This window comes from Lutra lutra, chromosome 1 (assembly GCF_902655055.1).
Source record: "Lutra lutra chromosome 1, mLutLut1.2, whole genome shotgun sequence".
In the NCBI taxonomy this organism is placed as follows: domain Eukaryota; kingdom Metazoa; phylum Chordata; class Mammalia; order Carnivora; family Mustelidae; genus Lutra; species Lutra lutra.
This window is the reverse complement of record NC_062278.1, coordinates 29395889-29540067: the sequence shown is the minus strand read 5'-3', so window position 1 is coordinate 29540067 and position 144179 is coordinate 29395889. Positions and strand designations below refer to the sequence as shown.

At 37.5% G+C, this 144179-nt stretch overlaps 2 protein-coding genes across 5 annotated transcripts in view; one reads left to right on the top strand and one right to left on the bottom strand.

Annotated features, from left to right (window-relative positions):
• The first annotated feature begins 26395 nt into the window (after nucleotides 1–26395).
• LOC125095563 (ATP-binding cassette sub-family C member 2-like) lies at nucleotides 26396–126816 on the top strand. 4 transcript variants are annotated; one of them, XM_047722033.1, is made up of 28 exons: nucleotides 26399–26608; nucleotides 31839–31900; nucleotides 40342–40489; nucleotides 41281–41423; nucleotides 49379–49556; nucleotides 59393–59647; nucleotides 62101–62166; nucleotides 64190–64327; nucleotides 66144–66290; nucleotides 68303–68387; nucleotides 68481–68547; nucleotides 68948–69074; nucleotides 73566–73742; nucleotides 76784–76951; nucleotides 78666–78828; nucleotides 84182–84257; nucleotides 91863–91923; nucleotides 92376–92595; nucleotides 102650–102804; nucleotides 104957–105112; nucleotides 108223–108422; nucleotides 109788–109914; nucleotides 111419–111520; nucleotides 119533–119676; nucleotides 122358–122516; nucleotides 124055–124221; nucleotides 125167–125361; nucleotides 125706–126816. In XM_047722033.1, the coding sequence occupies exons 1-28, from the start codon at nucleotides 26537–26539 to the stop codon at nucleotides 125830–125832; spliced, it is 3885 nt and encodes a 1294-aa protein (XP_047577989.1). In that variant the 5' UTR covers nucleotides 26399–26536; the 3' UTR covers nucleotides 125833–126816. The 4 variants fall into 4 exon arrangements, with proteins under 4 accessions (XP_047577992.1, XP_047577990.1, XP_047577989.1 ...); XM_047722036.1 differs by lacking the exon at nucleotides 76784–76951 and having other exon boundaries at nucleotides 26396–26608; XM_047722034.1 differs by lacking the exon at nucleotides 66144–66290 and having other exon boundaries at nucleotides 26398–26608.
• Nucleotides 126817–134697: 7881 nt separating this feature from the next.
• Nucleotides 134698–144179, bottom strand: part of HSPA13 (heat shock protein family A (Hsp70) member 13) — an 11759-nt gene continuing 2277 nt past the window's right edge. Inside the window, exons 2-5 of the mRNA XM_047722003.1 lie at nucleotides 144163–144179; nucleotides 142264–142477; nucleotides 139964–140131; nucleotides 134698–137869 (exon numbers count right to left, since the gene is read on the bottom strand). The exon at nucleotides 144163–144179 is cut by the window's right edge and continues 324 nt beyond it. Of these exons, the coding sequence (XP_047577959.1) occupies nucleotides 137202–137869; nucleotides 139964–140131; nucleotides 142264–142477; nucleotides 144163–144179 (1067 nt within the window). The 3' untranslated portion in view covers nucleotides 134698–137201. The remainder of the gene's footprint in view (nucleotides 137870–139963; nucleotides 140132–142263; nucleotides 142478–144162) is intronic.

Here is a 144179-nt window from a genome sequence, read left to right as displayed (position 1 = left end):
TCCTTCTCTCTCTGCCCCTCCACCTCCCACTGCTTGTGCTCTCTCTCACTCATGCTCCCCCCCTCTCTCAAATAAATAAATAAAATCTTAAAAAAAAAAAGACTTTGAAACCAGAAAGTTCTCTTTAGTTTACAGTTTATTGGAGAGAGAGAAGAACCACGCCCCAGAAGCCAAAGAACCTCACCCATGCCTGGACCTGGTTTAGAAGACGACCCCTGAGCCTGATGCTGTACCATGAGAACCCCAGGGGTCACAGGAGGGGCTGAATGTGTTTTCTGTATAGTCAGAGAGCAGGCAGATTCTCACCCAATAAAGGTGACCATAAGTTCTTTGGCATTCTCCTCATTGAGTTAGGGGGTGTTTGTGTCTTCCCTTTGAATCTGAATGGGCTCTCTGAATGCTTTGGCACAGAGAATATGGACAAAGTGATTAAGTGCCCATTTCTGGGTCTAAGCCTTAAGTGACTAATGGTTGCACTTTCTGTATCTTTAAATATTCACGTTTGGAGTGTTGAATCTTCCTGTAAGCACTTACACTTCCTGTAAGTGGAGAGGTCCTGAGATACCTGGAGAGGGAAAAGAGCATAGTTGAATCCAGCCTTCCTACAATTCCTGCAAAGTCCAGGCACGTGAGTGAATCCATTTTGGACCCATTGGCTGAATACCACCAACATAACTCTGGCGAACACCGTAGTGAGAAGAACTTCCCAGCTGAGCCCTGCCTACATCTCTGACCCATGGAATCATGAAATATCATAAAATGTTTTGATTTTTAGCCCCTTAGGTTTTAGCCACTTTGAGGTCATTCATTGCACTGTCGTAGGCGACAGGAACAATGTTTCATTGTGAGACATCTCAGTCTGCGCTGGTAGGACACGGATAGAAAGCACTCATATCATTTTAATATGGAAAAGAGGAACTCCTGTTTCCCTTGGTCTTCTTGGGGTGAAGTTGGGGCCTCGAATGCAGGTATCATGTGTTCCCCAGACAATACATTTTTTCTGGCACCACCTCTACGGGGCTAGTAAGCTTTTCAAATTTTGGAGTTCAATAATTGGGGACTATTTAGATATAATACTCTACATTTTCCTCTCAAGCTTTATTAATAAAAATTGTTATGTTTTGGTCACTCCTTGTCTTCTCATATCTTTGGAATTCAGATGGAGCTTTGGGGGGGATATTTTTTCATCCCTCTCTACATTAGTTCTGCCAAGTCCAATTTTCAGAATTTTAATGCAATCACATTGGTTTTATTTGCTTTTAGATACTAGTGAGATGGAGAGGAAAGAGCTGATTTTTTTTTTGTCATGTTCCATTAACCAATGCAAATAACTTTCCATATGCTCACCGAACAATTTAAATGCATTTCTGCAGTCAACCTGCCTTGAATCTTTTGGCAACATATCTGTTAACTGGGGAATTGAGATCTCTGTGGCACCTCTCCCTCCTTACAGTTCGAGAATGAGTAAAATTACAGAACTTCAACCCTTACAGTTAATCTGTAAAATTTTTAATGCTCATTTAATTTAAACCATAAAAAATCCTATTTAATCATATGCTATATCCATAAACAGATATGTTTAAAATCTAGTCTCAAGGAGTCTTGGGAAATCACTTGCTTTAAAGCTGTTCTAAGAATTTTCGTATTCTGCCTGGTGTTGACTTTTGGCGTCTACTCTGAGCTGGCCACCCGTGAAGCTGTCTCTTGGCCTTCTTCCCTCACAACTAACTCTGGTCGGGGCAAGCCACACAACCTAGAAAAGCTTCAAATCCATTTTAATCTTCTCAGGTGAAGTAAGATTACAAAAGCTCTGTTCATCTCACGGAACGTCTTTTATTTCTTCACATTTCATTTAGGGAGACAAAGTAGTCTCCTCCCATCTTTTTTCTAAATCTATCCCATTTATTCTCAGTGACTGTCATGCAGATGCAGCCTTGTTATTCTCAAGCTTTCTTTTTTTTTTTTTTTAAGATTTTATTTATTTATTTGACAGAGAGAGAGATCACAGGTAGGCAGAGAGGCAGGCAGAGAGAGAGGGGGAAGCAGCCTCCCTGAGCAGAGAGCCCAATGTGGGTCTCGATCCCAGGACCCTGAGACCATGTCCTGAGATGAAGATAGAGGCTTAACCCACTGAGCCACCCAAGGCGCCCCTATTCTCAAGCTTTCTAACTCCAAACATCTAAGTGGTTTTAGGCACCCCAATATTTCCAATAGCTATTAAATTAGAATCTAGATCTAAGATAGTGTAGAATATGAGGTATTATATAAATAAGAATCTGGATTCTATAGCTGTTCTGTGATTCAATCAGAGTTCCAAATCCCTCAGGAGACTGGATTATTTTGAGATTCCATCCAAAAGAACAGCTGTGTACTGACAAGATGTCTCTTCCTCGGGTCTCCTCAGTGCTGATAAAGGAAGGCTCCATAGTTCTGTGACGTTCTGGTGGGAGCCTCACCGTTCTCTCTCCCCACAACTTCCCCATCATTATTTTCCCTGAGACCATTAAGATCAGTCTTATTATGGTGTTCATCTTGATTTTCTTCAGTGGCTGCAAAAAGCACATTAAGTTATTCCTCATCTCCCAGACTACTGGGACCAGAAATTTTGGGAGCATCCCTCCTCTTGACCCACATTCCACCCCTTCCCAATTCCAAACCTTCCTGCTGTGCATTTAGAATTCAGTCTTTCAACAGAAAAATCCTATCTCCCTAACCTGTTCCCATACTTTCTTGCTCTAACTAAAACTAGATTCTCCTCTGAGGACACGGGTTCCCTTGAAGCCTTCTCAAGGGGCGACCGGCTCTTCTCTTCATGCATTGCCCCCTTACTGCTCAGCCTGGGAGAGGGGTCGTTGTCTCTTTCCCTGACATTGTCACTTCAAGATCATTCTCCCTTCTTCTCTCATTCCGAATATATCTCCTGCCATACCTCTTCATTGCATCATTTACTACCTTCTCTCATTTCCTGAATCTAGCTTCCAGCTCACTGTCATTGTCTTTAACACAATTCGCATCAAAATTTCAGTGATGTCAATGTATACCCAGCAGATCCTTCTAAAGCTTTGGTCTCTTAGTTCCTCAAACTCTTCTTGGAGCTTCTCAACTCTTACACTCATACGCTCACTCTCACACTCATACGTTAGACTTTTGCCCCATAACCAAGAAATGCAACTTTTCCATATTTCAGTTTCAAGAATTCTACACTTCACTGAACAACTTCTGTCTTTCCATTAACAGGTGAGGAAGATAGAGATTATAAGAGCTCATATAATCACATTTTAAACCTTGAGCTAATGTAGGCTATAGAACTAATTAATGTAGGCTATAGAACAATAGAACTAATTATAGAACTAATGTAGGCTATAGAACTCATTTCATATTGCTTGATGACTCTATTAGGACTTTGAACTTTTTTTTTCTATTGTAGATAATACTATGCCAGATACCTTTGCACAAAGTGCTGATTATTAATGAGTTTATTTACTATATGAATTTCCAGAGGTTCATAGATTCAGAAAGATAATCTTTTAATACTCCTGCTGCATTAGTTCAAAGTGGCTAGCTTTGCTTGGAGGAGTTTTAATGAGGATGGAGAGATATGAAATATTTTCTTCTTTTATATTTCTGTATTGCTTGAGTTTTTTTTTTAAGATTTTATTTATTTACTTGACAGAGAGAGAGATCACAAGTAGGCAGAGAGGCAGGCAGAGAGAGAAGGGGAAGCAGGCTCCCTGCTGAGCAGAGAGCCCGATGTGGGGCTCGATCCCAGGACCCTGGGATCATGACCTGAGCTGAAGGCAGAGGCTTAACCCACTGAGCCACCCAGGCACCCATATTGCTTGAGTTTTAAAAGAAGAACCAGGATTTATGAATCAGTGGTAGAGCTAAAATCTTTTAGTTTTAAAAATAGAAGATAATATTAACCAGTGATTCACAGAAGACAAAAGGCAAAAAGAAAAGTTCCAAAGATGAACTTTGAGGCCAGTATGAGTATTCTCTTATCCTTTGTAAGAAATTTAGTTTTTCTACAATAGCCAAACTATGGAAAGAACCTAGATGTCCATCAACAGACGAATGGATAAAGAAGATGTGGTATATATACACAATGGAATACTATGCAGCCATCAAAAGAAATGAAATCTTGCCATTTGCGATGACGTGGATGGAACTAGAGGGTATCATGCTTAGCGAAATAAGTCAATCGGAGAAAGACAACTATCATATGATCTCCCTGATATGAGGGAGAGGAGATGCAACATGGGGGGTTAAGGGGGTAGGAGAAGAGTAAATGAAACAAGATGGGATTGGGAGGGAGACAAACCATAAGTGACTCTTAATCTCACAAAACAAACTGAGGGTTGATGGGGGGAGGGGGGTTGGGAGGGGGGGTGGGGTTATGGATATTGGGGAGGGTATGTGCTATGGTGAGTGCTGTGAAGTGCGTAAACCTGGCGATTTGCAGACCTGTACCCCTGGGGATAAAAATATATGTTTATAAAAAATAAAATTTAAAAACTAGAAAAAAAAAAAGAAAGAAATTTAGTTTTTGCCTCTTTATACCTTCACGATTTTTCTCTCTACCATTCTTTATTTTTTTTAATCTGTAGGTATATTCAAGGTGTTATTTTCATCTCATTTACAGGATATTTAAAGGTGTGAAGGTATTCTTGTTGATTTTACCTGAGAAATGCTTTGCTCTTCTTCCAATTTGGCTCTTAACCCCCCATTTATGGGATATATAAAATCCCTCTTTTTCTCATGCACCTCCCTTTTTATCATGTCTTATTCACCTTCATGCCAACCTGCAATTTCTTTGTGGTTCTCCCCGCATGTTTAGTTAATGTGGACATCTCTCATGTCACGAGGCAAATAAACATGCTCACTATTACACTGCTTTAAGTAAATAACGTTTGGAGTTACCTCTTCTCCTAGGAAACTTTTTGGAAACTTATTCTCTGTGCCTTTATCATACATTTTAATTTTCCTCTCTTAAAATGTACTCATTTTTAAATGAGAGCTCTCCTCAAGCAGTGTTTACCAAATTACATGGAATGAGGAATGAGTTTGTGTCCATCGTGTGCCAACTTGGGTGCAATTCCCATTCTTGTGTTGGGACTTTATCCAGAATACTGTTTCAGGAGCATGTGCTGAGTTCATAAGCTTTTTCATTACTTAGAAGGCTTCTATCTATTTCTGTCCTGCAGGAATGAGATGAGCCTCTTCTATATTCACCACCTGGGTTTTTAACATTCTGAACAGATTAATGTACGTGGATCTCTAGAACCCTCAGTGTGCACCATGGCCAGCAGCTTTCCGATCCCATCCCTATTTCTAGTGCTTAATTTGTGAGCATGGCCTTTTGCAGAGGGTAGTAAGCTGCCACCACCAGTCTTGATTTTGGGTGGCCCCTTGTTCTATCCCACTGGTATTATGGGAATTTTGGTATCTAATTAGGTGTAGAAGAAGTTGGTAGGATGTAGATATTAATATTGACATTACAAAGTTTCATCTACTACTAGCATCTACTATTAGCTACAGAGAAATAGCTGTTAATTTTCTATTTGTTAATGATTTCCAAGCTTTGAAACAGGAAGGGAATGGCCCTGATGGAGGGAGAACGGCTAACTGGCTTCTCACTTCTACCAGCCTGGCAGAAAATTTCCTATGATTCAGACAAGTTTACTACTGTGCCTTTTTGAGTTTTTCTTCTCTTCTGCTTCGAGAATCAAGTATTTCAGTCGGGAGCTGAGTGAGGCAAAGTATTTATAACTATTTTCTTAAAAAGGCAAGAGGTCATTAACCAACTACTTCTTATTTGTGAAATGTAAAAAGGAAACCCAACAAGCATGTGGGGAAAAATACTATATGAAAGATGCATTTTATTTTCAAATAATTCTGAAAGAAAATGCAAACCAGTGATACTTTCTATCACTGACTCTATCTTTTACTAAGAAAAGCATTTAAATACGTGCTGTGGGCACAATTAATTTAAACAGAAAGAATAAATATGTTGTAAAAATCTCATTAGTTCTAGGGGCGCCTGGGTGGCTCAGTGGGTTAAGCCGCTGCCTTCGGCTCAGGTCATGATCTCGGAGTCCTGGGATCGAGTCCCGCATCGGGCTCTCTGCTCAGCAGGGAGCCTGCTTCCTCCTGTCTCTCTGCCTGCCTCTCTGCCTGCTTGTGATCTCTCTCTGTCAAATAAATAAATAAAATCTTTAAAAAAAAAAATCTCATTAGTTCTATTAATGGCAGTCTCATATCATGAAACCAAGTTCATCTGTTCTGTCCCCATAGCTTCTGAGGAAGATAAAGTACCATCAACCTAAATAAAGAGGCAAGTTTGAAATTATTTTTTTAAAATATTTTATTTATTTATTTGACAGAGAGAGATCACAAGTAGGCAGAGAGTGGGGGCGGGGGGGGGGGGGAAGCAGGCTCCCCGCTGAGCAGAGAGCTCAACATGGGGCTCCATTCCAGGACACTGAGACCATGACCTAAGCCAAAGGCAGAGCGTTAAACCATTGAGGCACCCAGGTGCCCCTTGAAATCATTTTTAAAAGATGAGTTTACTCGATTTCGGCTCGGGTCATGATCTCAGGGTTGTGGGATTGAGCCCCATGTTGGGTTCCGTGATGGGCGTGGAACCTGCTTAAGGTTCCCTCCCCGCCCCCAAATCCAACCCCTCTCTTTCTTAAAAAAAAAAAAAAAACCCTTCCCTCTCTTAAAAAGAAGTGAGTTTATTTGGGAATAACAAAGGAATTATAATTTGGGACAGGCAAGCAAATGTACTGAGGGTTTGGGATGGGCTATATTTATAGGCAGAGGATATAAAGAGGGGAGAGTTCAGTTAGAGTCTGATAAAATCTAAACAAACGGAGACCAGCCTCACAAATTTGCCGAGCAGACAAAACTAGTCCAGTCATGCAGACAAAGTTCAGTTCCGCTCCTTTGCCAGTCCAACCTGTCCTGGGTCATTTTTTGTTCAAAGACTCTGGAAAATAAGCCAAATTTTCCAAAGTCGGTATGAAGCAATCCCTGACTACTTCCCTATCATTAAAAAAAAAATCCAAATATTATTATCAATTTTCTATAAATTTGGTATTCGGGGGAAATCAATCTCTCAGTCCTTAAGTTTTGCTTCTCTGAAAGCAGATGTATGAGATTTCTCCACTCTATATTCTCTGGTTCTGTTTTAGATGGACATTCTTTCATAGTGCCTTTGAATCAAGCAGATGGGGTTGCAGATTGATCTTTCTTAGCACTCATCTGACAATATCAGTGTCTATTAATACTTAAGTCTGTGTGCCCTGGTAAATAATTTGATTGCAAGAACATATGCGTTTTAACTGACATACCGTTTCTTAGGACATTTTCAGAAATTGCCATATGCCAGTTGTCCTAAATTCTCTAGATAACAGATCCTTTAACGTTTCTTCAAGAAACTGCATGTCTGAAATCTATATCCAATCCAAATCAAATATGGAAACATGGGCCATGAAACTTGTACCATTTCTGTTCTCAGTTGATTCACATGCTAAGTGGAAAACAATGATCTATTTCACATGTGAAGGATAAATGCAACTAAGACTGTCTTAGACACCTTATAAATATTTAGTAAATATTATTTTTCCTTATGGACTACCAAAAAATCTAATGCATCATATTTATTGCAAGAGTTCTGTCTGTAATCATAAGAGGTGCGTGGAAATGGACTGATATTTTTTTCCATACGAACACTTAAAAGCAAGGCTCTGTTCCACGTCAATGAGAAAACACTCAACACAGAGGCACCATTTAATAGCTTTCAATATTAAGACAAGGATATACTACAGCTATGTACAGTTTTCCATATCTCTGGTTATGTTTATCCACTGAGTCAGATAATTGATACAATTCTCCAATTCAAGTTATCTGTGTAAGGATGAATTTTAATATTTCTTATCCTATAGAAAACATGATTAGAGAGAAAGATCTCTCATTTCCTAAAATGGTTTACCCATTATCTAACTAGTGTAGTTAGATTGTAAGGGATAAATTGCTACCATGTGACACAGCAGGAAAGCGAGTTAAAATTCTTAGCAAGTCCAAGGCAACTCTTTGGGGATTCCAGAGTGCAGTGATATCATAGGGATATGGCCAGATGGTGCAAGTGTTCACCAGAAAACTTTACTTATTCTATGGTTTTACTGATGCAAAAACATTAGTGTTTTGACTCATCATACCCTTTGCTCCTATTGGATAAATGATCATGAAGTCCTTTACAAAATTCGTTTTTGCAATGAGAAATAGGAAAGAGAAAAGTGACACCTTACATGTGTCTGAGGGTTGTAATATGGGTACTAAAAGCCAGTTGCCAGTGCCATTAAACAAAACAAACAAAAAACAAAACCCTCCCTAGGGCTCCTTTAAAGCTTCTCATTTTAATGATTTCCTCTGTTCCGCAAAACATGATGAATCATGCTGATATGTGGCCTAGTGAATTACTTCCCAGAAGATATTTTTATTGTAGATTGTTCATTTTTATTGTAGATTGTTCATTGAGAGATCATTTCTTTTCAGAGAAACCATGTTCTTGCAAATAAGTGGAAAAATACTTAACATCTTTCTAATCAATTCCTCAACAACTTAAATAAGTTACAAAATACAATAATATAAAAATTGTGCTGGTAACTGGCTTCATCTATTGTAAGTGAACTGTTGGAAATGAATTAAGCTGAACAGCTGACAGGAGTGATTAGGCAGTCAGTCTTGGTTTAGAATACCTTGAAACACCCTTAGAGGGCGATGCTTCATGGGAAATTAGGAAACATACCAGCACTGCATAGAAACGAATAGGACAGTGTGGGAGAGAGTGAAGAAGGGAAATTGAGAAAAATAGGAGAGCAAGAGAGAAGACAGACGATCAAAAAAGTGTGAGATGGGACCCTTTCTTGGTGGAAAGCACCACGAGAGAATGTTTTATTCTCAAATTTCAAATTATTTACAATTTCAGATTACTTTACTGCAATGTCAACTTGGGTCATCCATCTAGATTATCAATAGTCAACTAGGCCTGTAAAGACCTTCTGTGCGGGTGTGCCCCTGCACGTGTGTTGAAAATGAGGAAAACTGAGTTCAGTGTTTGAGTTAATAAGGTGTGCAGCAGCGCCAGTGTATTATCTGTATTAGTTTAGTGGAAGCAAGAATTTGAAGATAAAGAAGACTATAGCACTCCCAGAAATCTGGAGGAGCTCCCTGCATTCCTGATAAGACATGGATTTGGGATTTGAATCAATCTTACAATCTTAAATAGTAGGAAGGGTTCAGCTATTACAGAAGATTCTAGATGACATATACGTACACACACCTTTTTATTGAGAAAAAGATTAGCATGGAGTTTTTAAGGGGTTGACTGGTTCACAGTGTCAGATAAAACAGTCTCAGGAGGCCAGTAGACTCTCCTAATTACTAGAAATGTATCTGTAGGGGTGCCTGGGTGCCTCAGTGGGTTAAAGCCTCTGCCTTCAGCTCAGGTCATGATCCCAGGGTCCTGCAGGGTCCATCAGGCTCTCTGCTCGGCGGGGAGCCTGCTTTCCCCTCTCCCTCTCTGCCTGCCTCTCTGCCTACTTGTGATCGCTCTCTGTCAAATAATTTAAAAAAAAAAAATCTTAAAAAAATAAAAAGAAATGTATCTGTATTTACATCTATTTGCCAAAAATAAGGGATAAAAACCCATAAAGAAACCTCAAAGAAAGAAAAGCATAGCCCAAACACTTACCCCTCATAGTTGGGCAGCAATAAAAGTACTCTAGACCCAGAGTCTGTAGAGAGCTTGAGACAAAGAAGGTCCAAGTGTGACTAAGAGTGTGATCTGTTGGGTTATTTGCAGGAAGATCATCGAGATGGGGTGACCCCGTCCACTGTGAGCACCTCCTTTGAGCAGCAGCCCTGGGGCCTGTGTCTCCTGGTAGCTCTGGAAAGATGGTCATACCTACCGATGACTTTATCAACTCTTTTTTTTTTTTTTTTTGCATGAATCCAAAGTTTACTTTAGAAAAAAAATTTTAAAAAATTTTAAATTAAATTAAATTAAATTTTATTTCATTTTTCTTATTTTTATGATAGAAAGAAAGCTATAGTGTTAATACATCAATACAAGTACTAATTCCAATGCTGTGAGCCTGAGAAATGAATTTAATCAAAACAGTTTTATGTTACAAAATTCCTAACATATATAAAGAATGGTTAATATAGTTAGAATAGAAGGAGGTCAGTATATTGTAAAGCGCTAGGTGACATTTGGTACCTTCCCTTAGAAAACTATCCCTTTAGAATTCTGGGCCATATGTCTCAAATTTGGGGCACCCTAAAACTCAGTTTTGTGCTCACTTGATTTTACTGTTCTGCTGGTTGGGAGGAACTATAAACTGCTTCTTAACGGCCTAGGAGGAAATCTAGAAATAGAGCAGTACTGGGCATTGAAGGATTTGGCTGTTGAAGTTGGAAGCTGTTTGCCCTGATAGGAGCTGGTCTCCCCCTCTTAAGGGAAATATCCTGTCCCCGATCAGTATGGACCTAAGGGTTAAACCCAATGGGTTAGAGAATGAAAATCCTAGCGATGTTAGAGGGAAATACATTATTCATTCACCTCATGTTTCCATTCCATGGATATCCCCAAAATCATTCTTCATGGCTTCTATTCTAAATCTTATTCACTTGACCCTATGGAGGTATGGGGTTCTTCATTGAAAAAACAAACAAACAAAAACCTGTTAACGCACATTTTCTGATTATATGGACATATTGATAAAAAGTTAACATCCTAGAGATTTAGCACATTATCTTCTTCCCCATCTGCTCTGGACTCACCTGAGACCACAGTCCTGGAAGCATATGTTAGATCCGCAGAATGAAACTTTTCATTGCTTGGTTGTGTTAGTGTCTACACTCGACGGGAGGCAGTGTTCACAGGTCTTCCCAGTTTGCATTTGTTCTTTCAAAGGCCCCCCTTAGAAAACCTCTTTGCGGTTTTCTGTTGTGTTTCGTAGTGTTTTCACCTTGGAATTTGAAGCTCTGTTTTTCACTTAGGGTAAAGGAGTTGAAACTGAAACAGCAAATTCTGTTAAGCAGAGGCTTAACCCACTGAGCCACTCAGGCGCCCCCAAAAATAAGGACTTTAAAGCAAACACTATTACACATGATCAAGTGGGCACCTGAACATAGGAAAAGGTTCAATTCATTAGTTTGATATAAATCTCAAATTGTATGTACCTAATATCATCCTCAAAACACATAAAGCAAAACATTGCCAGAGATATGAAGAGAAATAAAGTCACAATTATACTGGGAGATTTTTTTACATCTTCATACGTAATATAAAGAAGTACATACACAAATCAATAAAGGATTTAGAAAAGCTGAACAAGGCAATTATCAACTGTAATTAATTGATACTGATATCAAAATGTAGATAATTCATGTTAGCTATTGATATCAATTTAACTGATAATTCCATTATTTGACTATTTATTTCTATCTGCCTCTGTATTCGTCTATCGTCACATCAAAAAGAACACTAAACAATTGAGAAAGCTGAACTTAAACTGCGTCATAAAACAAATCATTAAAAATTATAAAGATTTTGGGGTGCTTGGGTGCCTCAGTTGTTAAATGTCTGCCTTCAGCTCAGGTCATGATCCCAGGGTCCTAGGATTGAGCCCCACATTGGGCTCCCTGCTCAGCGGGAAGCCTGCTTCTCTCTCTCTCACTCCCCCTGCTTGTGTTCCCTCTCCCTGTGTGTGTCTCTCTCTGTGTGTCAAATAAATAAATAAAATCTTTAAAAAATAAAAATTAAAAAAATGTAAAAGATTTCTGTCATATATATCAGGGTTTCGAAATTATGAACCACAGGCCACATTCAGCTTGCTGCTTTTTTCTAAAGTATATGTTTGTTGTAATAATCGAGCCACACCCTGTCTGTGGCTGCTTCCATATGGCAATGGCAGCATTGAGTGGTTTTGTCCTCAGGGCTCTCAGGATTTGTGCTTCTAATTTAGCGATCTTGGTTCCCAGTAGAGTAATTCTTTCACTAGGGGACCCAGTAATTTTGTGCTATTACATTGGAAGTTGAGAAGTTGAGCCTACCACCTGGCCAGTTTGAGCTCCTCATGCCTGTAAATCAATAGGCAAAAAGGGAGGTAAATGTTCCGAACGGGCAATTAATTCTGATTAGGTAGAGAACATGGATTGCTACTACACAAGGCATGAGCAGATGTGGAATTCAGGAGTTCTCCCTGCATTATATCTCAGCATTCTCAAATTCGCAGCAAATGGGGCATTATTGAAAGTGTCCAGCAGATGGCGCCCAAGTAACATGCGTAGTTGATTCGGGGGCTCCTGCAGGCTAGTCCAAGATTTGATTTGTTCCCACTACAAACTCGCTGTCCTTTGCCTTGGAAAGGTAAACTCTGCATTTACAATTGTAAATGTAAATGCTAGCTACCCAGCCTCCTGCCTCTATATAGAAGCTGCCTGTAATTGCTTGTTTTACTTGGGGTGTAGAAAGAATAAAGGTTAAACCAATATCTTCTAGCCTTTATAGACTTGCTGATACAGTTTTTATAGAATCATAAAACATTCTTGAAATGAAATCCAAAGTGTGTGGGCATAAAGACAGTACTTTATAGCCATATATCATATATTTTAATTGAAAAGTCACATTTGAGAGATGCACTCAATTTTTAATCCATACCATGAGTACTATTTTGTTCTACGGTTAGTATTTAATCCTGAACAAGAACACTTGTTAAGCTTTATTTGATCTTTTACAGGAATTCCCCCGTCACCTGAAATGAATAGCTGAGATTTTATAAGGGATTTAATTTAAATTTGCAAAGCTATAGATAATCAAAAGCACTTGTTCTACAAAGTTGAAGTTATAGTGTACAAAGGATTTAATTGTTTGGGGCAAAATGGTTGAAAGCAAAGGCTCAGGAGATGATCTGGGTGCATACACTTCTTCTGTACAATTTGGAGCAAGGTTCTTAGACTCACTCTGCACCTCAGTTTCCCCCACTGTAAAATGAAAGTAGTTATAGCTTCTTCTTCATAGAATGGCTCTGAGATAACATGAGTACAAATAAAGCACTTAGAATATGTCTGGCATATAAAAAGTGCTAAATGAATGCTGATAATATTATCACTATTACTTAACAAATTGAAATTTCATGAACATGTGTCTAAAATATTAAAATTTTACTATATAATTTAGGGTAAATGTGTCCTTATTTCTTATTGGAATATTTTATGCAAATCAAATTTCTTTATAGAATGCATTGTTATTCTCTTTTATTTAAGTAGCCTGACAGAGTATATATAATTAAATTTAAATGAATTTCAATTAAATCCAGATTTAATTCAAGAATCAGAATTAATTCTCTCTTTCTATTTTATAAATGGCACATGCTGGCTCACTATACCAATATTTACATTCTTGATAATTTAAATATATTTTCAAATTTTATACTTAAGTCTAATAAACAGTTTGGAATGCACACCTTATATATTTCAAATGAGGTATCCAATTTAATATATTTCAGTTAATTCTGTAGGTACAATCATATAGTTCTAAAACTATAATCACATAATCATATCATATAGCTGCTATAGTGACTTTGATGAAAGCACCGGAATGTTCTTCTCTCCCCAACAGTCTCATTTAGGGAAATTGCTGCACCTGTGTTACACTGAGACCCTACCAACAAAACTTCAACAATTTCTACTTTGATTGTATTGAAAACATATCGATATTCCTGACATTTAACATATGCATTTAATACAATCTCACCCTGTAAACTTATTTTACAACTAAAGAAATTTTCTGGTAAAAATAAATTTGCAAAACCAAAGAACATATAGCCTACCAAAGAATGAAACATTTTTTTTTAAAGATTTTATTTATTTATTTGACAGAGATCACAAGTAGGCAGAGAGGCAGGCAGAGAGAGAGGAGGGGAAGCAGGCTCCCTGCTGAGCAGAGAGCCCGATGCAGGGCTTGAACCCAAAACCCTGGGATCATGACCTGAGCCGAAAGCAGAGGCTTTAACACACTGAGCCACCCTGGTGCCCCCAACAGTAACTAAAGTATTATTGTGCTGCCATAAAAATAGATCAATTAAAAAAAAATAGATCAGTAAAAAAGAATAGATATTTTAGAAGTCGGTACAATTATACATGATAATTAAGAATACAAGGAAGTATATAACACTAACAGCAAAAGGGATAGTATTTAATTAGCAATGCTGTGATAAATGAAAAATTTATCTAAAAGAATTATATTCATGTATCTTAACATATTAAAAATAAATGCCAGTTAGGTTAAAGGGGTAGATTTAAAAAAATTCAAGTCTTAAGAAAACCAATTCTCTCAAAAATCCTGCAAGATTTTTAAGTACTAATTGCATAGCATGACTGGGAAAACTTACCTCAAAGAGATTATGTAACCTATCCAAGGTCACTGAGCTCATTAGAAGAAGAGTAAAGAATCAAACATAAGTTCATTTGAATATAAAATCTGTGATTTTCCATTACAATTCTATATAAAGTGCTTAGAATAGTGCCTGGCATATTTTGAACTAGATTAAGTATCATTAGTGGTGGTGTTGCTGTCACAATCCTTGTGATCTACAGAGATGGAGAAGTGTTGCAGAACCAGGTGGAAAAATATAAGTCATAGTACATACTTTTGCATAATGTTGCCAAAGTTAACCAGAGCCATGGAAATGTTTAAACCTCCTGAACTAACAATTCTTGGTAACTCACTTCAAGGAAGTAATGAAAAGAAGTGGATGGGGACCTCTTCTGCACAAAGAGTCCTTTGTGACAGTAAAAATTTCACAATTAATCTAAAATTTGAAGAATCACTGTTACTGCGTTAATGAAATTATACCTCATTAGCAAAAGAATATTAGGGAGTTAAAAAAATAATTATGTAGAAAATACAGCAAAAGAAAACCATGGTAGCAAAAAGGAAGAACATAAATGTGATCCTGGTAAAATTGCAACTAAACACAGTAATGATGTTTATAGAAAGAACTAGGACATAAAAAGAAATCATATATAGAGTGGTCATCAGAGGACGATGGAATATGGGTTATTCTTTTCTTTGCTCTTTTTAAAGATCTTTTTGTGTGTTCAATTCATAAAACTGTGAGATAATACATTCAGGTGATTTGCTTCATGTATTTAAAAGTGTAATTATTTCAAATATGAACTTAGGTGTATTTGACATTTGAATTAAAAATAATGTGACCTTAACTGAGGGTTGATGGGGGGAGGGGGGTTGGGAGGGGGGGGTGGGGTTATGGACATTGGGGAGGGTATGTGCTATGGTGAGTGCTGTGAAATGTGTAAACCTGGCGATTCACAGACCTGTACCCCTGGGGATAAAAATATATGTTTAAAAAAAAATAAAAATAAAATTTAAATTAAAAAAAAAGTGACCTTTAAATTAGATAGTTTTGCTATTAAGAAGAAAGAAATTTAACATATTAAATAATACATATTTTCATTTTCTCTTCCATTTTGTCCAAATTGGATAAAAATTATTTTTCTCTTTAATCCTTAAATTAACTCCCAATTAACAACTAATCATTGGAGGGAGAACCCCTGTCTAAATTTTTGTAAGTTGTACTCAATTAAGGCTAGATAATCACTTTGGTAGTCTTGGAAGAATCTAAAGCTTTTTTGACTTCTCCTATTCATTACTGTGCCTTTTAAAAGCCAAATTAATAAAACTCTTGCTTCTATGGCTCATCCTTATCCCACAGATTCATCTTGTTAATGTTAATGGGAAGATAATGACTGCTTTCCTGTATCATAATCACCACCTTTTCTTTAATAGATAAAGATTGATGGTGATTCTAACTAAGTTAAGAGAATATTGGCCAAGCGGGGCACAAGGAAAGAGGCAGAAATGGTGCACAATCTGACCTCTTTTTAAGCTTTTAAATACATGTGGTGTTATCATTTCTACTCCTAGGTACTTGAGAGACATTAGCTTTATTTTGAAAAGTTTTTTTTTTTAAATAAGGAGCCTTGTTTGCCAATCTTTATCCTTTATTGAATTCCACTATCTGCTGTTCCAAATACTGTAAATACTGTAATTCATTGGCTCTAAGATGTCAATAATTAGGATTTACCATTATTTCATGGACCACTAAGGAAAAACAATATCATCAGCTAAACTATGAAACAATGTTTTCTTACCTCGTATATGTCTTCTTTTATATGGACAGAGAGAATTTTTTTAGGCTTTAGGTAGAGGTTTTTGTTTATCACTCCCATGCCTACGTGAAAATGATATACAGAAGTAAACCAAATCAACTGACACATGTCTAAAACTTCTTTCTACTCAGATCCAACTTTTATGAATCTCTCTTCCAAGCAGAGCTGCTGTGGTCCTCTTTGTCCCCACCCTATGGTCCCCCTGTGCCATCAAGAACTGGGACCGGTGGACGTTCTTTTTTTTAAAGATTTTATTTATTTATTTGTTAGAGAGAGAGAGAGAGAGAGAGAGAGCACGAGCACAGGCAGACAAAGTGGTAGGCAGAGGCAGAGGGAGAAGCAGGCTCCCCGCCGAGCAAGGAGCCCAATGTGACCTGATGAGCCGAAGGAAGCCGCTTAACCAACTGAGCCACCCAAGCGTCCTATTGATGGACGTTCTAAAAAGTGTCCCACTCTTGCCCAGTTTCTTCCAAACTGCTGACATCCATTCTGCAAATTTTCATCGTAGTTTCCTTGAATTTTGCCAGATAGCAAATTCCTTGTTTCCCTTTTCCCTTAGGTTTTTGCTTAAAATCCTTTTTCAGAGAGACTTTTGCTTGTCACTATAAATTACAACATCACTCATAGTCTTTTGCTTCTTTCTCTCAGTATTTTTCCCCCAGCACACTATCCAACATCAAAAGATTTCTTTATGTGTGTGTTCACTGTCCTCCCAAACACAAGAGAGTGTAAGTTTTATGTGGGCAGGATTTTACTTCCTCTTCTAATTTTTTAGGAGATTTTATCAAACACCTAACACAGTGACTACTCCAAAATAGATATTTAATGAATAACAGATGAATGACTAAATGACTATTCAACTGAATGGGAAAACTCAGAAAAAGTACTCATAGTTTGCAGGAATTGCCCTCCCTTTGAAATGCTGGCTTTATATGCTGAGAAAATGTCTTCTTCTCTGAATCCCATTCTATGAGAACAACCCCACCCCTTTGTGCTGACACCATCCTCCCCGCCACTGTGTTAATATCTCCGTGTGCACAAGGTGCCCCAGCCCTTGGGTTTGCTTGCATGGTTACTTTCTATTCTGAAGAGCTTGGTGGTAAAACTGCTACTGGTCAATTCTTAGTTTATCAGCCAGATGACTCTTTTCAAGTGACTTATTTTCTCAAAAAGTCATGGATTTGGTCATGTGGAGTTCTTTGGATTCTAAGTGGAAATAGCATACCAACTGGCATAATAAAGGTGCTATAAATATTAGCTATTATTAAGCTTGGAGCTTAACGTCTTCAAGGCTCTGTTCTAGCATCTATGTGAGTTTCAAAACTATTCAAATCTAGATTCGCATTATGCACAGAATGTACATAAAGAAACATGTACAGACATTGTAATGTGGCTCAATAAATGTTCATTTTTAAAAAAATAAATGTGGATTTTGCCCCACATATGTCTCTTTGGAAATCAAATAATGATTCAGGTAACGATGGGGAAAGATAGAGAAATAAAGAATACAGTTCTGGGGGTGCCTGAGGGTTCAGTTGGTTAAGTATTTGCCTTCGGCTCCGGTTATGATCCCTGGATCCTAGGATCGAGCCTCTGCTTGGCAGGGTGTGCTTCACCCTCTCCCTCTACTCCCCCACCCCACTTGTGCTCTCTCTCTCCTTCAAATAAATAAAATTTAAAAAAAAATACAGTTCGGCTGCATATTTAGCAATACTGAGTCATGGGCAAATTATGTGTTTTATATGCTTTCAAGTAACTTGCATCATAAAAAGCATGGGAAAAAAAAACCACAAAGAAAAAGTGTTTAGGTTTCTGCTCACAGTATTTCCTTATCTGAAAATGATTGCCTCCTGCTATTCTTGTGACTGGCTATAGTTTGTTCATTACGTTCTATCCTGTGAGCCTTCCCCAACTAACTGGAAGGTGATCCATATCTTGATTCATTGTTCTCTAATATTGCATCTTATTCGTTTTCTTCATAGCACCATACATTTTTTTAAAGATTTTATTTATTTATTTGATAGAGAGATCACAAGTAGGCAGAGAGGCAGGCAGAGAGAGAGGAGGAAGCAGGCTCCCTGCTGAGCAGAGAGCCCGGTACGGGGCTTGATCCCAGGACCCTGAGATCATGACCTGAGCCAAAGGCAGAGGCTTAACCCACTGAGCCACCCAGTTCCCCAGCACCATACATTTTGTAGTTAATTTATCTACTTGGTGTTCTTGTTTCTTCTTGGTCTCTTCCACTAGTATATAATCCAATGAGGATAAGGACAAGTCACTACATTTCCAGGACCTACCAGAATGCCTAGTACATAGAAATAGTCATTTAATGTTTGTTAAATACATTGATTAAATAAAGCAGTGAAGATTTGAAGAGATTCTCTGGAAAAATTTGGAAATTTCTTTTTGCTAATGATGTGCATTAATGATGTGCAACTTTAGAGGGGGTCAAACAAAAATGTTAACAAGTAAATTGTTACCAGAAGATGACCAGACTTAGTAGCTACTCTCACACATTTGCAAATCACTGTTTGGTTTTTGTTTGTTTGTTTGTTATGTTTTTTTGAAGAAAAATGAAAGGGTAGCATATTGGTGTAGTGGAAAAGCAAACGCAAAGAATCCTGGGTTTAAGAAAATCAAATACTTTGCCCTGGTTTTCTCTCTAACTGTAATGGTGGGAAAATCATTAAACTCTCTTTTGTCCTCTCCTCCTCTGTGACATGGCAGATTTAGAATAAATCCTTCAAAACTTGAGATCTTTTCTACGATTGCTTTGTTTTTAGCTTCTCTGGTGTTGACTTTTAACTTTTGTAATGCAGTCGAAATCAGAGCAACTGGCACTTGCTTTTACTACATGGAATTAATAAGCGACTTTACTTTTTCGACTGTTATTTGAAAACAGGGGCACTTGGGTGGCTCAGTGGGTTAAGCCTCTGCCTTCGGCTCAGGTCATAATCTCAGGGTCCTAGGATCGAGCTCTACATCGGGCTCTCTGCTCAGCAGGGAGCCTGCTCTCTGCCTGCCTCTCTGTCTATTTGCAATCTCTCTGTCAAATAAATAAAATCTTTAAAAAAAAAAATATATATATATATAGAAAACAAACCACGTTTAAAATGGAGTCAGGAAGCCCTGAAGGGGGCGCTCTCAAGCACTACAAATCAGTAGAAAAGCACACCTCGCATTCCCCAACTGGAAGAAACCCAGCGAGAAGGAAGAATTTCTCTATGCCCATCAATAGCCCAGCCAATGAGAAACTGCCACACTGAGCCAATGAGAAGACATCACCTCTCCGAACTCCGCAGAACAGCCCCGCCCAGCTTCTTCCCTCCTCCTATGAAAGCAAGCCCCTCTCCTGCACTCTCCAGACTTCCCTCTGGTTTGCCAACCTCTGCTTCTTCGTCACTGCAATTCTTTTGCTGTTCTCGAATTAACTCATGTTGCTGGTCAAATGACTGGCTCTTTTGTTTTGAAGTCCAACTTGTTCTTCTCACACCATTTTGCTATTAGCTCTCATTTTAGGAAGAAGGCAGGGATTAAAAAGTTGGCAATTTTCTCAATGCTGTCAGATTCTTCGGTTTGAGCTTCATAGAGAAAAACCTGTGCATATTTAACAGAAATAAACCAAGGCATTCTAACTTTAAAAATGTGAGGTAAAAATTAGGCTGTAAAACTGAGGCTAAGAAACAAGAAGTGAAGTGATTTGCGTTGTTTCACACAGCTAGCAAATGCAGACTGAGATTCTACCTCTGGTCTCACGCTCAAGCCCTGCTTTCAAACCGGCCCTCGGCCCTCAATCATCTCCTTTCCTATGCTGATAAATCATCTGGGGAAACGTGAGCCATGGAGGTGCAAAGCTTGTGTTGAAGAATTATGTGCCTGTTTAAAAACACATCGCCTATTGGTGAAAGCACCCTCATTTTACATTTATTTTTGTTTACTTTAAAAATTAATGCATGTTTGCTATAGGGAATTTTGAAAAAATGATAAAGAGAATAAAAATCTTTCATAATCTCACTATCCAATGGGGACCACTAAATTGCAAACAGTAAATAAGGTAACATTTTAAAGATTTTCTTGATCTATTTGAAAGAGGGAAAGTGAGAGAGAGCATGAGAGGGGAGAAGGTCAGAGGGAGAAGTGGACTCCTCATGGAGCTGGGAGCCCAAAGCAAGACTCGATCCCAGAACTCTGGGATCATGACCTGAGCCAAAGGCAGTCACTTAACCAACTGAGTCACCCAGGCACCCTAATTTAACATTTTAAATAATTTAATATTTTTGTACTGTAGTAATTTAATTACATATATTTTATAGTTGATGTCATCTATGAAGGTTATAGCCTTTAAAAATTATATAATTATATTGTTAGCATGTTCAGATATTAACTTTTATCATAAATGTCATTTTTATCATGGCATAATATTGCCTTATGTGGTTGTATATATAATTAACTCAAAGGTTGTCCTACTTTTATAATTTACTTTTTCTTTGTTCCAAATACATAAATAATGACTCAGTGAAAATATTTATCAATAAGAAGTATTTGACTTCATTGCTGCTTATTTTCCTTGGGATAGAATATGAATCAATGGTGAATTCTATTATTTAACATTAAATTTTAAATTTACATTTAAAAAATTTATTTAAATTTGTATTTGAGAGAGAGAGAGAGAGAGAGAGCAGGAACAGGGAAGAGGAGCAGAGGGAGAAACAGACTCCCCACCAAGCAGGAGCCTGATGTGGGGCTCGATCCCAGGACCCTGGAATCATGACCTGAGCCGAAAGCAGATGCTTAACCCACTGAGCCACCTAGGCGTGCCTAAATTTACATTTAACTTAATGTAAACCCTCTTCAGAACTTTCCTGGACGCTAGTCTTGCTGTGTACCACAGACATGTAACTAGTGTTGGTACCTAGTCTTTTTTCACTTGTCTTTCTCACTTTGTTAATATTTGGACCCGTGATGTAAAAGTAATCATGGGTGAAACTGCTGGCTCCCTGGAACAAGTCCATGCAGCAAAGCCGAGTACAAATAGTCATCACATTCTTTACCGCTGTGCACTCACACTAAGTTAAAATGTGTATGTGGATGAATATTCAGTCTTAACCCTTGAGTATGTATTTCTCGTATTTTGTGAGATGAACTTCAAAGTTCCCACAAAGTAATTCTGCTGCATTCTTAAGTACGAGGGTAGTTTCAAGGAAAAACACTTATACAGTAGTTTGAAATGAAGCTGGATTGGCCACTATTTCATGGAACACCATTTTCACATGAAAGAATGACAGAAGACAAACTATGGTTATTCAGACTTGGATGTCGGGCAGAGTTTGCTCAAGAGAAAATAAAGTGATTCTGCCATTTCAAGGAATATAACTGATAGTGTTTGTTGTCAATGAAAAATTCAAGCTTTTTAGAGAAAGTTACATTTTTAGACTACAAGTATCCAGCATTTCGAGCTTGACAGCTTTCCAATACTTAAAGAATTTTTTGATGACATTGGTGGTGATATCAATAAACTTTTTCTTGATTTTACATAATGATAAGTGTCAACATTTTTTTTTAAAGATTTTATTTATTTATTTGACAGACAGAGATCACAAGTAGGCAGAGAGAGAGAGAGAAGAGTAAGCAGGCTCCCTGCGGAGCAGACAGCCTGATGTGGGGCTTGATCCCAGGACCCTGGGATCATGACCTGAGCTGAAGGCAGAGGCTTTAACCCACTGAGCCACCCAGGCGCCCCAAGTGTCAACATTTGAAAGATACTCATTACTCAGGGAACCAATATAACCAAATAACCAATAAATTATGCTACAAAATCATACAGTTATAAAAGGCTCATTCAAAATGCAAGACAAAAAAAAAAATGCAAGGCAGACCAATGAATTTAAATGTAGCACAGAAGGTTTACTGATAGGGTTTCAGCTTCTACACTGTAACTAACTGTTAAGAAACTAACAGAGTTTTGTTGTTATAGCTAAGAAAAATACCCAGAACTACCTGAAAAGCCACAAATTAACCCACCTCTTCTAACTACATATGTATGGGAAGCCAGATTTTCTTCATCTTCTTCGATCAAAGGCATATATTGCAATAGATTGGATGCAGAAGCAGGTATGGGAGTTCCACCATCTTTTCTCAAACCAGGCATTAAAATGTAAAACAATGTCAGTATTCTCAGAAAAAATTTTTGTTCTTTAAATATAGCTATTTTTCGTAAGTAATCTATCATTAATGAAAACATGTAATGGGTTTATTATTATCTTTAAATAAATTAATAAATATATAAGTTAAAAATCTCAGTTTAATTTCTAATATAGCGATCCATCAAGATACTCCATATACACAAAAGTTAGTTACATACTCAGTAATTTGGAAGAATGTAAAGGGTTCCTGAGTCCAGAAAGTTTGAGTTAGATCTCTTGATCTAGGAGAAAGTCATACAGCAGCCCTCAGAGAGACAGTCATCATAATAATTCATTCAATATTCACCATGTGCTCATGCTGTTCTTAGTGCTTTACTTATACATGCTTAAATTGTGTCATCTTCACAACAAATCTATGAAGAAGGTATCTCTATCACTTCCATTTTATGGATGGGAAAGTGAGCCCTGAGAAGTTAAATGACTTGCTGTTAAATTGTGGAGCTGAACTTCAACCTGAAGTCTTACCTCAGAGTCTATGTGCTTAATCACGTTCAAGTTCCTATAAATTGTTGTATTTGCATAGAAAAAAGTACCACAGAGAATTCAGGAACAATAGCAAGTACTGCATGACCTCACATGAGTAGATCTCTACAAATAACAAATTAATAAATAAGGGGAGGGAGGAAAGGAATTGTACTGTAATGACTTCTAGGAAAATGCCATTTGTATACTTTTGTGCCACTCCAGATAAGTGACCTATGGTGGGTAATAAAGGGATTGGAAATCAAGTCAGTGGGGAAATAAAAAGAAAACAAAATAAAATAAAAATGGTGCTTCATGGGATGCCTGGGTGGCTCAGTCACTGGGTGTCTCCCTTTGGCTCGGGTCATGGTCCCAGGGTCCTGGGATAGAGCCTTCATTGGGCTCCCTGCTTGGCAGGAAGCCTGCTTCTCCCTCTCCCACTCCCCCTGCTTGTGTTCTGTCTCTTGCTGTGTTTCTCTCTGTCAAATCAATCAATCAATCAATCTTAAAAAGAAAAGAAAAATGGTGCTTCACAAAATGATGGTAGTATGCCATGAACTGAAAAGTACTGTTAATTGAATTTTTAATACCAAGGTTAACAAGAGCAATGAAAATAAAGTCTACTGCAGACTCTACACCCCATAACAACACAACCTACAGTTATCTTGAGGAAAAGAATTCTCCGCTTCCTGCCATGGTGACAAGCGTTTGCTCAGCTAACAATGGGAAACAGGTGGCTCTTTCTTTCAGCCTTATTCTAATCAGCCTCAGAAGTTCTGACCCTGATCTGTGAAGCCCTCAATAAGAAAAGGATGAGCTGAGCGCCTGCAGAGCTTGTAAAGTTGAACAGAATCCCCGGGAGGACAAGAATCCTCAAGATTGTCTTATCTGGGTGGCTCAGTCGCTTAAGCGTCTGCTTTTGGCTGAGGTTATGATCGCAGGGTTCTGGGATGGAGCCTTGCATTGGGCTCTGCTTCTCTCTCTCCCTCTGCTACTCTCCCTGCTTTTGTGCTTCCCCTATCAGGTAAATAAAGTCTTTTAAAAAATCCTCAAAATGAACCTAGAAAATGGAACTGTGACATAAAACATGCTCCACCATTACTAAATCCAATGCCCTTTTATTCCATCTCTCCATGATTTTTTTCCTCCCCTGAGGAGGAAATATTTATATCACAATCCAGCCTGTGAGAGAATTCAGTGATAGAATGCTAATTTTGCAGCAGTTTTGCCTATGTCAAGGTCATTTATTTTATACTTTCTGTTGCCTAGGCAAATCTGAATATTTTGCTGTTTTTTCACTGAGGCAATGAAAATGGTCATTCCTTTCTTGAAAACCCTCGTGTCTTCCATCTCATTAGCACAGCCTTACCTTGAGCCTTCTTCAAAATGGACAAATTTAAAATGGAATTCTGTGGGGGCTCCCAGAGATTTTTTCCCCCCAATTCCTTTGAGTGGAGACTTCATCATTCCAGTTCCCCAATACATCTATAGCTGTCTCTCACCTTTACTAAATTACCTTGGTGATCTCTATCTCCTCCCACTGATTAGTGAATTGTGTGTCTATACAGAGTCTGTGTGGAAATCTGTCTGCTTTTGGTTGCCAGAACACCAGCCTTTTCTGAGGGGACTGATTCCAAGAAGAGGAAGGGAAACACATGTTGAATTTAAAGCCTGAGCTATTTTTAGGCCTCTTCTTCCTGGCTTCCTCTTTCAAGGCACAGGTTCCAAGTTCCTTCTTTCCTTGTATCTGAAAAGCAAGGACTAACTCCACAAGATCTTGTATTTTCCACATGGAATCCACACAGTGAGCATTTGAAAAGTACAGATGGAGAAGGGACCTCTCAGGCTGCGGCTGCTGAATATGAAATGTCCCCAGATTGCACTGGAGTTTGTGTAAAGTTCTGGAAGAAGTGAGAAAAAGTTTCTAAACCCCAAGCTGCAACCTCAATTCTTTACAGACAGGTTTGTTTTAAACTAAAATCTACAACTTCCTTTTTGCATAGGGCTAGACCAATACGGTCTAGAGAGGACGAAAGCCCAATAAACTGTATTGTAAACATCCCCCAGAACTTTAATTCTCTGATGAATCATTTAGTCTAATCCTTACAGGGAAGTTGTCTGGTTCCTCACAGTTAGACTCATTCTATGGGCAAACCCAAACTTCATCCGGGTACCATCTTTGGGCCTTTTTCTCCAGGAAACAGGCTTTCTTCAATCCTAAATCTCAATTCTTTTTTTTTTTTTTTAAAGATTTTATTTATTTGACAGAGATTGAGAGATCACAAGTAGGCAGAGAGGCAGGCAGAGAGAGAGAGGGGAGGAAGCAGGCTCCCTGCTGAGCAGAGAGCCCGATGCGGGGCTCAATCCCAGGACCTGGGATCATGACCTGAGCTGAAGGCAGAGGCTTAACCCACTGAGCCACCCAGGCGCCCCCTAAATCTCAATTCTTTCAATGTACCTCTAACATGAATTTCAAGAAGCAGACAGAATCTTGCTTAGTCCTGAAACGTAATTACCCATCCTTGTGAAATTATCACATTGTCTTAACTTTATCTCCTTATTCAGAATTTCTAAAATTACTCCCTCTTGGGATGCCTGGCTGGCTCAGTCTTGGAGCATGCCACTCTTGATTTCAGGATCAGGAGTTCAAGCCCCATGTGGGGGTGGGGAGAGCCTACTTAAAAAAATAAAAAATAAAAATAAAAATAAATTACTCCTGTTGCTTCAGGTTCTAAGTTAACTGAAACAAAATATTTTCTCAGACCAATGACACAACTCAGGGATCAGCGTATCTTCTTCCAAGTATTGTATACATCAGTACTTCTTTGTACAAGGCTCACGGTTCGCCAAGAGTTACTAAAACTCAAAATGTCATCCTTAATATTCATATTCCCTTTTATGTGTCATGTTTCTCGTTTAGCCCTTTGCTGATTCTAGTTACTACTTAGCTTTTCATTTATTATGTTGCTTTATAATTAATTTGAAGAGTAAAATTTAGATTTCATATACTGTCATGGTTTTCTAATAAGGGGAGTATTTCATTTGTTTCTAATTTTAAAGTCATCGCAATGAAATTCGCTCCATAAAGTTCTACTGCCAACCTGTTGTCCTTAACAGTTTTTGGTCCCGGACAGCTGTAATACGCTATTTACAAACATCGGGAGACATGCGCTTTGTGCTTCGGTCGTAAAGAAACATTTTCCTAACAGCGCAGTCCTGCAAATTGAGGCGTGGGGAACTACGGAGTCAAGTGCAAACTGCCCCAGCTGCAGCGATCTTCGTACTCTCCAGAAGGTGCCGTCTTTGCACATTCCTCCCCTTCCCCGCTCCACCTCTCTGCCCGACCCCTCCGTCCAACCCTCCCCCAGCTCCCCCCCACCTCCACGCAGGTCCCGGTCCCGGCCCCGGCCCCGGCCCCGCGCGGATCCGCCCGCCCCCGCCCCCCGCCTCACCCTGGGCGCGCCCGCCGGAAGGGCCGGCTCGGGGCGGGGCGATTGCCAACTAGGTCTGGCTGAGTGCGCGCGTCCTCCCCACTTCGGGGCGCCGCAGCGACGGACCCCCCGCCTCGGTACTTCCCTCCGCCTCCCCTCGCCGGGCGCCCGCGCACCATGTTTTCCAGCCCGCGGAGGTGGGGCGCCGGCAGCGGCTACGAGCGGGTCCCCGCGGGGCCCGAGGCGCAGGTAATGCTCATTGGTCCCGGAGGGAGAGGCGGGCGCGCTTCGCCGCTGCGGGTGGGGAGAGGGAGGCCGCCTGTTCGGACGCGGCCCGGGGCACGGATGCGTTCGAGCCGCGTTTTCGCAGCAGTCGTCACCCACAGAGACACACGGACGCGCGCGCGCAGTCGTGAGAGCTGACGCCGGTCCCCAGGACCATGTGAAATCGGAGCCGTCCAGATCTCCGTCAAGGTGGCGGCGGGAGGAGAAAGGGGCATCTTTGAAGGGGGAAATAACTGCCCCGTCACCAGAAACGAGCGCGTGAGAAGAGCACGCATGGACCTGGCGTCACCGAAGGCGGAGAGGTTGGGATGGCGCTCCGCGAGCAGTGGCAGAACCCGCCGGCACCGCCGGGGAGATGCGGGATCAGTAACACCGATAACCGACAGGGGTTAACCGAGGGGTGTCGGGAGACTAGACGGGGCAGTCCAGAAACGGCGGGCACTTGACTGTGCCTTGCTCTGCCCTCGTGACGACACGTGCTTCTTCCGCAGTGGAAGTCACGTGCCGGGACAGTCGTACAGGGCGACGAACCCTGCAGCGGTGTGTTAGAGCACTTTCCCTAACCAAAATCCCACTTGCTTTGCTTTTCACCACAAGACAAAGCCTTAGAAATAGCCCCTCCCACAAGTAGCTCTGTAATTCTAGAAAGGAAAAAAAAAATCAGGTTCAGGGGAGTTTGTTTTAATCCTGGTTCTTGTTAGTGACTCCAAGTGTCAAATAAATATGACAGCATTCTTCTAAGTACATATAAAATGAAACTATAAATGTCTTTAAAAGTAAAGCAAATTATATGTAAAGTCTATAAAATATAGATGCTGAATAAATCCTTTGAAAATGTGAAAGACCTCTACCAGGACAGTATTCCTTTTTTTTTTTCTTTCTTTCTTTCCCGCTTTCTTTCCCTCTTTCTTCCTCTCTTTCTCTTCTTTTCTTTCTTTCTTTCTTTCTTTTTTTTTTTTTTTTTTAACTTTATAGGAGAGATGGCAGGCTTAAGCAGAGAAACGGGTTTAACATCATTGGTACAACTACAGAGGTGGCCAAAGGCAGTGAATCACAAACTTGTAGGGTGGAAATTTATAAAACACAAACAAATTTCTCACCCAAAATTGCAGTTCTTCCTGTAGGATTTCAACATCATTTATATCCTTGATTATTAATTCAACCTGGCTAGCTTTGTGGACCAGGAATCCATTTAGACAGGATTGAAAATACTAGTTTTATTTTTTAAAAGATTTTATTTATTTATTTGACAGAGATCACAAGTAGGCAGAGAGGCAGGCAGAGAGAGAGAGAGGGAGAAGCAGGCTCCCTGCTGAGCAGAGAGCCCTATGTGGGGCTCGATCCCAAGCCAAAGGCAGAGGCTTTAACCCACTGAGCCACCCAGGCTCCCCGAAAATACTAGTTTTAATTGCATTTTCTTTTTGGTATCTCTGTGATGCCAAATTGAAAAAAAAAAAAAAAGTTGATGGCTTCAAAGCCTATGGAAGACCTTATATGATTACCTTTCATTGCTGAGACCTTATGTTTTGACATAATAGATCTCAGACAGAAATCCCATCTACTTATAAGCTAAGAACATGACTTTCTGATAGTTTCTATCAGAAACTGTGCCCTGGCACAGTGACTTATGATCAGAATACTAATAAATACTTGTGATTGGTGGGCAGCCACTCCTTCATTCCCCCGCAAAACATGTTTATTATGAGCTACGCTCTAGGCTAAAACTGAAAATATAAAGATAAATCAAATATATAGTTTTCTGTCTTCCAGAAGAACTAAGTCTAGCAAGGGAGAAGCACCTGTCAGCAAAAGATTCCATAGTCAGGAAAGAGTGAGGGTAAATTCAGTAAAGACAACTGTGAAAAGCCCCTTTAAGTCCTCCCTGAGGAATATGTTGAGATTGCTATGGTAACCCAGAATAAGAATATAAACCTTGAAGGCTGGGATTAGGAGGAAAGGAATTACCAAAAGCAATAAATCTTTTTTTTTTCCCTTTCCAAAGGCAATGGATCTTAAATAGGTTTAAAGTACAAGTGAGAATTAGCCAGAAGTGAAGTAGAAGTATGTGGACAGGAGGAAAGGTATCTCTAATTAGCAGCAACCTGTAACAGAGTTGAGAGTGTGGAATTAGGACTGGAAGATGGAGTGGACTAACTGCATTAGATCCAGTCTCTTAAACTTCCTTAAGTTTCTTAAACTCTGGGCCTTAGTTTCCTCTCCTGTAAAATGGGGTTGACAAAAATAGTTTCACCACAAAGACATGTTATATATACATTTTAAAAGATTTTATTTATTTGAGAGAGAGAGAGGCAGCAAGCATGAGCAGGGGGGAGAGGCAGAGGGAGAAGCAGGCTCCCCACTGAGCTGGGAGCCTGATGAGGCTTGATCCCAGGACCTGAGCCAAAGGCAGTGCTTCACCGACTAAGCCACCCGGTCACCCCACAAAGACATGTTGTATTTAATGAGGTGATATACTTCGTACAGAATCTGGCACATAATAAGTGATTAAGAAACATAAATTTTTGATTTCTGGATGTTTTCCCTTCTCCATGAGGCTGTCCTTCACTTCCCCTAACTTTCTCCACCAATCCCAGAACACTGTTCCAATGCCCACAAAGGAAGCTCCTGAAGTTAGGGGTTATGAGCTATTCTTAAATGCAGTAGTCACACAAATCATTTCGTCATGGGACCACATCTCAAGGTTGAACCCAAGGAAGACTGAAAGCAAAACACTTCACTAATCCTGGATCCTGGCTATGCTATGGTCTCATGGTCTAAAAATTTCCTGCTCCTCCTTCTCTGTCAAAACCCAGAAATAACAGGACTTCCATTCAAATGAAAATCACCCTTAAGTTAGCAATGTTAAGGTGTGTTTATGGGATTCCTGCTATACACTCAATGGTAAATAAGTACAACAGAAAAGAAAATGGCTTAGAAAACAAAGGCCTAAAAAAAAAATAATAATAATAAAAAAATAAATAAAAAAAAAGAAAACAAAGGCCTGTAGTAGGCTCAGGGCAACAAGGGAAATGGGAAACATTTGGGGTCAGTTAGATCTGCAGACCAGAAGCGCTGTCACAGTGAAAATAGTGAGTTAGAAGGATTGAGAAATGTTTAATAGAGAAGATCGGAGTACATTAGAACACTGAAAGATACTCTTAGAATTGTCCTGTTTGCTTTTCTACATAGAAGTTACTCTGTAGCAATATATCAATAATGAACTCAGTGAGACCCATGCTAAGAATTCAGTATTTATTGAAAAGTCATTTGTATATTCTTGGGGCTTGAGAAGGCATATTCCCTTCACCAGATATTTTACCTGTCCACTGTAATTTTCTTCTGGGAGGTAAATTTGAAATTTATTGTGATAAGTTTAGTGTAAGCTGCCTGGCCCACATCTAAGGGGGCTATTTACCAAAGGACTCAAAGAGCCTCCTATGAGATGCTTTCACATGGGAAAAGGGGCCTAGAGGGAATGTTAAGTCAAATACTGAGGCTTGGGTCTGTTAAAATAACCCTCTCTAGTAGCTTTGCTAGATGTGGTGCTGAAAACAACCACTTTTTTAACTTAGCTCCTGAGTCTTTGGATCAGTTGGGTCATGACCTGGTTTGGGTCAGCTTGGCTGATCTCTGCTGAACTCTTTTAGGCACCATAGTCCGCTGGAAAGCTGGCTGGTGACAGGATCATCTAACACTAATTTACTCATGTGTCTGGCTCTTTCCAAGCCAGGATGACAGATTGTCATATGAGCACATCAGGTCTTTTCTGTGGGGTCTCTCATCCTCCAGCAGGTCAGCTTGGGATCAGACACATGGTGACACTCAGGGTTCTGAGCATAGCAAGCCTCTCAAGGCTTAGAATTGGAGCTCTCTTGGTGTCACTCTCGTGGCATTTTCATGATCAAAATTGTTCAGGGAGTGGAGAATAGAGTTTACCTCTTGATGGTAAAAGCTGCTAAGGATTTGTAGCCATTTGCAGTCTGCCACAGAAATACACATGTTTTGGGGGTGAATCAGATCTTCACATTGGTGGTAAATTATCAGATTGGCAACTCCCTGTGAAATAAAATGTGACTTGTGGGTTAATTCAAGAACTTTCAAAACATTTTCCACAATATGTGCATTTATTTTCCAAATAATATGTTTGGTAATAGTAGTGATGATGACATTATAGTTCACATGTATGAGTGGTTGTTTGGGGCCCTGGTTTTACATCTATCATTTCATTTACTCTTTGCAACAATAATACAAGGACAGATAGCAATTGAGTAAATGATTTATAGTATATCATTTGCTGTAACTCAGGGAACAGATATGGAGTGAATAATATTTTCTCCTCCCTACTCAGGACATTTTACTGTATAGGATGGAATTTTGTTGTACACATTCCTTCTAGGACAAGAATTTTTCAAAACATAGTTAATACTTTATGTATGAAATCAGAACTGGATTAGAGGGGATCGGTGCTAAAATTGTCAAATATGGGACAGTTTCTAATAATGAACTTTACTGTAGTGATCAGTCTCACTTTTTAAAATACAGGCATTGGTTCCGACTCTAAAAACATAAAATGATTACTTTTGAGGCCTTCTTTTTAAGCCCTTCTTTTTGTTGAACTCACCAGGTGAACAGAAAGAATTTTAAGGTAATGTTACAAACTCCCAAAATAATATGTAATTGTGATAAATAAACATTTATGTATTTATACCTTTATTCTAAAATATGTAATTAAGCCCACAGAAGTGAGCCAAATGCCTATTATACTCTCTTGTTTTTATATTTTTAGAAAATGAGACAAAACTATCTTTAATTCAGTGATTAAAATGTTTTAAATTTAGCTTATATGTAGATGCTAAATTATGTATGTATACATATGCATAAACATACATATATACACAGTCATAGAAATTCAAGGAGATATATATACAGAGAGAGAGAATGAGAAGTAGAAATTTCAGAAATGTTTTTTTTTTTTCCTACATGGTTTCTTGTTATGTAAACAGTCATTATGATAATGTTGGGAGAAATCTTAAAATGCCTCTAGTCCAACCACCATTAAGGATTATAATATCAACATACCTGCAGCTGTTAGTAGTTGAAATTATTTCATGTTTACTTTTCTACCTATTGACAAAGATATTTCAAATTTAAAGGCATGTTCTTCATGCACTACTTGTTATATTTTTTTTTTTAGAAATGCAACCCAGAGAAAAGTGCTTCATTCTTCAGCAGGATGACGTATTCCTGGTTTAGCAGGTAGGAATTTTACTAATTTGTTTGTAGCATACCATCCTGAGGAAGAGTCCAAGGGAAATGACACCTAAATGTTATTTCTCTAATCTAAGCATGAATATATTTTTTTTTTAAAGATTTTATTTATTTGTCAGAGAGAGAGGAGAGCGAGCGAGCACAGGCAGACAGAATGGCAGGCAGAGGCAGAGGGAGAAGCAGGCTCCCTGCCAAGCAAGGAGCCCTATGTGGGACTCGATCCCAGGACGCTGGGATCATGACCTGAGCTGAAGGCAGCTGCTCAACCAACTGAGCCACCCAGGCGTCCCTAAGCATGAATATTTTTATAAAATTACTTTGTGAAGACTTTTTTTCTCATTTTATTACAGAGAAATGATAGATAATAACATACTAAGTAGTTCCACAGATAAGATTGCTAATGCTTCTGCAATATGTCTGTCTCTGTATAATATCTATACACCTGTTAGCACTGTGGAAGGAGAGAAATCTAATTTTGTTTTTTTAAGATTCTATTTATTTATTTGAGAGAGACAAAGAAAGAGAGCACATGAGCAAGCAGGGGCAGGGGCAGAAGGAGAGGGATAGGCAGAGAATCTCAAGCAGATTCCACGCGGAGCTTATGGGTAGGGTATGTCTCACGACCCTGAGGTCATGACCTGAGCCAACACTGAGTCAGTGTTTCTGGCGTCCCAGAAATTTGAATTTATTTATTTATTTATTTATTTTTAAAAGATTTTATTTATTTATTTGAGAGAGAGAGAGAGATAGTGAGAGAGAGCACGAGCAAGGAGAAGGTCAGAGAGAGAAGCAGACTTTTTTTTTTACATTAATGAACATTTATTGAGAACTTGTTATATGCGGGGTACCGTGCTAGGCTCTACAGGGACAGTAGTTAACGGACCTCACTCTGTAGTCTGAGCTTGTTGATGCAAAGGGAGATAGCCACTTAGGTGAGTGCCAGACAATGCAGCAGAGGGTAGGATCTCCTGCTGGTAAGGCTGGAGGATGAAGAAACATTGCAAAGTGAGCGCTATGTTCCAAAAACGCACGACCAGGGCGGCCCTCTTCTCCGGGAGCAGCCCAAAAGAGCCAAGGCCCAAACTGCCCTGAGACTCACTGTTCCTCATCCAGTTTCGGGGTCTCTGCCCAGGCAGGGAGAAGGGCGCTCGTTCTCACGTGGGCGGCCAGTTCTGGCTGCAGGACATGCTGAGGCCAAGGTAGGAGAGACGAGGCGTGGACGGTCAAGAAGTCCTACCATCACACGCCCAAGGGGGATATTCTACGGGCAGTTTCCTTCCCCGGGCTATTTGTAGCTGTTTTCCAGACCGCGGGAGGGAGTTAAGACAAAAGGAACCCTGCTCGTTTCCAGGGAGTCAAGTCCTGGGTCTGTTGAGAGCGCCGGACTGCTGCATTTTCTGGGCTGAGGACCTGCGAATAGGCTTTCGCCATGGAAATAACAGCCGCTAAAGCTAGAGATCCCAGCAGTTAAAGCTGGGCTCCCGACAGCGATCAGCATTCCTCCCGGGTCTCTCCGGCGCCTCGCATCCCACAATCCCCGTGCAAACTGCAGGGCTGCTTCGCTGCATGCCGGCTGCCTGCGGCACGCGGGCTGCGAGCGCGAGCCCGGCGCCTTGACAGCTGCCCATCGGAGCTGGGAGCCCGATGCGGGACTCGATCCCAGCGCTCCGGGACCATGACCCGAGCCAAAGGCAGTCGTCCAACCAACTGAGCCACCCAGGCGTCCCTTGAATTTATTTTTAACATCCAGTATATATGTATGTATAATTTCACTTAATTCTCCCCCAAGTCTTATGAGATAGGCATTTACATATGAGAAAATTGAATATTGAAGCTTAGGAAGAGGAATTAACTTGTCCATTGATACCCAAGAAGAAGTACACCAGCTTGGTACTGGAAGTCAGTTTTTGAGTCCATGTTTCATGCTTTTCTTTTCACTTTGATAGTCTACTCTTTACTAGGAATGCTGCCATATATATACATATATGTATATGTATATACACACACACACACACACTACTATTAAAACACATACACAGTCATTGTTATAAGACATATATTGTGGTTTACCTCACGGAACAATTCATCTATAATGTGTGATGAGGGCTTTAACACAGAATTAAATCATAGTAAAAGAGAAGAATTGAGTTTTACAATTTTATAAATTCAGAAGCTTTCTTTAGAGATGTATTTCTTTCCCCCATAACAGAAAGGTAATGATACATGAAACCAAATTTATTAGCTTAACCTTATGCCCCTTGCTTTACAGTTGGTAGAAACAAAATTGCCCAATATGATCTATAAATATGCTCTCAAGAGTAGATGAATGCTTAAAAAAAAAAAAGAAAAGGTTGATTGTGGGCTGGATGCTGTGCATTATGCTAACCTTTAAAAATGCAGAACCAGGTGCCCTAGTTCCTATATTCTAGGAATTCATAGTAGATTTAGAAAGATTAAAAAGTATGTTGTCAGTTACCCAAAAAAAGCGAAAGGCAGTATAAGTACGATAGAGAAACATAGTTTTCAGGAATCCCATCTAACCACATTTGCACAGTTAGGGAATGTTTTACAAGAAATTAATGCTTGAACCCAACATGTAACAATGTGTGAGAGTGAGCCAAGTGGTATTCCAAGTCGAGCAAAGTATGCAAACCAGAGAGACAAGCATGGACTGACCCTCTTACACTACGGTGTGTCGATGGGGCCAGAGATCAAGCAGAGTGTCATGTAATTCATGTTCGCTCCTCAGAAAATCCCCTTTGCAGGTGTGTGCAGATGGTGTGTACCAGGTGAGAATGGAAACAGAGGGTGGTTAGGAGGTTCTTCAGTTATGCTGTAAATTTAGGCTTATGGTCAGAGAAATTACCAGATTCAAAAGCGCATGAACAGATTGAGCTGATTAGATCAGGACATTGAAGAACTGGGAAAAACGTTAATCAGTTTCTGGCTCAGATAACTGCCCGATTCAGGTGTGGTGGAAGAACAGTATGTTCAGTTTGGAGAAGCTTCAATTGGAGATGTCTGACTCATCCTCATGAAAAATATCTAATAGGTGTTTGGATATATAGGCTTTTGATCTAGGATATGGGTTTGGGAGTCATTGACTGTATGTCAGTAGTTGAAGCCATGAGTGTGAATGAGGTCATCCAGAAAGAGAGGAACTACTGAATGGGATGAGCAAAAAGAACATTGAGAATCCTCAGTATTCAAATGGTGGAAGGAGGGTAATTACCGAGGAAGCTAAGAAAAGGCATTCAGAGTGTAAGAGACAGACCAAGGAAAGAGTGTGTTTGAAGGCTAGGAAACTGTCGAAACAGGAGGAAAATAAGGTGGTCCGTCGCACCCAGTACTGAAAAGGGGTAGATTTTAAAAAGAACTGAGTATTCTTCATTGAATTTGGCAATGTAAATAAAGTTCGTTGGTGATTGTTATGAAAGCAGTTTAAGTAGAAAACTGATATACTTGGTGAGCAAATAATTGGACAGAAGGAAATAATTGGGTTGAATTATAAGAATTCCAAGTTAATACAAATCTAGGAGTCACTTGCAGAGGATGGCAAGAGTTTTATATCAATATGCTACATTAGGGGCGTCTGGGTGGTTCAGTGGGTTAAAGCCTCTGCCTTCGGCTCAGGTCATGATCCCGATCCTGGATCCTGGGATCGAGCTCCGCATCGGGCTCTCTGCTCAGTGGGGAGCCTGCTTCCTCCTCTCTCTGCCTGCCTCTCTGCCTACTTGTGATCTTTGTCTGTCAAATAAATAAAATCTTAAAAAAAAAATAAGCTACATTAAGTTACACAATAGAAAAAAGAATGTTTACATGGGAATTATGTAAAAGTGAGTTATTTACATTTAATGATTTTGATTTTTCAAATTTGTATATGTATAAATACATTTTTCAAACCTGCATTATATTTCATTCATGTTGAGAGGAAGAGTGATGTCTGTTCTGGCTTTTAAAATTTTAGACTATAATTTTTCAGTCACAGGATATCATGGAATTTAAATAATGCAAATAAAATTAATTTTAAGGGAATGTACTTTTAAAACTTTATCAAACTGTAAAGACTATATGCATTTATCTTAATTACTACAAACACCATTTTAGGAGGGCTAAAATATGAGCTGAAATTAAATTAATAAGCAAGATAAGGCTTAGCGGATTTTAAGATATAACACCTCAGTGTCTTGAAGTCCGTATCTTAGATCAATCAAATAAACCAATAAGCTGTAATTGTTGAATATCACATTTATTTTCTGTTTAGATTTAACATCTCAGAACTAGATAGGAAATATTTTTATAGCATGCTGCTATCTGGAACTGTCATTGGCATGAATCGGATTTGATTTCTTATCTGGTAATTAAACAATTGCAGCTAAAATATAGCTATTGTTTAAGAGAATGCCTCTGTGAAGACAGTGGTTAATTGTGTTCTCAGATCTGTTCTTTGAGTTACAGAATAAAGTCAGAAATTATTTCCTAGGCCAAAGTCAAGCTCTCGTAATTATATGAATAATTCAATTAACGTGTGCTCAGATGATACAAATAATTGGGGAATTATATGCTTATGAGCCTTAATTCCTAAGGCAGGAGCTGTCTAGATAGTTTTGATGATCAAATAATTATGAAGCCTTTATTAGCAAATATAATCTGTCATCAGTGTATAATAATCATTGTCATAGAGTAATCCCCTTGACATACATGGAAAAATCTAGTTAAAGTTTTTATAGGTCACAGTTGAATCACTATTTTAACCAGGGATACACTATTCAGTTTGTCCTCCCTTTACTCACATATTAATAAAATTTATATATTACCTGACTTTGTCCTATCTTACAAGTTTTGGACAGACTGACCTTTGCCTTTTCCCATAACACAGTCACTCCTTTGTTTAAAAAAAAATGATTAATAGTAATGAAATTGATAATACAACTACATATATATCTTTACTTTCCAAGTTTTCCAGTATTACCCATCTACAAAATTTACATTTCATCTCATCTTCCTAGCGAACTGCTACTGGTTTACTGCTTTTTTTTTTTTAAAGATTTTATTTATTTATTTGACAGAGATCACAAGTAGATGGAGAGGCAGGCAGAGAGAGAGAGGGAAGCAGGCTCTCTGCTGAGCAGAGAGCCCAATGCGGGCCTCGATCCCAGGACCCTGAGATCATGACCTGAGCCGAAGGCAGCGGCTTAACCCACTGAGCCACCCAGGCGCCCTGGTTTACTGCTTTTAACATCAGTTGGATGAGATGCTTACTCTCTCTCGTTTATGTTGAATATGCTCGAAATTCTCTATAAGATCACAGAATTGAAAGCAATGGTTTATTTCACATTTAAAAACCTGACCAGTCCCTGGAGTTCCTGGTGTTTAACGGCCTGTCATAATGGGAAATTAATACAGCTCCGCCTGCTTTAGAGAGCTGCGAGGATCAAATTAATTTAACTGAATGACCTTTGAAAAGAAGTATCAGTCTAAAAAATACAAGATACATGCTTACGAATCAGGTCCAGAGTTTATGGATAGTTTACGCATGCTACAGTCCCCTTATTGGGAGGGTCAGCTCTTGGTCCTCGTTTTTCCCCAAAAAGCTGCCTCATCATTTGCTTTAAAGACACACTCCTTCCTCTTTTCCTGGAAGCTTCTGTGTGATAGAAAGACGAGCCAGGGTGATGAGATTATTTAAATGTACCCAAAGAGAGCCAAGAGAGGAGAAAGGAGCACACACCTGGGAAAAGGGAAGTCACCGTAGTTAAACAACTGAACCATGTGCATCACAATCAATTCAGTCCAAGTGTCACTTTCCGATGCTCCATTATTTGGAGACTCAGCATGAAAGCCAGGGGTCACTTAGCCCCGTGAACCAAAACCGCTGAGTTTTGCACTGTTCTAACTCAAAATGCTGAGGCAGTAAACATTATTAAAAATGCTTTTGTGAAAATCAATGCAATCTTATTTTGAAAATGAATATTTATTTTGTGGAATGGGATAGAAAGACTTAATATGACATAAAAGTAGTTTATTGCTTAATATGTTTTTGAAAGTGCACTGCAGGAAAATGTCTAGGGTATTTGAGCCAACAGAAACATGATTACTGAAGCTCCTTTCTTACTACGTTTAAACCTTTTTGTTAAATAGGAATTATAATATTGTATTATGTAGTATAATAAAAGTGAAATTGAATCCAGTGCAGACTCTGGTTACTGTAGGTTTTAAATCCATCTGAGGGTCAATCGATAGAGATTGTTCAGTAATAATGACAGTGAAAGCCGTCCCAATTTGGAGTAGTGTAATACTTTGTCATGGTCTCTTGGACTAATAATGTACTTCATAATGGAAAGAACAGAAACTACTGAGTCAGAAGGCCTGGGTTTAAACATGGGTTTAATTTCTTCCTGAGCAAGCCGTGTCACCAGGCTCATAAACTGAGCATATCTGAACTATATCACTTAGGGACTTGTCTGGCTTTTGTATCCTTTGGGTAAATACCTAGTAGTGCAGTTGCTGGGTCCTAGGGTAGCTCTATTTTCAACTTTTTGAAGAACCTCTATACTGTTTCCCAGAGTGGCTGCACAAGTTGGCATTCCCAGCAACAGTGTAAGAGGGTCCCCCTTTCTCCTCATCCTCGCTAAGTGAAATAAGTCAGTCAGAGAAAAAACAAATACAAGACCATATGATTTCACTCATGTGTAGAATTTAAGAAACAAAACAGATTAACATGTGGGAAGGGAAAAAAAAATGAGAGAGAGAGAAGCAAACCATAAGAAACTCTTTTTTTTTTTTTAAAGATTTTATTTATTTGTCAGAGAGAGAGAAAGAGAGAGAAATCACAAGTAGGCAGAGAGGCAGGCAGAGACAGAGGGAGAAGCAGGTTCCCTGCCGAGCAAGGAGCCCGATGTGGGACTTGATCCCAGGATGCTGGGATTATGACCTGAGCTGAAGGCAGCCGCTTAACCAACTGAGCCACCCAGGTGTCCCACCATAAGAAACTCTTAAGGACAGAGAACGAACCAAGGGTTGATGGAGGGAGGTGAAGGAGGTCACTTGCTATGATGAGCACCGAGTGTTATGTGTAAGTGATGAATCACTAAATGCTACTCCTGAAACTGATACTACACTACATGTTAACTAACTAGAATTTAAGTAAAAATTTGAAAAGGAAAAAAAAAAACCACAAGGAACATGTCAGGCAACAGAGTAGCCAGATAATAATAGCTGAAACAAATAGGTATTTATTTTCTTGTTATTGGGCAGAACGCTAGGAACCAGCTGGTAAACTATGTTGTAAAGGGCCCAGAGTTTTTCTCTCTTTCCACCTCCCTTCCTTTTTATTTGGCTTTTCACCCAGGGTGGCAGAGATGATTTCTGTCAGAGCATTATGCCTCCAGGGCAGGCAGGAAGGAGGAAGGGAAAGGAAAAAGAAGGCAAACATTTTCTCCTCTTGAAGTTTTGTGCCTCTTTTTGAAAAAGAAAGTTCTCCTCAGCAGACTTTTGTTTCGGTATCCTTAACCATAGCGGAGTTAAATTATTAATGCCAAGCCAAAGGTACTGAGATTACCAGGACTACATTAGATGAGTCATACTTTATGACTCTGTGGCTGAGATAAGGAGTTACCCTGAGTTCAAAAGATTTTCAACTGAATAGGTGTCAGATGATGATGAGACGGAAGGAAGACTGTAAGGTAAGTATAACTTACTGTCTGCTACAACAATATTTGTAACTAGGCCGTGCCTTGTAGTTTGCCTGGGACAGTCCTGATTTAGACTCATTGTTCTTGCATAATTATTCAGTGTCCCCTGGGGTAAGCTTACTGAATGGGGGGGAGTAGAGGTGCTGAGGCTAGCAGTAACTTGCCATGCTTCTTAAGGCACCTTAAGAAACAGCACTGTCACCCTGGCTCATATTCTGTTGGTCAAAGGTAATATGGCCAAGGCTGAAGTTTATGGGACAGAGCCAGGTATTCCACATCTAGTTGGACAATTTGTAAAGTCAAGTGCAAAAGGGAATATGATGTCCGAGTGGAATAGGAGGAGTTGCAAATGCAGAGGTTGGGTCCATTTCTCCTCTGATACAAGACAGAGGAGCTGGGGTTTTGAAGTGAACACCTTACTGTGAAAGTTAGTTATTTAAATTTCAATAAGAGAGGTAAAGTAGTAGGTGCCTCCAATATGAGATGAGTAAATGAAGTTAGTGTTTTACTGAATAATTGGGAGTCCAGGTAATTCTTCTGAAAGCTACAAATGATTATTGCACATTACTGAACTGCAGGATATGTTGTATGACTTTCCACAATACAATCTAGTCATTGCATCCTGATTTTAAAAAATAATTTATACATCAAAGAATAAGATAAATGCATGCAAAAATTATTTTTAACTTGATTATTAGTTTTGCTGAATTGTTTACCTTACTCTTTCATTTTTAGAGTAATTGTTTTAGGCTATAAGAAACCTTTGGAAAGAGAGGACCTTTGTGAGCTACATGAAAGTGATTCTTCCTATATTGTGTGTCCTATCTTTGAAAAACAATGGAGGAAGGAAGTCTTAAGGACTCAAGAGAGGCAAAAAGTAAAGGTAATTAATTATTAAATCCTAAGTACCTAATTACTACATAAAACTAGAAAGACCTTTTTCCAAACATGAGATATTATTAGTATATGTGCTGCCGAAGCGAGCACAAAACATGAGATATTATTAGTATTAATTTAGAAAGTCCCTAAAATATGTGAAGTGACAACCTATTTTCATAAGCAGAGTTGGTTATTGCAACTAACTTCTCTCAACAAATTATTCAGCAACCCCTCCCTTTAATATCAGGAACAGTGTGTTGATATGTTATCTTTGGCTCTTCACCAGTATCTTTTGCTCAACTGTTGTGGCAAAGATGGTTTCTGTATCCCCCTATGGCTTTATATCTGTTGTTCCAGGTATAATATGGTGACCAGGATCAAATTTAATGGGGCAGGGATGGATAGGTACTTCATATCTACCTAGTGTCATGTACATACTTATATGTCCTTTTCAGAATTCTCAAAAAGAAAATATAATTTGAAGATAACACTGTATCTATATTAATATTAATTACATTAATAAAACAGTTTCAACATTGACAAAAGTAAAAAAATACAACTGTTTTTCTTGCCTGTTTATATTACATGGTGTAAATAATATCAGTGATCTGAAGTCATACCATACCAACGATATAGATCATATTTTCAAGTTTAACTGAATTTATCCCATTCTTCTTACCTTATTTTTAGAGCACATTACTAGTTTTATGGTTAGTTTGTATATATATTTCATTTTTTGCTTCCATGAGCTCTGTCCAATTTTCTCATTGCTTCTTATTCTCTTTCATTACGTAGGCATCCTTTCTTAAAGAGACACATGCCAGGAAACCATCTCTGGTCTATGCATTGTGGAATACTTTTAAGTTTGTCCTGATTCAGGTTGCTTTATTCAAAGTGTTTGCTGATATTTTGTCCTTCACTAGCCCGCTCATAATGAAGTAAGTTGTAGTCTGGGTTTTTTTGTTGTTTGTGTACTTCTTTCTTCTTTTTATCTCCCCACAGGTAAATTATAAGCAAGTGTTCCACTCTAAAAGTTGTACTAAAGAAAGAGTACGGAAGGCTCTTATTGCAAATTTTATTTAGGATACGGACATTCTGTTAGCTTTGCTATAACGCAAATGTGAATGATGGTAATACAGTCAATATTTACTGAAATCAACCATATACTAAGTACTGTTCTAAAATTTTTGTCTTAATTAACCTATTCAGTCTTTACAACAATCCTATGAAACAGGAAATATTGTTACACTCATTATCGTGATGCAGAAACAAAGGTTTAAGTAATTTGCTTAAGTTCACATAGATAGAAAATGCGGGAATTATTATTAAAACCTGGGATGCCTGTCTTGAATATATATTTAGAAAATGAAATGTACATACCGTCACTATTTTTCTTAGCTGTGACCTTTTGGGAGTTGAACTTTATCAGCCAGGGTAATAATATATAAATAAATGTAAATGCGTGTGGGTTTATATATACACCCATATACATAGAGAGAGACACACTGTTAGAAGAATTTTCTTGATATTTCTTTAGTATCTATATGCAAGGATTTACAGCCAGACAATGAAATTGGGACCGTGACTCTGTGGACCTTCTTCAAGAAGTCATTGCCCTATCTCCTATATGGTTTATGGAAACATAAGGTTTTTTTTAATTAATCTATGATAATTTTTTTATGGTATATCCTCTTTAGTCATTAGACATAATGCTATTAAAATAATATTTCAAGAAATGGAAAAGTGTTCAGAATATCCTAACAAGCCAAAATAGAAAGCTATAAGTCAGCATGTAAAATATTTTAAGCATATATAAATATTTATATATTCAGAGAAAAAGTACTGGAAGGACATACACCAAAAAATTTACAGTAGGTATATCTGGATGATTGTTTGTGGATAAGTTTTAGTTTCTTCTTATCCTCACCTCCTTCGAGTTATATGATAATATTTTAATATTGAATACATTCCCAAGTTGTGGGAGAACTATTTAATTAGGTACTTATACTGTAAGAAACCTGTGGAACTATTTTAAGAACTGTTTAATTCATGAAAACAGAATTAATCCTTAGTTCCTTAAAATCTAGATAATATCCAGAAATGTATTTATCTAATATTTATTGAGCACCTGCTACATACCCCTCTTCTTCATAGACCCTTGGGTGGACAAAAATCAAAGAGTCTCTGCTCTGATGACCTTCAGGGATGAGATAAATAGTAAACAGATGAATAAATATAAATGATATTAAGAAATAATCAGTGCTCGGGCGCCTGGGTGGCCCAGTGGTTAAGGCCTCTGCCTTCGGCTCGGGTCATGGTCCCGGGGTCCTGGGATTGAGCCTCGAGTCGGGCTCTCTGCTCAGCGGGGAGCCTGCCTCCTCCTCTCTCTCTCTCTGCCTGCTTGTGATCTGTCTGTCAAATAAATAAAAATCTTAAAAAAAAAAAAAATCAGTGCTAAGGAAAAAAAAGTACAAGGGAGGGGGTAGGAAATGCCATTCTGGGGAGAGATGGAAGTGCTGTTTAATTTAAGTAGGTTAGGGAAGACATTGTTGATAAGGTGCAATTTGAGAAAAGTCCTAAAAGAAGTTAGGGAAGAAGCCAAGACCATACCCATTGCAAATAGGAAGAACAGGAAGGGCAAAAACCACTAGGCACGTGCATGCTTGGTGTCTTTGAAGACCCGCAGGAGGTGAGTGAGGCTTGAGCAAAGTAGCTGGGAAGAAATGTGATAGATTGAGGTTAGGAAGGTCTGGGCATGAAAAAGATTTTAAAGGGCCTTATGGAATATGATAGGGATATTGACTTTTATTCTGTTTTAGAAGGGAAAACTTGGGAAGATTCTGAATAGGATTTGATATGATTAGACTTAACTTTTATAAGGGTCACTCTGCTGCTGTGTGGAAAATAATGTAAATAGGAGCGAAAGTAGAAGTGTCACTGGTTGGAAGACTGAGATAGTCCAGTTGAAGGTCAGTGGGGCCTCAACTAGGTTGTGGCAATGAAGGTGATAACAAGTGGTCAGATTCTGGCTCTTTTTTTTTTTTTTTGTAATTTCACCAAGTTTTGTTAGAATTGGATTTAAAATATCCTAAGTGCCATCATGAGATGCCCAGCCAACCCTTTAATAAGCATTTAACCTTCATGTGTAGGAGTTAGTCATTAATTTCAAGGCTCCTCAAGAGTAAAGAAGAAATTCAGAGAAATGTCAAGCACCAAGTTTACAGAATCCATATATTCCTTTTTTTTTTTTAAAGATTTTATTTGTTTATTTGACAGAGAGAGATCACAAGTAGACAGAGAGGCAGGCAGAGAGAGAGAGAGAGGGAAGCAGGCTCCCTGCTGAGCAGAGAGCCCGATGCAGGACTCGATCCCAGGACCCTGAGATCATGACCTGAGCCGAAGGCAATGGCTTAACCCACTGAGCCACCCAGGCGCCCCCATATATTCCTTTTATTTAAAAAATAACATATGGCATGCAATCTGATGTTATGACCTACATTTATTTATATTAGAAGATAATTCATTTAGCTGTATTTATACTAGAATTGTTAGTGGAAAATCACACAGGCATCTGGCAGTGAAGAGAGATATGGTACAGCTGCTCTGCTTTCCTACAATTCTTAGAGATAGAAATCAGATATATTTATTTTCTGTCATTGTTTCAGTATATTCTTCCTCAAAATTCAACTTGTCTAATTTCAATATTATCAGAATGATTTTTTAAATGTAATATTTGTTCTTTATAAAAAACTGATACAAAATTTGATGCAGAATGGGAATAAAATGTCTGTACAGTTTTTGAAGTACAATTCTCAAAAGCAGTAATATGCTAACTAAAAGAGCAAGTCACAGCTTGATGTATATTTATTAGTGTTTGTATTCAACTCTAGAAAATACAGATTCTGGCTCTTTTAAAGGTAGAGTCAACATAGTACACTAATGGATTGACTGTAGGTTGAGAGAGGAGAGGAATCAAGGATGCCTTCAGAGTTTTTTTTGAAGTCACAAGGTAAATGAGGCACCATTTACTGAGATGTAGAAGCTCAGGAGGGAGTAGAGTAGGAAGTGGGCTGTCCTAGACTTGCTAAATCTGAAAACATATTAGCCATTTTGCAAGAAGGAATGAACTGACAGACTGCTGTCCTTTGGAAGGCCTGACTGCTGTCCTTTGGGTGGCTTCTAGGGGTGGCTTTTGGCTGGCAACTAGAATTTGCGTATCAGAAGTCCTACTGCCAGAACTGTTTAGAGTGGCTTAATTTGTCCAAACTACTCAACAATCAATATAGTTCATTCTGAATACCCACTTTCCTTCTAGAAGTTTGGAATTTTGGCATATATTAGGGAGAGGGTGCCTTGGATGCTGAATCTCTAATGAGCTCATCTGGTAGACAATACTTCATCTATGCTACCACAACTAGTTGCTGGGATAATTAAGTGTGTTTTGTGTGACCCTACTGAGAAAGGACTTTGGGAATCTTGTGTCTGTTTTCTCTGGGACCCATGTACCTTTTCTCTTTGCTTTTCATTTTTTTTTTAATATCCTTTAATGTAATAATCATAGTCATTAGTATGACTAGATGCTGACTGTTGTAAGTCCTTCTAATGAGTCATTTAACTAGGGAGTGGCCTTGGGGATCCCTGACAGCCATCTAGCCAATCCAGAAAGATTGGGGAATTATCTACATAAGCTTGGAGTTGGGAAAAATATTGGCTGGAGTAACAAATTGGGGAATTGTTCCAAATTATACTGGGTAGGTCGAACCACTTTTGTCAATGAGACCCCCTTAGCACGGATAAGGAGAAGTAAAGACATCAGCTATTCCAATGTGTGGAGTTAGTGAAGATGGGGATATCCATCAAAGGACAATGAGAAGGAGTGTTTAGTGCAAGGAGAGGAGAACCAAAGGAGTGTGGTGTCAGGGAATCTAAGGCAAGAAGGTGTTTCTTTGTTGTCAGAAAATTGCTCCTTTCAGTTTTCACCCCAATGTCTGTTTGGCCCCCTTGTCTATGGAGATATAAGCCAGATGTCTCCTGGATTAAAACCCCCACCAGAAAAGGTAACATACCTCTTCTTCCCCTGCCTCTGCCACTCACCTTTGTATATTGCAGCTATTTTTAAGGAGTTGCCGAAGAGTTCTGTCATCTGTGGCCGGAAATCTGTCTCTCAGAAAAGTATTGACCAGCAATCTTCCTCTCCTGCCCTCTTCTGGTGATCTATTGCAATAGTATTAAGATTGTCAAAATTTAGTGGCATAAAACAATGATCATTTTATTACGTTCACCAATATCTGTGAGGCAAACGTGATAACCACTAAGTTACAGACATAAGGCATGATTTTATGGATCTGAACTTCAGAGAGGGATGGCTTTCCTTTGATTCACCATGACGGGCGCCTTAGCTGATTCGCTCAGCTACCGATAGCTGTAGAAGCTCAAATAGAGATATATGTTGGGGGCTTTGGTTTTGGCTGTCAGCGGGGTTGTCTTGGATCTTTATTATGTGTGCTGGTGCTGGAATGTCCAAGATGGCTTCTTAGCATGCATACTGATGCCTGGCCTAAGATGGCTAAAAGTGGCCAGATCTCCAACTCTGTCTTATCTGTCTCTCTTGCTCCAAGCCTCTCCAAATGGTTAGCTTGAGCACAGAAGTCTCAGAGCAGTTGAAATCCTTACATAGCAGCTGGACTTTTTTCTGACTGAACATGCCAAGAGGCTCCGACTAGTCTTTTTATGACCTAGCCTTGGAAACCCCAGGATGTCACTTGTGCCACATTAGTTTGGTCAAACAGGCCCCTGAATCAGCCCAGATGGAAGGAGAGGAGACTTAAAATAGTTAGGTTTGACTTCTGAGTGAGTAGAAGTAGCAAGAGATTCCTGGCCATTTTTAGTCATGCTCTGATTCCTAGTTTTCAGTGACTACTGCTCAAAAAATTCATTCTAGAATCTCCCTGTGGCGACTGTTATCCAAAATAGCATAGTTCATGGCAATTCAGTGTCTCTGTTTTCTCCAAATATTTGCAGTCTACAGGATGCTAAATAATCACTAGATCCTTGTCTATGGGGTAAAGAATGTTCTCCCTTATTTTGTGACACACTTTTATAACACACTAGCTTGACCATACTTGCAAAACAGTTATGTCAGTATTGCATTGAAATGAGTTGGTTGATGTTATCTTTCTCCCTGCCTAGACTATGAGCTCCTCCTGGTAAAGGATTCTGTGTTACTCAATTTCTGTGTCCTTACTGCCTAGCACAGAGCCTGGCACATAGAACTCAAATACTTGTCCTGAACGGAATACTGAATAAATGGGCTTATCTAAAGTCACATATTTTCAAGAGATTCTCATTCTAGAGTAGCTAAATAGCTTTAATATTTTCTCTGCTCAGCAGGGAGCCTGCTTCACACACCCACCTCTCTGCCTACTTGTGATTTCTGTCAAATAAATAAAAAATAAATAAAAATAAATCTTTGAAGATTTTATTCATTTATTTATTTGACAGACAGAGATCACAAGTAGGCAGAGAGAGAGTAAGGGAAGCAGGCTCCCTGCTGAGCAGAGAGCCCGATGTGGGGTTCGATCCCAGGACCCTGGGATCATGACTGGAGCCGAAGGCAGAGGCTTTAACCCACTGAGCCACCCAGGTGCCCCATAAATCTTTAAAAAATATATAAAAATAATACCTTAATTAACTTACTATTAGAAGAAATGTTTCTTGTTGATGGTTATGCTTACTCTTTTTCCCCCTTTCTGTGAATTTTATTGTAATATTAGTCAAACCAGTGAGTATTCATGTCTGATGAATTTGGTTTTATGGTATTCACTGTGTCTTGATCATTGATTATTTTTAATACTTCCTGATTTATATTTGTAGAACCAGTATGGTACCTGTTGATAGTCCTTTAGTTGTTTGATTTTATGAGAAAGGAAAAATGTCTAATTGGTAAATACACCCACAATAAGAAGAATAGTGCACCTCTTTCAGGAAATTTAATTCATAGACCAAAAAGACATTTAGTAAGTTACCCTTTTTTTTTTTTTAAGATTTTTATTTATTTATTTGACAGACAGAGATCATAAGTAGGCAGAGAGGTAGGCAGAGAGAGATTGGAGGAAGCAAGCTCCCCGCTGAGCAGAGAGCCCGATGTGGGGTTCGATCCCAGGACCCTGGGATCATGACTGGAGCCAAAGGCAGAGGCTTTAAAGATTTTTTTTTTTTTTAATTTATTTATTTGTCAGAGAGAGAGGGAGAGAGAGCAAGCACAGGCAGACAGAATGGCAGGCAGAGGCAGAGGGAGAAGCAGGCTCCCCGCCAAGCAAGGAGCCCAATGTGGGACTCGATCCCAGGACGCTGGGATCATGACCTGAGCCGAAGGCAGCTGCTTAACCAACTGAGCCACCCAGGTGTCCCAAGGCAGAGGCTTTAATCCACTGAGCCACCCAGGCGCCCCAGTAAGTTACTCTTGTAAAAATAATTTGGTGTTCCAGTGGATGGCATCTGATAGAAATCCACTCAGAAATACAGAACTTCCTGTTATTTCATCTGGGTGGGCTGTGGTATAATTTAATACACAGTGCTCTAAATAATTTTCAGCGACTAGAGGTTTTAATAGTAACTTTAGAAACACTAGTATATATTTGATTGCAAAGTACAATTCCAATAAAGTTAATCTTTTGAAGTTCTTTGTTTATAAAGCAATTCAGGAAGCACAAATTGCTTTTAATTTTTTTACCCATAAGTTGTCCAAACTGCAAAAAAAAAAAAAATTTCAGATTAAGGCTTAGACATTAATTTTTTATTTTTAAAAAATATAAAAATATAAAAAAATGTAAACTGACACAAAGAATGAGTTTTTAAGTCAGTGTTCTTAAAAAAATTTAGGTGTACTCTACCTAATCACATGTGGCTTCATTCTAGTTAAAACCTTAAGTTAATTCAAAATGGCTATTTACAATAACAAGTACATTTCTGCATTTCCAGAACTCAGAGTAAAAAATATATATGTGTACATTTCTAAAACATTATTATACATTTTACTTATAAAATAACAGAAACTACTTAAGTCAACCAAGATTTGAGGCTGCAAAAAAAAAAATGACATTAATCTGTAGTATCTGAGAGAATATATCCAAGTTGTTTGCACCATGACGTAGAGTATATGTAGGCTTTTAAAATTTGTATTATTAGTCACACAGATACAGTTTTAAAAAGTTAAGAGCACCTATATAAAGTTATTAACTATGATATGAGGCGTTTGGAGTTGTAACCAGTGTTCACAGTTGAAGGAGAATAAGCAACCAAGAGAGCTATGATTAGAACCATCCCCACTGTACCTCACTGTACCCCAGCACTGACCGTGATCATCGTGACCATGCTGTCACCAAACTTAAGAGGAAATGTGGGAAGATAGAGTAGAGAGAAACTGGATATGGACAAAAGTAATAAGAGGTGAGATAAAATTCAGGCCTTTGAAAAAAACTGTGTGCCATTCTGAGAGATTCACTACTTAACATTCTAATTGTCATGTTTCCCTATATTTAACAAAATTCATGATAATGATAAAAAAAGAAGCTTTAATGGTCTTTGTGTCTCAATTTGTATGATGAAGTTAGGCCAGAACAGTTCATTGGTGAGATTACCATAAGAAAACTAGAGATTAACCTTGTACTCAAAAGCCTCTGAAGATAACTGTTGATTCTGTTTACTTTATTATATAATACTTGGATTAAAAATAAAGAGGGGAGAAAAGAGGCCAACTTGGCAAGAAGAGAAAAAGAGCAGGTAAACATGTGAGTGTGTGTAACATTTGGACAACACTTAACTCCTATAAGCATTTAACTACCTCAGATGTTTAACCTTTCTTCCCCTTTCTCAATTTCTTTATGACATCCAGGCAAATGATCATTTTCTGTGAACATCGCCCAGATTTTGGATGGAGTGGCTATGGTTATGCTTTGGCACTTTTTGTTGTAGTCTTTTTGCAAACCTTGGTCCTTCAGCAATACCAACGTTTTAACATGCTCACTTCAGCAAAAATTAAGACAGCTGTAATTGGACTCATCTACAAAAAGGTAAAAAATTAAGGAATTCTCCATTTTAAAAAAAATTTTTTTTAAAGATTTTATTTATTTTTTTGACAGAGAGAGATCACAAGTAGGCAGAGTAGTAGGCAGAGAGAGGAGGAAACAGGCTCCCTGTTGAGCAGAGAGCCCGATACAGGGCTCTATCCCAGGACCCTGAGATCATGACCTGAGCTGAAAGCAGAGGCTTAACCCACTGAGCCACCCAGGTGCTCTGAAATTCTCCATTTCTAAATCGTTTCTTTTCTTGCATACTTTAAAATAGGAGAGTATTAAAGGTTCCTTGGGTGCCCTTTGAGTGTATGTTAGTTTTTGCCTTTTTTTTTTTTTTTTATTAACATATAATGTATTATTAGCCCCAGGGGTACAGGTCTGTGAATCGCCAGGTTTACACACTTCACAGCACTCATATTTGTTTTGCTTTAAAAGAACTTTGACTCATCCGTGTTGGTTGTATTAATTTCTCTATAGTCCTTACTGCCCCTGCAACTTCTGGTGAACCCTGTCACTGTTGCATCACCAAACTCCTCCTCCCAAAATGAAGGCGATGAATTTTTTCATGGTTGTCTGTGTTTATGTATTAGTAAAGTTTCTTCTTTTCATGATCATTTTGATTCTTCATACTACTTTTTTCTTCTTCCTCTGCTGGCTCTACTTGCTTTCTTGTGCAGCAAAGCCATCTTTCTCTATACGATCATTATCTGCTTCTCTTTCACTCTAGGCTCTGCCTCTGTACCCACCCACCTCCAGAACAACCTGGCTGATCTTTATACCTGTGATCATGCTGAAGTTTAATTTGTTCTTTCTTGAAAATGCAATTTTAGGGACGCCTGGGTGGCTCAGTGGGTTAAGCCGCTGCCTTCGGCTCAGGTCATGATCTCAGGGTCCTGGGATCGAGTCCCACATCGGGCTCTCTGCTCAGCAAGAAGCCTGCTTCCCTCTCTCTCTCTCTCTCTGCCTTCCCCTCCGTCTACTTGCGATCTCTCTCTGTCAAATAAAAAAAAAAAAAAAAAAAAAATCTTAAAAAAAAAAAAGAAAATGCAATTTTAAGTACAACCTCTTTACCATTCAGAGCCTTTTACTTAGGCTTCATAGTTATAAACAATTAAAGAGTTTCTTCCTTCTCATAGTTATCACCTGAATTAGTCAGTCAAGTGTATTTTGCCTTCTTACTCTGTACTCTTCTGTAAATTGTGGGCTCCTTAAGATTTGGAATAGAAACCTATTTACCTGTTGTACTTTTATTATCTGGGAGAGTGACTTTAATATATTTTTATAAAAGTTGGATGACTGAGTAAATGAATAACTGAGCCACTGCCTTCAAGAAATTGGGGGGAATCATTAGCATACATATTAATATGTGGAACTAAATGCAGGTTTTATAAGAGGTCAGATAAGCAGGAAATCTACAGTGATTGTGTGCAGTTAAAGAAGGTTTCACATAGAAAGGAAACCTTCATATGGCCTTTGGGAAAGGTGTAGAATTTGTATTAGCGGACGGAAATATTATAATTTGGGCTGAGCTGGGCATGAAGCTTATAGGCCATTTGGCCATATTGGGCCAAAATGGGGGTAAGGAATGGTCTTAGCCCAAATGCAGGTACATACTGTTAGGGTCATAATTCTAGAAGCTGTAAATTCTGAGAAATCCTATTATGGAGGAAGGATATCAAAGAGTCTAGGGATCAGTTTAAATCTTAACACTTGTTTTTGATCTATAGTCCATATGGAACAGGATTTCATTCAGTGATTACAGCACTGGAGTTTGGAAATGGGATTTGGATGGATGTACAAATATAAAAGAGTGGACTGCAGTAGAAATTAGAACAAGCTGTCAAATAAAAAAAGAAAATCAAGCATTGTAGGTGAGTCTATTTCAAGGGTAGAGAGACCCCGGAGATAATAACGGGAGAGGTAACCCTGACTACAGGGAGGAAACCACCAATTCCCTAGAGGTGGTTTAAGAACAAAGAGCACTCAAGATCAAAGGAGTACAGCAATCAAGCCAGCTCAGTAGGGCTTGGTGTATGCATTACAATTTAATGCCAAGTCCATCCAACAAGCAGCAGAAGTCATACCCTGTGTTGTTATAACCTGTATTGAGGCACTGAGATGGCACGTACACGTGGCAGTGATATAAGGTTCCCTCTTTTCTAAGTGTTGTATCCTACACCTGTTTTCCAGAGAGTCTGTCTCTGTGGAACTAATTAGAGTAGTTAGATTTCCATTCCCCCCCACTTTTTTAAGATTTTATTTATTTATTTGTCTCAGAGAGAGAGAGAGAGAGAGAGCGCACAAGCAGGCAGAGTGGCAGGCAGAGGCTGAGTGAGAAGGAGGCTCCCGCCAAGCAGGTAGCCTGATGTGGGACTCGATCCCAGGACATTGGGATCATGACCAGAGCCGAAGGCAGCCGCTTAACCGACTGAGCCACCCCGGCGTCCCAGATTTCCATTCTCCTTACAGGTTGTAGAATTCTGACTTTTTGTATTTAGATACCTTCAATATCCAAAATGGCTCTCATAGTGGCACCAGAGGACCCATATTAATCTGACATTGGCTCTACTTCATTAGGGACTTGCTATAAGACTGGGGTAAACATGGTCTCAGATCCTTTTCTTGGTGAGGAAGGGAAATGTTAGGACTTTCTTGTTCTCTGTCCATCCACATTACTGCTGATGGTTTGGAATAAAGTTCAAGGAATATCATTTTTAAGGTTTGTGGGAAAAACATGGGCCCCATTCTACTTGATCACTTTAAGAGTTCATGAGTCTCAAAGCTCAGATTTTGTTACCCCTTAGCTCACAGGTGCAGGCCCCATGACAATTCTTGAGGACTAAGAAATAGGATATGCTTCAAAAGCAGCATCAGTTAGTTTAATAGGGTTTAATATGGGCAGTCTGGGGGCATTCTTCCACCAAACACTGTCCAGTATAATCTTTGTGATTTTAAAAATGGGTTAAGGTGATCAGAAGGTAAAAACCTTGTAGTTAAAAAATAAATGTCGTGAGGATGTATCATGTAGCATGGCAATTATAGTTAATAATACCATATTGTGATAGGCACTTGGGTGGCCCGGTCAGTTAAGCCACTGCCTTCAGCTCAGGCCATGATCGGGGGTCCTGGGATCGAGCCCCACATCAGACTCCCTGCTCAGCAGGCAGTCTACTTCTCCCTTTCTCTCTCCCTCTGCCTCTCCCCATGCTTGTGCTTGCTCTATTTCTCTCTCAAATAAATAAATAAAATCCTTAAAAAAAAATACCGTATTGTGTATTTGAAAGCTGCTAAGAGAGTAGATCTTAAAAGTTCTAATCACAAAAAATAAAATTTTTGTAACTATATGTGGCGATGAATGTAACTAGACTTGTGATCATTTTGCAGTGTATCAAATACCAAATAATTTTGTTACACACATGAAACTAATATATGTCAATTAAATATATCACAATTTTTTAAAAAGGTGGGGGAGGAAAAACAGGAGAGATTTGGAACATGGGGTGCTGACAGAATAGCTTTGAGTTAGAGACCAAAGTATTGTTTTATGTTGAAGGAGATATCTGAAAAAAAAAAGAAAGAAAGTAAAATAACCAAAATATAATAAAAACGTACTGACTTCTAAAACATTTTTTTTTAACTAAACAAAAGTAATACATCCATACTACCCGGTTTGGTAGCCACTAGCCACATATTGTTGAGCCCTTGAATTGTGGCTCATAAGAAAGTGGATTTTTTTTTTTTTTTAATGTGACAGAGAGAGAGAGAGATCACAAGTAGGCAGAGAGGCAGGCAGAGAGAGAGGGGAAAGCAGGCTCCTGGCTGAGCAGAGAGCCTGATGTGGGGCTCGATCCCAGGACCCTGAGATCATGACCTGAGCCGAAGGCAGTGGCTTAACCCACTGAGCCACCCAGGCGCCCCCAAGAAAGTGAATTTTTAATTTTAATTACATTTAATAACAGCACATAGCTAGTGGCCACCATTATTGGACAATAGTGCAGTGCCTACACTGTCTATATGTGTAGTTTAAAGATTTTGTTCCTAACCTTAATTGTGATAATTATAAAATGCAAGAAAATTAATAAAATTTAATACAATTAAAAAATAAAAAATAAATAAAAATTAAAATTAAAAATTAAAAAATTAAAAAATAAAAACGCTTAAATGTAGTCAGAAAGAGGAGAAACAGAATCCAATCCTGCACTTAGAGTCAGAAAGAGAATCCTGGCATACTTTTTTGCATACAGAAGAACTGAATAAGAGGGGCGCCTGGGTGGCTCAGTTGGTTAAGCATCTGCCTTCGGCTCAGATCATGATCCCAGGGTCCTGGGATTGAGCCCTACATTGAGCTCTCTGCTCAGCGGAAAAGTTGCTCCTTTCTCTCCCCCTGCTGCTCGCCCTACTTGTCTGTCTTTGTCAAATAAATTAAAAAAAAAAAAAAAAAAAACTGAAGAAGAATGAGTTCCTATAAATGTTATGAGGGTCCACCTTTAGGTATACCATATCTCTTTAGAAGTGTAGTAACTGTTGCTTTAGAATCACTGGGTGAGGAATTTTTAGGACCCTTCCAGCTCTAAATTATGTGACTTCGATGACTTATAGCTCGGATAGGCAGGAAAGTGTCATTGTTAATATTGTATAATATTGCATGGTTTAAGTCAGAAGGGTGAGTTGCATGAGGCAAAGACTCTACTGTTGGGAATATGTTGTGGGAGGGAGTACACAGATGAATACATGGCTTGCTCAGAAAATGATGAGTAGATTAATTTAGCTAGAGATCATATTTTTATGGAGTAGGATGGTGGGGAGGGGTAGAACGGTTAAACAGAAGGGACTGCAGCTCTTTTTTCAGAAACTTGAAAGATACATTGTAAAAACGGACTTTAATTCTAGAGGAAATTGGGACTCATTTGAGTCATAGGGCAGATGGATGAACAGGAGAAACTAATGAAAATAGAGAGGTTTGGAAATAAGGGGTACCTTAGAACTATTTCAGTAGTTCTGGAAAAAAAGATATGAACCAGGACCATGGCAGTGAGTCTAGAAAGGAGCAAATATACAAGAGGGAGAATGTGAAATTGCAAACAAACTTCATCATCAGATGATAAAGTGAGATGTTAGTGAATTGAGGGCAGGGATAATCACAGTATTTCCAGTCAAGAGAGGTTTTTGAGGCTGGAGCCTTATCTGGTTCATCCGGGTCTTGTTAGAGTATAATTCAACAAATGAAATCAATGAAATTTCAGGAAGTGATAAATCACGTTGTTGTGCTGTGCGTGTGTGTGTGTGTGTGTGTGTGTCTGTAGACTAGGTAAAGAAGATATTGTAGAAAAGAAATCTCAAAATTGGATGGAATTTAAAAATAACAGTTTTGTGAAAGTGATTATGATTAAAATGTAATTATAAATGAAAATTGGTTGATTATCATTTTGATTGAAGAGTATTTATAAACTCCCAACTTTTTATATGGTTTTAGATTTTACCATTGGTTTTCTCTTTACCTCACTCTGGCTTTCTCTCTTTTATCTTTTTTTTTTTTTTTTAAAGATTTTATTTTTATTTATTTGACAGAGAGAGATCACAAGTAGACGGAGAGGCAGGCAGAGAGAGAGAGAGAGGGAAGCAGGCTCCCTGCTGAGCAGAGAGCCCGATGCGGGCCTCGATCCCAGGACCCTGAGATCATGACCTGAGCCGAAGGCAGCGGCTTAACCCACTGAGCCACCCAGGCGCCCTCTCTTTTATCTTTTTAAATACTTTTTACCAGACAATTCTAGAACATGTTGCATCATACAGTATAATTGTGCTGTCATATTACAATATTTTTCCAAATTGTTTCATATAACAAAGAGGCAGTTTAGATCGTATAATTTAGCAATAAGCAGTAACTAAATTCCCCTTCATGGCTTGTGAATTTTGTCCCTTACAGAAACATAAAAGTTTGTTTGGCAGTCAAAAATACTGAGAGAAATCAGTGCTCTTGATGTTAAAAATGCCATGCAGAACAAAATCCAGTTATATAGTGCTCTTTAGTCTTTTCCTTAATATTTTGAAAACAATTTTTAAGGCAGATTTTCTCTTATATAGTGCAGAAAATATGCATAACATATAAAATAGGAAAGAGAAAATGGCAACCATTCATAATTCTAGATTGCAAAGATAAGCATCGGTGTATTTTTCTCCTAACATTTATTTTACCTGCATACATATATATTTGTAATACACTGTTTTATAATCTATTATTTACTTCATTTTTAAATTTTTTATTACGTTAGTTACCATACAGAATGTCATTAGTTTTTGATGTAGTGTTCCAAGATTCATTGTTTACGTATAATACCTAGTGCTTCATAATATATCATGACAAAACATATTGAGAAAATACATTGTTACATGATTTCTTTATGATTCTTTTTTTGTATTTAATCAATTTGAGGGGACGCCTGAGTGGCTCAGTCCTGTAAGGGATTGGCTTTGCTTAGGTCCTGATCCTGCTACCTGCTCAGCAGGGGGTCTGCTTCTCCCTCTGCCCCACCCCCTGTTTAGGTTCTTCGTGAGTGTATGCTGATGTGCTCTCTCTCTCTCTCTCAAATAAATAAATGAAATCTTAAAAAAATAATCTGTTTGATTTTGTTTTTAAGTACATTTATTTTTATATCTAAGCATAAATTTAAATAAATGCATAGCAGAAACATTCGTATATATTTTAAACTTTTTTCCTACTATTTTCAATTTTTTTGCTCTTTTGCTTTCCACCTTGCTATGCCCATCTTCACTCATAATACATATGGTTCACTCAGCACATAACAAAGTGCCTGCCAACCCCTACCTCTTACCCCACCATTTTAGGATAACATGTCTTGTTTTGATTTTTCTGTGTTTGGGTGCTTGTAAGTATTTCTTTTTCAGGATAATTTTAACATTATAAAATTTACAGATTTCACCAGGGTAAGAGGAGGTATACTGTTTTTTAATTAGACTACTATTTTCTGACTGCTTTTGGTTTAAAATCTTTGCTTCATTTAGAGAGATTTCTACTTTTTTAAAAAAGATTTTATTTATTTATTTGAGAGAGAGAGAGATCACAAGTAGCCAGAGAGAGAGAGGAGGAAGCAGGCTCCCTGCTGAGCAGAGAGCCCAAGGCGAGGCTCGATCCCAGGACCCTGAGATCATGACCTGAGCCCAAGGCAGCGGCTTAACCCACTGAGTCACCCAGGAGGCCGAGATTTCTATTTTTTTTAAATTATTTCCTCTTATTCTTTGCTTGTAAATTGTGTTATCTGTTGTGTTTTATGTGTGTAATATATGTGTGTATTTTATGTGTTATCTGTATATGTAATATACATATGTAATAAACAATAATACATATATAATAAACATATATTAACATATGTATCTGTTGCACTCTGTTTTAAGCACTGTTATGTGCATAGAAATAGATACAATCAGTTGTAGATACAGAGGTTGCTGTAGATATAATGATTGTGTGTGTGTGTGTGGACATATAATATAAGGAAACTTAAACTCAGAACAATGAGTGACTTACCCATAGTCAAAGAGATGTGAAACAGAGTAACTGGCCCTGGAACCTAGGCATTCTCCTCTAGAAGTTGTGTTATTCATTACTCTGAATTTATAAAGAAATATAAATGTAAATATATTAATATTTGTATTAATATAATATGTTTCTGTACCGTATACATAAATGTGTATATATTTATATCTTGTGTGTGTGTGATTTTGAAATTTCTCTATGCCTGAAGTGTTTTTAAAAAATCATTTCATTTTTAAAAACATGTTTTCTCTAATTTCTGGGGAAAGTTTTTTGGCATATCTACTCATACTTTAAGAATTCCATTTGTTGTAATATCCATTTGGATTTTTGGTGCCTCCGTTATATTTTTTTTAATTTGACATTTATGCTTTCAATTTGAAGTAATTTTTCTGTTCTTACTCATTTTTAATGGGTATCATGTTCTTCCATTATAAAGATTACAAAGAGATAGCCATATATTTATGTTTCTTGTGATATGTTTTTTCCAGTAGAAGGTCATTCATTTGATTCCTTGGCTAATTGAGCTACTTTGAACTCTTCAATCTGCTAGTATTTTTATAAGTACTAAATACTATTTATTTTTTCCTTCTAGAAGGATGAGAGAAAATATATTTTTTATAATTTTAAGTTGCTGGTGGATTTTACTAGAGAATAGTGGACATCTTTGGAGAGATATTGGAGACTTAATGAAATGAGAGTTCCAGGGCTTGGATTTCCGTTGTTTCACTTGGCTGCATTGGGTGGTCAGTAACAAATCAGGAGTAAAGAGTTACCTTTGGAGGAGACATGGCTAAAGCTTGACTGTCATAGGGACTAGTATTTTTCCTTTTTCTTCACTTGTGTCTGTAGTGGTCATTCTCTTGTATCATCAGCACAGCTGTCCCCTCTTACTAATCAGTAACAGAAATGTTTCCAATTCACTGTGTAGAAATGTAAATGAGGATTGGACACTGAAGTAGCCCATAGAGCTTAGGGGATCCTGGCACCTTGTGAACGTCTCAGGACTGAGCAGTCCCTCCAGTGGGCCCTGTGGCCTCCCCCTTTTCATGAAGCCCTTTTGCTTTGAGTTCGGGAATGTCAGAAGAGTGGACCTCTGGAGACCCTGACTACTTATTTTCCACATGGGCCTTTTTTGGGGGAGGCTTTGTCTTACTCATTTATTGAAAAAACAGACTTTGAGTGCCTCCTGTATCTCATTTACTCTTGTTAGTTCCACCTCTCTGTTCTGTCTCTTTAAATCAGTGTAGTGGAAATTCCTTAAAATTCTTGGCATATGAATGGACTTTTTTGCCTGGCTTCCAGTACACATACCAATTCTCGACCACTATGACATTTTACTTATGCATTTCACTGGGAATTTTAAATGGGTGGAGAATTTAATAAATGAATTTCTAAGATCAACCTTAGTAAGACTTACCAATAATTAAGCTTGGAAATATTGAATTCAATATACAAATATTAAAATAATGTGCACAGAAAGTGAGAATTGGGCTCTGGAAGAAAAGATGTATTTCCATCTGCTCCAAGAAGCCTTTCCAGTATTTTTCTCTCTCCAAATTCCCATGGCCCTTCTTAACTATTTTTATGCTTACGACCATCCTGTGTAGGAGGTATATGTGTGTGGTGGGGAGTGGACTCCACAACCAAATTATAATCTTCTTGAGAACTGGGACAGTGTCATCTTTAAACTTTCTAGTTTCAAGCATGTACTATTTATCAGCATTCATTTGGTAATTATTGAATCATTTATGTACTTTGTACTGATAAAATTTAGATGGTTTAGCATTATAGGGGTGGCAGCAAATGGAGGGGATCCTCAATGCTAGAAATCTAGGATAGATTTCTTTTTTTCTTTTCTTTTTCTTTTCTTTTTTTTTTTTTTTAGTGAGTTCTATGCCTAATATGGGGCTTGAATTCATGAGCTGGAGATCAGGAATCGCATGCTCTTCTGACTGAGCCAGCTAGGCACCCCTAGGCTAGATTGCAATTTTGTAATTGATAAGTTGTGGAGGGGTTTTGGTGAATATATTTGCTTGGGAATCCAAGTGTTACTCTCTATGTGTTTTGATCAGTAATTGTATCTATGTGTTTTGATCAGTAATTGTATCTTCCTCATCTAAAAACATTTTTAAAAGTTTCAGTGTTTCATAATCCTAACACATAAATAATCTTGTAGATTTTCCTAAATGTATTGAAAATTGACATCAAAAGTTACCATCATTTGGTGATAAAGATGCCCCATCATCTACAGAACTCTTTAAATATTTTGCCTCTCTTTTCTCAGGCCCTACTTCTATCTAATGTTTCTCGAAAGAGGTTTTCAACTGGGGAAATTACTAACTTGATGTCAGCAGATGCCCAGCAGCTCATGGACTTGACAGCAAACCTCAGTCTCCTCTGGTCAGCCCCTTTTCAGATCCTGATGGCCATATCACTTCTTTGGCAAGAGCTGGGTCCAGCTGTGTTAGCAGGGGTGGCAGTCCTTGTGTTTGTGATACCAGTAAATGCTTTAGTTGCAACTAGAGTCAAAAAGCTAAAGGTAAGAAAAAGACAGCGTCCTTTGACATATGTCAAACAGAAGCTGAATTTTCTGACTAGAGTTGACATAACCATCTAGTTAATTCTGTACATGTGGAAATAATCCAGATTTATCATTCATTCATTCATTCAACCAGTATTGATTGGATATCTGTCCTGTGCAAAGTACAGCAGTGAGGAGAGCTGATCAGTTCCTGCTTTTATTAGAGGAGAAAGGCATTAAGAAATAAATAAAGAAGATAATGCCTGGTGTTAATTTGTATACAAAGAAACAGAACTTAGACTAGGGCGATAGAGTAACAAAGAGCGCCATTTCACATACAGGGGCAGTAAAGTCCTCAGGAAGGAAACGATATATCAGCAGGGTAAGGGAGGAATCCATGTGGGTATCTGAGAAAAAGATTTACTAAGCAGAAAAAATGGTGTACACACAGCCTGGGGGTGAGCGTATGCTCATTGTTTCTAAAGAATGGGCTACAGTGATCCAGGAGTGACCTCGTACAGCAAGGAGATAGTAAGTGCTTAACTGAATTCATTTGAATATTCTTCCTTTACATTCATTCATTCATCTTAAATTTTTTTGACACCTGCCATGTGCCAGACAGTGTGCACAGTGCTGTACTGTAGGAATGGAGAAACAGGACACAGTTCAGTGCCCTGGAAAGCCACACACGCCGTCAGGAGAGAGACAAATGGTTTCATGTGTTAAAGTAATGACACAGGTGCAGCTGTATTGCTTATGGCACTTATTATTTTAAGTGGATCAAAGATGAATAATATCTATATATGGACATGCAAATATGTCAATCAGATATTAGGGGAAAAAAGAAAGAAACACACGTATGTATGTATATGTGTATATTATGTACATAGGTGTATAATTATCCTTAATCCAGTTTTTAAAATGTGAATATGCCAATGCATGTGGGTATGATAGAGATGCATAAATGAAGTTACATAGATATGAATGAATTTGTATATGCATAAAAAGAATCTAGAGATAAAGCAGTCTTTGAAGAATAGTTACCTAGAGGGGCGCCTGGGTGGCTCGGTTGGTCAGGTCGCCAGCTCTTGGTCTCAGGGTCATTGATTCAGCATGGAGCCTACATTTAAATAAATAAATAAATAAATAAATAAATAAATGTATGTATGTATGTATGTATGTTATCTAGAAAGTAGAATTAGATGGAAGGAGGGAGATTTTTCACTTATTACCTTAATACATTGAGGTGATGAGGATTTACACCTTCTTTTATATTTTTCTGAATTTTTAAAATTCAGATTCATTACCAAATAATTAAAAAAGATGACTAGTCTTTAAAGATGAGAACCAGAAAATACCATGTAACTATGAAGTAATTATGAACCACTGACACATTAGTGTTTAGAATAATAAGCTTGTTTATAATTTTAATAAATACTTTTAAGCTAGCTTTTTAAAAAAATTTATATTTTAAATAATTTAAATTCAGATATTTAGGACTAGAAATAGATTTGGGGAACCTTAATGTAGAGGCCTAAAACTTTCAAAGAGTGCAATATTATGTACAAATATGCTAAGCAGAAAATAGGCCTTTAATTGTGCAAACAATATTATAGATATTAACATGTAAATCTGTACTTTGTTAGATATACAAATATTGTACTTATGATTATTTATATCATAATTGTGACAGTATTATTAGAAGAAACTCTTAAGAAGCAATATCCAAGCACTAATAAGGATAAAATAATATAAATGTTAAATATTTGAATAAATATACAGTAATTACATAGGCTTTGCCAAAAAAGAGCCAGTATTTGAAAATACACATTTTTTTTAAATGACTTTTTTTTATTTAATTGTGAGAGAGAGAGAGAGATTGAGGACTCAGGCAGAGGGAAAAGCAGGCTCCCTCCTGAGCAAGGAGCCCAATGCGGGACTTGATTCCAGGACCCTGGGATCATGACCTGAGCCAAAGGCAGATGTTTAACTGACTGAGCCACCCAGGAGTCTTAAAATACACATTTTAATCACAAGTATTAATACTCAAGATAGTGTATGTACAATATACAGACCTTTATTTTTATTCCTGTGATACTTCTGTTATGTATTGTATATGTAAATAATTTATAGAGTTTGGGGAATTTTATCCCATTTTAATAGAAGATGGATATTATTTTATTATTCAATTTTAAACAAATTACATCTAAATTAATACTATATTTTGTGCTATTTTGTGAAATGTACACCTTGCTTATATCTACTGCTGACTACTTTTAGGTTTTAAAATATCTATTTATAACTAATTTTTAACATTATCAGTAGAATAATATATGAATATTTTAAGATGATTTTCAACTAAATATTATATAAAATGGAAAAAATAGACTATTTTTTAAATAGCTGTGGCCATGTAAGTTAAATTATTAGCAACCTTCTCAAATATGCTATCATTTTATTCCCTTAAATAGAAAAGCCAAACGAAGAACAAAGATAAACAGATAAAACTACTCAATGAAATCTTACACGGAATTAAGGTAATATACAAGGAATATGACTTTAATTTCACCATTTAGAATATAGCAATGTTAGTCAATAAATGAATTTTTTATCATTCTTAATATCAAAGTAATTATATAATTGTATATAAAATTATTGGCAGAATATTTCAGATTTCAGATGTATAGGAATTCTTATTGCTAAAATAGTATTTAAGTAAAAACCAAATAAAATGCAGGTGTTTTCTTTTTGTTTCTCACCCAAAAAGTGAACACAAATACCCCAAAAGACGCAAAAAAATGTCTTGTTTGAAGGGATTGGGTAGAAGAGAAGGAATGAAGCAGGCGAGAGTGGCAATAATGTCATCCTCAGTGTGAAGGCAGGTTTATATGTGGGAAATGATGACATGTCATTCAGGTTCTTTTATGTGGAATAGAAATTATCATACAAATATTATTCTGCAAAAGGTAACGTTATAAGGAAGTTACTTGTTCCATAAGGAAGTTACGCCCCATGCCGTTAATATTTTCTCTATGATAAAACAGTGAAACCAACCTCATGAACTTTCAGATGGATAGATAGATAGAATTTCAAATCCTGTTGCATCTAGATTATGCCTTAACAGTTTTTCTAAAGGGCAAAATTTACAAAGTCCACATAGAATTTCCTTCTGGAACTGATAGTTTCATTGGAAATTTCCTCTGTCTGGTGCATCTACCATTGTAAACATAGGATATGCCCATGATATGTACACATTGATTCACTTTCGGAATCAATAAAAATTATGCTGTATTGTGCTGTGTAGAACTTTTACAACATTGAAAATTACTAAAGTGAAAGATATTGTTAGATAAAAGATACCCTGAAAAGAGACTAATATTCATTTATTTATCTGAAATTAAGAATAGCCTTAAGTAGCTCTGAAATTGAACTCAGATTAAATTATTGAATAACTGAGATTATGTGATTAAGGTCAGACATTCCCAAAGTAATGTGATCCAGATGACTCTTGGACCTCTCAGTGGATTAACTGATAACCCCTGTATTCATAAAAAGTACAGCAGTGTATGTGTATAGGTTTTAAATATTGATATTCTTAAAAGGAAATTTATATTATTAGTAAGACTAGGACAGTGTAGATAAAATAAAGAACATCTCCTGAAGATTTGAGCAAAGTCTAAAATTTGAAATCGCAATCCCAGTAGTGACTAACGAGAATACTGGTAGAGGACCAACTATAGGCAAGTTGAAAGTATAGCATAGTTTAAAGGTGTGGGCGGTCAGCATTCCTGGGGTAAGGATAACAGATGCCATGGCCTCTCTCTGATAATGATGGTAGCTATCATTTAGTGAACATTTTCTATGGATCATACACTCTACTTATATCTGTTTCCTCATATAATTTTTATAAATCCCAAGAAAATAATTTCTCAGTCTCATTTTTCATACAAGGAAACCAAGTCTCTGTGCAATTAAGTGTCATGTCTAAGTTCACAGTGCCAGTGAGAGATTTTTAGGGTTCTCCAGAGAAACAGAAAATAAATTATTTATATTCCAATTTACAATCTCAAAACACCAGTCATCTTTCTGAAAAATGGCTTCAAGTCCCATGCCATCAGTTTCCAAGAAACTGGGAGTCCAGGGAGAAGACTGTAGCTATTAAGAAATGAGGAGTGGATTGAAGTGAGAGTTGGACCAGCAGGAAAAGTACCAAGATTAAGCTAAACAGAATGTGCTATGGAGCTTATGCCAAGAGCTGGGATGTTGCCAAAGTCTGACTCAAGAATAAGCTATTGGTGGGTAAGAAGGACCTAAGGTTAGAGAGAAATGGTGATTTTCTTCTTCCAGCCACTACCTCCCCAAGAAATCACAATTCAAGAAAATATTTTGACTCAGCTAAAAATAGGGGCATTTTACTTTATGAGTTTACCAACTTTTTTTTTTTTAACTTTTACAATTGCGTATGTGGGGGGGGTAGGCTGTGTATATTTGCATGTATACATGTTTTTATTTCTTCTATGATATTGATTATCAAATAGTCATTGTCTGATTCCTTTACAGATTCTCAAGCTTTATGCATGGGAATCTTCCTATCAAAAGAAGATTATTGAAATTCGAGAACAGGAATTGGAAGTACAAAAATCAGCTGGGTATCTTGCTGTATTTTCTATGCTGACATTAACTTGCATTCCATTCTTGGTGAGTGTATATAATATTTCCCATTTTGATTTTCAAATTCGATTTGTAGATTCACCTCCAATTTACCTGGAATTAAGGTGTCCAAAGTGAAATCTTTTATATTTGAAATAAAATTTTCAAGAAATGCAGTCATTGATTTATGTAGATTAGGGAATGGAAGTTTTAAAGAAGGGGAAAATATGTGCTTTCTCATTGGTCTGTATTTTTTACAAATAATAAAATTTTACTTCTTTGTAAATGTCTCACAGCTCAAACATATGCTATTCTATTCTTTTTTTTTTTTTTAAAGATTTTGTTTATTTATGTGACAGAGAGATCACAGGCAGGCAGAGAGGCAGGCAGAGAGAGAGAAGGCAGCAGGCTCCCAGCTGAGCAGAGAGCCCGATGTAGGGCTCGATCCCAGGACCCTGAGATCACGACCCAAGCTGAAGGCAGAGGCTTAACCCACTGAGCCACCCGGGCGCCCCTATGCTATTCTATTCTTAAACCATATAACCTGTATTCCAGAGTTTCGTTTCAACTCTAGAATGTCTTGATTTGTGTGATTAATCCCTTTTAAGCAAAACCCAACACACTATATGGAGCTGGGAAGAGAATAAACATTTATTGAATGTTACTTCTGCATGTCAGATAAGTTATAGAGATTGCCTTATTTCATTCTTACAATAATAAAGTCTCACTTTTCTCATTTCACAATAGGAAATGGAAGTCCATTCTAGTTTGGGATATATCCTCAAAGTTATAGAATTAGTATTTGGAGGCAAATTGATATGAACGGAGGCCATTCTCTATCATACCATGTACACTTTAGGAGTCCCATGCTATATAAACTAGAGTATAAATTGCCTTGAGGTGTAAAGCAATGAGTAAAAGCCAAAGGGTAACGAAACCACATAGAACTGAAGCATCAGATTTAATTAAAGTTACCATTCCCGATGGTCAGAGAGTCAGGAGAAATTCCATATGTCTCTTTCATTGGTAAGTTAAAATATTGTTATTTTTTATTTAAAAATATATGTTGGTATTATGAAAATAAAAGCAATATTTACATTTGGAATTCTTTGGTAAAAATGTCCAAGAAGATTTTGCTTAAGATAAGTCTTAGGTACGTGATAGTACCTTCTCATGCATATATGAACTTTTCTGCCTTTTCTAAATGAAATTTACAAGAGTAAATATAAATGGTATGGGCCATAAGTTATTTGTACTTTTTTCAGTTAATTTTATGACTCACAGAAAGTATAACCACTACATATGAATCAGAATATACACATACCACTGGAAAATAAATTTACGTAATACTCCATCTTGAAAAAAAAGGTCAATTAGTATACATTTTATTTTATTTTTAAATTTATTTCTCAGAGAGAGAGAGCAAGCAAGGGAAGTGAAAGGCAGAGGGAGAAGCAGACCCTCCATTGAGCAAGGAGCCTGAGGCAGGACTTGATCCCAGAACCCCAGAATCGTGACCTGAGCTGAAGGCAGATGCCTAACCAACTGAGCCACCCAGACTTCCAGTAGTATACAATTTAAATGGGAGGGGTGACTCTAGTTAAGAACGTATTGTCTTATAGAAGGGAGCTGGACTGCATGGTCCCAAGGATGCAATGGTCTAAGATATATAATTATATGATCTGTGTATCTTAGTGTGCTGAACATTTATTTTATATTCTTCAGCAATCACACTGGATGACATTGAATTTTTGTAAACAACAATAAAACAGGTTTTAAATTTTTTCCCCTATTTTTGGAACCTTAACCCATCCTGTTCTTAGCATTGAGTCATTGAAGGAAGGAATATGTCTCTGTTTTTCAGGTGTCCCTGGCAACATTTGGCATCTATTTCTTATTGGATGAAGGAAATATTTTAACAGCCACCAAAGTGTTTACATCTATGTCTTTGTTTAATATTTTGAGGCTTCCTTTGTTTGATTTACCAATGGTGATCTCAGCTGTAGTCCAGGTACATCCAAAATATGTTTAAACTAAGAATCATTCATCCACTGGAGTCTATGGTTTTACATATTTTCTCTCTTTCTTTTTTTCATTATTTATTTTGCTTTTTGTGGTAGTTCCATGCTGCCTTCAAAATTAATCTCCCTGAATTAAGGAGTAATAGAAAACTTTAAAGAATGGAAGGAGACATGTCTTCTTTGCCTATGCTTTTTTTCTATCAAAATGATTTTTAAGTATTTCAATATAGGATATTGTTTTCTTTGCGAAGTGTTCATTTCTGTTATTTAGCTTTTTAAAATTGGTGTCAGATGCTGTGCCATCAAAAGGCTCATTTTCTGTTTTCAGTTGAAAAATTTTTAGTGAGGTGCTTTTTATGGAACTGGATATGAATGTTTTCCCAAGGTTCAGCAGCATTTCCTCTGCACTGAATGAATAAAGCAGGGAGACCCGTGCATGGCTAATACCAGTCTGCCAACCAACCTTGTATGAGGTATTTGGTTCGGCCTACCTTCATTGTAATCTCCAGTCTCTGGAGACGCTTTGAATACTATAATGAGTAGAAAGCTGCTAAAACCACAGGGAATATGAAGAAGTGAGTTCCTTGAATCCTCTGTCCTGCTATTTTTTGTTAAATTTTTTGAATGTCTGGTTTGGGTTGCCTGGGTGTCCCCACTGATCCTTTTTCTTTTCTTTTTTTTTTTTTTAAGATTTTATTTATTTATTTGACAGATAGAGATCACAAGTAGGCAGAGAAGCAGGCAGAGAGAGAGAGGAAGGGAAGCAGGCTCCCCACCGAGCAGAGAGCCCGATGTGGGGCTCCATCCCAGGACCCTGAGATCATGACCTGAGCCAAAGGCAGAGGCTTTAACCCACTGAGCCACCCAGGCGCCCCTGATCCTTTTTCTCAAGTCTGAGTTCATAAACAAAGTGAAGCTTGGCTTATTAGAATCAGCTCTTTGATTAAGGACTTTGCCTTTAAAACTTTTATATTATTTGAATAAATAGTAACTTATAGTTACTTCATGGTAACTATAATGGTAATAATGATATTAAATTGTATTAATTATATGGAAATTATAGTAGTAATAGTAGTATATTATTTGAATAAAGAATTAATTAGATAGGGAATACCAAATAATCCACCTTTGTTACAGGATACCTTTTTTGTTCTTGTCATTTTACTAATAATGACCAACAGAGGGCATAGAAGTACTGTTGAAGTGATGCTTGTAACAACACTTGTTTCGTAGCATTCTTCTCTTAAGAAAGATGCCATTCTTAGAATAAGTTTTGTTTTGCTTTTGAAATTAGACTCTAGCTAAAGGTCTGGTATCTCAAAGTGTTCTCCAACTCCTAATGGTACACTTCTGCCTTCACTAAATAAAAACAGAGAGCAATTATCAAAAGGAAGAAAGAGAAGGAAAGGAAAGAAAGAGAACGAGCCCTGCATACTAATATGATGCACTTGGTAAACAAACCATGGCCCAGTTACATCTTATCCACTAACAATAGATGTCTTCTAGCATTGAGTGAATAAAAATGCACTAGAGATTTCTTGTAAGTCAGTTTCAGGAAAACAAAATTGATCTTATTTATCCTAATTGTAGCTAAGCACTTTTGTAGCTATTTTACTGAAACTCGGCGTTATTATTGCCAAAGCTATTGTTTAATATTCAGAAGCTGAATTCATTCAACAATTCTGATGTTTTTAAAAACTAATCTTTCTATAATTATTTAGTTATTATGTCTTTACTAGAGTGTTAAGGAGGAATTTTTGTTTCTTTTTTCTCATACCTTCCTGCATAAATGACTTCTGTTTTGATCTTTGATTCTTGAAGCCATTCTTTCCTTTCAGGAATGAAATTATTTATAAACATTAGAACAATTCAAGCTATGCTTGCTGAATATTTATATCACTGTCTTCAATTTGCATCGCAGATTTTTAATCATGCTGCAAGTCTTTCTAATTGAAGTTCTACTTGACCCCCAGATAAATTCCATCTGTGTTTATTTTGATAGACAAGAGTATCATTGGATCGTTTGGAAGACTTTCTCAACACTGAAGAGCTTCATCCTCAAAATATTGAAACAAACTATATAGGAGGTCAGCATTTCCTCTGCATTCAATATTTATTTGACTTCCAGGTTGAAAATCATTGACTCTACAATGCATCATTGTATTTATTGTTCTTCTCAGATCATGCCATTGGTTTTACAAATGCTTCCTTCTCCTGGGATAAAACAGGGATTCCAGTACTAAAAAAGTAAGTCATGGTTTGGGAAAAATTAAAAACAGAAATTTTTTTAGCATTTAATTCTATACTGTTTCATATTTTTATTTCTTAGCATTTTTAAAGGAGAAGATGATGATACTGAATTGAAATTTAAAAGGTTGTTATTATTTTTTTTTTAAACCTCTCAAGATACCTTCTATTTTTACGGATTTTTTTTTTAACTCTCTTGTTTTCTATTCATTTCCTCTGTTTCCACTGCAGCATTTGTTGTTTGCATTTTGGAAGGTTGGGTATTCCTAGAATATTGTAGTAGCATATGAAGAGCAGCAATCTCAAGGATGATCCTCAGTGCTCTGACTTATCTGGGAAAAACCATTAAAAACGTAACAAGAACTTCCTGTATCATCTCTGTCTTTTTCTTGTCATGCAGCTTGAACATAAAGATTCCAGAAGGAGCTTTAGTGGCTGTTGTAGGGCAAGTGGGATCTGGAAAATCATCTGTGCTTTCTGCCATTCTGGGGGAAATGGAGAAACTTACAGGAGTTGTTCAAAGAAAGGTAAAGCCAACAATGCTTTCATTCCACATCTCCTAGTGTAATAGGCTATGGCCAGCACATGGTTAGCGTCAATAAGAATTTATCAAATCAAATTGAAGATGTAAGTATTTAATGGGCATTTCTAGTTTGTAGCAAACATTTCAATTTCCACAAAAAATTGATTAGCTGTGGATGGTTTAGTAACAGCATTGTGTCCTCCAAATACTTTAGTGAATCATGTTTGAATGCTTATGGTAATTGTTTGATGATATTAACTGAATTACAGCCAATTATAGAGAAACTAATATGATTTATATTTTAATTTGATTTGGTTTCTAATTATCATTCATTGCAACGTTGCCTAAGTAATTACAGCCACATTTCTAAGAAGACTTATAGTTGCTCAGGGGTAGGATCTTTGACCCAGAAAAACTATCAGAAAACCAGTAATATTATTTTTAAATACTTTTAATTTCAGCTCTTGGACTATAGAGAGGACTACTCCAAGCCTTTTGTTGTGTTCTTAAAAGTGAACAGAAATAAGAATTCTACAAGTTCTTAATCAGCTATTGTTGTTTTTGAAACACTAGACTATCTAATGAGTTTTTCCTTAGATTTAACTAGCTCTTAGGTAAACTACTAACCTAATCCCTCCTCATTTCTGACAAGATGGCGGGGTTCTATGGATGTTAGACCAGTTTCTTCACAGTTTTTCTCTCTAGGAAGAATCAACTCCAACTCTATCATTTTTTCTTCATAATATGTATTTCCTCTTATCCTTATATCTTTCCTGATTCTAGTCCTCTAATGATTAGTCCTTTTTCTTTTCTCTTTTAGCATTACTGTCACTTATTTTAGAATCAACTATGGTATCTGGGACTTTTTCTGATAAGGTTATACTTTTTTTTTTTTTTAAAGATTTTATTTATTTATTTGACAGACAGAGATCACAAGTAGGCCGAGAGGCAGGCAGAGAGAGAGAGAGGAGGAAGCAGGCTCCCCGCAGAGCAGAGAGCCAGATGTGGGACTCGATCCCAGGACCCTGAGATCATGACCTCAGCCGAAGGCAGAGGCTTAACCCACTGAGCCACCAGGGCCCCTGATAAGATTATACTTAATGAATAACATGACTTTTTAACTTTAAGTGTACCGTCTTTGTACCCTTCTGTTCTTCATAATGATATAGTCAGTCATTTGTCTATAGTTGAAGATGACTGTAACTTCTCTAAGACCAGTGAGTATCCTTTAAAAATATGATTGTCATATTGACTTTATTTTCGTTTATTGAGTGCCTTCAGCTATTTTTACCAAGCAATTATTGCACACATACTAGGTGGCTGGCCTTAGTACCAGGGAAACAGGCATGAATATGACATATCCCCTCTTTTTACAGTTTATAGTCTAGTGGGGGGAATACTAAAATCAATTATGATAAATGTTTAAATCAGATATAAAAGAATGAATCAAAGTATTAAAAAAACAACAAACTGAAGAGTTAGAAAAATTATTAGAGATGGTAGCCTTTCACTTGATCTTGAAATATAATTAGGAATTGATCAAGATAAAAACAATATCAACTCTGGATTTCATCTAATGCATTAATGTCCAAAAACCTAGCCTGGTTCTTGGCACAGAGTCAGCTAGCTCCCTGTGAATTTTTATGGTTATTGTTATCTTTATTATGATTGTTAAAGCTCTCATGGTAAGATTTAAAGATTATTTCTGATACCTTTGAGGGTTTGAAATTAAGAAACTGTTCATAGTGATGCAAAAAATCATAACAATGCAGTTACTAGTCACAAGACAGAGAGGACATCCTTTGTTGTGGAAGGGTTGTGGAAGGGTTGTGGAAGGGAGAAGATATTATCTGTCAGTATAATGGACAGTTTTTCATCCTTCAGGAAGTTCTTTGGTTGGGTTGTGGAAGGAAGGGTTGTGGAAGAGAGAAGATATTATCTGTCAGTATAATGGACAGTTTCATCCTTCAGGAAGTTCTTTGGTCTGGAGCAATGGCAGGATATGAGGTGTCACACTCTGAATTATTTCCCCCCATTTTTTTTTTTTTTTAAAGAGAGGGAGAGAAGGACAGGGGAGAGGCAGAGGGAGAGGAAGAGAGAGCATCTTGAGAACCTTAAGCAGGTTCCTTGCCCAGTGTAGAGACCATCTCAGGGCTCAGTCTCACAACCAGGAGATCATGACCCGAGCCGGAACCCTGAGTCAGATGCTTAACCGATTGAGCCACCCAGGCACCCCTCAAAACATTTTTAATCCTTGATTTATAACTGTCATTCTTATCCTCCCTAATTTAATAACAACAACAACAAAATTAACACTAAATATTTACAAGGTGCTTTCGTGTTTTATCTTTCTGTTCTTGGTGAGCATTTTTTTGAGGCATATCATATCACAACATTCAGCCTTCAGTCTCCTCGTTCTTAATATCAAAGATTCACACCAGGCACCATTCATGCAGTTTTCAGTATTCAGTCCATCAGGAACATTAGAGATTGGAAGACAGTTTTGGAATTAGCAAAACTTCTATTGTGGTTTCATTATTAAAAATAAAATGAAACAAAAACAATTTAACACATTTTCATTTGTATATGAAATTGAAGTAATAATTATTCTAAAAATTAAAGGAAAAATTTATACCTCTGTGAAAATGGATCAACTCTTCTTCAGCTCCATTCATACCAACACATCAAGTCTGTACTTCTCAATGTAGTATTTAGTTTCTGTTTTATATTTTGCAACATTTTTCCTGTTCTCCAGTCTTTTTTCTGAGTTCTTCCTCTGTTCCCCTTATCTTGCTAAACACGTAAGTGTTCAAAATCTCTATCACTTGAGAATTGATTTAATACTATTTTAATAAAAGGTTATTCACTAGGCAAGGCAATTCAAGAGAAATTACTTTTGTGTTCAAAATCAAGTCAGGTCAGAATTATATTGTTTGGGATCAAAAGCTACTCCATGTCTTACATGCACAACAAAGAAGAATTAAAATTTAATCTTTGGGGTGCCTGGGTGGCTCAGTGGGTTAAGCCTCTGCCTTCGGCTGAGGTCATGATCTCAGGGTCCTGGAATCGAGCCCCGCATCGGGCTCTCTGCTTGGTGGGGAGCCTGCTTCCCCCTCTCTGTGCCTGCCTCTCTGCCTACTTATGATCTCTGTCAAATAAATAAAATCTTAAAAAAAAAAAAAAGTTAATCTTTGATCTTTAAAGTACCTGGAGAAATCAAAAGGCTAATAGTTACATACATATCCGTAGGGTCGTAGGTCAAAAAGTACTTTAAGTGTCTTGTATTGTTATACAGTGCACAGTAGTCAAAATAAATTCTCTAAAATCAATGTATAGATAGAGACCATGGGGCAGACTGAAAGGTAAGACTCTAGTTCGAATACTGTAGGTCCTTTCTAAGAAAAGAAGGGTCAGTTAAAAGGATATGTTATACCGTAGAGTGTCATATATTCAGGAGTCATTTGAGTTATAAAATCATCAGAAAATGAGCTTAGGAACAGTGAGTATGTGGAAATAGAGATGTGCCACCCAAATGCCCCATCTAGAAAGGGCTTGCCTCCCAGCCATGGGAGTTCATGCAGCAAGTCAGCTCCTTCAGTGTTGGCCTGATGAGAACAGCTTGGCTGAGGCTGCACCGCAGAAATCTAGGCCAATTTACAGTAACATGGAACAGCTCTGAGGGGTGATACTCTGTATCTGTCTAGAGGGTTGGTCAAAGCTTTGTTGGATCTGGATCATGGTGTGACTTCTCCATCCACCCAATCCTCCTACCCTTTTTCCTTCCCCAAGAACTAATCCCAAATAAAAAACTCATACTCCGGTCTCAGTGTTATGTACTGAACTGTATTTCCCCCCAAGTTCATGTGTTAAAGTCCTAATCCCAAGAATGTGACTGTATTTGGAGATAGAGTCTTTAAAGAGGTAATTAAGTTAAAATATAATAAGGTAGGCCTTAACCCAGTATGACTGATGTTCTTAAGAGAAGAAGAAATTAAGACAAATACACCCTCACAGAGGGAGGGCCATGTGAAGACTCAAGAAAAGACAGTCATCTGCAAGCTAAGGAGATAGGCCTCAGAAGAAACCAACCTTGCCGACAACTTGTCAGATTTCCAATCTCTAGAACTGTGAGAAGAGAAATTTCTGTTGTTTAAGCAATCTAGTCTGTAGTATATTGTTACAGCAACTGGAGCTGACTAATACACTCAGTCTCTGCTTCCAGAAAACTCTACCAGAGGCAGAAAACTTTGATAGAAACTACAGTGAAAACAAATAAGCACAAAGTAACTCATTTGAAGAGGCCTCTAATAAACATATATAAAATTAAAATGTCAAGAGGATATAGTTACATTTAAGAAATAACCTAGTTTTTTTTAAAGAAATTCAGTTTAAAGTTAAAGCAAAACCATGGACTGAATATGTTCCTTTAATGTGGTACATGCAACTTTTCCTTTTTCCTTGTTAAGAGCGTCTCTTTTATTTCTTCCTTTTTTAGGGTTCAGTGGCTTATGTTGCCCAGCAGGCCTGGATTCAGAATTGCATTTTACAAGAAAACATTCTCTTTGGCTCCATCATGCAGAAGCAGTTTTATGAGCGAGTATTGGAAGCCTGTGCTCTCCTTCCTGATTTGGAGCAGTTACCAAATGGAGATCAAACTGAGATTGGAGAAAGAGTAAGGAAATATAATTTATCATATGCAGGAATAAAACTCCATTCAGCCATACTAATAAAATATTTATAGTCTTTTTCCTGAGGTGCTGGAGAGCCACACAAAACTATAATTTTTTAAAAATCATGACAGAATTTCTATGAAAGAGATGGCAATATTAAGGACAAATAATTATCTGTAATTGACTATTTGGAAAACAGATTTAAAATCAGCAGGAAATTCTGTCGTTAGGACCCATGTGGGGGAATGAGAGCCCACCAACGGGATCATCAGCTCTTTGTTTTAGCTGCTGGCTCACTGTCTAATGAGTGAATGATAGTTTTGTTTTTGTTTTCTCTTTGTCTCTTGTGCACAAAGTCAAGCCTAGGACAGCAGCAACAGAGCTCCCGTCTCCAGCGGTGGCACCGAGGCCAGGTTCTAAAAAGGCTCAGGGACAATGCTGTCATCATTGTGCCTTCTCCATGTTGGCTCATTCTTGCTTAAGAGGATCTCGTTTCCCATAGTCTTTGTTCTATTTTATTTTCATTGCATTAATGAATAGTCATTATGCTGCCCAGTGTTTTGGAGTTAAAACAAAACAAGATAGCGTGAGCCAAAGCATGAACCCCGAGAGATTATCTCCGACCCGTGACTAAAATCTCCATTAATTAAACATGAATGCAAAAGCGGCCTCTGCCTGCGATTCATGTGTGCTGTGGAGATGAGGAAATGATCCTTGCCAAGTGCTTTGCATTTCTGAAAAGAGTGTCAGGTCAGCGTAGCATTGTTAGGCATTTTTACCCCTGGCCCCTGTTGTTTCCTAGTCCTCTGATATAAATTGATAAAATAGAGAACAAAATTATAGCAAGTGCACATTTAAAAAATCTAGAATGAGGTGAAATTTACCTTTTAAGTAGACTTACGTTGGCTTCGCTCGTGGTCTGCTACTTTGCGGATGTATTTTCTCAAGTTATTAAACAGATTTTTTTCCCCACATCTCTGTTTTTATTCTGGTGTCTTCACTGTTGGCAGGCAAAAATGGCTCCATAGCTAAAATTACACAGAAATGTGACTTCTTCAAACTTGTTAATATATATTGAATATTATGCTGATAAAGCCTATCTCTAATAATATGAAATAGTTGATAGTATGTAACTAAAAAGAATCCAAAGAAGAAAAATTTCCAAAATATAAAGTATATATTTAATATAGGCATAAATACTATTGCCATTTATAACTTTAGCTTTTTATTATTAAATATCTCCCAATCTGATGATATGCTTTAAAATAAACATGTAATTGAATATTTCAAAAGACAGTCTGCTTACAGCTGTTTAGAATCTTCTTCACTTTCATTTATCTTTCCCTTTGGAATTCTTCAATTGACCACAATTACTTATTACTGTATTATATGCCTTTATTGTGCTGTGGGGTACACAGTGGTGAGCAAGAGAGCTGTCACCCTGCTTTTTTCAGTGTAGTGGATCTCTGCCAATGAAATTATCAGTTGTCTTTATTAATATTTATTAATCATCAGACACAGTCTGTGTACCGGGAGTGCAAGGATGAATTTAGCTCCTAGTCTTGTGAGGAAGACTGATGTGGGTATAGCCGTCTCTGGCAGTGGGATGAGTAACTGGAGTACCACCAGGACAGGGATGGAGGGGACGAGTCAGTTGGAACACCCAGTTGGAACACTGTTGGAACACAGTTGGAACACCCAGTTGGAACACTGGGTGGAAGATTGCTTTTAGAGAGGACTTCCTAGAGTGAATAGCTTTGGAATTGAGAAGGGAGGGTTTGGGCTCCCTAGCAGAGCAGACTAGTGTCTGCTAGTCTGGTTGGCAGACTGCAGTCACGTTGGGACAGTATGGAAATATGAGTTAATACGAGAACAGGAGTATTATACGAAGGAACTTGCTGTTGCTCATGGACGATGGCAGATGAGATGTGGGCATTGTAGGTTTTTAAACAAGGTGATTACATAATCCCAGGCTATGCAATGACAAGGCAGGGGTATGTACGTTGGAGAGAGGAGTGATTGGGTGATAATAGCGAGGTTGATTGGATCGGTACTTGATGTTGGATTTGTTGTAAATATTTTACATTCATCTTATTAGATGCTCATGACGCACCCACGAGTTGGGGGCTGTTATAATCACACACACACACATGCACGCACACACACACACACACACACACACATTCATACACACACAGGTATCATATTACTTTATATATGTTTTCATGCCTCTCCCCTGCTAAACTGTGACCTCCTCATGATAGAGGCTCAGTTTCATTTATGTTTGAATGCCAAGTGTTGGTGTAGCACCCAGAATATGGTTCTACAAAGGAGGTATTTGTTGAGTAGGCGGAGGATGAGAAAAGCAAAAAAACAATGGCATTTTACAATTAGAGGTAACTGGCTAAGTTCTATGCTGCAGGGAGGGCTTTTAAGCTAGATCTGTAAACACTAAATATAAAATAAATCAAGTAAATTGGGCCTGGCCCCATAATTCTCTATATGTGGCTGTACATGTCAACTTTAATTCTCACAGGGAATGATGTATATTCCTTATTCCTGCTTCTTAGAGTTGTACTTTTGCCAACAAGACTTGTACTGATCTTTCTACAGAATAAAATAGGACATTGTGATTACTGCTTTGGTAATTTAGCTATTATTATTCTCCATTTTCCATGTGTCAGTTTAAAAATGATCGCTGGTGTCCATATATGGTTGGCAGCCAAAAGTCTTATTTAATATTTCAAAGGCATGACTTTTTCGAGTTAGGGGATTGGAAATTCCTTTCTCCTTAATTGTTAGCATCTACTTTTGAGAGCAAGCAGTTGAGAGAAAGTATATAGCTGTTAATTTGCACAAGGTAGTAGACCTTGGAAATTGGGGTTGGGGGCTAGGCCTTTGGATTTTCTAATAAAGAAAGATTTGAGGGTTAATCTTGAGTTGTTTTCTGTCCATGCTGCAGAAGAGAAATTGGATGTCACTGTGTGTGCTTTGAGATTTACACATTTGTGGTCTTGGTTTCTTCCTCCTCCTCCATTTTCAGGGTGTGAATATAAGTGGGGGCCAGAAGCACCGAGTAAGTCTGGCCAGAGCTGTGTACAGTGGGGCTGACATCTACCTCCTGGATGATCCCTTTGCTGCAGTTGACGTTCATGTTGGAAAGCAACTTTTTGAGAAAGTGATTGGGTCCTCAGGTATTTTGAAAAACAAGGTAGCCATAGTGTCACTTAACGCTTTTGGGGGGAAAGGGGAACATAATCTGCATACCATTGTGCCTAAATTCCAACATTTTGTTCATTTGTTGAAGTTAAGTAGTGATATTTCATATGAAAAAGGGGATGTCATGTTGATCTTTTTATAGATAAATTTTAATGAATATTTTTTGAAGTTTCTTTTTCCAAGTTTATTCTGACAATAACTTATGTGATTGTTACCTTATAGACTGATATCATACACTAAGGGGATTTGTATGTCAAAATGAATTGTTTTTTGTTTACTTGATTTTTTTAAATAGTATTTTCATGCATAGTACTTGCATAAAAAAGTATTATTTTACTGATTATTTTTTACTTAAAATTATACATATTGTGTATGATATGTAAAATTATGGTATTATTAATATAGCAGTAACCATTCAGTTCTCTTGTGAAAGGGCCAAGAAGGGAACTAATATTTACCAAGGGCATATCATGTCTGACACTAAATTAGTTCATTTAGTTCTTATAGCAAGTCTCTGAGTAGGTATTATCATTATTCCTGTTTTTTTTTTTTACAGCTTTATAAACATATATTTTTATCCCCAGGGGTACAGGTCTGCGAATCGCCAGGTTTACACACTTCACAGCACTCACCATAGCACATACCCTCCCCAATATCCATAACCCCACCCCCCCTTCATTATTCCTGTTTTACCTATGAGGGAACTTGAGGCTCAAAATGATTTGATACAGGTTGCTTAACTTAAGAACAACAGAGGTTTTGTTTTGTTTTTTTAAGATTTCATTCATTTATTTGACAGACAGAGATCACAAGCGGGCAGAGAGGCAGACAGAGACGGGGAGGGAAGCAGGCTCCCCGATGAGCAGAGAGCCTGACTCGGGGCTCCATCCTAGGACCCTGAGACCGTGACCTGAGCCAAAGGCAGTGGCTTAACCCACTCAGCCACACAGGTGCCCCAAGAACAACAGAGGTTTTAACAACATGTAGAATTGTTGACTCACTATGTTATACCCCTGAAACTAATATAACATTGTGTGCAACTGTACTTTAATTAAAAAAAAAAAAAAAAGAACAGCAGAGATTTTAACAAGTCCGTCTGACCACAAAGCCATACTCATTCCTTCATCGTATGCATTTATAGATTTGTTAATATAAGGCACTCTGACAAACATTAAATAAATGCATAAAATGTTAAAGTATATATCTAAGTAAATAATAGATAAATTTCTTTACTTACTAAAATGAGCCCAAGATAAAAACTTCTGGTTCAATCTTATGTGAATGTGTACAATAATATAGAAAGGCTTAAAAAGAAATACTATGAATTATGACTGGAATCAAACACTTTATTGTGATGCTATAGGACCTTTAAAAAGTGAGCACGAATAACAGGTGAGAAATTTTTTAATTTGTTATGAAATTGATTCATTTTTAATGAATGAAGAATACTTGAACCAGACAGTAAAAACACTTGCAATCTTTTGTGTGTTTGTCTGTTTTTTTGTCTAACAGCATATAATCATTCATTGCAAAATAGCCATATGCTGCCTTAAACTGGTACCTACTCACAATTACATTTTGAACTAGTAAAAAACAAACAAACAAACAAAAAACCCTATATCTTTCTTTAAAATAAAGTATTTTTACCTTTTTTTTGTTTTTGTTTTTGTTTTGTAACCCAAGGAATAAAACACTCTGTTTTTCAGACTCGTATTTTAGTGACACACAACCTCACACTTCTGCCACAGATGGATCTGATTGTTGTAATGGAGAGTGGCAGAGTCGCACACATGGGAACGTACCACGAGCTGCTGTCTAAAACCAGAAACCTCACAAATTTGCTTCAGGCCTTTAGTGAACAAGAAAAAGGTAAGACACGGTGAAAAATAAGCCTACGTCACAGTATGCCTAGCCATCCTGAAAGTCCGTTAATTGTGTGGTTTCTTACAATGCATTTTTCTTCATTCATCCCGCTTAATTCAGGAGCTGGCACCTTCCTTTCTCTAGAAAAGAAACATACATGGGGACACATCAGCTAAAAAATAACCTCCTTTACAATTTTTTAAGCAAAATGTTATACCCCAAGATCTCTCTGTTCATCTATGAAATGAGAGTTTAGATGATTTATAAGCTCTACAGCGGGTCTAGAATATAATGGGTCTAAACATTCTACTTTCTTTAAAATTAAGACCAGGGAGCATAAATCCATGTCAAGTAAGTAATAAATATTTTAAACATTGTTGCATGCCAAGGAGGAGAAATGAACAAACAGAAAAGGAATCTGAGGAAAGACGAAGGGGAATGATACTTGTCTAACTTCTATGAGATAACAGTTGAGTTTACTTACTAATTTTTGCTACTATACTCCTACTCCTACCATTCTAAATTAAGATTATAAATGTTTATGTAAATAGTTTGATCCTTACCTAATTAAGACACAGGGATGTTTAAAGTCAAGTATTAGCTTAATATTCTAAAGGTCAGTTATTTCCCATCTTTGAAAGCGTAGCGGGACCTGGGTGGCTCAGTCGGTTAAGCGTCTGCCTTTGGCTCAGGTCATGATCCCAGAGTCCTGGGATCGAGCCCTGCATTGCATCAGGCTCCCTGCTTAGCAGGGAGTCTGCTTCTCTCTCCCCTCTGCTGCTCCCCCTGTTTGTGCTCTCTCGCTGTCTCTCTCTGTAAAAATGAAATGAAGTGAAATGAAATGAAAGGAAGTGTTATATGCATCATCATTTTTTCCAAATACAGATGCTTTCTCAGATAGATCTCTAGAATCCTTGTCCTATAACTTCCCAGATTACCATTGAGAAATGACTATAAAATCAATTAACTACTTCATAATTTCAGGGTAACAGAAGAAATATAGAGCTTTATCTCAGTATTTCCTATATGAACTCATATCCACTGATCACTTTACACTGTACATAGTTAGAAAAGTCGTGAAAATATGAAACCAGTTTATAACGAGATCAGTCATTGAAAATATGAAACCATTTTATAATGGAATCAGTACAGTTCATTATTTGAATATCATGGAATCAAAAAAACAAAGCACTTTTGTTGATATGTTTCTTTTTTGAACATAAACTAATCCACTTTAGTTATATACTACTGTTTTTTATATTTCTTGTCTTTATTCCTTTCTCAAATTCAAATATTCTGTTTGTAGATGCATTCAGAGATTTCTGATGCATCATTAGATGGCTATGGTCATTCTTAATAAAAGAAACACCTTCTCTTCTCTTAATGGCTAGCAATTTTGGAAATGATCTCTTGCGTTCTTGGCCAGACTAAGTAATAATTTGTGTTTACAGTATGTATAGGAAAGAGAGGACTGTGAGCATCTCTTAGGATGAAAATGTGGTCTGTCATTTTACTGTATTCTCAGCACTTAGGTAATCTCATGCTAGGCACATTACCGGTTCCCAGTAGCTGTTGAACAAGTGAATCTGCCGGAAGTATGTCTGCTCAGGAGTTAATGGGATGATTTGGAATGCTATGAGCCAGTGTCTTTTTCATGTAGCCATTTATTTTAAAGGTCACATGAAATACAAGTTGCATTACTTTGGAGAATGTAGCTCGAAAAACAGGCAATGCATAAGTTTTATATTCAATATTTAATTTACCATAAAATATAAACAGTGTGTCTTTTGAAAGTTGTGGAACTTGCTCTTGTTTAAAACCCCAGTTTTGAAAACAAGTATCATGCATTCTCTTTTATTTCTGTATACCTTCTTACATACATAAGTCCTCCATGGTAACAAATGGAAAGCAGTATTATTCTTGATGTTGGGCTGACATTAATAGATGTTACTCCCTCTATCAGAAATTTGCCTGAGTTAGAAAATGCAAATTGAACTGTTTTTTCCCTAATGACTTCACTATTGTGTCTTCTCTGTTAAAATTCAGGAAGGTGATGAGTAGAGATAATTTTTATACTAAAAATATATTTTTGAAAAAAAAGATTTCTGGGATTTTGATTTTTTTGGATCCTGAATAAAAAATAATGTAAAGGTCTTTTAAAAGCAACCATAAAATTACACATGTCGATACTAGATGTTAGATAGGTATTTGTAAAAGGTCAGCCATGTATAGTGTGATCCCTTAGGGGCCACACAGAGCAAGGCAGAAGGAGATTTTCATGATATAAAGCTCCTCACTAAACAATAGCTTCAAACCAGATAACATCCAGTGTCAAGTTCTTTTTTCTTTTTTTTTAACAATTTACTTATTTATTTACTTATGAATGAGAGAGTGTTCATGAACACAAGCCGGGCAGGGGAGGAGGAGGAGCAGAGAGAGGGAGGGACACGTTGAGTCTGCACTGAGCCCAGAGCCTGGAGCCCAGAGTCCCACACAGGGCTCTCCATCTCGCAACCCTGAGATCTGACATGAGCTGAGATCAAGAGTCAGACACTTCACTGACTGAGCTACCCACACGCCCCCAGGATCAAGTTCTTACGATGCTGCCCTTAGACCTGGATCAGCATGACTCAGTACTATAGTGTGTGCTTCAGAGAGTCCCTGTTCTGGCCTTTCTTAGCTGGCTTTGTAGTCAGGAGCCCAGGGATTTGTGCCTATCAGGGTCCCCTTCCAAACGTCTACTTTTTGAGCATTCCAGGTATTTGAGATTCCAGAATTCTCTGTCCAAATGACATAAACTTGCTCCTCAATCCTATCTTCCCAAAGCCTGGCTAATCTACTGGCATTTTCCGCTCTTTGACCTGAGGAATTTTTTCTTTCTGGGAGGGGTGGGTTAGGGTGAACAAAGCTGGGACACATTGGCTGAGGTGTCCATAGACATAGTGCGGGATGGGGTCAGGGTGGGAGAGAAGGGGGCAGGGGCCTTAACCGGGACCACCTCACCTAGGACTGTCATGTTTCCAAGGAGCTCTTGGGGTTCCAAACACTCTTACATAAACCTTAGCATTCAGATGGTTGGGAAGCTGTATTGATCAGGATAAGCCATAGAACTTATTAATGATAAGTTGGCTGGTTCCATCTGTTACTGTTAAATAATTAGGACTATGGTATGTGGGGCCTTCATTTATATTCTTGCCCTGTTACCCACCTATGGGAGGCACAGGCCTGTTTCTATGCAGCATTTCTTTTTCTTATTTGTGTATGTAGTAGGGAAAACTCAAATTATATCTGAGAGCATTTTTGTTGGGATTTAGAAGAAAAGGGTTCCCTGGACAGGGAGTGGAATTTGAGAGGTATGATCCCCACTTCTAAAACACCCTGTGATCTATCATTTATCTATTTTATCTTCTTTGATCTTGTGTCTGTTCAAGAATATTTATAAAAGTTACACAATCCTTCCATTTTAAAATTCGTGTTAACTTAGGTGACACCAAGGTGGAGCACCAGGAAGCACAATCTTGTGGGAAAAAACTCTGGGCCAAGTTTACGTTGCCCCAGGCTCTAGTTCTGATTCTGAATAACTAAGTGAGTCTTCATAGGATGACTTAACACCTCTGGTTCTTCCCATTTATGAAAAATGGGACTTGAACTAAGTCTTTTTTTCTCCTGGTGGCTGATGTGGAATTGCACAAAGCACATTTCTATCATTCCCTTGCCCTCAAAACTGCTTATGACTTAACCACTTTTACTTCTTTTCCTGTCTTCCTCACCTTCAATATTAGGGTTAATAACAGATAACTTAGAAAAAAGTAGTTTTTATAGTATAATTCGGGTTTGGATACATCAGGTCTCAAAGACTCCATCCAGCTTGGAAAAGTCTACAAATCTCAACTTAAGGGAATATTATATTAGAGAATCAATCAGAGATGAGAAGAAAGGTCAATGAAAAAAGATATGAGGCCTGATGATAAATTTACATATTAATAGTTTTAGTGTAGGCTACTTCTTACCCACACTAATAATCCCGGTGATAGCCAGGACGTCATGGATAGTAAGTCAATATATTCACAACTTTTGCCTTTGCTTAATCCTCCCGGAAACCACCTGAGGCCACATGGTCATGATTTTACAGAGATCAGATATCTTATACAAGTTAAGACAGATTGTAAGTGGCAGACTTTAATCCCATACTACCTCTATTTCATGCCAGAGGCCAGCCAAACTCTTAAACTTTGTATTAAACATGTAGAACAAGTACATTAACTTGGCGTAAAGAGACAGGAAGGAGTGTGTGTCTTAGCTCACTCTTGTTTGCTCTGTCTTTGTCTCTCTTCCTTTCACTCTGTCTCTTTAATGACTGTTGGTTTCAGGCAAGTCACTTATCCTGTGTTTTATTTTTCCATTGCAAAATATGGAGAAGCTCAACACTTTATTTTATAAGCTCATTTGGTACTCAAATTATGTAATGTCTGTGAAAGCACTCGATAAATTGTAAATATATACATTTTAAAATTATTATTACAAACGATAGAAATGAAAACATGCCTTAGGCAGGAGAGGCTGAAATAGTTCCAGATCAACTTTTCATTCTGTGAGACATGGAATACCATGTTTTCTAGAAATAAGAAAAAACAATTCATATATGAGATTGTAGAGATTCCCAAGAACAGTTCCTTTGTTTTAAAAATGAGAAGTCTGAAATTCAAGGAGTTTAAGTATTCTACTGTAAAAAAAAAAAAAAAAAAAAAAAAGTCAAAACTCAGCCAAGCTCTGAGATGTTTCCCATCAAATTCACAAGCAGTAACTTGAACCTCAGTCTTGTAGTTCTAGATGTGAGACCTTGGTTTGGGTGACCTGCTTAACTTCTCTGTGCCTTAGTCTTTTTATCTCTAGAATAATAATAAATTATAGTATCTTCCACATAGGAATCTGTTATTAGTATTAGTGACATTAGAAAGAACATGACAGAGATTTGGGGAATTTACCATTGTGTTTCAGTAGTAATCTTCATAATAATCACAATTGTCTATAAGGCTTCATTAAATTGCATATTTCTTTTAAAGACTAGAGTCATCTTCCTCTTGGGCAAATACCTAGCCCCTCTGTGGAAGTCCAAAACAAGTTAGCATTCCTCTCTAATGTCCAAAAAAAGAATTTCTGTAGGCATTTTCATTATGAAATCTTAGTTTTAGAAGATGTTAGAAGATACTTCAGGTGAAGGGAAAATAATGGGAAAAATGAGAGGGCTCCCCTTTATACCTGTGGATCCAGAACCCCAAAACTTCCCCAACTGATTTAATCATTTTATGCATTGTTTGCCTATATGTATATATAAAGCACTCACCGTCTTCCTCTCCAGCTCATGCTTTAAAGCGAGTCAGTGTAATCAACTCCAGAACTATACTGAAAGACCAAATCTTGGAGCAAAATGATAGGTGAGTATTAGGATAATACGAGGCTCAATGGGATTACAAATAATTAATTACAATCCTTTTAGCATTTAAAATGCTCCCTTTATAAAGGATCTACACATTACAATGGCTACAAAATGTACTTAGTGGTCTCCAAATTTTAAACTCTCAGTTAGATGGATGCCCCTAAGGTTTTAAGAGAGATGGATGTGATTTAGTTTGGGAAATACATGCTCATTAGACTCTCATTAACTTCTAGACAAATTCTAGCAGCAGAATTTTGTGTGTGTGTGTGTGTGTGTACGTGCGCGGGCACTATCCCCACTTTATAACATTTGTACCCACTGCTGATGTGAATGTGAAAATAAGCTTTAGACATGAGAATTCTGCAATGGACTGGTATAGTTATCAGGCCAGGATATATGACCTAGAAATAGGGACTAGGTGTAGGAATCGAAGAATCTGTTAAATGAAGCAAGAGAAAGGAAGGAAAGATGTGAGGAAGGGAGGAAGTGAAGGAGGAAGTGGGGGAGAAGGTATGAAGGGAAGGAGGGAGGGAGGAAGTGAAAGGAGGACGGAAGAAAGTGAGAGAAATAAAAATCATAAAACATGGACCCCCGATTGTATTTTGTTATATTATACTTCTTTTTTTCAAAAGTGATTAAAATGAACGGTAATTAAAACAAATTACCATAATCCATTACTTGCCTCAATATTCCCTCCAGTCGTTGCAAATAGGAGACTGAAAGAAAAAAAAAAGAAATAGTAGGAATAAACTGTTTAAGAAGTCGGTGCCAGGGGCGCCTGGGTGGCTCAGTGGGTTAAATTGCTGCCTTCAGCTCAGGTCATGATCTCAGGGTCCTGGGATCGAGTCCCGCATCGGGCTCTCTGCTCAGCGGGGAGCCTGCTTCCCTCTCTCTCTCTCTCTTTCTCTGCCTGCCTGTCTACTTGTGATCTCTCTCTGTCAAATAAACAAAATCTTTAAAAAAAAAAAAAAAAAAGAAGAAGTCGGTGCCAGAATTACAAGGAGCAGCCACTCACCAGAATTGCTAAAATGGAGAATTGGGGTGGATTATAAAGAAGCAAGCACTTAGAGATCCATTGGCTCAGAATTTTGTAGATTGGACCTTGAATTAAAAAAATGGACCTTGAATTTATTTATTTATTTTGAAAAGAGTGGATATTCCTAAGGATGTGTGGATGATGGGGATGCTGCTGGTTTGAGTTTTGCCTCTACATCAGCTTCAGCCGAGTCAACAAATCAACTAAATCATTCTACCAGAGACCCATATGACTTGCTCACCCACCTTTTGCAGGTCTTTGCTCAGATATTACCTTATCAATGAAGACTTTGGGTTTAGCCACTCTGGTTTTTTGTTTTGTTTTTTAGTTTTTTATTATTATTTTATTTATTTATTATTTATTTAATATTTGTTTATTTATAAATTTAATATTTATTTATTATTATTTATTTTACTCTTTTTTCATTTTATTTTATTTTATTTCTTTTCAGTGTTCCAAAATTCCTTGTTTTAGCCACTCCACTTTATCACAATACTTCCCACCTCCTTCCAGGCTTAATTTTTTCCCCTATAATTCTTACTAATTTTCAGTATACTGCAAAAATTATTTCCTTTTATTTTACCTTTTACTTCTGGTTTTAAGCTTTATAACAGTCTAAATTTTTATCTGTTTGTTCATTGCTTTTATTGCTACCTAAATAACAAATTTCAACTAAACACTGAATATATGAGTTATATGTTATTATAACATATAAGCTGATGTTCAATAAATAATTGTTGAATGGATGAATAAGTAACTGAATTCTGAAAGAACACTCAAGGGTCTTTTGATCCATTATTTATTCTACTTTATTTTTTTGACCATTATGACAATGCCTTTCATTTAAATGAGTGTCAGTTTTTAAGGATTCCCCAGAGAAGTGAATCTAGAAGCATTGAAACAGACTTTGAAATTCATGTGCTATAAAATCTACATATCTCTGATCATTAGGAGAATTTTCACTTGTGTATAGTTTCACCATGCCGTCAATATGTAAGTTGTTAAAAATCTTAAAACTTAAAAATCAGTAAGTATTGTTGTTAACTTAATCATACCCTTCTCTCTATAATAAATCAGTTGTCCTTATTTATAAAATCATTGTCAGTCATAATACCTAAATTGAACCCCTTGAAGTTTTTGTGAATCAATTTTGGGAAGTTTCTTCTTGAAACAAGAATCCCAATCCCTATAAGAATTTATTTACAGAATTGATTTCTAAACATTTCTCAAGTTGTGGAGGCTCAGACTGAAGCCAGCATTCTGAAACGTACTTCTCCAACGAGGAGTACACTGGGGAGATCGCCTCCATTCTAATATGTTACATTCTTGTCAGCACAACAAGCTTCAAGCTTACTCTTCAATAACTGCGATAAAAATGTTGATCGGAGGTCCATGAATTCCCCCATGCTCATCTTTTCTTATTTGTCATCAGATTATTTTTTTTTGTCATCAGAGTATTTAAATCATTTTTTATCTTGTGTTTGAGAGACCAGAGACCTATTTTTTCCAAAATATGTGCATGTTTGGCTACTTCCTGTGTATTTCCTGGTTTATTATTTTCTGTGCTACTTCTCATTCTAGCTTTCATTTTTTTATCTGCTTCACTGTTTGGTAAGATAATATTACATCTAGAAAACTTTCCTGAATTTTTAACCTAACTTTCTATTTTTTGGAATTGTCCAGTTTCCACCTCGTGCAGCATTAAGATAGACAAGGGACTAGAAGAAACACACAGGCAGGAACTTTACAGCAGTTAGAGACTCTCTACAATGGGATGTTAGAGATGCTCTACAATGGGATGTACTGAGAGATAGAATGCAGTGAGTCTTCTTCATAGGAGAGTTAGGTATTTCATGGGGAAAGTTGCTAACTGCCTATCAGGAGAAGGGTGACAAGGCAGTTGGACTAAATAAATGTCTGAAATTTAAGACTTAGAATTACTTTATGACACGTTCGTTCAGTTCTATAATAGGGACTAAAATAATATGAACTGTTTCTACATTTTACTTCTCACTTCCTGGTTTAAATTTACATGGTACACATTAGTTATTTTCAAAAATTTTTATTAATATCTTCCTTGAATAAAGTGAATCAGGATTGTGATTTCAGTATCTAGACTGCCCCCTTCTGTCTTTCATGTCAGACTCTTTTAATCATTTTAATCCTCCCATACATATTCCGTACTTTGCAACTGCTTGCTCAGTTCAGGGATAATGGTTTCAGTATGTTAATTTTATATCTTTTATACAAAAATATGCAGACGGGTATTGTGCCAACTTTCCTGAGGGTTTCTGAAGGACAACACAAGACTCATTTTTAAAACTTCTCTACTAGCATAAAATAATTTGCTCTTTTAAAATTCAGATGGAACCTGTTATTCACTACAAAGTTTCCGGAACCAAATGCAGGATTTTTGTGGAAAAAGAATCAATAACTTTATAGTTTGCAAAAGCAATGCCCTCCTGTATATAGTGTCCAATAAATTCTTTGTCTTTGTTAGTTGTGTCTAATTAGGATGCTTTAATTCCCTTTTAACAGTTGGGTTTCATAGCATTTTATATCCAACTACATTAAGAATTAATTTTTTGGCTTGATACCAATGCTGAATTTGCTTATCCAAACAGAAGCCATGCCAAGGGCTTGAAGGATGATGACAGTAATTAACCCAAATCATATACCAGGAGCTGTTCCAATGAAAGTGTCTGTTAAATAGTGTATCTTTTCCTGATGGTGAAGCTGATTCTACAAAGGCCATGTATTGCAACCTCCCACAGAATGTTTCTTGACACTAGTGGCAGAGATAGAAAGGGAAGAGCCACTGGAGTGATCAAATAAAGCCTTTCTTATTCTGGTAAATAAAATGGAAAACATGTAGAAATGGAGGAAATTAAACTCAGTTCAGTATTTCCAGAGGTCACTTTGATCTAGGTATATCAAATGAGTTAAAACTTAGCATACCACATGCTCCCTTCAAGGGACGATGAGAGAGGTGTGTAAAAAGAATGACATTTATAACAAAAAAGTGGGGAAAATCTACAGTCAGTATAACTACTGAGTTTGTTAAATGAATCTTAATATAGTAAAATGAAAAATATAATGCAGTTATAGAATAATATTTTAGGTTCATTGCATGCTGGGTTACAAAGACCATATACAAAATTGTTTAAAAGTTAAAGAATGGTTTAGAACATGTATATTATGATACTACACACATGTGGAGAAAAGACTGCGGCAGTACTCTCAATCATCTTTTTCTTCCTCCTCCTTTGGCATTACTTTTCTTCATCCTGTTAGGTATTTTCCAAATGTTTTTCCAATAATACAGTTCTAGAAGAATTGACACATACCTGGTGATTGGTTAGAAAGGTGCCAAGATTGAGACAGAGGAAGTGTTTGTGGCCCTTTACAAAGCCGGAGAAAGCTTTAAAGGAGGTAGGGAAATATCTGGTTCAATTTAGGGTGGTATAGAGATAAACAGCAAAGCAATGAGGTAAGCATTTTGCTGTATAGTTCTGGAACTCAAGGGAGAGGTATGGACTAGAACAATCAATTTGAGAGTCACCCACGAAGAAGGAGGTCACTGAAACTGAGTGAATGAGATTACTCAGAAAAGTGTGGAGCATATAAAGGAAATAGAGTTGGCGCTCGAACAGTGTGAAGGTTTAAGGCATCAATTCCCCACGTAGCCAGAAATCTGAGTATAACTTTTGACTTTGCAAAAGCTTAGCTACTAATAGCCGTAGTTGACCCGAAGCCTTATTGATAGCCAACAGTCAATTAACGCGTATTTTATATGTTACATGTATTATATACCGTATTCTTACAGTAAAGTAAGCTAGAGAAAAGAGAATCTTATTAAGAAAATCAAAAAGGAAAGAAAATACATTTATAGTACCATATGTATATTTATTGAAAACAATCTGCCTGTAAGTGGACCTGCGCAGTTCAAGCCTGTGTTGTTCAAGGATCGACTGTCACGATTAGAACTGAGCCTGAGGAAATGTAAACATTAAGGAGAAGACAGAAAAAGGAGCCTAAAGAGAAACAGAAGGCCAGAGAGGTGTGAGAAAATAAAAATGCACGGTGGTAGGGAAATTAAAGGGAACATTCCTTTAACAAGGGAGTGGTCAATGATTTTTAAATGTCATGAAGAATTAAAGTGAAATATTTTTTAAGGTATCCCATGGATATAACAATAAGTGTTTTACTCATTTCATCAGGACACCATTGAAGGAAACACTTCCAGCCAGAAAGTTGAAGGAGACAAAGTTGTTTAGCAGAAAAATGTTTGGCTATAAAAGGAAGGCAAGAAGTAGGATAGTAACTGAGTAGGGACACAGAATTGAGAGTAGTTATCATTTTTGTGGTGATGGTATTAGCTTTAAGATGAGAAGAATATGTTGTTCTCTATGGGGTGATGGGAAGGAGTAGGTGTAGGGAGGAGAAGGTGAAGGTTAGAAAAAATTGGGAACAACTCAGGGTTCCTTAGATTTGCCTTAAGATGAGAATCCCTTGGATCATTTGTTTGAAAGGCAGGTTTCTAGTGGGGGAAATCCTGTAATCTGTATTTCTAGCAAGTACCATCAAGTGACTCCTTGACAGGACAGTGTGGAAACACTATAGTTAATAAATGTGTTTTGAGGAAATGGGACAGAATGGGATTCAGATCATATGGTTATTCTTAGATATGAGGAAAGAATTTCCTTTGTTTTCCATAGAAGAGAATTAGAAAAGGCTACGTAGAGATGCATATAAATGTAGAGATTTGTTGGCTGGCTTTCCTGTCTGCCCTTACTTTCTCCATCAAGTAGAATATGGGGCCCCTTCTGAGACTCATGCAAGAATTTCTAGGCACTGTTGAGAGCCCAGGTAGAGGGAAGACGCTAATTCATGGTGGAACCAATTCACAGAACTGCATGATTTTGTTGAAGCGAGTGTGATGAAGACCGACATGTGAGTTCTAACATGGAGGTTTAATGGAAAGAAAGCAGAGTCTGAGAGTTCAGAATATTACCGCAGTTTGGATAATACTATAATCATGGAGTACAGGCCGGATAATGAAGGCAAAAGAAAGAGGTAATAGGTTTGCCTGGGACTGAGATTTTCCTGGAATATTGGATAGTCAGTGCTAAAATCAGGAATATCTGGAAACCAGAATCATCAATCATCTGAGGAGAATAAGGATTTAGAAACTGGAAATCTAGATGGAACTAAACCCAAATGTAGTCAGAGTTATTGAATGTACAACTTAGAAGGGGTGGAGTGCCTGGGTGGCTCAGTGGGTTAAGCCTCTGCCTTGGGCTCATGATCTCAGGGTCCTGAGATTGAGCCCCTACATCAGGCTCTCGCTCAGCAGGGAGCCTGCTTCCCCCCCTCTCTCTCTGTCTGCCTCTGCCTACTTGTGATCTCTCTCTCTGTCAAATAAATAAATAAAATCTTTAAAAAAAAAAAAAAAAAGAAAGAAATAGAAGGGGTTATGGCCAGAGATTGAAACGTTTAAAGCTGGGTTTTCCGAGGTGGGTTAGCTCCTGGTATTAAGATTCATGACTTGAAGTCCTGACAGTTGATGGTCAAAGCAGAATGCAGATGAAGGACCCAGAAGTAGGAAGGTCATGAGATTGAAAAGACATTGAATTTAATAAGCTGTCCGTATAAACTGTGACATTACCCAGGAGGGTGGCAGAACAAAGTGGGACAATGAGCCCGATGCCAGTCTTATTATTTATTTATTTGTTCGTTTGTTTATTTTAGAGAGAGAAAGAAAGAGTGCATGAGCTGGGGGAGGAACAGAGGGAGAGGGACAAGCAGACTCTGCACTGAGCACAGAGCCCACTGTGGGGCTTGATTCCGTGGCCCTGAGATCATGAATTGAACCAAAATCAAGAGTCAGATGCTCAATGAACTGAGCTACCTAGGAGCCTCCTTTTTTTAAAAAAAAAAAAAAAAAAAAAAAAGTTTTAAAATTTTATTTATTTATTTATTTATTTATTTTTAAAAGATTTTATTTATTTATTTGAGAGAGAGACAGTGAGAGAGAGCATGAGCTAGGAGAAGGTCAGAGGGAGAAGCAGACTCCCCATGGAGCTGGGAGCCTGATGTGGGACTCGATCCCGGGACTCTGGGATTATGACCTGAGCCGAAGGCAGTCGTCCAACCAACTGAGCCACCCAGGTGTCCCAAAATTTTATTTATTTATTTATCTTTTCAGTAGGCTCCATGCCCACTTTGGAGCTCAATCTCACAACTCTGAGATCAAGAGTTGCCTGCCCTACTGACTGGGCTAGCCAGGTGCCCCTTGATGATAATCTGATAGGGTAGCATTAGCGTAAATAACCTAGGGAATTGACTCAAGGATAATTATCTAGAAGAAGCAGTAAAAAATCAGACTATATGTTCTGACTTTAAAATATATGGGATATCGGAGAATAAACAATCTCCATTTGAAAAGATTAAAGGAACAATGTTATTGGAGCAGAAGAATATGCAGTAAAATGGTTGATAATGTATTCCTTTTAAAAAAGTGGTTGCTCTGAAAACTACAAAATGTGCATTGTCTTGCTTTATTAGGTCCTCACTGAATCAAGGAAAACAGTTCTCAGTGAAAAAAGAAAAGATTCCTGTTGGTGGGGTAAGCACCAGAATTCCTAGTATTATTTGTTATTAACCACACAAATATAAAAGATTACATGCATTGTCAATAAATACCATATATTTTTCATTTGAGGAGGGTTGCTATAAAATAGTTTGAAGAAATTACATTAAATGAAACTGTTGGTTTATTATAGTGGTGTTTAATTAGGATTACATGTTACTTAGATATCTATATTTTGTTTACTAATGATATTTACCAATGTTATTTGAACATCCTTTATTTTTAAGTGCTCAGGACTATGCTGGACACTTTACATGTACTTATAAGGTGACTGCTGTAAAATTCCAATTTACAGATGAGTTATCTGGGAGTTAGAGGAGTTCGTAACTTGAGCACGATCACAAAGCTTAAATGTCATGTAGGATTTAAATCTACCTTGTGTGACTTTTAAGTACAGCAACCTAATTTTATATTAATTTTGCCTTTAGGTGAAGTTCTCAATCATTCTGAAGTACCTCCAAGCCTTTGGCTGGCTCTGGGTGTGGCTGAGTGTGGCTGCTTACCTTGGGCAGAATTTGGTGGGCGTTGCACAGAACCTATGGCTTAGTGCCTGGGTAAAAGAAGCAAAACACATGAATGAGTTCACAGGATGGAATCAAATAAGAAGCAATAAACTTAACATCTATGGATTATTGGGACTAATGCAAGGTAAAAAAATAAGTCCAGGGGCTTCTTTTTTTCTCTTTCTGACCTAATTTATTTAAATGCAAGCATATGGCATAATTTTATTTCAAATAAAACCTATACCATATTTTCAAATATTTTCAGATAATTCAAATGCATATGTTTTTAATTGATCATATTTGAGAAAGTAAACCAAAACTTATGTGTGTCTGCTACATGGTCCTCTCTTTATTCTTTTTTTCTTTTTTTAAAAGATTTTATTTATTTGACAGAGAGAGAGAGACAGAGCAGGAACACAAGTAGGGGGAGTGGGAGAGGGAGTGGGAGAGTCAAGCAGGGAGCTCTATGTGGGGCTCGATCCCAGGACCCCTGGATCATAACCTGAGCTGAAGGCAGCTGCTTAACAACTGAGCCACCCAGGCACCACGGCCCACTCTATTCTTGACATAAAGTATTTGGAAAGGTTTTTCCTGACAACATGGCTATTCACTGAATGTGTGAGACTTGTGATTGATGCGAAGATCAGTAAGTGAGTCAGTCACAAACTTACATTGTAAATAAAATCTAAAACTACATGGCAAGCAATAAGTGCTATAAAAGTAATAAAAGAAAATGTGCAGGGACACAGAGCAGGAAAAAGCCATATTGGGGTTAAGATAATTTCCAAGGAGGGGCGCCTGGGTGGCTCAGTGGGTTGAGGCCTCTGCCTTTGGCTCAGGTCATGATCCCAGGGTCCTGGGATTGAGCCCCGCATAGGGCTCTCTGCTCAGCAGGAAGCCTGCTTCCTCCCCTCTCTCTCTCTGCCTGCCTCACTGCCTACTTGTGATCTCTGTCTGTCAAAAAAAAAAAAAAAAAACCTTAAAAAAAAATTTTCCAAGGAATCATTATCATTTGAGGTGTCACTAAAAGAATGATTTGAATTTTATGAGACTGAAATCACAGAAAAGGAGAGATGACAGATGCAGAGAGAAAGATATGAATAAAGACAGGGTGGGGAGAGAAAGGGGACTATAAACATGAGTGAGGGTGCCAATTTGAGTGGTCTTCAGGTTATTGGTAGGGTAGTAGGGAAATTAGAGGTGGGAAGGTAGTTTGGAGACCTGTTGGACATGATAGATGGAAAGGCAAGTGGAAAACTTTGAGATTGAGGGAAAAGAGGTCAACTAGAATAATTTTTCAAACTGAGAATGAATTAGCAGTGATGAAGAATGATGGACTTTTATTGAAGGCATTAAATCAAGATGAGGGAGAATTTGGGATGGATAGGGAAAGAGTAGTCAGGTATCTTCTAGGTGTAAATTTGGATGGGAGATAATCTAATATAGAAAGATCTCTGATCTGTCTCTTCATCCAAGGCATCTAGTCCAGTGCTAAACAATGAGTAGGGAATGGAATAGGATTGAATGAATAAAGAATGAAGGAAAATAAATGAACAAACAAATGAATGGTCAGAGAATGGCAATGCAGTTGGAGAAAAGGGATAGATAGGGAAGACCTTGTAGTGAAAACATATGTAAGAATGGGTGATCTGATGCTAAGAAGAGGGCCTCATTCATGGTTTTGAAGTTCATTTTGGGTAACTGGGGAATGATGAAGACAAAAATAAGGAAACCAGGAGGAAATCTTAATAGGTGGGACAGGGAATTCAGTTGACTTCAACTCGATTCAACAGTGAATCCAATTTTAGATACATTAAATAGAAAGTGTAGATACATTTTTCTACTTTTTTCTTCCTCCCAGTAGGCAAATTCAAATGCATATCTGGAAGTTTGGGAAGCAGATTTCATTTATTTGTAAATGGAGGGCTTAGATTCAATAATTTCTACATTTCCTCCAACCTCTAACACTCTATAGCTCTGTGGTTCTTCCAAGATGTTGAGTTATTCTAATAGAGATAACAAATGAGCCCTAGAGCAGATATGATCACTATGAATGAGGATTAAGAGCTCCAAGGGTGAATGATAGATACTTGGGGAATGCGCATGTACAGTCAGTTAGGGGACTGGCTTCAGAGAATTTGAGCAGAGGTAAGTTCCTGATCAACAGATAAACAAACACAAAAGATGCAAAAAGACACAAAAGCACAATAATATGAAGACTTGCTCTATTCCTGGAAACCCAAAGCATTTTAGTTATAGAGGTTAGATACATGAAATTTTTTTTTTTTTTTAAAGATTTTATTTCTTTATTTGACAGAGATCACAAGCAGGCAGAGAGAGAGAGAGGAGGAAGCAGGCTCCCCGCGGAGCAGAGAGCCCGATGTGGGGCTCGATCCCAGGACCCTGGGATCATGACCCGAGCCGAAGACAGAGGCTTTAACCCACTGAGCCACCCAGGTGCCCCATGAAAATTTTTTTTTTAAGATTTTATTTATTTATTCGACAGACAGAGATCACAAGCAGGCAGAGAGGCAGGCAGAGAGAGAGAGAGAGAAGGAAGCAGGCTCCCTGCTGAGCAGAGAACCCGACGTGGGGCTCGATCCCAGGACCCTGGGATCATGACTGGAGCAGAAGGCAGAGACTTTAACCCACTGAGCCACCCAGGCACCCTGATACATGAAATTTTATGATGCACAAAAATGGTAATTTCATATGGTATAGACTAATTTATCAATTCATTTAACATACATTCTAATGAGGGACTCCTTAAGCTTGGGCATGTTACTTAAAACTTTTAGTTTTACCATTTATAGAATGTGGATAATTTCTACCTAAATATTGTTTTAGTGATTAATCAGCTAATACGTATAGAGCTTACAGAAAAGTGCTGAGCACATAGCAAGAGCGCAGTAAATGTTAGGTATTATTTAACACTAGAGGAAATGAATACTATGCGCGAAGTCCTGCAGATAAAAAGTTTCAGAACTAGGATTTGAATCCATGTGTACCAGTTTCCCCAAATTATTCTTAACCACTAAATTAACATTTCCCAAAGAGTTGTACGTGAAGCAGTAGAGAGGCTCCGTAAGTATAGGGTTCTGTACTCCCGTAGGTTTGGAAAACTGAGAACTGTATTTTTCTGTGCATCTGAAATCTTTCTTTCCTTTCACTAAAAGTTTTGAGATATTCCTTAAATAAAATCTTTAAAAAAATAAAATAAAATAAAAAAGGGCGCCTGGGTGGCTCAGTGGGTTAAGCCGCTGCCTTCGGCTCAGGTCATGATCTCAGGGTCCTGGGATCGAGTCCCGCATTGGGCTCTCTGCTCAGCAGGGAGCCTGCTTCCCTCTCTCTCTCTCTGCCTGCCTCTCTGTCTACTTGTGATCTCTCTCTGTCAAATAAATAAATAAAATCTTTAAATAAAAAAAAATAAAAGTTTTGAGATATTCTTCAGCAAACTGACCTGTTTAGTTCTGTCTAACCCAATGTTTCTCAAATCATTTAACCATAGAAAACATGTTTTTTTTCTTGTGTTGTCCATTAATATCTTGAGCAGCTTGTTTTCCATAGAATATGTTTTGGAAAACTCTAAATGATGACACAGTGCCTTCCAGGTGAAAAATGTGATGTACCAAAAGCCAAAAAAAAAAAAAAGGAAAGGAGGAAAAGGAGTGCTTCAAAGAAGTTCTCAGCGATTCTGAAATGCTGCAGAAATGTTAAGAAGAAAGAAAATTGAGGGAAGACCCGGCTTGTAGTCAAGGATACATCATCAAGAAAGAGATAAGAAGAGAATACAGATTATAGGAAGTTGAACAATTGATAATTAAGGAGTAGATACGTATTATCCTTCACAGATGTTAGGTGATTTGAAAGAAAAAAAGGATATTCAAAAGTACAATACAAATAAACAGAAGATTTTTAAGTACAGACATTTTGTGTGTGTTTATAAGAGGAAAGAAAGGTACCTTGAGGGGGAATGATATTCAGGGAGAATTCAAACAAGAAAAAAAAATAAGTGGAAGTCATGCTATCTAAGGATATTCATAAGGGAAAACACAAAGAGATACATGAATTTGGAAAAAAAAATGAAGATAATATCATAAAAAGTATGAAACTTAGGGCTTTGCTTCTCTTCTCCTTTCTTATCTTTATTGTGTGGCCATTGTATTGCTTAGAAGTGTCTCCATCAAAAGTATGCAAATATCATGAGACAGAGTTATGTTTATTTTGCCATTCTGTTAACAATACTCATTGGGGAAAGAGATTTTTTTTTTTTTTTTTTAAAGATTTTATTTATTTATTTATTTGACAGAGAGAGATCACAAGCAGGCAGAGAGGCAGGCAGAGAGAGAGGAGGAAGCAGGCGGGGAAAGAGATGTTTTTAATGACTAAAATGAGATGTAAGGAATATCTATACTATGAAAGATACAATGTGTTTGGTTTTGAATCAGTGAGAGTCAAGATTATTGGCTTACAGTTTGCAGCTCATTGACGAAAGAATAGATACAGCAGTCTGGAATTCTGAGCAGCAAAAGAAACTGTGTAAAACTCATACCAGTTCAAGAGCTCATGTAAGAACTTTAGGGGAAGTTCAATATACTTTGAAGAGTATTGTAAGTGAGCAAATATCATTTCCTACACTAGCCAAGGTATGTAAGTTTACTGTTCGCCATTTTACCTGTAAAAAGTCTTATATTTTTATCAGAATTTTTAGACTTTTTATTTAAATTCCAGTTAGTTAACATACAGTGTAATATTGGTTTAAGGTACACATTTTTTTTTTATTTGCCATATATCTTTTTTTATCTTTTTCAAGTTTTTATGTAAATTCCATTTTGTTAATGTATAGTGTGACGTTAGTGTCAGGTGTAAAATTTAGTGATTCATCACTTACGTACAATACCCAGTGCTCATCACAAGTGCCCTCCTTAATCCCCATCACTTACTTAGCCCATTCCCTCCACCTAGCTCCCCTCCAGTAATTCCCACTTTGTTCTCTACAGTTATGAGTCTGTTTTCTGTTTCTCTTTGTTTTTTTCTCTATATTCATCGTTTTGTTCTTAAATCCCACATATGAGAGAAATCATATGGTATTTGTCTTTCTCTGACTTATTTTGCTTAGCATAATACTCTCTAGCTCCATCCATGTCATTGCAAATGACAAGATTTCATTCTTTTTTTTTTTTTTTTAAAGATTTTATTTATTTGACAGAGAGATCACAAGCAGGCAGAGAGGCAGGTAGAGAGAGAGGAGGAAGCAGGCTCCCTGCTGAGCAGAGAGCCCAATGCAGGGCTCGATCCCAGGACTCCGAGATCATGACCTGAGCCGAAGGCAGCGGCTTAACCCACTGAGCCACCCAGGCGCCCCAAGATTTCATTCTTTTTTATGGCTATCATTTCTGTGTGTGTGTGTGTGTACCATAAGTTCTTTATCCGTTCTTCAGTGGATGGACATTTGGCTATTGTAGGTGATGGTGCTATAAACAGCAGGGAGCTTATATCCCTTCAAATTAGTATTTTGAAATTCTTTGAGTAAATACTTACTAATGCAACTCCTCCATCATAGGGTCGTTCTGTTTTTAACTTTTTGAGGAACGTCCGTGTTGTTTCCCAGAGTGGTTGTATCACACTGGATTCCCACCAACAGTGAAAGGGGATTCCTTTTCTCCACATCCTTCCCAACACCTGTTGTTTCTAGTATTGTTGATTTTAACCGTTTTGACAGGTGTGAGGTGATTTTTTTTTAAAGATTTTTTTATTTATTTGACAGAGATCACAAGTAGGCAGAGAGGCAGGTGGGAGGGGTGGGAAGCAGGCTCCCCGCCAAGCAGAGAGCCCAATGCGGGGCTCTATCCCAGGACCCTGGGATCATGACCTGAGCAGAAGGCGGAGGCTTAAGCCACTGGGCCACCCAGGCACCCCATGAGAGGATATCTTAATTGTAGTTTTGAGTTTTATTTCCTTGATGATGAGTGATGTTGAGTATCTTTTCATAGGTCTCTTGACCATCTGTCTTCTTTGAAAAAATATCTGTTTGTGTCTTCTTCCCATTTTTAAATTGGGTTGTTTTTTGGGTGTTGAGTTTTATAAGTTCTCCATATGTTTTGGATATTAACCCTTTATTAGATATGTCACTTGCAAATATCATTTCCCATTCCATAGGTTGCCTTTTCATTTTGTTGATTGTTTCCTTCACTGTGAGGAGGCTTTTGATTTTGAAGAAATCCCAATAGTTTGTTTTTGCTTTTGTTTCCCTTGCCTCAGGAGACATATAGCAAGAAGTTGCTATGGTTGACGTCAAAAAGGTTACTGCCTGTGTTCTCGTCTAGGATTTTTATGGCTTCAGGTCTTAAGTTTAGGTCTTTAATCTATTTAAAAATTTATTTTTGTGTATGGTATAAGAAAGTGGTCTGGTTTCATTCTTCTTCATGTTGCTGTCCGGTTTTCCCAACACCATTTGTTGAAGAGATTCTCTTATTTTGATTAACTATCAGAAGGGAAAAAAAATTAGCTATCAGTAGATATAGGAAATATTTTGTAATGAGGCAACAGATTATGCAGTCTAATCAAAAGGATTTTTTCCTGATTGGCTTTTTGTGTAGAGTGGTCTTCAATAATTAAAATATGAATCTTCCTCAGGGTGCCTGGGTGGCAGTCAGTTAAGCATCCAACTCTTGATCTCAGCTCAGGTTTTGATCTCAGAGTCATGAGTTCAAGCCCCGTGTTGGTAAAAATAAATAAATTAATTAGTTAATTAATTAAGAAAAAGAATCCTCCCTAATTTTTCTTTCATTTTCAATTTTTTTTGCATTAAAATTTAACATTTTCTGAGGACTTATTTATTAGATCCCATTATAAGTTTTCTGTAAGTGGGTAAGCCTAAGAAATAAAAATGTGTAATTTCTGGGTTTTTTCAGTAGATCACAAGCTGCATCTTACAGAATCTTGTCCCATGAAGAGCAGGCTATATTCATTTACATCATCATAGCTCACTAAATAAAAAGGGCAGGAGTGCTTTAAAGCATAAGCAACATTGTTTGTCACATGTTAATACCACAGACCTACTGTGAATAATATAGAAAGCAACATTCTAAAAGAAACTAGAATTCAAAGCCCAATGTTAAGGAGTTATACTTTGTAACAGTAGTAAAAATCTGACCTCATTTTCTAAACAAGTAATAGTTCTGCACATTTTTTCCAAAGCCCCAGCTATTCCCCTTGGAATCTTTAGGACACTCTAAACATCCCCAGTATATTATGTTTTTATGCTTCATTGTTAGGAAATTCCCTTCTCCAATTCAATGTAAACAATATAGGCACCTTATTTTCAAAGTACAATGTTTAATGAGTACACAGCTGCTTCTAGTTTAAGAGGAGTGACTGAATCATCTACTTTACTCACCTCACAAAATTCCAATGAGATGACAGTGAATAAATATAAAAGGAAAGACTTGAGAAGATTTCTGAGTGGTAAATTTCTACATAAACAATCAAACTGATAGTCAATCAAGGGTAGAAGAACCTGCAGCCAGAAATGTATAGGGGAGAATCTGTAACACAAGAGGGAGATGTTCATTTGAGCAGGAGAGAAACACTAAATTCATGGTCACAGGTAAAGAGTAGGATTAAGTTGCATGGAAATAACTAAAATAATTCACTAGACCATTGTTCTTCTGGCCCATCGGTCCTTCTTGCAATCATCACCACCATCATGTGCACACCAACTGGCATTGCAGCAATTCAATGAAAACTAGAAAGCTGACATCTAAAGAGGAAATTAGGATTCCTAGTGTGTGTGGCATGCATAGAAGAAGTCCTCCTTAAGTGGCTTTTGGAAAAGCTCCAGTCTCCATGTCTGGATCCCAATAGTCTGACTCTCTGAGTTACATCTGCCCACTTCTATGGAATTTGAAGCAATCCTGTCCATTCAGAGGGAAACAATGTTGGGGGAAATTAAAGTGTTCAATACCAGAAGGAAGCCATACCAGGTACCTCTGTTAATTAACCATATGTTTATCTCATACGTTGACACTGACAATGATGGATGGTCTTGCATTTTAATCAAACCAACAGTATAAATAAGAGGTAACAAATAAAGCAATGGAGCCCAGAAATAAAATAATCTTATTTGAAAGAGAAGCTTAAAATGTCAAATTGGTGTCGTCAGAGATTCAAAATATTATATTCACAAAGCAAGTGCAAAAATGTGATGAAATAAGTTCAATCTTAGACCAAAAATTCTTGAAATATTTAAAGGATGTAAAAGGATTGTACAAGTGTGAGAAGATAAACTAGAAGAAATGATCCCAGATGTATAACATCGAAAAGAGATGAAAAGTGATAAATAAGAAAATTAGAGGAATAATCCAGGAAATTCAACACTCACATAAGTCAGAAAATGCAAGTGAAAATTACCAAATTCATAATATTTAACATTTCCCATAACTGAAGAATGCAAGTGTCTGATCTTGCAACCATTCCAGTTTAGAGAAAGAAAGAGGGATCCAAAAGAGTAGTGTATATTGCTAAGAGAAGGGGGCTACATAGGATGAAGGAAATAATAGACTATCTGATGAGTTTGAATATATTCAGAAGAGATTCGCTGACTGTTGAAGTGCTTGGGAATAAATTAGTGCTTGTTGCATAGGAAACTAAGAATATGGAAAAGAGTGGTGAACTTCATGCATAATGTATGCTTAGTGGCAATATAAATATTGAATGTTTATTTGAGGAAAGAGGGTGACAACCTGTTATTGAAAAGGGAAAAAGGAAGTTTAGGGAGAGTGAGGTAGGAAAAAAATAGAAAATATTTAAAGCTAAGAAGTCATTTAACAGCAGCATGTGATATTTAAAATATAAAACAATTAGCTGAAATAATTTAAGATGGTCGGGGTCAACTGTCATTGTTTTGTTTTACACATACTTAACAAAGGAATGAGAACCATATTGGCAATACACTTTTATTAGCAATTTTCTGTATTAGAAGCAGTGGAGCAATTGTGTATCCCCTATGATCCAGAGCAAACTAGCTTAAGTAACATGGAAACTTACTGACTCCCCAAACTAAAAAGTCCAGGCATGGGTCTATATATGCACTCTGTCCCTGTGCTCCGATGAAGTGTTCACTATTCTTTATTTATCAGCTCTGCATCGCCTTAATTATCAGGCTTCACATGGTGTTGGAAATGTTCTCTCTCAAAGAACTTCCTTCCATAGAAATCCAGAAGTTACTCTTCTTGAAACAATTTGAATCACATATCCATCTTTGACCAATCAGTGTAACAAAGCATGTCTTCTTCCAGCCCTACAAGTTCTCCAATTTGACAGCTTTTTCTCCTTTCATTTCTTCTCACACATGGATAGCTCTTTTATGAACTTGTCTTTTTCCTGGCATAGCTTGTCAAATGCATGTAACAATAGTTTTATTGTTATAGAATCGATAGATGCTGATGACTGTTTCCAACCTCTTCCAATACAGCTATATGTTTATTATTTATATGTCTGCCTTTTCAAGTTGTTACAAGAACAGCCCTTCCACCAACCAAATCTCAGTAGCTTAACAGACCAAAATTAATTAATTAATTAATTAATTAGTAATAAAAGGTTTATCCTTATTCTTGGGACCCAAGCTGAAGAAGCAATCCATCCACCATTATAAATATTGGCAGGCACCGTACAAAGTTAGTAAACTCCAGCAGTTCTAATATTAGCAATTAATTGCTGTAACCAGTTATTACGTGTTATTTCTCCTTCAGCTTGCTCAGAACTCTTTATAAGGTCCCATAAATCACAAGGAGGCTAGAAAGAACAATTCTGTCATGGACCTAGAAGCTAGGAGAGCTATAATTATTTGGCTAGCAGCACCAGTGAATACCATATTGTCCCGTAGGCCATCACAAAATTAATAGGTTGCTAGTATTCTGTGAACCTGGTTGTCCTGTTATGTTTTGTGCATTTCTCTAGAATCTGTGCCTGTGAATAAGGAGAGCCTTTCTTTGGTGAGATGGCAACCCATCGAAGTGTATATTTATTATCAGTGCGCTTTGTATATCTATACTTGATTTGGTCCACAATTATACATGATTAAGTTTGCTCTTTGAGTTTTTCCATTTAAAAGATACTATGATAAGCAACGTTTTGAGAGTTAAGGTGCAAAATTCCTTTAAGAGGTTAACATACCCCTGCCACCATTTTGTGTTTAGGTCTCTTTGTCTGCTCTGGAGCCTATATACTCACCAGAGGATCCCTGGCTGCCTCTCGAACTTTGCATACTCAACTGCTAGATAATGTGCTGCACCTCCCGCTCAGGTTTTTTGAAACCAATCCCATAGGCCAGATCATCAACCGCTTCACCAAGGTCAGTAAAGCCACACCTTATTGAACAGCATACCTAAAAATGATGACCCGTATTTAGGACCTTGTAATAGTATTTATAAAATATATATATATATCATCCTGAAAATACGGGTTATGTGTAGTATAGATTTCCTTGTTATTTTATTTCTAATTCTTGGAACATTTATTATTGATGTACAGCAGTACCACATCTCATACACATAATCAAAATAACCCCTGAAAATGGCTGAAAGGATCCAAAAAGCACATGTGCTCTGGTGCCTACAACTCCAGTTCTTACATACATTTAGCTTGAGAATCACTGGTTTGGGGTGAGAAAGTAAAGAAAATAGAAGTCTATATGACGATAACTGGATTTTAAGCATTTTGCTTTTAAGAAAACTGTCAACTCACTTATGGTGAATGGGGGATGGTGGGGCTTCCCAGAGTGTCTCTGCTTACCTACAGGGTTTTCCTCCTCGTTTTCTATCAAACACTTAAAATTACACTGTCCAAAAGAAATAGAATGCAAGCCACATAAGTAATTTTAAATTTTCTGATGGTTGCAATAAATAAGTAAAAAAGAGACCGCTGGAAATAATTAATTATAATAATATACTTTAATAGAGAATGTCTGAAACATTTCAGACTTGCTTAAAGTTGTTTAAAATTATTAACTAAATATTTCACATTCTTTATTTCTACACAGTCTTCAAAAACTGATTTGTATTATTTATGGCACATTCTCAGTTTGCAGTAGCCACATTTCAAGTGCTCACTCAGTAGACACATATTGTTAGTGGTTCCTGAATAAGATAGTACAGACCCACAACCATAAAATATGCTGATATATTGTGTGGACACGTAAAAGATTTTTGGTGTGTATATGGGAGGAAGTGAGAATAAAACATGAAAATCTAAAAGAAAGTACCTACCATAATAAATGTGTGGTGGAATAGTAAATCTTGCTTCATCATACCAATGTACACACTGTTTTTGAAAATGTATGGAAAAACTAATTCTAGCATTTTTATCTCTCAGTGGACATTTGTCTGGGACCCTAATGAAAACATGTCACTTTTTTTTTTTTTTTAAAGATTTTTATTTATTTTACAGAGATCACAAGTAGTCAGAAAGGCAGGCAGAGAGAGAGAGGGGGAAGCAGGCTCCCTACTGAACAGAGAGCCCGATGCGGGGCTCGATCCCAGGACCCTGAGATCATGACCTGAGCCAAAGTCAGAGGCTTAACCACTGAGCCACCCAGGTGCCCCGAAAACATGTCACTTTTATACAGTAACATGTCAAATGCTTGGGTCTTAAACAGGTGAGAATATGGGAAGATGTGTTCTAAAGACAGGCAGGAAACTTCATATGGCTATGATGCTCTTACACTATTCGGAATATGAGATAAACAGAGAAATCCCAAAGCAAGACTGAGATTAATAAAATTCCATCTCCACTCTTTGTGTCCTTTTTGTCATGAACTGAGTAGTTGTCCATGCCTCTATGTTGGCTATCTTCCTACTCCCTGGAATTTCTTAGGTCATACCTTATGCCATAGATTTGACAACATAGATTTGTTTAAGTTATTTGTGAATTGATGCATGACCTTCCTGTGTTCTTCTTTCGTTCATTGTCCACTTCCATCTTTCAGTTTCTAATTTTGCAGATGAGATTATTTTGTTTTTCTGCCTCTTGGAATCTTGACAGGATCCAGCTATCCAAAAGACCACTGAACATGTTCTCAGTGGTTAAGAATGGCTCACTAGTATTTTACAGAGTAGTAAATAGTGATTAGGTCAGTGCTCCTGAACACCTAGTTACTGGGCTTTGGACTCCATTTTTTAAATGTTTTTTAAGCAGAGTCTGACATTAGTCATATATACTAAGTGCTGTGTAGTTTTCATTGGGAAATCCAAATTGCTTGACCATGGGCATCTTGTTGCTAGAATAGTTAACATCTTGTTAACTATTACAACTGACCACAAGGGAAAAATATACAAGAGTAAATTGGGGAGGGAAAAGACCATGTAGTTAGACTTATTCAATCATCAGATTGTCACATCTGAGAATTTTTTTTTTTTAATTTTTACATTGAGTGATATATTTCTTCTTTTCCTCATTTTAAATCATGAAAAGTTAAAAATAAAGTGACCTGATACCAATTTTTTCAGGACATGTTTATAATTGATATACGTTTCCATTACTACTTGCGGACCTGGGTGAACTGCACATTGGATGTTATTGGAACAGTTTTGGTCATTGGGGGAGCTTTACCACTCTTCATTCTTGGGGTTATTCCCTTGATGTTCCTCTATCTCACTATACAGGTAAGTACATGGATTTTTATGTGTATTAATAACATAAGTTCACAGTCAGATTTCAGGTTCAGACCCACTTCGACGGCCCATTAGTTCATGTTCTCCAAAAAGCAGATTCCAAGAAAGAATTCTGTATAGCAGAGAGTTCCTGGGGAATGCCCAGGAGATAACGCCCAGCAGATAAAGGAGAGGGAGCTGCAGAAGACTACGTGAGCCCTCCCACAGGGATGCACGTCTGATGCTTGCGAGGGAGAGAAGAGGATTGGGTAGGAAACATCTTGGATTACCGGACAGCTTGATGAAAGATTTATTGCATGAATGGGAAGTCTACAATCAGTGTCACGCTCGGAGTGTCCCACGTGTCCCTGAAGTGGGCCTGCTTTATGCACCCATATGGGTGCTTTACGGCTCCCCTGCCGCACTCAGTCATTGCCTGGAAGCCACCTGTGGGAAACATGGCCTCCATGCTCATAGAATAGTGGATCCAGAGGGACAGCGGGCGGGCCGTCAGTCAGCTGTGGCCCCTGCTGCAGCAGAATGGAATTGTGCATTTTTATGGCCACCACAGAATCTGTCTCATATTTACATTTTAGCAGAAAGTAAGTTTTCCTGTAAATCCAAAAGAGAAACCAGTAACTGCCTTCTTGTCCCGTTATCCCCAATATCAGCAAAAGACTCTTAGAGGAACTAAATAGATCTCTTGTGATACATATCTTTATATTCCAATTGAAATGCGGTCAACCACATTCCAAGGTTATATCACCGGGAGGCTACAGTGTAAAAGGAAATTTCTTAACACATATTTAATTTAAAAACAAAAGTATTTTGAGGCTCTTTACAGAAAAGGATGTGGTTCTTGTAGTTCGACGCTTTCCCAAAACTCAAGTTTTTAAAATTCATATTGGAGTTTAATCTTCCCAAACCAGAATGTTAATCATGTTCTCATTTCTACACCTATGCTATTATTATTCCTCCTACTTCCTGTGTTTTCCCTATTCTCTCTGCCTGACTGGATCTTACTTACCCTTCATGGCCTAGGTCGTATTTCATTTCTGTGTGAACTATTCTCTACCAAAATAGTGCAAAGAGCTCAGACTCATCCAGGTATTATGGATTTATTATACCGCTAGTATTACAGGCTATTTTTTTTTTTTAGACCACAAATTGTCTCACCAATGAGATTGTAAGTCCTCCAGGGAAGACACTGTGTCTTAGAGCTAAAAGAAAAAAAATCTAGAATATGAGGGGTGGTATTGATAATCAATTATATCTGCTTAAAAAAAAAACAAACCCTCGTATCACAAATGAAAATGTATGTGATGGTCTTGTGGTTGGTAAATTAGAATAGGATGACCAGGAGTGGAAATGAGTCTAGAAACCATATCTTGTTAGGGACACGGTATAGAGTGAGCCCTGAATATGAATTCAGGAGACTCAAATTCTAGTTGTTTCCTGACTCCTATGCTTGGCACATCACTTGTGTTTCCAGGCTTCCTTGCTTCCCACTATAAAATAGGAGGTTTCCTTTCTATCAGTGCTACTCAAAGGATGGTCCCTGAATCTGTGGGCCATACCCCAGACCTATCGAATCAGAATCTCTAATTGTACCTCTTTAGTTTTTTAAAAGATTTTATTTATTTGACAGAGAGGGAGATCACAAGTAGGCAGAGAGGCAGGCAAAGAGACAGGGGAAGCAGGCTCCCTGCTGAGCAGAGAGCCTAATGTGGGGCTTGATCCCAGGACCCTGAGATCATGACTTGGGGCAAAGGCAGAGGCTTAATCCACTGAGCCACCCAGGCACCCCGTACCTCTTTTTTTTTTTTTAAGTCACATTTTACAATGTCTGTGTCTGTTTATGTGTCTGTGTATTGTTGTTGTTAATCACATTTTTATAAAACTGGGAGGAAATAAAGAATCTATCAGGGTGAGGCCCAGAGTCAAAATTTCTTTATGACAATCTCTTTTAAGTCCCCTTGCAGTCCCAGAATGCCACAGTCTTCTGTGTTCTCCAGGGCACTTGCACAGAGTAGAGTTCGTAGGCTGCAGCTTGACAGGTAGTTTCAAATAGGTTTTTGCTCAGCTTGCTCAAGGTTTTTACCAAAATGAGGACATTTTAATCAGGGGTTTTATGTAAAACTCCAGATCCAAAGATTTCCTTGAAAAAAATTGCAGGATGTGGTAACTCTTGATTTGCGTTTCTAGTTTGTAGCAGTTATCTGGGGCTGGTGAATGATGGTCCAGTTAACCTAGGGCATTCTCCCTCCAGCTCTCCAGTCTTATCTCCACTTATCTCGACCAGTCTCAACCAAGTTAGAGGAGAAGTAGCCAGTAATACTTGTGTGGCTGCACTGGTAGGAGTTTTTCATCAACAACAACAAAATTTTCTCATGATGATATCTAGGTACAAAAATACTATTGTTGGTACACTTGGTTGACTTCATTCGTTTAAAGGGTTAATGCCCTAGTCACATTGCCAACCTGTGACACAGAGCTTCTTCCATAGTAGGTCCTCAGTAATGGTTGTTTGAAAGGATTATCAAAGTGGAGGTTTGCCCAATGCTGTTCTAGCCATCCTGTCCAGAATTGGGGCTTTCTACTGTTAGGGTGTAGTTGTTTCTTAAGGCTCCAGTAACAAATTTGGTAGCTTCAAACAACAGGAATTTTATTCTTTCACAGTTCTGGTAGCTAACAATCCAAAATCAAGGTATAGGCAGGGTTGGTTCTTTTCTGGATCCTTTGAGGGAATGTTGATTTCATGCTTCTCTCCTAACTGCAGCTGTCAGCAATCCTTGGCATTTTCCTTGGCAAATGTGTACATCCCTCCAATCTCATTTTCACATGGCTGGCTTTCTCCCTGTGTTTTTGTCTTCTCTTTTTCTGTCTCCTACAAGGACAGCCAGCACTGGATTTAGGACCCACCCTAAGTCTAGGATGATCTCATCTTGAGATCCTTAATGACAGCTGCAATGATTCCATTTCCACATAAGGCCACATTCACAGGTGCTGGAGTTAAAATTTGAACTTCACTTTTTGGGTCACTCAAGTGTCTTGCCATTGGCAAACCATTGAAGCAATTTCTGCTACATCTTTCCAACTGTCTGTTTCTGTCTTCGGGTTAGAGATACTACGTGGCGAGTTCTCGGCAAATTCGACGGTTAGCAGGAGCTTCTCGCTCTCCCATCATTTCACACTTTAGTGAGACCTTATCAGGGGTGTCCACTATCCGGGCATTTGGACATGAACAGAGGTTCATCCAGCAAAACAAAGAGGTAGTGAATGAGAACTTGGTCTGCTTCTACAATAACGTAATTTCAAACAGGTGAGTCGTATCAGTATACCTAGTTCAAGACCAGTCTCTTTTTAGATGTGCACTTTTAAACAGAAAGAGAGTTTTGTAATGGCATTTCATCAGATTATTTTAAAAAAGAAGAAAGCCTTACATATTTCTAATATTTAATATACATTTAAGTGAAAGTGCATCTATTTATACTCAAATGAAAAGTACATACTACTTTACATGAAAATAAGGTCCCAAGCTTTTGTTTTTGTTTTTTTTTTTAAGATTTTATTTATTTATTTGACAGAGAGAGAAATCACAAGTAGGCAGAGAGGCAGGCAGAGAGAGGGAAGCAGACTCCCTGCTGAACAGAGAGCCCAGTGCGGGCCTCGATCCCAAGACACTGAGATCATGACCTGAGCTGAAGGCAGAGGCCCAACACACCTAGCCACCCAGGCGCCTTTTTGTTTGTTTGTTTGTTTGTTTTTAAGATTTATTTATTTGAGAGAGAGAGAGCGATAAAGACAGCAAGCAAGGAGAGGGGCAGAAGGTAAAAATCTTCAAGCAGATTCCCCACTGAGCATGGAGCCCAATGCAGGGGCTCGATCCCATGACCCATGAGATCATGACCTGGGCTGAAACCAAGAGTTGGAGGCTTAACTGACTGAGCTACCCAGGCACCTCAGGTCTCAAGTTTTTGAAGGTTATATAGGATACTATTGGAATTACTAATAATATGACTCTGTGTTATATTTTGTATTTGTAGAATATATTTTATTTGCATACAATAATTTATATTTTAAATTTATCATTTCAGGGGCACCTGGGTGGCTCAGTGGGTTAAAGCCTCTGCCTTCGGCTCAGGTCATGATCCCAGGGTCCTGGGATTGAGCCCCGCATCAGGCTCTCTGCTCAGCAGGGAGCCTGCTTCCTCCTTTCTCTCTCTGCCTGCCTCTCTGCCTACTTGTAATCTCTGTCAAAAAAAAAAAAAAAAAAAAATTATCATTTCACATAAAGGAGAAAAAAGAAATATTAAATGGTACCTGGGCACATTTTTAACTTTTGGAGACTAATTTTATCATGTAAAAAAGGGCAAGTAATCCAAAAGGTGATTGATTTTCTGAGAGGATTTTAAAATATGATGCAGCATAACTGGTGTGTTTTTTTTTGAGTTTTAATTCTGTTTAAGTTTTAAAGCAAAGTTCTGCAAAAGTAAAGTGTGTTTTTATGCAGAGGAATCCTTTAGTCTTTTGTCACTGCAGTGATCTTGTTGTGATTGGGTTGTAAGTACGTGAGGAAAAAAGAAGCGGCCATCGATGTTTACATTTTCATGTCCTAGGAGAGATTTCACACCAGGTGTACCAAAACCTTTGCATCTCAGCTGAGGAATATTTTCCATTATCACAGGTGGCTGTCTGTCAGACTGGAATTCCTTGGCAACTTAATGGTATTCTTTGCAGCCCTGCTTGCTGTGCTGGCTGGCAAGTCGATAGATTCAGCAATAGTTGGTTTGTCCATATCCTATGCCCTAAATGTAAGTAATAATGACTTTGTGGTATATGATATGTTTATAATCCAGTTAATTAAACTCTCTTCTCCTTTGCCTGTCTGAATTATAGATCGTATTAGCTAAGTAATGAGAGGCCCTGGAGGCTCATTTCTTCCTCTGTAGCAGGAAGCTCGCTCAGCAATTCCAAGTTAGCTCACAAAAAGAACAGGCTGAGTGCTAGAAGACTCGGAAACACCTGGGGTGGCATAGTTACCTAGAAGTTTCCTGTTCTCATAGCCTTACAGATTTATAGAATGTGACCGTTGTAAGCCTCTCTGCGCCGTGGCTGGTGCTTCCAGTTTGCCCAGCCTAACCAAGGAGATAATACAGACTCTGGGGAGAACATATGCTCTGCTTCTTCTATGCTTAAAAGTTTTTCCCTGATAACCCCTGTTTTGTATTACACTAAAAAGTACTAGTTGTTTCAGTGTGTTCATGCCCTCTTTGTAAATAGAATATTCCCTAAACTACTAAATATACATTATTTAAACGATACATCTAGATGATTTGAGTACTTACCCTTCATCACTTATCCAAAACGTTTAAGGCAAGTTGCATTTCAGAATTCGGAACTTGGGCTTGTAGAAAGGAAATATAATATACATACCATAGTCAAGGTCTAGGGCAGAACCCCACAATCAGACTACTTGTTCTGCAGTGAAATATGTGGGTATTTTACCCTAAGTGTGTTAAGTAAAGACTTCAAAGAGCCCCATATTAGTTTTCAAGTCAGGTTGGCCCTCAAATTATTTGGCACCAAATTTGAGAAAACACTGAATTGGCAGAGTTTTTTGACTTTTAGAGTTAGGCTTGGATTACAACCTATATTTGTGGATATGGTAAGAAGAAAGTAGAGTTAAAAAAAGAAAGAAAGAAAGGAAAAGGGGAGACAAGAGTGGTCAAAACTTAGGGGAATCCTCCTTTCGATGAAAGATAGTGAGGAATGCCAAAGGTAATACTGTGCACAACTCTTTTCTCACGGGGTGTACATTTCTTTTTTTTTCATATTTTATTTATTTGAGAGAGAAAGAGTGAAAAAGAGAAAGCACAAGAGGGGGGAGAATCGGAGAGAGAAGCAGACTCCATGCTGAGCGGGGAGCCCCATGTGGGACTCGATTCTGGGACTCCAGGATCGTGACCTGAGCCTAAAGCAGATGCTTAACCAACTGAGCCACTGAGGCACTCCGGGGTGTACATTTCTTGAAACAGATTCATCAATATTCATCATTCCTTACACCCAAGTAGGGACTCCTTCAACATATGCTGAACTATTTCTTCTGCCAAAAAACCATTATTTATGATATGAATGATTTTAATATACTTAAACACTTGTGTGTTTATGTGTAAATATGCTTACTTCTAAAGTTGTTGAATAATCAGAAGAGATAAAATATATGAAAATGATGGAAAGTGAAACTTTATAAAGTATTATTCATATTATGTAAAAAACTAAAGAACCATTCATGAAGCTTGGGTTTTTTTCCTCCAGATTACTCAATCTCTGAATTTTTGGGTGAGGAAAGCTTGTGAAATTGAAACCAATGCAGTTTCCATTGAAAGAGTTTGTGAATATGAAAATATGGATAAAGAGGTAAGCAGTCCCAAATAACCAATAAGTAGATGCAGGATTAAGACATTTTAATGCATCTTAAATTGACATTTAAAAAAATAAGTTTTAAACACAATCTGCTTTTCCAAATTCATGTTGTAATACTTAGCATTTCAATGAAACTAAAACCCAATCTACTGTTAAATACACCATTATTTTATATATCACTAAAATAGAAAAAATACCAGTTAACTGAATTACAGTAGTATACAAATTATAAGATATGTTATATTGTAGAGATTAAATATGAGTGCTTGTTCTTAGAAGGCACAATGATTTATCCTCTACCAAAGTGGAGTAAAATATGAAACTTACGATTATAACTTTGTGAGGATTGTACATTGTGAAAAGTGTCTTAATATAATCATCTCATAATGGAAGTCTGTGCAATTTTTAAATTAACTACATTTTTATTGTTTATTCTTTGTGTTCCATTTACTCATCATTAACATCTCTGGATGGAATGGAGGAGGAGAATACATCAGTCTGTTTTGTTCCTTTTAATTAATTATAATTAGAAAGGAGAAGGATTACACTATTGACAGAGTATAATATTTGACTTACCTGCGTATGTTACTCATCTCGGTTACTTCTGCCTCCCAGTTCCATGAATTAACAAGGCAGGTGTTAAAGTTGACTTGAATTTCTGTATCTTCTTCAAACCACCTATAAAGGTATCTAAATCATGAAATGTTCCTCTTTCACTCATGACTCTCAGGAAGAGGTGTCCCTCCTTCAAAGAGAAAACCAGAGTTTCCTCTTAAATTTTTGTATCTGTTCATGTCTTCTGTCAAATGTTGCTCCATTAACCACTTCCTTTCATTTCTACATCTCAGCACCCTGACCCCCTTGCCTCTCTCAACCTATAAACATGCTTAAATATTATCTGCATCTTCCAACTCTTCCCTAAATTTTGAATCCCCCCCCCCGTTTCTTCCCCAGGTTTTACCTTCCTTTTTCACGCAAACTTCATGGAAGATTAACCTACCTTCACCACTTCCAATTATCAACATTCAGTTTGCTCAATCTATTGCCATGTGATGACCTGTATAACTTTATTGTTTTATATACCTTGTATAACTTTATTGTTTTATATACCTTCGAATTTTTTGTATATATACTTTTGTATATAAACTTCTTATGTATGTATAAATTTATAATATATATACTTTTCATATTAAAAGACCACATACACCCACACATTTAAAAAAAAGTCATCTTTATGTAATTTGATGCAGGTGTGACGAGTATTGTTATAAAAGCTTTTACGTGGAAGAAGTCAGTTGTTCAGATAATTCTGTTTATCTTTCTGGAACCCCATTTCTCTGCACCTTTTACAGAAGAATTCTCTGGAATTGGCCTATACATCTCTCATTCTATTTTGGACTCTGGCCAAACAGGCTTTAAATCCCACCACTCCACTGAACCTGCCTTTGTCAAGATCACCAATGGTCTCCTGTCAGTCATCACTTGACCTAATCCATCCTCTGACACCAGTGATCACCCCCCCTCACGCTTCCTCTCGTTGCCCAAACAACACACTCTCTGCCTCCAGCTGTTCCTTCAGTGTCTCAGGCAGGCCCCTGTCTCAGGAGCTCAGCATGTATAGTTAGTTGTCTGCCTGGAAAGCGCTTCAGCCCGTATCCACAGGGCTTGTTCCCATATACTTCCAACCAAGACTTCTCTATCCACCCTACTTAAAATTACACCGCCATCTTCTGAAGCTTTATCACTATCTAACGTTCTACATATGCTGTATGGTTCTTTCTATCTCTCTCTGGCATCCTGTATGCTCTGTAAGGACAAGAATTTTTATCTGTTTTGCTCATGGATTAATCCCATCAGCTAAAGTACTGACTAGCATAGGAAATAGTATTTGGGCAATGAATGAATGAAAAACGGTCCTCTTCTCAGCTAAAATTTCAAAAAGGTTACCTTCAGCGACTTTGTAGTTAGAAAATTCTTCCTTTTTTTTTTTTTTTAAGAGATGTTATTTATTTATTTGACAGAGAGAGAAAGGGAACATAAGCAGGGAGAGTGGAGAAGGAGAAGCAGACACCCCGCTGAGCAGGGAGCCCAGTGCAGGGCTCCATCCCAGGACCCTGGGATCATGACCTGAGCCGAAGGCAGCTGCTTCACCCACTGAGCCATCCAGGTGCCCCTAGAAGATTCTTCTTAATAACTGTATAGGAGATGGGAAGCCTTGTTACCTCCAGAAACTTTAAAAAAAATTTTTTTATTTTAAAGATTTTACTTATTTATTTGAGAGAGAATCAGAGAAAGTGAAAGAGGGGGAAAGGTCAGTGGGAGAAGCAGATTCCCTACTGAGGAGGGAGCCTGACATGGGACTAGATCCTGGGACTCCAGGATCGGGACCTGAGCCGAAGGCAGACGCCCAACCAATTGAGTCATCCAGGTGTCCCCAAAAACATTTTTTTTTTAAATTTTATTTTTTATAAACATATATTTTTATCCCCAGGGGTACAGGTATGTGAATCGCCAGGTCCACACACTTCACAGCACTCACCATAGCACGTACCCTCCCCAATGTCCATAATCCCACCCTCCCTCCCAACCTCCCTCCCCCCATCAACCCTCAGTTTGTTTTGTGAGATTAAGAGTCACTTATGGTTTGTCTCCCTCCCAATTCCATCTTGTTTCATTTACTCTTCTCCTACCCCCTCAACCCCCCATGTTGCATCTCCTCTCCCTCCTATCAGGGAGATCATATGATAGTTGTCTTTCTCCGATTGACTTATTTCGCTAAGCATGATACCCTCTAGTTCCATCCACGTCGTCGCAAATGGCAAGATTTCATTTCTTTTGATGGCTGCATAGTATTCCATTGTGTATATATACCACATCTTCTTTATCCATTCATCTGTTGATGGACATCTAGGTTCTTTCCATAGTTTGGCTATTGTAGACATTGCTGCTATAAACATTCGGGTGCACGTGCCCCTTCGGATCACTACGTTTGTATCTTTAGGGTAAATACCCAGCAGTGCAATTGCTAGGTCATAGGGTAGTTCTATTTTCAACATTTTGAGGAACCTCCATGCTGTTTTCCAGAGTGGTTGCACCAGCTTGCATTCCCACCAACTGTGTAGGAGGGTTCCCCTTTCTCCGCATCCTCGCCAGCATCTGTCATTTCCTGACTTGTTAATTTTTTTTTTTTAAAGATTTTATTTATTTATTTGACAGAGAGAGATCACAAGTAGACAGAGAGGCAGGCAGAGAGAGAGAGAGAGAGGGAAGCAGGCTCCCTGCCGAGCAGAGAGCCCGATGCGGGACTCGATCCCAGGACCTGAGCTGAAGGCAGCAGCTTAACCCACTGAGCCACCCAGGTGCCCCTCCTGACTTGTTAATTTTAGCCATTCTGACTGGTGTGAGGTGATATCTCATTGTGGTTTTGATTTGTATTTCCCTGATGCCAAGTGATGTGGAGCACTTTTTCATGTGTCTGTTGGCCATCTGGATGTCTTCTTTGCAGAAATGTCTGTTCATGTCCTCTGCCCATTTCTTGATTGGATTATTTGTTCTTTGGGTGTTGAGTTTGCTAAGTTCTTTATAGATTTTGGACACTAGCCCTTTATCTGATATGTCATTTGCAAATATCTTCGCCCATTCTGTCAGTTGTCTTTTGGTTTTGTTAACTGTTTCCTTTGCTGTGCAAAAGCTTTTGATCTTGATAAAATCCCAATAGTTCATTTTTGCCCTTGTTTCCCTTGCCTTTGGCGAAGTTCCTAGGAAGATGTTGCTGCGGCTGAGGTCGAAGAGGTTGCTGCCTGTGTTCTCCTCAAGGATTTTGATGGATTCCTTTCTCACATTGAGATCCTTCATCCATTTTGAGTCTGTTTTCGTGTGTGGTGTAAGGAAATGGTAGAGTTTCATTTTTCTGCATGTGACTGTCCAATTTTCCCAACACCATTTACTGAAGAGGCTGTCTTTTTTCCACTGGACATTCTTTCTTGTTTTGTCGAAGATTAGCTGACCATAGAGTTGAAGGTCTATTTCTGGGCTCTCTATTCTGTTCCACTGATCTATGTGTCTGTTTTTGGGCCAGTACCATACTGTCTTGATGACGACATCTTTGTAATAGAGCTTGAAGTCTGGAATTGTGATGCAACCAACTTAGGCTTTCTTTTTCAATATTCCTCTGGCTATTCAAGGTCTTTTCTGGTTCCATACAAATTTTAGGATTATTTGTTCCATTTCTTTGGAAAAAATGGATGGGATTTTGATAGTGATTGCATTAAATGTGTAGATTGCTTTAGGTAGCATAGACATTTTCACAATATTTGTTCTTCTAATCCATGAGCATGGAACATTTCTCCATTTCTTTGTGTCTTCCTCAATTTCTTTCATGAGTACTTTATAGTTTTCTGTGTATAGATTCTTAGTCTCTTTGGTTAGGTTTATTCCTAGGTATCGTATAGTTTTGGGTGCAATTGTAAATGGGATGGACTCCTTAATTTCTCTTTCTTCTGTCTTGTTGCTGGTGTAGAGAAATGCAACTGATTTCTGTGCATTGATTTTATATCCTGACACTTTACTGAATTCCTGGACAAGTTCTAGCAGTTTTGGAGTGGAGTCTTTTGGGTTTTCCACATATAGTATCATATCATCTGCGAAGAGTGATAGTTTGACATCTTCTTTGCCGATTTGGATGCCTTTAATTTCCTTTTGTTGTCTGATTGCTGAGGCTAGGACTTCTAGTACTATGTTGAATAGCAGTGGTGATAACGGACATCCCTGTCGTGTTCCTGACCTTAGCGGAGAAGCTTTCAGTTTTTCTCCATTGAGAATGATATTTGCCGTGGGTTTTTCATAGATGGCTTTGATGATATTGAGGTATGTGCCCTCTATCCCTACACTTTGAAGAGTTTTGATCAGGAAGGGATGCTGTACTTTGTCAAATGCTTTTTCAGCATCTATGGAGAGTATCGTATGGTTCTTGTTCTTTCTTTTATTAATGTGTTGTATCATATTGATTGATTTGCGGATGTTGAACCAACCTTGCAGCCCTGGAATAAATCCCACTTGGTCGTGGCGAGTAATCCTTTTAATGTACTGTTGAATCCTATTGGCTAGTATTTTGGTGAGAATTTTTGTATCTGTGTTCATCAAGGATATTGGTCTGTAGTTCTCTTTTTTGATGGGATCCTTGTCTGGTTTTGGGATCAAGGTGATGCTGGCCTCATCAAATGAGTTTGGAAGTTTTCCTTCCATTTCTATTTTTTGGAACAGTTTCTGGAGAATAGGAATTAGTTCTTCTTTAAATGTTTGGTAGAATTCCCCTGTGAAGCCGTCTGGCGCTGGGCTTTTGTTTGTTTGGAAATTTTTGATGACTGTTTCAATCTCCTTACTGGTTATGGGTCTGTTCAGGCTTTCTATTTCTTCCTGGTTCAGTTGTGGTAGTTTATATGTCTCTAGGAATGCATCCATTTCTTCCAGATTGTCAAATTTGTTGACATAGAGTTGCTCATAGTATGTTCTTATAATTGTCTGTATTTCTTTGGTGTTAGTTGTGATCTCTCCTCTTTCATTCATGATTTTATTTTTTTGGGTCCTTTCTCTTTTCTTTTTGATAAGTCTGGCCAGGTGTTTATCGATCTTATTAATTCTTTCAAAGAACCAGCTCCTAGTTTCATTGATTTGTTCTATTGTTTTTTGGTTTCTATTTCATTGATTTCTGCTCTGATCTTTATGATTTCTCTTCTCCTGCTGGGTTTAGGCTTTCTTTCTTGTTCTTTCTCCAGCTCCTTTAGGTGGAGGGTTAGGTTGTGTACCTGGGACCTTTCTTGTTTCTTGAGAAAGGCTTGTACTGCTATATATTTTCCTCTCAGGACTGCCTTTGTTGTGTCCCACAGATTTTGAACCGTTGTGTTTTCATTATCATTTGTTCCCATGAATTTTTTCAATTCTTCTTTAATTTCCTGGTTGACCCATTCATTCTTTAGAAGGATGCTGTTTAGCCTCCATGTATTTGGGTTCTTTCCAAATTTCCTCTTATGATTGAGTTCTAGCTTCAGAGCATTGTGGTCTGAAAATATGCAGGGAATGATTCCAATCTTTTGATAACGGTTGAGACCTGATTTAGGACCGAGAATGTGATCTATTCTGGAGAATGTTCCATGTGCACTAGAGAAGAATGTGTATTCTGTTGCTTTGGGATGAAATGTTCTGAATATATCTGTGATGTCCATCTGGTCCAGTGTGTCATTTAAGGCCTTGATTTCCTTGTTGATCTTTTGCTTGGATGATCTGTCCATTTCAGTGAGGGGAGTGTTAAAGTCCCCTACTATTATTGTATTATTGTCTATGTGTTTCTTTGATTTTGTTATTAATTGGTTTATATAGTTGGCTGCTCCCATGTTAGGGGCATAGATATTTAAAATTGTTAGATCTTTTGTTGGACAGTTCCTTTGAGTATGATATAGTGTCCTTCCTCATCTCTTATTATAGTCTTTGGCTTAAAATCTAATTGATCTGCTATAAGGATTGCCACTCCTGCTTTCTTCTGATGTCCATTAGCATGGTAAATTCTTTTCCACCCCCTCACTTTAAACCTGGAGGTGTCTTCGGGTTTAAGACGAGTTTCTTGTAGGCAACATATAGATGGGTTTTGTTTTTTTATCCATTCTTATACCCTGTGTCTTTTGATTGGGGCATTTAGCCCATTAACATTCAGGGTAAGTATTAGTGCCATTGTATTGCCTGTAAGGTGACTGTTACTGTATATTGTCTCTGTTCCTTTCTGATCTACTACTTTTAGGGTCTCTCTTTGCTTAGAGGACCCCTTTCAATATTTCCTGTAGAGCCGGTTTGTTGTTTGCAAATTCTTTCAGTTTTTGTTTGTCCTGGAAGCTTTTAATCTCTCCTTCTATTTTCAATGATAGCCTAGCTGATATAGTATTCTTAGCTGCCTGTTTTTCTCGTTTAGTACTCTGAATATATCATGCCAGCTCTTTCTGGCCTGCCAGGTCTCTGTGGATAAGTCTCCTGCCAATCTAATATTTTTACCATTGTATGTTACAGACTTCTTTTCCCGGGCCACTTTCAGGATCTTTTCTTTGTCACTAAGACTTGTAAATTTTACTATTAGGTGACGGGGTGTGGACCTATTCTTGTTGATTTTGAGGGGGGTTCTCTGAACCTCCTGGATTTTGATGCTTGTTCCCTTTGCCATATTGGGGAAATTCTCTCCAATAATTCTCTCCAATATACCTTCTGCTCCCCTCTCTGTTTCCCCTTCTTCTGGAATCCCAGTTATTCTAATGTTGTTTCGTCTCTTGGTGTCACTTATCTCTCGAATTCTCCCCTCGTGATCCAGTAGCTGTTTGTCCCTCTTTTGCTCAGCTTCTTTATTCTCTGTCATTTGGTCTTCTATATCGCTAATTCTTTCTTCTGCCTCATTTATCCTAGCAGTGAGAGCCTCCATTTTTGATTGCACCTCATTAATAGCTTTTTTGATTTTAACTTGGTTCGATTTTAGTTCTTTTATTTCTCCAGAAAGAGCTTTTATATCTCCCGAGAGGGTTTCTCTAATATCTTCCATGCCTTTTTCAAGCCCTGCTAGAACCTTGAGAATCGTCATTCTGAACTCTAGATCTGACATATTACCAATGTCTGTATTGATTAGGTCCCTAGCCTTTGGTACTGCCTCTTGTTCTTTTTTTTGTGGTGAATTTTTCCGCCTTGTCATTTTGTCCAGATAAGAGTATATGAAGGAGCAAGTAAAATACTAAAAGGGTGGCAACAACCCTAGGAAAATATGCTTTAGCCAAATCAGAAGAGACCCAAAAACATTTCTAAGCTTTTCTTGTAACTACATGAGAAGTTTTGCGTTGGTAATATTTAAAACTATTTTCAGGAGATCGTAATATCCACGGATGTTTTCTATCACTTTTACTTATATGCAGGATAATTATTTTTTGGAGGGAAACGTGATTTCCCTCCTTGTGATTATTATAATATTTCTTTGTTTTAAGGCACCCTGGATAATGTCTAAAAGGCCTCCATCACAATGGCCCGAGAAAGGGATAGTGGAATTTATTAATTACCAGGCTCGATACCGAGATGATCTTGGTTTAGCATTACGAGATATCTCTTTCCAGACTCATGGTGAAGAGAAGGTACCATATATATTTCATAAGTTTCACTTTCTCTTTTGTCTGAATTCATTCATTGTTAAGGTCTAACTATGATATGGTATTGAATATAATATGGTCTTTGTTCAAATTTCATATAAAAGTAATAAACTCATGTCATTGGTATATACAGAGCAAGTTTTTCCTCTTTAAAAACAAAAGGTGTTTTTAAATTGTGCATACTATATTATGAAACATAATTTTAGCATACTTTTTTTTTAAAGATTTTATTTATTTGACAGAGATCACAAGTAGGCAGAGCAGCAGGCATAGAGAGAGGAGGAAGCAGGCTCCCTGAGGAGCAAAGAGTCCGATGTGGGGCTTGATCCCAGGACCCTGAGATCATGACCTGAGCCGAAGGCAGAGGCTTTAACCCATTGAGCTACCCAGGCACCCCATAATTTTAGCATACTTCTTTCAGCTTTATTGAGTTATAATTAACAAGTAAATATTGTATATATTTAAAGTATACAACGTGATGGTGGGATATATATACATATATAGAGAGTAATGATTATCACAATCAATTAACACATCCATCACCTCACATAGTTATAAGGTTTTTGTTTTTGTTTTGTTTTGATTTTTTTGGATGTGGTAGGAACACCTAAGATCTACTATCTCAGCAAATTTCAAGTATACAATACAGAACTATTAACTGTAATCATCTCACTTTAGATCCCCAGAATACATTCTTCTTATTCATCTGAGAATTCGTGCCCTTTGACCTATATCTTCCCATTTTCCCCACCTTCAGTCCCTGGTAACCACTGTTTACTCTGTGGTACTATGGGTTTGGCTTTTTTAGATTCCAAATATAAGGAAGTTTGTACAGTATTTACCTTTCTCCCTCTGGCTTATTCCACTTAGCATAATGTCCATCAGGTCCATCTGTGTTGGCACAAATGGCAGGATTTCCATCCTTTTTATGGCTGAATTATTCCAGTGTATATGTATATATGTATATATATATACACGTTTTCATTATCCATTCTATGGACAGACACTTTGGTGTCCTGGCTATTGTGAATATGAACACAGGAGTGCAGATTTCTAATTTCGTTTCCTTTGGATATATACCCAGTAGTATACTTTATTTTTACTTCCTTCTATTACGTAAACAGCAGTAAGAAGACAGTAAAATTAAGTTACCCAAAATATAGCAAATCCATAGGAGAGAATATTTATGCAGTCCTTGACACCATGTTTTCCAGGATTATTAGTGAAAAGGGAAAATACTTGAGATTTAATTTGGTTAATAAAATCTATATTCAAAACTGTTGATAGTATATCAATTTTCTGTTTTAAAAAAGGAGATGGGTAGACTACATTAGCAAAAATCCTAGAAAACAGTTGTAAAACATAAATCGTGGTTCTTTTCAGGTGACAGGTTTATAAATAATTTCTACTACTATAGTTTTTCCTGCATTTTTCAAACTGTTTTATGAAAAAATATTATTTCTTTAGAAAGATTTTACAAGTGAAAAAAAGTAAATAATGAAGAAAAAAATTGACAGTGATGTCCCACTTTTTCTTTTTCAGATACCTAACTTTTATAACCCCAAGCATCTCTTTTTTCTAACTGTCTAAACCATGTCCACCACAGGAGCATCAAGAACAAGAAATGTCTTTGGAACAAAGGAAGTCATTGTAGAATTTTAATGATCCCAATTAATTCAACAGAATCTGATATTTCTACTATAGTGGGTCAGGTTTAAGATTTAAGATCTTTTATCAGGGCAAACCAACCTCCTTAATGTTTTCTTGGCTTAATGTTCCCATTAAAACTAAGATACAAATCAACACCAAGAGGGATTGCTTGATTTATCTATTTTTTAAGATTTTATTTATTTATTTGATACAGAGAAGAGAGCACAAGCAGGCAGAGCAGCAGGCAGAGGTAGAGGGAGAGGCAGGCTCCCAGCTGAGCAGGGAGCCCAATATGGGGCTCCATCCCAGGACCCTGGGATCATGACCTGAGCCAAAGTCAGACATTTAACTAACTGAGACACCCAGATGCCCCTCTAGGGATTGCTTTAGTCTTCGTGGTGAAAGGACTGTGTACAATCACTTGATGTTTATGTCAGGTTGATTATCTTGTCCAGGAATCCAAGATCTCAGATGTTACCCATAGCCATCCTCAATAGTTCTAATGCCAGAGTTGTTTTGATAAACCAAGGAAATCTGCAAGCATTCCTTTCGGTTTTCTGTCCTTCTGGCAAAGGGTTCCTGTCCCCTTTGTTGTTTGTTAGTTTGTTTTATCTGCGGAAGAGGGGGTAGAGAAGCCTCATTTTGAAAGTCCCAAGAAAACTACCCCGTTATCAGAGTCATCTTTGGCCACACTCTGAATAGCTAGTCCCAGGATGGTTCAGGGGTTGTCTGCTCTTCCTGCGACTGCTGGTGTGCTCTAGTTAGGTGGTTATTAAATTACTCAAAAGTAGAGAAAACCTATATATTACCCCAGGCTTTTCCACTGAGTAATGAGTATTTGGATAAAGACTATGCCTTAGAAGTCACATTACATCTTCCATGTCAGGCAGTGTTACTCTGTTAGGAAAAATTAAATCCCGCTGAGCCAACACCTAATGTACTTGTTGTCAGTGCAAAAAGGCCCTGGTCCCTTACCAAAAGCACAGTGCAAACTGTTTATGATCATTTCATTACAGATTGGAATTGTGGGACGGACTGGAGCAGGCAAATCAACACTTTCAAATTGTCTGTTTAGAATTGTGGAAAGATCAGGAGGCAAAATTATTATCGATGGCATTGACATATCAACTATTGGACTTCATGACCTTCGGGGCAAACTTAATATTATTCCACAGGTAAAGCCTATTTTGTCAGTAGATTTTCTTTTAACTCCCTTTAGGTGATCTTCTTCTTTTTCTTCTTCTTCTACTGCTGCTGCTGTTGCTGCTGCTTCTTCTTCTCCTTTTTCTTTTTTTAAAGTGTGTTCCTTCCAAGTGTCTAAATTCATTTTTAGAAGCCAGTGCATTTAAATGTGTTATGAAAAATCACTACATAACTAAATCCTTTTAAACACTCTTACTTTAAAACATTTTTTCTAAAAGCATTTATCCATTTGAAAAACTGGTATGTTGCTTTACAAGTTTCCTTCATAATAGTAAATGCAAATAATAAAATTTGAATGAAGAGATCAGACTGAAATGCACTGCTGTTTTTTGGAAAAAAAAAAATTACTAGGGTGCCTGGGTGGCTCAGTGGGTTTAAGCCTCTACCTTCAGCTCAGGTCATGATCTGTGGGTCTTGGGATCAAGTCCCACATTGGGTTCTCTGCTCAGCGGGGACCCTGCTTCCCACTCTCTCTCTGCCTGCCTCTCTGCCTACTTGTGATCTCTGTCTGTCAAATAAATTTTTTTTTAAGATTTAAAAAAAAATTACTGAGGCTTTTGTCTAATTGGTAGAGTGAGTGTAAAATTTTGCCTCTTTGATTTGAAGTTTAAAAACATTTAAAAAGATGAAAAGAACAATATTTTAGTTAGATAATTTTTTAAGTCCTTTGATTTGTCTGTTTGTGGCATCAAAGGAACTTTATCATTAACAAATATGCAAATTGGCTCAAGAACATGCATCTACAGTCAAAGATGAGTTATTCAGTTGAGTTTGAGAGATTTAAGCTGAGTATTTTTGTTTTAGCTGATTTTTGTTTTAGAGATTAAGCTATCTTTGTATTACCTTCTAATAAAAATCTTAAAATACAGTCTCTTTTTCATATTGTTTAGACATATACTCATATTCATGAATTTACTTCAAAAGCAAATTTGAAGGGAATTCAGGCAGAGAAAAACATTTAATAAAGAAAAGAGATATTAGTCATTCCTTTCTTATAAATAAATACAGGGTAGTAAAATACAGTTTCACCGGGCATGTTGGTATATTGGAAAGAGCGTGACTTGTCCTGTTCAAATTCTGCTCAACCACTCACCGTCTGTGTGGCTTTCAGCAAGACCTCTTTGGACCCTCCAGCTCAGTCTCTGTGAAATGGGGATAATGACTTCCATCATTTTGAGTTGCTATGCTGATTGATAATATTTTATCCATACTGTAGTTTGCATTTATTCTATATCTTTGACTAAATGGCAGCTATCATCATCATTATTATTGTGGCTGATGTTGACATTGTTAATGAGAAGGAGAAAGATGATGAAATTTATAATGATTTAATCTCATTTACAGCTTATCCTGATTTTCTTCTCTTTTATTTTCAATATAAAATGAATTTTATAACTATTTAGGTTTGATCATTTTGTTTTTTCTTTACTTTCTGAATCTGATTTTTTTTTTTAAATGTGCTTGTGCCTCATGTGAAAGTAAGATTACTGGTGACGATTTTATTCTCTAGGATCCTGTTTTATTTTCTGGTACCCTTCAAATGAACCTGGATCCCCTAGACAAGTATTCTGATAGCGAGCTGTGGGAGGTGCTGGAACTGTGTCACTTAAAAGACTTTGTGCAGTCACTTCCCAAGAAGCTGCTGCATGAGATTTCAGAGGGAGGTGAAAACCTCAGGTAAGCTGCTAAGAACAAAGCTTGGCCAACTTACACATTCCAAGGCTCTCTAGAAACTTTGAGTTAGCGTTAAAGGGAAGTCATGCCTGAGTCACCAAGAATCGCCTTTGGTCTGATGAAAGCACACAATTGCTCAAGGAATATAATGGTAACTACTGGCTGGGATACCACTGGTGAAGGAAAGAAAGGGGAAAAAAGGAACAATCTGGTATGAAAAGTTACTATTTAATTGACTCTTCTTTTGTAAAGACTCCTATTTGAATAGCTTTCTTCCTTAAAAAGGTTGTTAGGGGCTCCTTTTTCCTTCGTAGCTGCTTGATACCCAATGGTAGCTCCTTTCACATGATCAGAGACCAACGGAAAGTGAGCTCCAGCCCTGCACTGCACGACTCGGTCTCTCTGATGCTCGCCCTACCTCACTCTTTCTGCCACACGGACCTCCTTGCTGTTCCCTGAATATACCAGGCCAGCTCTTGCCTGCCTCAGGGATTTTGCATCTGCTGCTCCCTTTGCCAAGAACAAGTTTCCACCGGAAATCTGCATGGCTCACTCTCCCTTTCCTAAGGGTCTTGAACTAAAAGGCTGTGCCTCCAGTCCAGTGAGGTTATTCTGTCAGGCCCATCTCTCTATATCTGTCTCTCTAGACATGTCTACCCCAGGCCCACACTCTATACCTCCCCTTCTGTGTGCTTGAATTCTTCTCACTGTGCATTTTACTCATGTATCATGTTTATTTTGTTTCTGTCCTCCCACGAGAATGTAAACTCCGCGTAGAGATTTTTGTCTCTTTTGACAAAACAAGTGTTTCTCGAATAAAAGAATGAATGAATGAGTGGCTGAGAAAGAGAGGGAGTAGTGATATAATTGGAATTTTAGAACAGAAAGTGTGTAACCATGAAGTCCACTATTGAAACTATTTTACTTTTTTTTTTTTTTTTTCAACAGCGTTGGACAAAGGCAGCTTGTCTGTCTTGCTCGTGCTTTGCTTCGAAAAACAAAAATCCTCATTTTGGATGAGGCAACAGCCTCCATTGATTTTGAGACTGATACCTTGGTGCAGACCACGATCAGGAAAGAGTTCTCTGACTGTACCATCCTGACGATTGCTCATAGACTGCACTCTATCCTTGATTCAGATAGGTACGCTTTACTTGTTTTTCAGAAATAAAACATATCTATCTCTACAGAGTTAGCCACTGATTATACCAAACATACTAATTACCGCTCATAAAGGATTATATCCATGCTGAGAGATACAAAATTTTCCTTAAGAGTAGGAAACATATTTTTCAAACAATTAAAAGAATACATTCATGCCAAAAGAATATTTTGAAAACGGATATACTTCTTAAGTTCAGTGGTACCCGTATTTGATAGTGACATAACTCACACAGTAAACTACATTTTACATTAGCAAGAAAACAAAAAGGGGTAAACCAGGAAATTGACTAAAGGTTCCTAACTGGATTGTTTTCACATTGCAGGGTACTTGTTCTAGACTCTGGAAGGATTACGGAATTTGAAACACCGCAGAATTTGATATGCCAGAAAGGACTTTTCTTTGAAATGCTAACAGAAGCTGGAATAACACAGGACTCAGTGGCAAAATAATAAATACTTTTAGCTATAGATTGATTATACTGAATACAAAATAGATTAGTATTTTTAAAAATAGCAATGGGGGAACTGCACAAAGGCAGGCCCCCGGCTACATGTTGGCATAAATACCAAAAAACATCAGCGTTCCAGCTACGCTGGGATGCACCCAACCTTCTCTCTTCCACTCGTGCCTCTGGAGTGTCTGCTTTCTCCACATTGCCCAAAGTGCTACATGCCACGTATCCTTTAAGTCTCTGACTTCGTTCATGAGTCACCTTCTCTGTGAAGTGTCCCTTGATTTCCTCCCTGCTCTCTGATCTGATCTAGTCCCTCTCTGTAGTCTCACCAACCCCGTGTGCCTACTGGTGTCATGGCAGGGACCATGCTCTATTTTAATTATTTTAGTCTGTCTTCCCACTAAAGCTACTTGAAGGCAAGTACCCAATGTCCGTCATCTTTATATGTTGGGTTTCTAGCATAGTCATTTTCATCTAGTTGACACCCAAGCAATGTTTGAAGAATTAATGACTTGGCATTTTCGAGTAATATAATGCAGGTATTTATAGACAGATGTGATGTGTGTTGAGCTGCTGTACAGTGTATAAAATGATGGGGGAATCACAGAAAAAATATTAGGAGTTATTCAGTCACTTTTTAGAAATTATAACTATATATTAACTGTTTTATGGCGTACTTTATTTTAAAATAATATTTTATAATATTTCTTACTATTGATTTTGAGTAAAAACCATACTTTCTATGCAACATTATTTTTTTGGCTGGATTAACCTCAGTGACTTCGGAATCAGATAGTATACATTCACAAGAAGATTGTTTTCTTGTAATACTAATCATGTTTTGAAGGACTTTTTAACTTAGTAGTTTTATTGTAATAGAAGCAGTATTATTTCTTGAATTGACCTTCAGATTTGAAGTATTCAAATTTTAATGGTATTTTCCTTTTAAGATGATTTTAATAAAATATTTTAACATGTTCTTGAAGACCTACCAACTATTTATTTACCTTTTCTCCTTCTGTGCAAAACCATGTACAACCTAGCTTCATTCCCTACAGGTGTTTTCGAAAAGTTGCCTTAAGTTATAAAACACTATATTATCTACCTCCTCCCATTAGAATGTAAGCCACTAGAAGTGTTATCCTGTCTTTACAATCCCTGAAGTGCCCATCAGTATGTTTTGTACTCAGTAAACAATGAATAAATATCTGTTGAATTCCATTAAGAAAGAGATCTAGACTCCCAGCAAATGGTGCTGGGAAAATCAGACAGCTACCTACAAAAGAATGAAACTGGACCACTTTCTTACACTAAGCACAAAAATAAACTCTAAATGGATTTTTAAAAATATCTAAAGGAGAGACCTGAAGCCATAAAACTCCTGGAAGAAAACAGAGTCATTTCTTGAACACTGGCCTACCAGTATTTTTTCTGGATATGTCTCCTCAGACAGGGAAACAAAAGCAAAAATGAACTATTGGGACTGTACCAAAATAAAAAGCCTCTGCACAGTGAAGGAAACCATCAATGAGTAGATAAAGCAACCTACAGAATGGGAGAAGATATTTGCAAATGATATATCTCATAAGAATTAATATCCAAAATATATAAAGAACTTTTACACCTCAACACTCAAGTCAAGTAATCCAGTTAAAAAGGGGCAGAGGATGGGCGCCTGGGTGGCTCAGTGGGTTAAAGCCTCTGCCTTCGGCTCAGGTCATGATCTCAGGGTCCTGGGATCGAGTCCCGCATCGGGCTCTCTGCTCAGCAGGGAGCCTGCTTCCCTCTCTCTCTCTCTCTGCCTGCCTCTCTGTCTACTTGTGATCTCTCTCTGTCAAATAAATAAATAAAATCTTTAAAAAAAAAAAAATGGGGGGGACAGAGGACCTGAATAAACATTTTCCCAAAAAGGACATAGATGTGACCAACAGACATGAAAAGAGGCTCAACATCACTCATCATCAGGGAAATGCAAATCAAAACTGCAGTATGATATCACCTCACATTTGTCAGAATGGTTAACATCAAAAAGACAGGAAATAATGAGTGTTGGCAAGCATGTGGAGAAAAAGGAAACTTATGGACTGTTGGTGGGAATGCAAATTGGTACAGCCACTGTGGAAAACAGAATGGAGTTTCCTTGAAAAATTAAAAATAGAATTACCATATCATCCCATAATTATGCTACTAGGTATTTACTCAGAAAACTGAAAAATGCTAATTTGAAAAGACATATGCACCCCAATGTTTATTGTAGCATATATTCTTCCAGTGTTTTCATTATCAATAGCCTAGATATAGAAGCAACCCAGTGTCCATTGATAGATGAATGGATAAAGAAAATCTCTATAATGGAATATCACCTAGCCATAAAAAAAATGAGACTCTGCCATGTGCAACAACAATGGTTGGATGTAGAGGGTATAATGCTAAGTGAAAGAAGTCAGAAAAGGACTAAAACCATATGATTTCACTCATATGTAGAAGTGAAGAAATAAAAGATGAGAAGAGAAATTAAAAAAAAAAACAGACTCCGATAGAGAAAACAAACTGGTTAAATAGCCTGGATAAATTACAGTGGAGTCACACAGTGGAACTCTATACGGCTATGAGAATGAGTGCACAGCGACGGACAGCAGCAGGGATGACTCTCACAAGTATGTTGGATTAAAGAGGCCAACGACAAAAGAATATTAGTATGCGATTCTGTAATTCTGTTTATACAAAAGTTTTTTTTAAAAAGGAGAAGTAGTCTAAGTACTATTAGAAGTCAGGATACTGGCTATTCTTGGTAAGGATTGAGGGGTAAAGATGGAAGGGTACACAAGATGGGCTTCTGGGATAACGGGGAAGTTCTGTTTCTTGATCCGGGCCTGAGTATCGGTTTAGTTTGTGAGAATTCACCAAACTGTATATTTAGGATATTTGCAGTTTTATATATACATATACAGATATATGTGTAACAAAATATGTATAACATATGTACAGATATATCTAAAATATATAGTATACTTAAGAGAAAAAGAAAGCAAAATTAAATATAAAAAATGTTACATATAAGTGATGGAATTATTAAATTCTACTCCTGAAACCAGTATTACACTATATGTTAACTAACTGTAATTTAAATAAAAACAAAAAGACTAAGCCCAAAGTACTCAAAGATAATTTTGCCATTATTTTAGAAATTAATATTACATGTTCATTTCAGTTATGTTCACCAAACTTATCCAGTCATTGAAGAATGCTGTAAGCAAAGAGCTGGGTTCTCAATATGACTGGATTACAGAGAGGTAGTTTGAATTTTATTAAAAAAAAAAAAACACCTTTATTCGATGATTGTCTGATTTGTTTAAAGATTTTAACCATAAAATATATTAAGAAAGTAATGAAATATTTACCTTAGCCAATAGAAGGAAAATCCTAAGCAGGATTAAGTTGAATTCTTTAAAGGATAATGAGGATAGTTATTATTGAAAGCATACCATATGCCACGTAATGTGCAAGGCATTGGGACCTTTTATTACTTCAGTCTTCACTAAAGAATATAAGAAAGGTCTTTAAAAAAAAAGAATATAAAAAAGGTATTATTATCTACCCCATTTTGTCAAAAACAAGATTTCAAGGGGAAATTGGCCAATAGTATGTGGAATCCACTGATTGGTGAGAAAATTGATGTCTTTTCCAGTTCCAATTAAATGTCTCATTCTTGGGAGAATTAGTTAAAGAGTCTGGTGGTTGAAAGTGGGGGAAAAAGATTTTAAACCAACAGCTTTGTAAGCATAGTGAATGAAATTAAAATTTGGGGGCAGGCTGCTTTTACAAATATATCATTTAAGTTTGAACCATATGAAATAGCCATTTTGTAGGTCAAAATGGTTTAATAATGGCAATTTCATATACTTTTTTAAAAACTAACTTTTTTTTTCTTTTTTAAAGATTTTATTTATTTATTTGACAGACAGAGATCACAAGTAGGCAGAGAGGCAGGCAGAGAGAGATGAGGAAGGAGACTCCCCGCTGAACAGAGAGCTCGATGCGGGGCTCGATCCCAGGACTCTGGGATCATGACCTGAGCCGAAGGCAGAGGCTTTAACCCACTGAGCCACCCAGGTGTCCCAATTTCATATACTTTTAAATTAAATTTCATATACTTTTTTTGATATCAAACAGTATTAAGAAGACATATGCCGGGGCATTTGGGTGGCTCAGTCTGTTAAGCATCTGCCTTTGGTCATGATCCCAGGGTCGTGGGATCGAGCTCTGCATTGTGCTCAGTGGAAAGCCTGCTTCTCTCTCTCCTGCGGCTGCCCCCTCTACTTGTTCTCTCTTATTAAAAAATAAAATATTTTTGGGGCGCCTGGGTGGCTCAGTGGGTTAAAGCCTCTGCCTTCAGCTCAGGTCATGATCTCAGGGTCCTGGGATCGAGCCCTGCATCGGGCTCTCTGCTCAGCGGGGAGCCTGCTTCCCCCCTCTCTCTGCCTGCCTCTCTGCCTCCTTGTGATCTCTCTCTCTCTCTAAAAAATAAAATAAAATAAAATAAAATATTTTTTTTAAAAAGAAGACATAATGCTGTATTTTAATACACACAAATAGTTATAACTGATCTGTAGGGACTTCCTTTTAGGAAAAATAACCAAGAAAAATAAAATAAGAAAATATAGTGACTGGTTAAAAAGATTTCAGGATCTTGGGACAGAGTGCCTGAGTTAAATCCCACTCCCACCACTTTCTGGTTGAGTCAGCTGGGGCAAGTTAACTTACTTCTCTGGGCTTACTTGGGAGTAATAATTTTATCTACCTCCTAAAGTTTTTGAAAATTAAATCACATACCTTAAATATGAACAGTCACAGCCCCTTTAGTTGTAGTCTCACATTTACAAACCCACATCATGGAACACACGTTAAGTAAATAAAAAGGGCAAAATCAAGCCAATGTTTATGAAAGTCTATTCTATTCACAGCAACTTGGTATAACTGGAGATTAAAATAATATACAGTCCCCCGTGCTACACAATATGGTATCCTGTTTTTGTTGGGTTATTGTATTATGTCACTTGAGAAGGGAGCAATCAGGACAGATCCAGTTCCTTCTAGCTTTCCTGATTCATATTCTGCTAGCTGTGATTTTGCAAGCGAGTGGGCCATCTGTAGAATATGGAAATCAAGACTTGCCGCTATACTGTAAGCTACATTTCTCTAAATGTGCTTATGGAGATGAAGAGTATTTAGGTAATCCATGTGGCTGCTCTGTGGCAAAATTAATAAGGTAAAGGTATCAACTGGGAAAAGGCCGACTGGCTTCTTTTGATGGTTGCTGACGAGGTACCCAGAGTTGCCCACTGGTTATTCATACATTGAGCAGTCTGAGCACAGAGTTAGTCATATAGTTTATCAAAGGTAGCCATCTTGTTTTATCTCCTGGCACAAAGAACAAAATGAAAATGGACAGACATAGGAGTAAAATGTAAAAATAGGTCATAATTAAGAAATATTTGTGATATTAAAAAATCTGAAAGATTTGAAAAATATTTGCTCCACAATGTTTAGAACGAAAATAACACATATGCATTGCTTTGTGTGCACCAAGGGAAGTGATATAGGATCGATTTTTGAATTCATGCTTAAAAAATGTAACTCATTAATATATTTATGAATGATCATTGGTTTCTTTCTACACGTGTAGTAGAAAATATAATGTGATGATCGGAGAGTAAGGCTGGAATAAATGATTTGGAATGAGTGGCAGTGGAGCACAAATAGGAACTAGGTATATGTATTGATAACACTTCAGTCGCCACTAAATCCCTCTGAACATTTGCTTTTGGCTCTCGGTTCTCAACCTTTGTGTAACAATCTCCAGATATTACAGAACAGCCATCTGTTTTCCCTGTACTACCATATCAATGATTTACAGAGGTAATGGATATGAATTAATGTTGACCATGATGTGCACAAAGTCCTGTTGTTTCATATATTTTGTCTGATTAGTCAAATGAGTTACTCCTTATTCCATCTTGGCCAAAACCAGAAGTCCAACAAATGACACTTGGACCAAATGTTTAGCCATGCAGTTAATAGTTTAAAGTTTAAAAGCAGAAGGAAGAAAAGAAGGAAAACAAAGAAAGAAGGGTAAACAACTAAGGGGCTTTTTTTTAATTTTTAATTTTTTTAAGGAATTTTTATGCCTAATGTGGGGCTCAAACTCACAGCCTTGAGATCAAGAGTTGTATGCTCTACCAACTGAGCCAGCCAGGCACCCCTTGTGGGGTTTATTGTTCTTAAGAGGAAAGAAGTCTCAAGGTAGAGAGGACAAAGTTGGCCAGTGTGGTTCGATAATACCACCAGGCTGCTTCTATCTTTTGCTCAAACATCATCCATAGCCCATCTTCGTTGGTAGTTGGAAAAACCTGTTGCTTTTGCCTGCATTGCAAGAAGAAAGGAATGGTGAGGAACAAAACATTTAATAGCACAAATGTGTAAACTTTAAAGAAAAAAAGAGCCTGTGGGGTTTTTACCTAGGGATTTATGCTTACATCTCAGTGTTCAGAATTGTATCACTAGCCACCCCTAGCTGCAAAGGAAGATGGGAACCAGGTTTTAAAGCAGTGGGTGTTGCTGCTTTAAACATATTTCTATCTTTCATAGAAAAGATACTGCAATATAGCATTCGGCAGGTTCTGCCATAACTACTTTCTGCCACAGTCTTTTTCAACCAGAACTAATCTCAGCAAAATAACTTTATTTTTTTATTTTATTTTTTATTCAGCAAAATAACTTTAATTTAGCAAAGTGGGAGACAGAGGAAGAGCAGTTATTACAAGTACTAACTGAGATCCAATTCCCAATTTCCAATACTATATAGGCCACGTTAGATGATTTGAGGTGAATGGATGAACTCTTTAACAGGAGAAATGTATGTGTGTTTATGTGATATGCATACGTTAATAAAGTTACAAGGAGATTTTTTAAGTAAGCCAGATGATAATTAATTCAATAAGGTGTAAAACAGCATTTGGTCCTGCTTTAACATCCAAATAATGTCAATTAAAAAAAATTTTTTTTACTTAATGTCAATTAATTCCTATTACAAAGTAAATACATGCTTTACCAAGGCAAATTTATTTTCTTTCATACTTCAGGAAAATTTTCAATAATTTGCAGAAACTTGAGAACTATAGAATCGGGCTTGAGAGTCATAGGTAAAATAATAACCTATTTTACTGTGGCGTTTTCTTACAATCCCACATAAATTGGCGAGTCACTGAACTTCTTTGCTTATTTATCTTTCTACTACAGGCGTTTGTAATATCAAGTACTTTTTTTTGCTCTAGGTACTCTCAAAAAACAGTTATTTAGTCAGAAGTATAAAGGATTAAATAGCATTATCAAAATCTTTAATTTTACTATCATCTGCTAAATAAGTCTTTCATGGATACCATCCAGTAGTTAAGTAACTGAATAAAGTCGGTACTATGGGGTTTTACTATGTGATGGATAAAGCAGCACAGCACTGCATTTGAGCATGGATTGGATTTGAATCCTGACTCTGTGCCACTTACTAGCTGTATAATCAATCCTAGGGAAATTTCTTGACACACCTGTGCCTTAATTTCCCTATCTGAAAATGGGGATAGTAGTACCTACTCATTGGTTTGCTGGAACAAAACTTAAGTGGTCATCACTAAAACATTTTTTTAAAGATTTTTACTTATTTACTTATTTGAGAGAGAGTGAGTGGCGGGGAGAGGGGCAGAAGGAGGGGGAGAAGCAGACTCCGCACTGAGCAGGGAGCCCAACACAGGACTTGATCCCAGGACCCTAGGATTATGACCTGAGCCAAAGGCAATCGCTTAACCACTGAGCCACCCAGGTGCCCCTATCATTAAACATTTAGAGCAGTACTGGTACATAGTACTCTATTGCTGAACAACAAATTAATCCAAAACTTAATGGCTTAAAACCACAAAAATAAAATTTCCTTGGTCAGGAATCCACTTAGCTGGACTATTCTGGTTTAAATCTCTCATGAGATTATACTTGAATTTCAACTGTGGCCGCATTATCTAAGGAAGAGAGGGCTCGCTTTTGAGAAGGCTCTCACAGCCGGAAGTTGGTGTTGTCCACTGGGGAGCTTATTCACCTCCATGTACCTACCTCCCATCATTAGCAGGGAGTCCTCCAATCTTGCACACATTCAAGGGAAGATCACAAAAGATGAATACCAGAAAATAGGGGTCACTGGAAGCTACACTGTAGGCTGCCTATCTCAGTGGGCTACTGTGTTTTTGTTGGTTAAATAAACTAAATACGGGAGTGTCACTGTATTTCCTCATGAGTCCCTCAGCAATGGTGGTTAGAAAAACCATGAAGGAATCACAGGAACAATTGGAAAGTCAAGTCTACTATCTTCAAGGGCTCATCTGAAAAGACTACATTAATCAAATGAATTTAAATAGATAAAATATGTATATATAGTTTTTATCCAAAGACAAACTTTATTAGAAAATGATGAAGTATTACTGAATCCACCAAAGGATTACAGTAGTCTATTATGTAGGATTATTCACTAACTATAGATTAATTTAGGTCTTTGTTCCATTATAGTCAAAGGTCATGAATTGGTATTCAGAATTCTGGAACTGCTGCTTCTATGATAAAGGAACTGTCTCCTCTAAATTAGGAAAATAAGTGGAAAAGGACATAAGCAACCCCAGCGTCAGGATGCAGGGGAGAGGGCAAGAGCCACAGAGCTCATGCGCCATGAGCATCCCATCAGCCGGCCCTGCTTCCCTTTTCACTTATAAACCTCAAAAATGTACTCTGGCCTAGCCGTGCATGGAAAAAGAAAAGTACACAGTTTAAAAAACAAACTGCAAAGTGGTATTTATTTACATTCAAATGTGAATTACCTGTACACACACAAATTTAAGAGGCACAATCTGTTATGCACAATAACTATATAAATTTCAGTACATGTTATACATGGTAGCATCTGTTAAGTCAGTGGTTGGAGTGAAAACACAGTACCGAAACATTCCTGATACAAAATAAATTACTCATTCACATATTCTACTCATACAACAGTTAATATTTAAAAAGTTAATGCACTTCAAAAAACACTAGTTACATGTACAGCCAAAACGTATTCTTTTACGGAAAATGTCGAGATTATGAGGCATAAACGGTCCCTTTTGGGATGCATTTTGATTTTTTAAATAAATAAACTACATTGATTTCAAGACCATTTATACAGAGGCCCCTAAAATATGATTGAAGATAGACATCGCTTTGTATTTTTAAAGGCGCAACTATTCTAGAGAATACGCTAAACTTTTGCCCCCAAGTTCCAGCACCGCAGTTCTCTTTTTTGGACACGATCAAATTATTTAAATTCTAACATTAGTATGAGATTAGCTGCCCTGTTTTGCAAACTGTTTCCACTAAAGAGTGGTAACAGATCTTCCTGAACTATCTCATGTATTTGAGAGAGTCAAGATTTTTTAAAAAATGTTAAAATGCTTTAGGTTAAAGCTGATAATATATGTGGAGACTTTGATAGATTGAATACTCTCCTCTTAAGACCTAAGCAAAAAGATCTTTTCCGATTTTAAAGTCTATTAAAGATTCCTATCAAGTCCAAGAGAACACTTGAAGATTTTCATAATGCAGTGAAGGATTCATCTTTGGCATTTCTCCGTTAGTTTTAAAATATGTCAACAAACGTTTTTTACTTTTCTATCTACTTACTAGACAATCTGTACACAAAACTATGGGATTGAAATTGTGTTTTAACAGCAATCTCATCGCTTACAATTTTTTTTTTTTTTAGATCTGCAAAAAATATGAACATTAAGCTTTTTACTGTGAGAAGCTGAAATGTTCGATGTTGCTGAAATGTTTGCTTAGTTCTCTTTTTCGGTGACTGGAAATTGAATAACCTTTAAATTCAACAACAGATAAAGCAGACATACTTTTTACATTAACGAACATGTTGACCAGAGTATAATCTTTGAATATTAGTATGAAGCATGCATTAAGGAAAAGAAAAAAAAAAATCCTTCAACTTTGGGCATCACTGTAATAGAACTACTTGCTACATTTTCTTTCTTGGTCCCTGTAGCATTTCTAAAAGGAAACAAACAAAATCAAAACAAAATTGCTACAAATGCTGATTTGTAGAAATTTTTCCACATTGCCCTCCACATTATATTGCCACATTACTTTCAATGTTTAATTTTTTTTTTTACTTGCATCACATACTAACCACCTTAAGGCTAAAAGCAGTCCAACTGGGACTACTGTAAAACGATAATGGGAAACAACAATATTTGCAAGTAAGCATGTTTTCCTCATTCAAAACTAATACATGGAAAAAAAAATCTCAGTAAAAGCTGAATCAACTATGATTGGATAGTTCAAATGCAAGCTACATGCTCCTGGGCTTACTGAAAATAAACAAAGGAACAAAAACATAAATACTGTGGCTAATTACTGGTACTTATCAATGTCTGCAAAGGTCTTGGGTAACAAAGAAGAGATAGTAATGATGGCTTTATTGTGACATTAAGACATGTGTAAAATGAAATAAATAATTCCCAACTGTGTTTAATCAGGCAGAATCATGGAAATCCAAGCAGAGACAGATGATGATGGCAACCAAAGAACTGGAATATACATTGCTTTCATTTACTGTCTGGTATTGAAACACCTGAATCAATCTGTAGCTATTTTAGAAAGAAAGTTGATACAATAAATAATTTAAAAATCTGAAGAATGCAGGTTATGTAAATAGGACACGTAATGGAATTTGTTAAAGTAAATTTATTACATAATATGGCAGTTACTGAACATTATATATGCAGCTTATATTCCTAATACTGCTATCTCCCAGCCAATGTAAAAACCTGACACCAATACTGTCCTTCAAGTATAGTTCAAACTAATAGTTACATGTGATATCCAAGTATATCAATTACCAGCTCCTGCTAATACAATTTAGTAAGAACTGGGAATCGTACGTAATATTGGCACTAGGCAATGTTTACAGAATGTCCTTTTAAGTGCATGTGGTTATCTACTTACAGAATCCAGAAAACAAAACCACCCATGCTCCTGCAACAGTTTTACTTCAACTCTACCATGTGAAAAGTATTTGTTGGAATGAGATCTCTCCAAAATCACGTAGGCTCAATCTGGTCACATTTAATCCTAAAACCAAATGTTATGTAAAATTCTGTGTATCTAAATGCTACCTTTCAGGTAAATTTCTGAGTATTTTAGAGACTTTTCTTTATTGGAGGAGGTGGTCTGATAAAGAGGAAGTGCTCATCAGACAATCACAAATAATCATTCCTCCATAATTCAGTTGAAGTTGGTCTTTTGTAAATGCTTATTGGGAATTTCTAAAGCACTGACTTGGAGAGGCCAGGAGCCCCCATCAATCCCTGCTTGGATAGCCACTCCTGTCACCACTGCCAGGTCAGGGTCTACAGAAGTGTTGGGATCCTTTCCAAAGAACTCCTGAATGACTTGGCGGATTCGAGGAATACGAGTAGAACCCCCAACCAAAACCACCTCATCGATCTCAGTCTTCTCCAGGTGGCCTTCTTTTAATACTTGCTGAATGGGTACAAGTATTTTCTGGAAGAGATCTTCATTAAGGGTGTCAAAGAGCTTCCGTGATATTTCTGTTTCAAATAACACCTGACTTTCTCCACTTTTCTTTTCAGAAAGCCCAGCTCCAACCACGCTGTTTACATGGTGGCCATCAGCGGGAGAAAATCTGTCCTTTGGCAGGTCAGTGTCACTACTCCGAGGCTCCTTCTTGTCCTTTTCCTCCACTGTTAGTAATACTGACAACTGAGCAGACTGATGAAGAGTCAGATTTAATTTGACCATTTCCACAGCTTGTCTTAATCTGTGAATTTCCTCTTTCCTAGAGGGTAGAAAGCCATATGTTTGATAGATCTGTTTATATAAATACTGAAGAAGTCTTTGATTGAAGTCCTGTCCTCCAAGTTTATTGTTTCCTAAGTTAGAAATAAAAAGGCATATGTTATACTTATGTATTTGTATGTGTACATGTGTGTGTGTATATATATATATATATATATATATATATAATGTCTGTGTAGCATGTATGAAAACAATATACTAGGAATAACAAATCTCTTGCTTAACATACTTAACTCTTTAGATTTTATTCACACAAAGACTGATGTAAAATAATTGGATTAAAATAATTTTAACTCTAATGTCTATTATTTAAAAACAGTGGATATCTGGTTAAAAAAATTTTTTTTAAGATTTTATTTGTTTTATTTGATAGGCAGAGAGATTACAAGTAGGTAGAGAGGCAGGCAGAGAGAGAGAGGAGGAAGCAGGCTCCCTGCTGAGCAGAGAGCCCGATGCGGGGCTTGATCCCAGGACCCTGAGATCATGACCTGAGCCGAAGGCAGCAGCTTTAACCCACTGAGCCACCCAGGAGCCCCTGGTTAAAAATTTTTAATAAAAAATGAACTATCACTTAATGATATCAAATAATTTTTCCAAAGATAAAAGTTGACGAAAGATTAGCTTTTAATAGCAATTTAAAAACACTGAATGTTACTACTCTCAAGAGAAAAAAAAGTCTTTATAATTAAAAAGTAACAGTAGCCATTTTATCTTTTTCTTTTAATCCTTTCGCTTGCTTAAGAGCTAAAATTTAAAAAAGAAAGAGAGAGAGAGAGATTTAAAAGCAAAAGGTTAATGTTAATACAAATCCCTGGCATTGCATATGGTTCTAAAGAGTCCAGGTAGGAAAAAGAAAAATGCTAAAGTTAGACAACCTATAACTTATAGCTTCACTTTTCAAACAGCCTCCATTCTTGAAATTAAAACAACAACAACAACAAAAACAAACAAACAAAAAAAAACTTAAAAGATTTAGAATACAAAATCCTATAATTTCCTAGGGAACACTATTACTAGATTTTCTAAACATATTTTGTAAAACATGTTATCAAATGAAATAAACTGATCACTCTTCGTTTTAAAGGATTTTTCTTTTTTCATTTTTTTATTAACATATAATGTATTATTTGCCTCAGGAGTACAGGTCTGTGAACCATCAGGCTTACACATTTCACAGCACTCACCATAGCACATACCTTCCCCAATGTCCATAACCCAGCCAACCTAACCCTCCCCGCAACCCCACAACAACCCTCAGTTTGTTTTGTGAGATTTAGAGTCTCTTATGGTTTGTCTCTCTCCTGATTCCATCTTGTTTCATTTTTTCCTTCCCTAACCCCCATGACCCCCTATCCTGCCTCTCAAATTCCTCATATCAGAGAGATTATATGATAATTGTCTTTCTCTGATTGACTTATTTCACTCAGCATGATACCCTCTAGTTCCATCCACGTTGCTGCAAATGGCAAGATTTCATTTCTTTTGATGGCTGCATAGTATTCCATTGTGTATATATACCACATCTTCTTTATCCATTCATTTGTTGATGGACATCTAGGTTCTTTCCATAGTTCCGCTATTGTGGACATTGCTGCTATAAACATTTGGGTGCATGTGCCCCTTCGGATCACTACATTTGTATCTTTAGGGTAAATACTTAAAGGATTTTTCTTGCTTTCTGTTCCCTTCACCACAGCCATGAAGTCCTACTGGCTCAGTGAGCTACAACTGGCAATATATTTATTTGCTTGATAGGGTGCTCATTTTTTTTAGACTTCACTTTTTGTTGTTATTATATATATAAATGGTGGTTATAAAATCACATATACAGACCACCAAAATGAAGTCCAAGTATAGTGAAAAAAATTTTGTTTTTTTATTTCTATTGATTTATTTTGGAGAGAGCAAGCGTACGCACGTGCGAGCAAGGAGAAGAACAGAGGGGTAAAGAATCTCAAGCAAATCCACACCAAATGCAGAGCCTCATACGGGGCTCAATCTCATAATCCTGAGATTGTGTCCTGAGTCTAAACCAAGAGTCGGATGCTTGACCAACTGAGTCACCCAGGTGCCCCCTGAAAACAGTTTTAAAATCAACACAACACATTAGGTGTGCTAATAAGAAAAGCACGTCTGAACCTCTTTCAGTCTCCATGTATTTTTCTTACCAGACATTGCTCGGGTTAGAAACATTCCTCCTTGTTTATTCAGCAATGACACATCTAGAGTTCCTCCGCCCAAATCTATCACCAAGACATGAAAGACATCAGCCTTGTGAAGGCCATAGGCCATAGCTGCCGCTGTGGGTTCATTTATTACCCTCAAGATCTTCAGTCCTGTAAGATTGGTTGGAAGGAAGAACAAGTCATCAGAGGACAGCATTATCAAAATTCCTTCCCACTCAACCTCATACCATGTTAGTGTGTTTTATGTGACAAGGACTCCACTGAGTAACAATGGGAGCAGTCACAAACCCATCAAAAATAGTGAAATGGGGGCGCCTGGGTGGCTCAGTGGGTTAAAGCCTCTGCCTTCGGCTAGGTCATGATTCCAGGGTCCTGGGATCAAGCCCCGCATCGGGCTCTCTGCTCAGCAGGGAGCCTGCTTCCACCTCTCTCTCTCTCTGCCTGCCTCTCTGCCTACTTGTGATCTCTGTCTGTCAAATAAATAAATAAATAAATCTTTAAAAAAAATAGTGAAATGGGAATGATAAATATTGGTTGTTCTAAATGGAATCATTAAAATCATCTTAAAAATTATTAATATAAGAAAAGCCCAGATTTAGTGGAATATATCATTATGTTCTGTATTACTTAATATTTAATTTAAAAAAATCCTAGCCCCTTTTAATTTTCATTATTTTACTTGGGAATAGAAGAATAATAAAACTTTAATCGTTATGCATTATAATAAATTCCTGTGGAAATGAAATAAGCTTACTACACTCTTTTTAAAGTGAGTGCAGTGAAAAAAAAATTTGTTTTTTTATTTCTATTGATTTATTTTGGAGAGAGCAAGCGTACGCACGTGTGAGCAAGGAGAGGAACAGAGGGGTAAAGAATCTCAAGCAAATCCACACCAAATTCAGAGCATTTGAAAAAAAGCAGGTAAGTAAACAGAAGAGATTATAAAAAAATTTTAGATGTAGATTTATTCCTCTCTACCCCTCCCACTCACACCACAGACCATAGAGCATTCCCATCGGTACAATGACTCTTAAAAACGTACTTAAAATTTAAGACTCTCAAATGTAAATCTGAAATGTACAGCAAATCTGATCTTGATGGTAATGCGAAACAGTAAAAGTTTAGGCACAAAAGATCAGATTTCCTTGCACAAACTTCCTACTTTAACCAACTGCCACATGTCATGAGCGGTTGGAAAGTAATATGGCATTTATGTATCAGGAGCCATAAAAAACTATTCCAATTCTGAAGAATTTATTTAAAAACCTTTCATACCTTTTCCCTTAACTCTCTGACTTCATCGCTCACCCCGCTCTGGTCACACTGACCAACTTCCCATCTTCGTAAGCACTAGCAAATTCTCATTTGATGGCTGCTACACTGACTGTTCTCTCCCCTGCAACACCCTTCCCCTATACATCAGCTTGGCTAACAACCTCGTCGTCTCCTTCAAATATGCTTAAACGTTATTTTCTCAATGAGGCCTACCCGACCACTCTAAAACCTGCAAGGTCCCCCACTTCCTGATCACCACCAGCAATCCTCTTCCTGTTCTGTTCTTTTTTTCTTCCATAGCATGTTACTTTCTGATGTATGTTTTATCAGGGTTCTCAACCCGGGGCAATTCTGCCCCTTAGGGAATATCTGACAGCATTTGAAGACAAAAGGTTGTCACTACTTGGAGAGGAGAGGGCTGCTAGCACCTAATGAGCAGAGGTTAGGGGTGAGCTAACTGACCTATACTGCACAGGACAGTTACCCACAACACAGAATTATCTAGCCCAAAATGTCAATAATGCTAAGAGCGGGAAACCCCAGAATATACTTATCTTTAATACAGACTTTCTGTTTCCCTCCAGTGGAATATAAGTTCCATGAGAACGGAGATTTATTTGTTTCATTTACCAAGGCACTCAATATTTAATGAATGGCTTCAAATGAGTTCTCTTCTACCTCAGATTTTCAAAAAAATATTTCAGTCATCTTAACATTAAAGAAAGTTTGTAGAAAAAAATTCTTCATTGCTAACATGCACCCACGTTCTCAGCCTTTGTTAGAGGCCTACCTGACTGGCTATTGTCATAGTATGTTGCAACTTACATTGTGCTATAGAATTTTCTTAATTTTTGTTTGTAAGCATATCAAAATCCACCTAATTAACCCATTTTGGGTTTATTTATGTGCCTAGTTAGGTGGTTTTCAAAGTGATACACCTTACTACGGAAGATTTTCAACCTAAGAACATTTTGAGAAAAATACAGCTCAAGCAAGGGTGATATTACCTGCAAGGTTAGCCGCTTCAATTGTTGAATTTCTCTGTTTTAGATCGAATTCTGCTGGTACAGAAATAACAGCATTGGCAACTGGCATTCCAAGATATTCCTCTGCCATTTCCTTTAACTTCAACAATAGTCTAGAGCCAACGTATTCTGGGGTAACGGTGATGGTCTCATTACTTGTCACAGAAAACTCAACCATTCCGTTTTTGTTTAAAACCTGTGGATAGGATTTGCCAAAAAAAAAAAAAAAAAAAAAGAAAAAAAAAAGAAAAGTAAAATCATACATATACACATATACACATATACTTAAATACATACATGCACACTGGACTTACTCAAGAAAAACTTTATAAGGTCATTTATTTGTAATCTATCATTTACTAAGATTAGAAGTTATTAAAAGCTATACTTTAAAAATCCATAAAGTGAAATCTACAATAACAGCAAAATAAAAATAATCCATCACCAAGCATATGAAGGCAACACAGAAGATTCTTAATATATATGTTAAATGAATGAAAGAAAAAAAGATGAAATATATAAGGAATAAAAGTTGCTGGATCATGTATTTGACTTAGGATCTTTTTTATTTAGTTAACTTGTTTCCAAAAATAATAGATACCTGAAAAAAATGCTCTGGAACATATTAACAAGAATAATTTAGTACTTCATTATGTTCTTATCCAAGAATCAAGTATCACTTGAGGAAGGTGAGTAGCAATGTGGGGGGTTTGGGGGGTATGAAAAGAATAAATGAAACAAGATGGGGTTGGGAGGGAGACAAACCATAAGAAACTCTTAATTTCACAAAACAAACTGAGGGTTGTCGGGGGAGGGGGGTAGGGAGAGGGTAGTAGGGTTATGGACATTGGGGAAGGTATGTGCTATGGTGAGTGCTGTAAAGTGTATAAACCTGGCAATTCACAGACCTGTACCCCTGGGACTAATAATACATTATATGTTAATAAAAAAATTAAAAAAAAATTTTAAAAATAAAAAAAAAAGAATCAAATATCACTTACATTCATATTTCCATGAAAACATGTATTAGATCACTATCCCTGCTAATGTGGTTGTGCATTTAAAAAACGAGGTTAATTCTAAAACATACTATCCTACTTTCACCAAAGACTATTCATATTAAGAGTAAAGGGAATTATTCTTCTAAGAAATTATAAGAATTTTACCCCCATCATTCTAGACTACATAATTAGGTTTTAATGATGAAAACTTGACCATCTACCAACCTATCAGGGAAAAATAAAAACAAGCTACAGATACTATTAAAATGAGACCCAAAGACACTATCCTATCAGATCCCACATGAAACATAAACAACAAAAATCACAACACTTAGAAACTTAAAAAACTCCAAATATCATTCTAAGGAATCATGTCATATTGCTGAGTTTCAAACAAGTCATAAAATCGCATGCCTCTATTATCTCTTTTAAGTATATAAATATGATTATCCTAACACAGAGAGCATCTATCCATCTATCTGGACATCCATCCATCCATCCATCCATCCATAGTACATGGGGCTTCATTAGTCTTCTTGCTACAACGGAAGAGCTAAGCAGGCAGGCAAGCAGACATCCATCATCCCTCCATCCAACCATATTTCATGGGGTTTCATCAGCTTTCTTGCTACAGTGAAAAAAGAGCTAAGCAGATATTCTGAGAGAAGATATTCTGAAAATGGCAGAGCAAGAACACAGTAGCTCTGTGAAGCCCATGAATTAACTCATCCTGGAATTGCTGTAGGACAGCCTGTTATAATGTAGCTTCCATGCAGACTAAGTAAATTGAAACAGAAGGTTTTGTAACTTGAGGCCAAGGCATCAACTGAAACCGTATGCTGAACTAAAATTACAATAGATTTTTAGCTTAATCACTTACCTTAAATGGGTATCTGC

Excerpts from the sequence above, each read along its gene's own strand:
- LOC125095563 (XM_047722033.1), top strand. The coding sequence starts at position 26,537 with ATGTTTTCCAGCCCGCGGAGGTGGGGCGCCGGCAGCGGCTACGAGCGG. Across the intron at positions 62,167-64,189 it reads AAATCTTACACGGAATTAAG|ATTCTCAAGCTTTATGCATG; the intron begins GTAATATACAAG and ends ATTCCTTTACAG. Across the intron at positions 109,915-111,418 it reads CCATATCCTATGCCCTAAAT|ATTACTCAATCTCTGAATTT; the intron begins GTAAGTAATAAT and ends TTTTTCCTCCAG.